The 119,293-nt window shown below is 39.6% G+C and overlaps 2 protein-coding genes across 7 annotated transcripts; one reads left to right on the plus strand and one right to left on the minus strand.

Annotated features, from left to right (window-relative positions):
• Positions 1-8,309: 8,309 nt before the first annotated feature.
• On the minus strand, positions 8,310-28,085 carry DCLRE1A (DNA cross-link repair 1A). 2 transcript variants are annotated; one of them, XM_052799646.1, is made up of 9 exons: positions 27,015-28,085; positions 23,884-25,449; positions 21,837-21,970; positions 20,557-20,675; positions 18,694-18,837; positions 17,669-17,814; positions 16,455-16,609; positions 10,141-10,293; positions 8,310-9,508 (listed from the first exon to the last, which is right to left on the minus strand). In XM_052799646.1, exons 1-9 carry the CDS (start codon positions 27,430-27,432, stop codon positions 9,470-9,472), a joined length of 2,874 nt encoding a protein of 957 aa, XP_052655606.1. In that variant the 5' UTR covers positions 27,433-28,085; the 3' UTR covers positions 8,310-9,469. The 2 variants fall into 2 exon arrangements, with proteins under 2 accessions (XP_052655606.1, XP_052655605.1); XM_052799645.1 differs by having other exon boundaries at positions 10,152-10,293; positions 27,015-28,083.
• A 461-nt stretch (positions 28,086-28,546) lies between these two features.
• On the plus strand, positions 28,547-67,742 carry NHLRC2 (NHL repeat containing 2). 5 transcript variants are annotated; one of them, XM_052798485.1, is made up of 13 exons: positions 28,548-28,824; positions 30,958-31,110; positions 38,020-38,475; positions 40,847-40,968; positions 42,737-42,866; positions 52,035-52,134; positions 52,607-52,838; positions 53,297-53,419; positions 54,499-54,708; positions 55,789-56,014; positions 57,979-58,128; positions 59,903-60,010; positions 66,469-67,742. In XM_052798485.1, exons 1-13 carry the CDS (start codon positions 28,662-28,664, stop codon positions 66,504-66,506), a joined length of 2,211 nt encoding a protein of 736 aa, XP_052654445.1. In that variant the 5' UTR covers positions 28,548-28,661; the 3' UTR covers positions 66,507-67,742. The 5 variants fall into 5 exon arrangements, with proteins under 5 accessions (XP_052654448.1, XP_052654445.1, XP_052654444.1 ...); XM_052798484.1 differs by lacking the exon at positions 66,469-67,742 and having other exon boundaries at positions 59,903-66,333; XM_052798487.1 differs by lacking the exon at positions 59,903-60,010 and having other exon boundaries at positions 28,549-28,824; positions 66,469-67,741.
• Positions 67,743-119,293: the final 51,551 nt, after the last annotated feature.

Consider the following 119,293-nt stretch of genomic DNA (forward strand, 5'->3'; position numbering starts at 1 on the left):
TTCAGTTCTGTCATGGCGAGGAAATGGGGTTGACAAAGCTGATTAAAGGAGATAAGAGCCAAAAGAAAAGTCCGGCAAGCGGTTCCCAGGTGGCCAGAGAGCAGATGAGCTGCCGCAAGCCTGTTCCGCCTTTGGCCCTGACACTTCCAGCAACAGAGGCCATCAACGCTGATTGTGCCAGACAAACTGCTGCTGCATAATGCAGCTTAAAGTGTACATAATCCCAGGCAGTGTTGTAGGATAATTAAATGGTTTGTAATTGTAGGCTGAAAATCTGAGACAGCTGCTGCCATGAACACCAAGGATGCTGATGCCTCTTTCAGCAGTGTTAGAGCTGGATCAGCCAAATAGCTAGAGATGGAGACCGTCTTTCCTGGGAGCCCTCTTCTGTTGTAGCTCTGCTCTACATAGCATCTACCTGGAATCACCACGGTGTGGTGCAGGCCTGTCTCCAATGGCCCTGGAAAATGGAAAAACAAAACACGCAAAAAATAAACCCAAATCAAAAACCCAAAGCAAAAACTGATTCTGACCCTTCTCCACATGGCAGAAGTTCCTTATAAAAGTGAAATCCCCAAGCCCCTGCTCCAGAAGAGAAAAACAAATCAATCTAAGCCTCCATCTTTTATAATCCCAGAAGAAAAATGATACGAGGGGAAAAAAGCTTGGAAGAGTTAGAGCATATGCCTTGTCTGCCCTTACTTTTCCGTGAAAAGCACTGAATTATTAGTTGTATGCTATGAAACCCATTTGGAAAGGCCCACCGCGTATTTGCATTTCTCAGACATGTCCTTTCCCACCTGGAAATGTTGTTCTGGCAGACTGAAAGGATCTTGTACATTTGCCCAGGATTTCTGGGCACTTGAACATCCTAAATCTGTGCACTGACCAGCTCCAGTGTTCTATGAAGCATCAGTCCCGGCGTGCCTGAGCTGCAGAGAGGGTCTGTGCGGGTACATGAAAACCAGCAAAGCACAGCAGCTGTGGGGTACGAGCACAGGGGCATGTCCACTAACCAGTTTCCATGCACATAGTCCTGGCTAGGGAACCCCCCATCTGAAACTCCCAGCTCTCGAGTCAGAGAGGTAAATTTGGTGAAGCGATCATTTGACGGACTGACCAGGGGTATATCAGAAGCAGCGATGCAGGCGGAGCGTGCAGGGATGGAGAGGACAGCAGGTGATGATAACATGCAGCCAGGCTGGCTGAGTGCGGGTGCGAATGTCCGCTGCGGCTCTGTTTGCACCGGTGCTGCAGGACAGAGGAAGAGAACCGTGGGTTTTGCACAGCACAATGGACATAAAATGCCACAGAACATCCTTCTGAAACCCAGCTGACCACAGTGGTCATCACCATGGTCATCACTGAGCTACATCCATTTTTTTTTTTCTAAGTTTTCCCATGAAATCTGTTTCTGTTTCTGTCTGTGCCTATAAAGCACAGCATAAAACCATGATTTATGCCCCTCCAAGGACTGTTAGAGGGATACTACCACCATCAGCCATGAAGGTGGCACAATATTTTTACCCAGGAGGAGCCCATGTTTTCAAGTACTTGCTCCTCAGCAGCCCCTACTGATCAGTCGCACATTCCATACTAGGACACATTTTGTCAAAATAACCTCATTTACACACTAAATGCCCTTAAATAGATTAGATGCCCACAGAAATTCTGGCCTTCTACCCTCCAATTTGCCCCTCTTCTATTTTATTCGATGTCCCAAGCCCATGTCATTCTTCACAGATGTCATTTTGCTTCCAGGCAAATGTCCTCGTGCTCCTATTTCTAAGAATAAAGGTGAATTCTGGCAGTGTAACGTTTCTAAGAAATCCCCAGTAGTGGAAGGGTAGCTGGGGGGCAAACAGAGAGGAAGGAAAACTGAGTCATGAGGAATAGCTATAAATAGCAAGAGGTACTGGAGGTAGGAAAAAAATCAAGTTAAAGACTGTAAAACCGGAATTCTGCGGAAATACATTTTTGTTATATTTGGTGATTAAAAAAAAAAAAAAAATCAGCTTAAGGTTATTCCCTAGCATCAGACAAGTGGCAGTAGTACCTGCTTTTCAAGGTCAGCTAAAGCATTGTAATAACTCAGAGTAAATATATGTCTGGTCTCTCTGGCACCATGATGAAACATCCACTGCTCCGTGGTCCTGGCACCCTAGGAGTTTCCATCCATTTATCTTTGTCTTGTTTAAGTCCTGCAAATGGTACTCACTGTTGATGCTGATGATCACGAAGCTGGAATAGTGCAGGGGTGTTTTGGCATTGCAGCAAGAAGATGGGAGGATAACGTCACCCAACATACCCAGCCTGCAGGAGGTTGTGGTCACCGCTCTTCTCCCCTCAGGGGACCCACGTGCTGCCTCATCCCCAGGGGCTGAAGGAAAGGAAAGGAAAGGAAAGGAAAGGAAAGGAAAGGAAAGGAAAGGAAAGGAAAGGAAAGGAAAGGAAAGGAAAGGAAAGGAAAGGAAAGGAAAGGAAAGGAAAGGAAAGGAAAGGAAAGGAAAGGAGCAGCTTCAAGGTGTGCCTGGGGGCACGGTCTGAGCCACAGTTCATCTCAGCAAGTGGCCATCCTGCATGACGGGCTCCTGCTTGCCTTTGCTGCGTCATGTTGTTCCTGGTGCTTCCTGATGAACAGCCCAGGGTCACGGCCAAATCTGTAGCAGACAAAGGTAAGATGTTTGCTGTCCCCAGCAGGCGGAGGAATCGGGGTGCTTGTTTGAATGAACATCCTGGGAGCAAACTGGAAGGCACCAAACCAGGACATGCGAGCCCAGACACCTGCTGGCTTTGACTGAAGTCGCTGATCATTCACTTCTGTTGCTGTGTAATTCCCTGATTACACAGGGAATGTGAAGTATCACATTTCACGGCTGTTGCAGTGTGCAACCCTCTCAAATCTTCATTCACTCCAGCACGCTCTACCACTATCATATTTATTACAGATGCACACGGAGTCCTTCACCACCTTTTCTGTCTGCCTTTGGCTTAGACTCCAATTTGCATGCAAGGATCTCCAGTTGAAATTAGTACTCCTCCAAGGATTAACAAGGAGAGAGAAAAAAGGAAGAAAGAAGTGAGTTCTCAACAGAAGGGAATGACTTGATTTGAATCATGTGGGGATGAGGCTTTTTATGAGCCTGATGGTGTCCCCCAGTTCCTTCCCAGAGCTTTTGGTTTCATTCATGGGTGAGAGCAGATCACTGGCAGCTCCTCGCAGGCTGTGTTTGACCAAAGTAGTACAAATCAGGCAGTGAAATCCCCTAAGCAGATGGTAGCTGTCCCTTTGGTTGTGTTTGGTGGGGAAAACAGGTTAACGCGGGCCATTGGATTTCCTGCGCTGTCCCATCCATGGACCCAAGAACGGCTGCCAGATCTCGAGGTGCCAGCCTCTCTGGAGCAGGGGAAGTTCACAGCTGGTTCCTGCCCTGATCCTCCAGGTGGGACATAGCCAGGACGCTGTCAGCACACGGTGCTCAGCAAGTAGGTTTAGAAACGCTATCAGGGCAGGTGAGGCAGGACAAACAGCCTCCAAGTAACTCCAGCTAAAGCTGGAGGGGTCTGCAGGCGGCGTTGGTGTGGGCATCGCTATGGGGAGGCTGTGGACCCCCAGCTCTGGCTGATGGTGGCTCTACAGAGCCATGCCCGGCTCACCTCCTACCCTGCTGTCCTTAGCCGGGCTTTTCCAGCATTGTGCATCGTCCTTTGCCAAATGAGCACAGGGGACAGCATTCCTGCCCCCCCCCCCCCCCTTAATCTGTTAGGGTGGTTTGGTCATTTGTCATTACCTAACAAGCCATCACTAAGTGTACCACTGCCCCCCTCTCCCTTTGTCGCTGCTGCTTTGTCAAAATCAGAGGGCTCCACAGTGGGAATACTGTGTTGTTGCATGGCAGAAAACCAGAAACCTTCACACGCTGCTGGAAACGTTTGTCAGGGCCCTGAGGGCACCAGTAGTCCCTAATGGCCCTGCCCAGCCCCCTCAGGGTGTCCCCCATGACCCAGGACCCCGTTTCTGCCCTCCCCGGGGCCATCGGTCCCTGCCTCAGCGATGCCGTGGGATGCCGCTCTCCCCTGCCCGGCCGTGTGCCCCGCCGATGCTCTCCCTGTGGAAGAGCTGGGAGGAATGAGATGTGCTGTGAGTGACCATGAAGGTGTTAGAGAAAAACCAGGCTCCTGCTATTGCTGCAGAGCTCAGTTCCCAAGACGGTCGCTGGGTAGCAGCACAAAGAACCAAATTTCAGCTTTACCTCCCCTGTTCAAGCAATAGAGCAGGGCAGAGAGCCAAGCAAATAACACGGTTTCAGTCACAAGTGAAATCCAACCTTTCTCTGATCAAGGAAGCCCTGCTGAAATAAATGCCTCAACCCATCTCTTCCCCAAAGCAGGAGCTGAAAAGTGGGTTAGATCCTGCTGCTGGCAGCGCTGCATTTGGGGACGTCTCTGCTAGGAGCTGACAGACAAATAACTGGAGTGATCAGAAAAATAAATGTTGCTTCTCGCAACAGAGTTCACTGAAATCAGAGACTCTCTGCACGGAGGAAGGTAGTGGGCAGCCAGGAAGGGTGGGAGGCAGTGGGGGTCAGTACCTGTAGAACCTCACAGCCAGCCCTGATCTTGCCGAACTCAGCTCCAAAGTCACTCGTGTTCACGTGTGTCCTTGTGTCACCTTTTCCTCGGGTGCACTGTTGGTATCTTTTTCCCTGAGATGGTGAATTTTTTTCCTCTTCCATCCTTAACAACCAATACAATGTACAGAAGGAAAGGTGAATAAAGTTAAAGTCAAAAGCCAAATGAGAAAGCTTAGAGGTTTTAAAAACTGTTTGTTTTATGTAAGTACTTGTTGGAAACTGGCACAAACAAGTCACTATCTATCTGCTCGGAGATACCAGAGCAGATGTGACAGAGTGGAAAAGCCTCTTCCCTGCCAAAGTATTTGCTGGAGATTCGATAACAAGGTGCCGTTGTACAACAGTGGGTAAAGGTTCAGAGTAGAAAGGGGAAAGAGAGGAGGTACCCAGGCGGTGCAGGGCTCTGCCTTTGCAGGCTACAGCTTCTCCATTGAAACTCGTGCCCACAGACAACGGGTAGAGCTGGGTTGGATTCAGTGGGAAGGCAGCTAGCTCTTCGGCGCTGCCGTCCTTATCTGCAAACGGTGGCAGCCCATCTTGTCCCTTCATTTCTGTTAGAGGGCTGTAAGCTCCTTCTAGCTTTCCTGGGGAGAGCATTACATTTAGCACTCCAAATGCACATTTATCATCTGAACCAACACGTAAAACTTAAGAGCTCCAATTTCTAGTATTTGTACTGACAAAATTTCAATAATTCCTGTGAATTTCATTCATCCTTGTCATAAATCCCCCTAGATACCGATACTGTGTTTTTTACAAATACTGAGTGTTTTGCAAACACAGTTGAGTTGGAATGGCAGATATCGAATACAATTTCAAATTGCACCATTTCACTATAAATCCTAAAGTCGTAGAGCAGCCCATGCCCCCCCCTCAAAAGAGATGCTCTTCTTTGTTTTGATTCTGAAATGAGAAGCAGCTGGTTTTCTGTAGCTGAGGGGGAATGGGAACATTTGGGCTGCATTCTCTTATTCTCAAAACTCACCTGCTTTTTGTCCCCTACCAAAGAAAACTCACCAAAACTTATTCAGTAGACAGGGAAAACACATCAAGGCAATAACTGCGCCTTTAGCCTGACATGGTAACAAGTCTCCCACGTAATCCCCCTAAGCAGTCTTCAAATTCAAAACACAGTCTCAGGAAAAATCAATGCCAAATTGCTTGAAGGATATTATCTGAAGTCATGCTATCTTAAAAAACAAACTTAAACAGAAATTTATCTTAATAGCCTTTACTAAGCACATGAGTAGACAGATTTGTTCAGATAAGAGAAATGCTTTAACCATCCCAATGACATCTCAGTTCCTTTCTCCACTCCAAGTTACTATCAGTCGTTTTGATGTCAAGGTTTAAAAAGCTACCCAGCACCTTGAAGTTCCCTTTAATTGTCCATATGCTTTTATTTCGCAGTGTCATCCCAGAAGCCTCCTCAGTGACCACCATGGGGCATGGGTGCAGGTAGCTGCTTTCATTTATCACAGCCAGCCTGAAACCCATTGCCTGAGTCGGCACAGCGAGCGAGCTGCTTTCCTCCTCTCCCCTTTCCCCTCCCTCTACCCTTTCCAAACAGTGTTGCTTTTAGCTCATTTATCTGCCTATTGGGGCGATATGTAATCAGAGCAGGAGTCCTGATGGGAAATACAAAGTGATTCTTTAGAGTGGTTGGCTTTGAAAACCATTCTGGGCGCTGATCAAGAGAGTGTTGCAGCTGCCCCTTTCATTTGCTTTGCCTTCTGCCCTGAGTCTGTCAGCACCAGACAAACTGGAAGAGCCTTCGGGATGTTCACAGGCCCATCTTGCTTTAGTAAAATCTGATATTACCTATATCAACACGTGACGCTTGTCTGATGTGAAGGTAAGGACACAGACTTGACTCATTCACCCCACTGTTCAGGGAACTCTGGTCCAGCTTGCTTTAACACAGAGACCAAAAATCCCAGTCTATTGACTTTGAAAAAGTGGTAGATTCACTGTAGGTAGAGCCAGCACTCTAAACCAAAATAACAAATGCTTTCACTCATGCATCTATAATGCCAACACTGCCAAAAGACTGAAAAAAACATTCACTCCTTCATTAGGAAAAGTGGAGCCACTCCCTAATTAATTACACCTGTGCAATAATGCTGAAATCGGGTCTGTGCTCCCCAAAGGACTTAACCTGCTGTGATCAGAGAGCTGTCCCTTGGAACAAGCTACACAAGGGAAGAGATCCTGCTATAAATCTTCCCACAAAATTCTTGTTTAATTAAATGGTTTTCCACATCTGCTTATACGTTCTTCTTGGCAATCTAAACAATCTAATCCTGTTATTAATCTTCTTCCTTTACAATAATGAGAACAAAAATAGTAATTTCTTCCTGAGTTTGGATTCTGAAAAGACTTTTTTCCATACGAAGGAGGCCAAGTAACTGGATAACATGGAGATCTCCTAACACGAAGGTGGATGAAATGCTGCAGAATTTGAGTCTACCCACAAAAATCAGCTGGTATTAGTGCAAATACAAACCAGAAAGAGGGAGGAGCGAAAGCAATGAGTGGGCTGATGCAGGAATACCTACAGCGGAGCAGGCAACTGGAAACAGGCCCCGGCACATAGAGACAAAAAATGGAACCCAGCACAAAAGCCATTCTGCTTTGCTGACTGAAGTGAGCCTATCACCATCTGTTCCAAATCAGGGAAGGATTAACTGGGTCAGTCCAGCAGATGCCAATGTCAGTGTCTTCCAAGATACATCATTTTTGTGGTTAGTTTCAGAAATAAGTTTGCTTTTAAAAGAAAAAAAAAAAACAACAAAACCACCCTTCATTCTGGGTAACAGGGTAGAAACTGATAGCAGGAAGAACCACAGAGAGGCAACAGCTGTCTCGCACCTACCAGCTGCACTGAAAGCCAGATTATTTTGGTTCTGTGTTACTACTTGCATGCAGGCTAACTAATGGAATCACACACCTCTAAGAGCATCAGCATGTTGAGAGCCCACAGACATACTCATTCTCTGTAGGAATATTCATTCTTGAAAATGCAACTGTTGAACCAAGATGTTGTCACAATTGCGATTAAGATTTTGACTTTGGGGTGCTTACTCCAGCCCCTCATACTTGGTGCAAAACTAGTCAAGAAAAAGACTCGGGAGGCAACAAAAACCTCCATGCACAATTCCTTAACGATTCAACTGCTAGAAGCATTTGCCTGCCAAACAGAATCCTCAAATTGCTCTGACTTGTACAAGGCATTAATTCAGGTTCAGTATTCACAAGGGCTGTAAAAGATTCTTTTTCAAACACCTACTCCAACAAGGAGTGGAATCCTAGGAACGAGCATGCCAATCCAAGACAGTTAGCACTTTCTGCAGTAAGGAGTGCTATCGTAATGCATTATGTAAAATAAAAACAATGCCATATTTCAGTGAATGTACTGAAAGAATTGTGAATCAGTATGAGAACTTTCCCCCCCCCATTGGAGTTTTGCAGTCATTTCTCTCAGAAGACAGAAATAAAACCAAAGTGACTTCACATTACAGAGCTTGTCACTCAAAGACAAGGATCTATGTATACTTACACTGATCATTAAAGAAACATCTTCCCAACAAAAAATGGCATTGAAGTTTTCAGATGAGCTGTTCTGGGGAGTTGGGGGATGATTCTTTATGCATGATGCAACTTTTGCATGTCCTGGAAGTTTGGAACAGTTTTTATTTTAGTGCTTAAAATTATACTAGTGTGCCTGCATGCAACCACACACTTCAGTATCACAAATACCAAGCAGATACAGGAAAAGCAGCACTGATAATCTGGTAGGATTCAGGGGAAAAAAATGCAAAGTGAAACTTACCTTTCTGCTGCCAGTACCAACATTTGCCTTTCTTGTTTTTCCAGAATTCATGTAACAAACCTGCAAACCCAAATGCACTGTAGGGGACTACATGGAGAGGAACCACTTCTGTGCTTTGACCACATTTTGAGAATTTGCACTACCAGGATGGTGAAGCAATCTTATACAATCAACATATACAGAACATTCACCAAAGATACTACAGACAGGTTTCTCAGATTAACAACTATGGTACTGAAAAGACACACATTTTGCTCAGAAAGAACACACAAGCTTCATGTAGGTTCTTTATTTAAAAAAAAAATTCAGAAAATCTTGAGTGAAAAGTAGGTAGCATTGTCTTTTATAAAAATCATTCTCAGAAGTGCATCTGCTGCAAGAGCCTGAGCCAATCCTCTCTCACAAGGTAAACTCTGTTTACAAGATCTGAATCACAATAGCCAGTTCTGTCTCATGAAACGAGCTTCTCTGAAGCCTGAATTGACAGCATGTGACATACGCTTAATACCATCTCACTTATTACAATAACTTCTTTTCAGAAATGATTAACCCAGAGGCAGTTTCTTCCCCAGCATTATACATCTGGGCATCTCCATAATGTTAGGAAAATTAAGAATGGAGAAAAAGGAGTAAATAAAAATAACCAGAAATATGCATTTGGGATAAAAGTTATTAATTTATGGGAAAAATAAGTAGTAGGTACAGGAGGAAGCAAGGTGCCTTTCCCCTCCGCCCCCCTGCCCCCAAATTCAGCTTTCTCAGGAGAATGGCAGCTTAGTCCTCCCTAAAGAAAGCTCCGTGGAAAAATGAGTTAAATAAAACTCACAATTCCCACTCCAGCCTACCTCCTTTGAAATATATATTCTTCCTTATATTTATTTATGTCTACTGCCCTCAATCATCCAGTCTCTAAAATGCTTCTCCATTAAGCTTCTGGCTCTCCAGTCACCAACATTTACAGTGGGGATGATTTTCTGTGGCTTCAACCATTGAACAAAACGCTTCATTTCCAGGTAACTGCTGTGTTCACTGTAAGGAATCCCTGAAATGAAACAAATCACAGCAATCTGTCAGTCTACTTAGCTTCTTGCCAAAATACTTTTTCAAGCCTTCCAGCTAAGAAATAGTTTAGATGATTTTTTTTTTTTAAATTCATATTTGAGATCTAAAGTTTATAGCTAAGGTAAAATGAAAACTTGGATTTTCCTTCTGGAAAAATTACCTTGCATTAAGTTACCAAGTCATTCATCAGTACAAACTGAGCGACACCAAGCATTTGGTTAAATGAATGTTAAGAGATTCAACTCCACACACCGATAAGAACTGAGAGGAAGACTCACAGTCTCTCACAAATGAGTAAGGTGTGGAATGAAATCTTGGCTCTGGAACTCCACCGCCACCAGCATCAGTTGGGCCAAGACTTCACCCCTGAACTCTCTACCTATATCAGAAAAAAGCCTCTTTTTGCACGAGGAGGACAGGAGCAAAATGTATGTAAAAACCTGTATTTACAGTGTTCTCAATTACTCAGTTCACAGATCTCTCCTGTAGTGACCATCTGTTCAGTTTCTCAACGAGTTATCAGAAAAAGCATTGGTTACAAAGAACAGTAGGAGTTTCCAGAATAAAAATATGAAAGGCATCCACACAAAATTAAATGTACTGAATCTTTACCACTCTTATACCATATATGGTGATCTTTCCTCTTGTCTGAGGTTTGATATCCACCAGAGAAAGGCATGAATCAGAGTAGGTCCACCCAGTAGGTTTGAAAGCCAGAACTTGATCAAAATTCTCAGAAAACTTATTCAAGTGAACTTGCAAGGCCTGTGAAAAGAATATAGCATATACTTAATATCATTAAATAGCTCATTAGTCTAAAGGTTGGAGATTTCATGATGGACAGACTTCAGACTAAATTTTATTTACATATTTTGATATTAACTTTTTAATTTTAAATACCATCTGCCTTGAAATTATTAATGATACATATTTACATCTACAGAGCACCTTGTACCTTAGGATCTCAATTGCTTCATCTGAATAAGCACATATTAACAGCTATGCCTTACAGATCAGAACACATAAGGCATAATCACATCTTATAGATCTTGCTCCCCAAATCATTCATTTTCTCTTCTCAGCTGGAGGTCAGCACTCTTGCAGCTGAGTGGTAATATAAGGTGGTGAAAGCCTGCTTCAGTGCAAAATCATCTGTTTAAATTAAAGTGCCACTGAGATCCTGACATCTGCTTATGCCCAGAAGTGCTCAGAGTTAATCAAGCAAGCGACCCAAAAAATCGCAGCAATCCAGTGCATGAGTTGAGTATTACTCTGAGCACTAAACCATGTTTTACCATGACTCCATTCATGACGGGAAGGAAACCACCTCTCATCTCTTCACTTTAAAAAAGTTAACTTGAAAAAGTTTCCAAGCTGGCTAAGCCTTCAGCGTAGTTTAAGCTAGGATCAGGAAAAGGATGAGAGGGAAGCAGAAGGAATGTACAATCCTATTCCTGGATAAAGTGAAGTCAGTATTATTTCAAACCAAAAATAGAAAATCAATTTCATGTGTCCTGTATAAAAACTTAAAGGCATATTCTCCATTTGAAAGCCCTACAAGACTATAGAACTCAAAATCATAAACTTTTTATCAGCAGCAGGAAGAAGAATACAAAATAAAAGATTGATTAAAAAAAGGTGGAGAGAGGGGAATAGATAGGACGTGATACCACACTAACTAACCTGTCAGACACTTGAAAGTTATTAAGCAGGGAAGCAGAAAGCTGCCTGTGGCACTGCCACATTTAACAGCACCTTCAGTACAACGTCCAGTAGCAACATACAGAATCCATCAAACTAGGCACGTGAAAGAACAGAAAAATGCTACCAGAACACACTTTTCATTCAGCAACAGCAATTATGGCTAGCTGCCATGACTCTTAATACACTGCAAATGTTCAGTACCCACTAGATTAACAATGTAACTGTAGCAGCCTAATTCTCCTTCACACTTCATTTTGGGAAGATTAACACAGCTTAAGGTAATAATGCACATATTTGCTCCCCTTGCTCTACTGAAATCTAAATACAATGATTATTATATTAACCAATGCTAACCTGCTTTCAAATAAATCAAACTTTCACATTAAGGATGCAATTTCAATCTCATAAAAAATTATTTGTGCATTTCAATCACAGGCACTTTCGAAAATCTCACCTCAATGCTAGTACAAAACATTACTGAGCTAAGCAACATAAAAGAGGTGCACAGACCTGAAGGCCCCAGTTCTCTGGAAATCTTCTACCGCATATTCAAGTGGCAGAAGCCTTAATTTTTGACTGTTACAAAAAATTGTTTGTTGCAAAAGAACCATGCGTGCATTTTAAAAAAGATGGCCTCTTTCCATAAAAAAAATTACTACAGTATTTATTCATAACAAGTCCACTTTAAATACACATTCTAATTTTTTCTTTTATTGCTTTAGCCAACACTGTTCTAAACCATCATCCTTTTAAAATGGAAAATATATTTCACTGCTAAATCAACCTCCTTCAATCACCGCGGCAGTGTGTTATCTACAGTGTCACTGAAGTCAGCAATACATGCGAAGAGATTCCATAAGGTAGGAGAAGACTCAAACATGACTGAATAGTTAATTTACAATCAGCCCTAACACCACTTAAACTCATTTGGCTTATTCAAGAACAGCTATTATTCAGTACATACAGCAGACATTGTATTTTACTGGAGTAAAACCAAGTATTGCAGTGAAGTACCACAACTCTTCTTTTTTTTTTTTTAAATCTTTTCCTTTTCATATATCAAATCTACTTGCAATATTGCAGCAATTCATGTTTTGTTTTTATAAATATTTTAATTTAAAAAAATCACACATATAAAAAGTATACATATTTTTTAATTTTTGAAATTTATGTAAATGTTATCCATTAACAATACCCAGAGCACGAACCTACGGCATGTCATCTCACTTTTGAGCCAGGCAGCACCTGAAGAAAGTTTGATACCAACTCCTAATAAACAAACTTCTCAAAAACCCAGAGCTATACATAGGAAAAAACCAAATGAACAAAAAGAACCTCCCCAATCCAACAGTAATACAATGCAAAAAACTCACTCCTCTGCCACTGTATTTTCACTGTCTCTGATCCCCTATGGCTTGCTCTTTCTAGTTTTACCCTTCAGACTTCACACATCTCAGCGAAACACTCATTTCAAGTACTGGTTCTTTTCAAGGGGGCAGTCATAAGGCCTGGATAACATACATCAAGTCTAGTGATACCTGGCCAGGTATTCAATCTTATGAATGGGACTGCTTTCATCCTAAGTACAGATCGAGACTATCTATGTGAATTTATAAAGCAGAAAAGATATCCTTTCTTCTCAAATTTGAACTTGTTTCTTCAACAGATTTTTGGGACAGTGACACAACTCCTGATACAGCGATAGAAAATTGCCCAGAATTCAATATTCAAATACACATTTGAAGATAAAAAGTGATGGAAACATTCAAGCCAGGTAGCACAGTTTCCCTCAGTGTGGCTGCATGTGTATAGAAATGTGCATACCTTGACAAAAGACAGCTCAAGCAGAAAGGGGAAATGCACCATACATTATTGTCACCAAGTTTTTGGCCAAGTGAAAATCTAGGGTATAGCGCATATTCTGAGGATGCTGTGGGTTTACAAAATCATCTTTCAACCTGTCAGAAAAACATTCACTGATCCACCTGTTTTTCATAGTGGATTTAACACAATTATGGTCACTATGCATTTTGGTTTGCTTCAGTTCCAGGCAGAAGGTACCAACATTAGTCTTTAAACTCTGGTAACTAGGGGAAAGACAGGGAGAAGTTTCTGTACTTTTCTAAGCACCTGTGGCTTTTAGGTGAATGATGCTCCCTGCTGAATCAATACAGTGTTTACAAATTATATATGAACAGCTAAGCTAGTTGTTCACAAATAATAAATCAGCTGACTCCAAAGTGAAAAAACATGCTTGATATTACTCCTGAAAATCAACATGGAGAAAAGCAGATTTCAGATAGCCCCAAAACTGGAACTAAGCAGCTGGACAATGCCACCAAAAGGAAAAAAATATTTGCAACATGGAGATTGCAAAAATACTTCTAAAATTCCTGAATATGCAGTCAAAAAAATATCAATTTTATAAAAAAAATTATACTATTTTCCAGCAATATGGAAACTCAATGATTGGGAAAAAAAAAGCCCCTGATCACAGCAGAAAGCCTGTGAACAAGCAAGTACATGCAGGAGCATCTCAAAACCATGAACTCATTTCCTTTCCATTGCGGGTAGAAAGGAAAACTGCGGGCATCTAGATTTAGTCTTGGGAGCAGCCAGCTATGGAAACATGGAAGCTTTCCTTGGGCAGGCACAGTTTTATCAACAGTTACTGCAAACCAGGCTTCAACTGTGGTAAGCACGTGTACCTTATGCAGCTTTTTTTGGTTCTTTGTCTAGAAACAGACCAGAGAAGTTTTTCAATAATAAAAGGCAGAAGAATCATGCATACAGTTCTTAGGACTATCAAGCCTGGAGCACAGACAGGTTTGGGTTTTTTCTATTGGTGAAGAGCGTAACAGGGAAAAAAGGGTATAAAACTGGGGCTTCTAGGAGATACTATAATATACCATCAGGGTTTGGCCATTTGCATTCTACTAAAAAGACAAGCGATGTACAAGATCACAAATGTACTCAATTTACTAAATAAGGACTGAATCTGAGCTTTTGAGTGAGAATACTCCCATAAGGATTTCATGGATATGTAGGTTCGCAGCTGAAACAACACAAACAGGAAATTAGCCCAAATTAAGAAGTAGGATTGTGTTTTTGAGTAGGGCTAGGGATCAAATAAAACAGATGAGGTAGGAGAGGCCCAGAAGATAATGAAGGCATTGGCATCCTCAGTGATGAGGATGACTAAAAAAATTCTGGCTTTCCCAGTAACGAGCCAGTAATTCAGGACAAAACCTGTATAATCCAGCACAAGACAAAAACATGCAACTGGAGATGATGACATCAACATTTACATGGTCTGCAAAACCAGGATGATATCATTCATCATTCTTTAACTAGAACAAAATTACAAGTGATCAGATAATCTTAAAAATATTGTCTTTTCTGAGTCATGTTTAGTAATGCTGTTGGAGCAGAAATAACATAAATGGTCATACGAACTCATTTTAAGCATTTAACATTCTCCACATTTTACTAATACTACATTCCACCTGGTTATTCATCTAGCCACTGGCATCATTGGATGTTTAGGACTCTGGAAGCCTACCTAGCATGCCTAGCTTACAGGGACACAAAATTACTAATGACAGCATGAGACCACATTCCAACAACCTCACACGTGAAGTCAAAGCCCCAGTACAGAGGGCCATGGCTGTTACACCAGGACTCTTGTCCACTAGATCACTGTGCCTTTAATCTTTCCTGGCCCTTTCCAGGGTCCAGGCATCACTTCTGGCACACTGTAGATTCGTCTAGAACCTCCTATTCTCAGGGATGAGACCCTGCACATGATACAACTGCCTCTCTCTGAGAAGCAAGGCTGTCTAGATATGCTTGTGGTATAACCACACCCTCTGTCTGAAGAAGACCAACTACGCAAGTACTCCATATGCGCTAGGACACAACAGTAGAATCACATAACGACCCAAAAATCTGCAGAAGAAACTAATATATCTTACTGTTTAAAACATCACACCACACTAAAAATAAATCCATACACATTTCTGTTACTCATTTTCTGCCCCACTGTGGAAAAGATTATAGAACAACATTCAAACGTTAAGATATTAAGTTCCATCTCCTGCACCTCCCATCCCAATGATATAGTCTCTTTTTCTCCTTTTTAGGTCAACTCTGACCTTGACTGGTCCTGCAGCTAAATACCATCTTGCTCTGAAGGATTTGCTTGAGATGGCACAGCAGGCCCAAAGCAAAGCAGGAAAATGAATCCAAGTCTGTAAGGCGTAAGCAACCACTGTTTTTCTTCCAGGCTACCTTTAATCTAGAGCCTGCTGCTTTGCCTTAATGCCACTCTGTTTTGTAGTCTATTTAGAAAAACTTACTTTCCCCCAGGAATTAGTCACCTTTCCAAACTAAGAAATTCCCATAAAAACTCTCGATAACAAAAACCCGCTGTCTCAAATCTCAACTGAAATGTGCATTTGAAGTCAATTTAGATGAAACAACGTCTTAAAATAAACTGTTTTATTTGCTTTTGCTACAACTATTAGAGAAGATGGTGTGTAGAAAAACTAAAGTATATGTATACATGAGGTGTCCTTCAATTCACTCAGTGCGTATATTTGTTTATGTGTGAGTTTTCATCGACTTTCAAGTATCCTTATCCCCATGTAAATCTTCAGCACAGAAGGAGAGAGAATATTCTTTTAAAAGATGAAAATATGATTATAAATACATGGAAATTGAACTGAGAGGAACATGGAGAACCTTATTCCTTTTTTATCAAACACCAGACTGGAAGTTTGCCATGTTCACAGGCTGCCTCAAAACAAGAGTCTCACAGGCAGAATATCCTTTTAGTCTTTTCATACATCATACCAGGTGAAAGACTGAAAAACAGGGACTCCATGTCACAACATATTAATTGCGAATAGGACAGATTCTGCAGTTGTTACATAAATCTACTTCAAAAAGGCCCGCAAAAAGCAAGCCTTTGAACAAACCTCATCTTATCTTGTAGAAGCACTGCATTGAAATGAAATTACACTTTCTGTGCATCATGTTTGGAGACAGATATTAATTTTTAATTGCATTTCATTTTCAACGTATTGCTACATGTCAAAACTTTACTAAATAAATATGATCTGACAAGAGGTTAAAAAGCACCAAACACAACACTGGTTGGGAGGAGCCAACAGTAAGATTAGCCAGCAGGTTAATCAACAGAGTGTATTTTCTGCACTTACCTTAAAATTAATCTGCATCATGGGAAGAACGTGAAGCAAAGTACCATCCCAGTCCACACTGATGAGGGAATTAACAGCTGCTGACTCCAAGCACTGCAGTGTTTTGTACTTATCACGGGACATACTTGCTTTTGAGCCCAGGACTTCAGCAATTGCTTTAAGATTAATTGAGAAGAAATCAGATAAAGAAAATTGTAGGAGTTCATTTTTTGCTTGTTTTGGAGATATGCCTAATTATTGCACTGAATCATTTTTACTGTTGAAAAAAATCCATATTCAACAGGATATAGTGTTTCATATTCTAAAATTAAGAAGAGAAACCTGTAATAGCTGTTAAAAACCTCTGGCTCCTGTATTTTAGCAGCAGAATTGTGTACGACAATTGGAAAGAGAAGGAGAATAGAAGTACTTTGATAAGTTCTAAGTCATACTTCTTTGGTAGAATGTTACCGAGGTGAACCAGTATTTATTTCAAAGATGCCAGAAACACGTGCAGTTTTTGGAATATGCGACAAATGGCCCACATTAAAGACAGACTAAATTTCAATGAAAGTAAGTCTTGTATTGATGACTTTAAATATACTCAAAAGCACAAATGGTACACAGATGCTTGCTCTAGAGTAGACATTTGGGCAATCTTGCTGGTTCCCAATGCTGTAACCGAGTGAAGCATAGCACACAAGATTTTCATTAAGTCAGAAAAGATGTGTTTTAGTTTGGGGAATGCTTTGTCAAAATTGATTTCATTAAAACTGATTACTATAAATATTTAGGAAGGTATGTAATATAATCCTGGAAGAAAAAACTGTTAGCAAAATAGAAGTTTAAGAATAATTATATCCCTTTGCTGTTTCTTGACAACATAAAATTACTAACACCAAAAATGTCATAAAGACCTCTTTTTTTTTTTTTAATTGCCATCAGCTATTTTCTCACCACAATCAATTAAATAGGTTTGTTCATTTAGTATCCAAATTGGCCTTCTGGATATTCGAGGGGTTTGTAAACATGGCAGAAAAATATTTCTTTCAGAAAGTTAAAACTTATTGATTAGAAAACTAAAAAACTAGCAGTAGAATTATTATATTTAATTTCTTTACACGATATCTGACCATCAAGACTAAGCAACCCTTTATATCTTCATGAAAGAGGTCTTTTAACTAAATAAATATCTAAATCAGTGTTATTTGATCCAGTACACTTTTTTTACATACCTAAAAAAACTTTTTCTTTTCCAATGGAGTAGGTGCCACAGACGACTAGAGTACGCGGGTTTAAAGTCACTGTCTCAAAGGCAGTATTGACAGCAAACTGGATAACCTCTTGTTGAGAAGGAAAAGTGTATTCAGGACTACAGTATCTGGGGCATGGAAACAAGATACACACTTCGTTACACAAGATGGAAGACATCTGAATTCACTAAGGCGGCCCTCAAAACTGCATGCATACAATAACAAAGTAATGAAAAAGATTTATTAGAAACCACTGAGGTGCCCAGATGAAACTGTTGCAATAAAATTTGCATTGAGTATATTAGTCTTTCCTCTACAACTATTCACTCGTCTGACACTGACACTCAATTCTGCAGTTTTTTCTCTATAAATACCAATTGCTCTTTCAAGCTAGATATTTGTATCACATACTAATTACATCCTTATGTCTATTTTTTGTCATGCACACAAACCATAACATAAGGCATTATTCATTTGCAGAAACATATGGAACAGAAATAAAAGACTGCAGCTGGGCATTAGTCATCATATGCAGAAAAACAATTTTATATACATGAGTCAGAGAAAGGTCTAATGAAAACCCGGACGAATGATTTAACCATTTGGCATTCTTTCACTCTTTGAATTCTTCCATACCCCTCTTCATAATATTGTTGAATCCACAGAAAATCAGTGTTCATGAACCTCTTGTTTTAGAGCTGAACACTCAATGTATGAATTCTGACACCCAGAATTTAATACCACTTATAAATAATGTCATCTCAGCAAATACTTCAGCATCTTCTCCACCACCCACTTTTATTCTCTCATGTAACAGCGTAACAGATGATCAAATTAGACATACATGGACTTTCAATAAATATCTGATGTTATTCAACACTAAACAGAACTAACAAGTGTTAAAACAGTAATGTCATTTATACTTATGTTTATTTGGTTCATATAAAGTCTTACTAAACTGAAAAGAGGGTTATACTGAAAAAAAAAAAAAATTAAACACAACTTACGTGGTATCAAGGTAAAGGGTGTGGACTTGTTGACCAATCAAAGCAGGGTAGCGCTCCATAGAAGGATCTGCCCTGAAGTCTCCTGTGTGCAGAATAACACTTCCACTTGGTAGACAGAAAAGGATCATTGTTGCACCTGGACAACTGAAACAAACAAAAAACCCCATACAAATTATGTTAGTTCTCTATACTAATAAACTGCCTTAAGAGATATACCACCCTTCAGTAGCAGGAAGGTGTGCAGAACAGCATTTTAAATCACAGCTACTGTGCAGCCTAATTTAGCTCGAAATTCCTGATTTCTAAAGGAATTCTGAAGCTAATCTCATGGCCATAGACAAGCTAGACTTGAATTCTCAGCTGAGATGGAGAGAAGGAAAAAAACACACCAACAGTAAAGTAATCAAGCATTAACCGCCTTTTTCGGATACTCTGTCTTCTAGGTACAACAAAGATGCTGCCTCAGTTGCAATCTCTGAGGTTCTATTACTTGATTGAAAGAGGAAACAGCACACCAAAGAGAAGCAGCATTCTTATTCAGGAGAAACAGAATTGTGTTACTGCAGATGCATCTTCATTCCTGCAGGACTTACTGAAGCATTTCCTTTTAAATTCTATTTGCAGATTTTAAACATTATCCTCCATCCAGAATTCCCTGGCTATAAATACAATTCTCTTATTGGCCACAGGAAATCCATTGTACCTTCTGCCATTCCTCACCAAAGCTGGCTGAAGGGCAAGAGCTCAGACTGGAAAACCAGAGTGGTACTATTTTGGACATGAATCATCTGTAAAGAGTAAATGAAATCTCAAAAAAGGAAAAACTGGCATGAATCAGACCTAAGATGACAGAATTGGTGGACTCTCCAAGAAGTTGAACATTGTACCTAAAGTTTATATGCCTTTTAAATTGAAGCAGAGGATCAGAGACACAAACAGGAAAAAACGAGAAGTGTCCAAATTACATAAGCAACAAGGCTTCCTTCATTCCCAGAAAGGATTCTCGAAGGACTTCATGGAATCTTATCTCTCCAACTATAAACAAATCCTACGATAAGTAATATTGAAACCAGCTGTGACACAGTGCTGCATTTCAATATATACTTCAGGGAAAGGACTTTTCTTCTAGCCCATAGCCAAATAAGGTACCAAGAGGCAGAACAGCAAGAGCACACAGCTGGAAGACAGGTGCTACTGAACTTTAAATCCAGAACCACCACACAGTGCCAGCATAACGCTAGACAAAAACCTCACCCTTTATCACCGAATCCAGTAGAAGTCTTGTTGCACATTTCAACAGGCTTTTCTTTAAAGTTCACTTTTCAAAATGTTGGCTAGGTTTTGTCTCTCCCAGAATCCAAAGTACCACATTTTTCTTTAGCTGAAGATTTCACTATCTTCAGTTGAAGCTACAGAAACCTAACATATCCAATAATCAAATGTAGGATGTTCCCAACCAGACACTAAAAACTAAAATGTCCAGACCACTAGAAAAACCATTCAACCTCTCAACAAGCTTAAAAATTATGGAGGTATGTGTGGTTAACACTACATACTCATTACAAGCAAATAAAATAAACTAAAATTACCAAAAAAGCCTAAGTTTCATTTTCAAAAATAACTCACCTATTTCAAAAGCTAACTACTTGCAAGAAATTTAGGCTCCTACATGCCTAATTCACTTCTGAAGTGAAAATGTACATTACTAAGCCAACTCAGGTATATGAAGTATCTTTACCCTTTCATTTTTTTCATATCCACTGAAACCTAAAAATCATGAAAACATAAACTGTATCTGTACAGCTATTCATCTTTAATATTCTACACATACAAATATTCCACAGCAAATGCAATGACACATACTGATTGGCATCGAGCAACATCACTTTGATCCCATTCACTAAACATTCTGTGTCCATCGGCAGCATGTGGATGTACTGCTCTTTGACTCCAAGTTTGCTCTTCACCAGATTGCCAGTTATCTGTAACAGGGAAAGGATTTAGTATGGAATATGAACAAAATCTAAAAAAAGCTTTTGTTTATTTTAGAAACAAAGGCTCTCAAAGCCAGACTGTCTGGCTTAGAGAGAAACTATGAGATCCTGGGTATAATCAAGCCTTTCAGTAGCATTTCATCTCTCAGAAAGCGAACTGAAAAAAGCTGTCTTAAAAAAGCAAACTTTTAAAAGTCTGTCAACAGGTTATGGATTGGAATCAGAGAGGAGGCAAACAAGGGGAATAACATCTGTTACAGACTGCCAAGTCAAGAAGAGGAGGTGGGCAAAGACTTCTTTAAACAACTGGAGAAATTTCTAGGTGATAGGCCCTGGATCTCATCATGGACGACCGCAGCCACCCCAACACCTGCTGGAAGGGCAAAACGGGACACAAGCATTCCATGAGACTTCCAGAGTAAATCAGAAATAGTTTTTTGATGGAGGTTCTGGATGGTTTGATTAGGCAAGGTGCCCTACCATGTTACGAGTAAAGAAGAGTTGGTTGGACATATGATAGCTAATGGCAGTCTTGGCCATTCAGCAGCCTGAAGCACAGGACACACAGGACTGGACTAGAACTACTCAATGTACATAATGTGGAGAAGAGATGGCTTAAGCAGAATCTAATTTCAGAATTCCATCACTTAAATAGAGTTATAGAGAACATAGAGACAGATTCTTCTCCATGATGCACACAAAAAGAGCAAGCCACAATCTCAAGTTGCAAAAATGGACATTTCAATTGTATATTAGGAAAAAATTTCAGAGTGGGTAAGCACTGCAACAGGTTGCGAGGAGGTGTAGTGAAACGTCCTATTTTCAAAATTTGACCAGCAAAGGCTCTCTGCAGTCTGATCTAACTTAGACCCACATTGCGCAGGAGATAAGTCTATATGACCTCTAGAGATCCTTTTAAACTTGAATTTTTTCATGGTATATAGACAGGGAATTTTCACTGATATTCTTCATCAGTCAAATCAGGGTAAGAATTTCTTACAAGGGAAACCCAGATTCCCCTATACATATCCAGTGTGCCTAACTGACCCAACAACGGAACCTCTGATCTTCTATTTACTTTCATCAGTATAAAAGTGATTATAATTGCATATGGATTTGATAATATTTAGCAATCTTGGAAAACCTTACCTTATTACAGTAGATTGGAAACATGAAGTTTTTTGTTAACCCACAATAGTGATCAGAGTGAAAATGAGTAAGGAAATAAGCTGTGCAGCCTTCAATTTCTCCATACTGGAAGGCATCAACTGTAAAACCAGTTCCTACAGCAAAAAGGGAAAAGAAGCCAGTCAGTAAACATGCATAGATCAGAACTAGTTTCTAATTAAATTTTCTTTTGTTCTTTCTTCCAAATTAAAAGGGAATACAGTTACACTGCATACAGTTGAAGGAGCCATTTAAAGATAAGCATGGTTTGCACATGAGTCAGCAGTCACAAAAAACATTTTCACTTATTAAAATAAAAATTTAACAGTGTCCACACACAAATACTTTCACAGGTCTCTCAAATATCTGTTGTTCAGCTGCCATCCTACACAGATGGCAACTGGTTAAGCAAATAAAACACATTTATCTGCATTCAGCTGGTATTTTTGAAAGTTCATGCAGATTAAAATCTAATACCAACATCTTAACACAAAATAAAACAGATAACCACAGCTTAACATAATGAATTTTGCAATCAAACTGCAATTTTTCAATTATTCTACATTTAATATTCCTCTTAAAACATGCTACCATATAATTATCAAGCAAGCAATCTGGGGTCTTTGAATATATCCGCTGAGGTAAAACATGACCGATATGCCATTGTATGCTTTCAGTGAGGTCCTGTTTGTATAAAGATGTTGCATAAAGACAGCTGCATAGAAGATAGCCTTTTTCTCTGCAAACATAATTTTTTTTTTAAATGCAAACATACTGAAAAATGGTCCTTTCACATTGGGTTACAGTTTCATAAAACCACTAAATAGTGCATAGAACTAATTCACCTGGCGGCACTCAAATATTTTTCATTTTATGTTATGCAAATTTCCCAGATCTTCTAGAACTAGAAATAGTTTTACCTGAGGCTAGAACTTCAAGTATTTGCAACTCCAAAAACATAGCAGTCTGCTAACTGAAAATCACAAACCAAAAAATCCCAAAGTGTTTGAGAGGTACCAGACTCAAAACTTCAGGGAGGCTGAAATATACTAGGCCACAGGGATAAACACATATCATTAGCAACATAGAAAATACAGTCAAATACACTTCAAATGTAGTAACAAAATTCAGAACAAAGATAATATAGATAATAACAAAGCAACTTTAAAATTACGTGGTAGGCATAGGAGTCTGCTCTTCAAATTTATCGTATATGGAAAATTCTCTAAGCCCATGGAAGCCATGATACTGGTGTAGCCCCACAAAGATTTACAGGTCAGTCTTCAAGCAGCAGCTTGGCACTTAGGATCTCTAATATATTTCTATTTGGCTTCCTCAAATATCCACCTAAGACTGAGACAGTCCTTTAGTGGTAAACAGAACTGTGAGGATCTGAAGCCTTTTAAGCCGCTGATCCATCATCCTGTAATTTATGTAATTGCTTGAGGATATTCTGAGAAATTCTTGGCTGTTTCCTTAACTAAACTCTTCTGCTTGGTTTTCATTTCTTTGTTTTGACAGTTGTAGTAAATCATTTTTCTAGTACTATTGAATTTCAAATGCAAAATTAAACTCAATTCCTTTAACTTAGTGTAAGGAAATAATTGCTATTGACAGCCCTATTTTGAGGCACAACTGAAGTGAAGTAAAAGATTAAATTCAGGAATTAGGACTGAATATTAACAAGGGATATATTCAAAACCATTTAAGAAAGTAGATCCATCTTTCAATACTGCTTATGCTTTTTGCTCTGTCAAAAACATTCAGAAATCAGTCCTTGAAGTAATTTTCCTGAGATAACTATTTCACCAACTATTTTCAGCCACTGCTGACTGGTTCTACAATCACCTTCTTTTGGAAATCTGCACCTACACAAGATTTTATCAACTTAGATGGAGGAAAGAAAATTCATTATGAGCTGCAGTTTAAATGGGTATGAAGAGTGAAGAATACTGAAGCCTAAAATTAGGTAAAAAAATACAACACTCAAGCAAAAATTAACCTCTGCAAAAAGCAAGTTACTTCTCACCTGGTATTTTCTTGTAGAAAGGGCAGTGTTTTTTTCTTGTTCCTTCACCTGTAGTAGATAATTCTTTAAATTTTTTTCTCCACCTTTGTTTGCCACCAGAACTTACATCTGCAAAGGCTCCATTTTTACTTGAACTTTCTGTAACTGCTTCTACATCTTCCACAGACCCTTCAGCTTTCCTTTTTTGCTGTCTAGGCCTCTTTCCATTGGGAGTTAGTGAACTTGGTATCTGCTTTCCCTCACTCAAACATGTCTCTCCTTTGCTTTCCTCTTTTACTTTGGGTTTTAACCCAAAGAAAACACCAATGTCCATTTGTTTGAGTTCTTTGGCAGAACTGGATTTGGCATTCATACTTGCTAAAGAAAGAGATGGTACTGTTTTAGAGATTGGGCTGGGAAAGCACACTGCAGCTGTATTAAGATTTCCTTCTTTCTCCACTACCGACTGCAAACTCTCCTGGAGAGCTGTTTTTTCAATTGCATTGGCAGTCATTTTATCTGTATCAGTTAAAATATTACTTTGGTCCCTGAAAACATTACTTTTCTGTGTCAGAAGAGACCCAGCATCTTCTCTGACTAGCAATGATGATGCCTCAGTAAAACTCACGTATGCAGAATCCAAAGCACAAGCATCTTCTGACTCTGTGTTACCTGCTTTAGCAGCAGAGGAAATCAGTTCTGGCTGTTCAACCTCCTCACAATTAAAAGGAAAAGAGGATCCACTGGTTAGCACCTCTTCCTGATGCTGATTGTCTGCACATGTTGAATTACAGAACTTGCTGTTCATGTGACTCTGAGAAACGGCTTTTACACTATGATTTAGACGGTTCAATGTATTTGCTTCCTCACAGTCGTTTTTTTTAATTATGAAATTTCCCATTTTGCTATGCTCATACTGAGGCTTCTGCTGTAAGAGAAGTCCATCAAATGTTTTAAACACCACGGAATTAGATTCTTCATCTTCAAAGTTCCAGACTTTGAATGATTTATTTTGTGATATTTTTAATTTCTTCTCCTCTTCCTCAGTTTCCTCTTCACTTTCCTCAAAAGTACTAAGCGGAGAATAAGAAATTTCACAGTCACTAAAGTCTGCTTTTGACTGTAGTAGACTTGGCTGATTTGTATCTTTCTGACTACACAGGTCTTCTCCTGTTCCACTTTCTTGAGAAGATGCAAAGTCATAAAACTCAAATTTACAACTATCATCTGTGGTCTGTGTAAGCTGAAATGTCTGTTGATGCTTTTGAATATCTGCAAAAGAGGAAGTACTTTCACTGATTATATTTAGAGACTTCATTTGCGGTGATCTCTGTGCCATCAATGTACAATCATCACTCGGGACATTTGTTACATTATTAGATGGTTTCTTATTCTGTGAGATTTCCTCTACATGACTTGGGGAACAGCTGGGCTTTGCAGCAGTAGAACATGTCATCTTTCTCTCCAAAGTGTTTGCTGAAGAGTTTATGAGATAATCTCCTGCCCTGCTTGCTGCAAGTAGAAAATGGCTGTAACGCTTGTAGTGGGATGGAATGGTGGAATTGCACAGTAAACCATCAGGACACTCTATGAAAAGAGTTAAACAGAGAAGTAATGTCAGTATTTTTGCAAATACAGTTGGCATAATTATTAAAATAAAAATCGCACGTGACACAATTTAAAAGCTTTTTCGTATAAATGCAGCTCTTGGGGGAAGAAGGCACAAGTAAAAAGTAATTTTCAAGCCGCCAAGACCTCCTGCCCTGAGCTGGCTAGAAATGAGAATGCTTCCAAGCTAAAACCAAACAGCTGCTCATACAGTACTATGCCTGAATTATTACAGCCCTCTAACAACAAGAGTACTTAACCTTGTTTGAATGCTGTGCTAATGTAATCCCATGGTTTCTAGTTTAGAATTGTCTCACATGCAAGCAATGAGCTCAGAGCAGTAGCACCAGAAAAGGCCAGCAGACATGTTTCAAAATAAACTCATATCTCAGTTCTGAACCAACCTGAAATTCCATTTCAAATTGTCTGCTGGGTTACACATTAAATTAAAAAAAAGGAATGTATTTACTTATGTGAAAAAAGTATTCAGGACTGAGATGCCAGCAAAAATCTGTGGCTGTTCCCTAAGGCTTCTTTGTTGAGAGTTTGCTAGCCTAACTTTTGAGGACTTTAAGGTGAATGCATAAATCAATCAGAAGGATTTTTCATCTGTTAATTATGGGAGTAAGACAAGGAAATGAGGTGTTAACACATCTGCCTTAAGTTAAAACCACTACCAAAATCGGGATTAAAGGACTCACATTTCATTGTTCTGAAGAAGAAACTTCAAGGAAAGTTACAAAGATAGAAAAAGGGAAGTGACTGCGTGACAGTCTTTACTCAAGTTTCCTGATTGTATGCTTTCTTGTTTTTCAAAAGTTATGAGGTGTATTAAGAACGTAAGTTGGATACCTGGATCTGTTCAGACATAGTGTTTCCCCACATGAAACTAGCAATTGGAATGAGTCAGTTTTACTTCTCTTGTACAGAACTCAAAACAAAACTGTGTGGTTTCATGATACAGGAACGTTCATGTATAATTTCGTATAAAATTTCTAAAGCATACTGGACCAGCGGCTAACATTTCAAGAAAATTAGCGTAACAGACTGATTTCAGCTTCCAACTATCCATAGACAACTGGACAAATCACACAGCAACATGGATACAGGTTAATAAAATTTATACCTAAGGAGAAAGAAATTTGGTGTCAAAAGTAGCAGCCTCTTAAATGAAGGTTTTTTTGCTGACACTGACTTAGTAACTGAAACAGGTTCTATTATTTTAAAGTGGTAAACATGCACTTTCAATTTCTTCAATAAACAACTAAAACTGGAGCTTGATAAACAACTATGAATCTTTATCACCACTCTACAAAGTTTTGAGATTAGATTGAGATTTTCATGTCAGATTTCCATGGTCTTCACAAAGAACCAAAAATCTCATACAAAAATAATACTGATAAATGATCAGTAATAACATTCTAAAAATCATACCAACTACCACCTCAGATTTTGAACTAAATATGAAAACCAAGGTTTACAGCAACATTATGTGACAAGCCTTTAACTTTTCTCCGAAGGCTTTTTTCTTACTCTATTCATACCTTTTTCAATGGATCCTGGAGTATCCAAACATTCAGCAACGTGCCATCGAGGTGTCTGGACCAATAGCAAAGAGAAAGGCATCTGGCAGCTCGGACAGTATCCATCATGAATAGGCTTTGCATTTGGTGAGCTCTGTTCTGTCAGGCTACTCACGCTTTCCTGGGAGTGCACACTGCTGTCATCTTTACATTGATCTACATCCTGATTTGGCCTCGATCTCGTCTCAGTTTTCTGAAGCGTATCAGTTTTTTCTATGGATTTTTTTTTATTTCTAGTTTTCTTTCTTTTTGGGCTGCACTTGCTGTCACTTACGTTCTGCACAGGTGTAGAGATGCTCTCTGAATTACTCTGACACTTTTGCTTCCTAATGGACTTGTACTCCCAAATGTCCTCTTCCAATAAAGCATCTTCAGACATGGCAACACATGAAATATTCTCCTTCCTTTTAAGCAACAGTTCACAGATCTACCTTTCCTTCCGTTAATATGTTTTCTCTTCCCTCCCCCCTTCACTAGCTGAAAAAAAGCACCTGAACTCCATTTTAAAAAAGCAACACTGGGCCACAAACCAAACAGCAGTCCAGGATGGGACAGAAGCATGGTGGATCCTAACCCAAAAAAGTAACTTAATGAGAGTCTCTTCCAGTATTTGTAATTACTCCTGTTAAACAAAACCCAACTCTGTAAGATGCAGAGAGACTTGCAGGGTGAGCCATTTCCTTCAGCTATCCCTCTCGTAAGCACCCAGCCCGGCCTCGGAAGGTGAAGCCCAGCTAGCCCCGCTCCCCTGCCTGCCACCTCGCTGCCCCGAAACACGAAGATTTTAAAAGAAAACGACGAAGAGTTCAGCTACGGGATCGCTGCCGGGAGTCACCACACGGCGAAGGCATACACCGGCACGGCGCTGCCGGGGGGGGAAGGCCCGCGCTTATGTCCCGCCGCCGCGGGCACCGAGGGCGGCTGCCTCCCCGACAGGCCCCCGCCGAGGGCACCGAGGACGGCTGCCTCCCCGACAGCCCCCCGCCGAGGGCACCGAGAGCGGCTGCCTCCCCGCAGCCCCCCGCCGAGGGCACCGAGGACGGCTGCCTCCCCGGAATCTCCCGCCGCGGGCACCGAGGTTCGCGGGCGGGGGCCTCTCCTCAGCCGTTTGGCGCCGCGACAACGCATTCGCTTCCGCAGTTTCGTCACCACGGCGGTCGCCCAACTTTCCGCTTCTCTCATAGCATCCCGCCCCCCCCAAAATCCCACCGTTTAAATTATTGGTGCTTGCTTTGGACTTTGTCCGGTGCTGCCCGATTTTCACATCTGTTCCACTTGCAAATAAAGTAACTGGGCGGGAAATGCAGTCTGTGTTGAATCTGCTGAGCTGGAATCACCGCGAGGGATTCTCCTCAGGACTGTGCTTCTGTGGATATCAAAGTTATGTAAAAACACGAAATTAATGAGAAGGCCCCCCTTTAAGACAGACGAGTTATTGCGTGTTTGGGCTTAGGCTTGGGGGTTTGTGTTTGGGTTTGTTTTTTTGTTTTTTTTTTTTAGTTACAGTTTTCCTCCCCCGCCTTGCGGGAGGTGCCGAATGTGCGGCGGTGAAACGGCAGGCAGGTAAACAGCGGCCCGTCGCGGCGGCGGGCTCGCCCAGGAGGCGTCATGGCGGCGGGGGGCCTGGCGGGGCTCCTGCCCGCCCAGACCCAGCTGGAGTACGCCCTGCTCGACGCCGATACTCCCCAGGAGAAGGAGAACTTGGTCTACCAGTACCTGAAGAAGATGGACAGCCGGGAGCGGGACCTAACGGTGCCCGAGCTCGGCGGAGGTGGGTGGCGGGGCCCGAGCGGGTCAGGCCCCGCGGCGGAGCGCGGTTCGGTGTCCCGGGCCCGCCGGGCGGGCGGCTGCGGGGCCTCCCCCGGTGGAGGTGGCTGAGCTCTGACGCTCACCGTGTGGCGTTTTCCTTGCAGTGCCGCTGCCTGCGAGGGCCGCGTTCGCTGCTTTTTTTTTTTAAAGGCGCTTTTAGTTACAGGAAATGTCACTTCTGAAAGCACCGAGAGCGAAGGACAAGAAAAAAGAAGCCCTTTATAAATGCTCCCCTGCTGGTGGTTGCAGAAACCCGTTCTTAAAAGCCTGTCTTCTAAATCTCTGCTAGCTTCATTAATTTTTTAATTTTTTTTTTAAGTAAAGTCTCTCCCTTCTGTGCCGTGTATTGATATCTCTCTCCTCTGGTCATAGTGAGAACCTTACCAACTCTCGCAGCTTTCCCCTGAGCTCCCTTGGTTTCACTGCAGCTGCTCAGGATGTTTCCCGGCTCTTTCTCCCCATGACTTACCTGCGCTTGTCAATTTTCATGTCCCCGATAATACAAACTGTGCTGGAGAAGTCACCCTCCTTCAGTGGTGCGCCCATTTCCCTTTCACACATTTCTGTATCTCTTCTTGTGCTAAGTGTGAAATCAAAGGTTAAGTCTTGTAAGATCTTGCAAGTCCTGCTCAGGGTCCTTTTAACCTTAGTGAGGCTCTCGGCAAGTGTGGGAGCTCACATCTGACTGCAAGACAGAGACCTCGGGAGGTAAACTTCGGAATTAAAATCACATACCTATCGTAGGAATGAATTCTGACTTTTAACCAGTGGAGCAAAGTGAATGCTCTTTCTGTCTAAATTTGGACCCTGAATTGAATTTTCACTTTTGTCATTAATAGTTTCACTTTCTATGTTCTGTCAAAGCTTATTTTCTACTCTAAAAAGAGCTCAAATAGGTAGCCAATATTTTTTCCAGTATTTTTTTATGAAACATATTTTAATTCTAGTGAAAAGGGGAGCAATGCTGTAAATAAATAACCTTCTCTTTTCTTTTAAAAAGTAAACAGTAAAGCCCTTATACTGTGGAAATAATGCATATACTTGATAAATTATTCTCATTATTGTCACCAAATCTGAATTTGTGTGCATCTGTTTATGTTTATAAATGTATGGAGGTAGAGATCAGTCCTCCTCCTAGTGAAACTGAAAACGAGCCTCCTGCTGACTTCAGCAGCAATAACTTCTCCTGGGGCAGTAAGAAATTAGTCTGCTGAAACTGTTAGAGTGGAAGTTTTGAGGATTTTTAGATTAGTCAGAATACATTTTTAAAAAACAGGTCGTCAAAAATTTAGGTCAGCTTTGCATTGTATCACATCTATCTTTCACCCCCATTATTCTCAGAAATATTAAGTGATAATAACGGCAGACCATATTCTAGGATATTTCTTTCTCATCTTGATACCAGTTTCTAGTGGGATCAGAGGAATATCAGTTACCAGTGAGAAAAGAATGCTTTCATGTCTCATATCAAGTGGTTAAAATAAATGACCAGGACTACTACCGGGAATATCTGAAAAGGTTGTATTTCTTCCCATGTAACAGGATTAATTTATACCTGTCATTTCGAACTTTGAAAATCAAGATCAAAACTATAAACACAAAAATTTTTTAATTATCTCTGAAATTAGTTCTTTACAAAACTGGGAAAAATCATTAAGAGTTTAACAGATTTTTACTTTACTAGCATTTATGTGAGTTTTAAATAATTAATTTTTACCCATATGACATTGTTAGGGGTTGAATAATGTAGATCATGTTTTAAAATGCATGAAAATTCTTCTGAGGCTTGCATGTTCTTTCAATAAAAAGGTGCCTATTTAAATATATAAACTGGACTTTCAGTATTATATTAAATCTTGTTAATAGTATTTCTTTTCATTTACTAATTATGAAGAATTAGGGAACGTAAGGATGAGTTGGATAAATACAAGACTTTTGGTTTGCTTTTCTACCTGTGTGGAAAGGAATGTTGAACTTTTTTTTTTTTTTTTAAGTGAAATGTAGCAGGAACGTTTGGTGGTGTGCAAATTCGGTATAAGTGTCTCCCTTTCCCTACACTTCCCCTAACTGGGTATCACTGTTCTCTGAATTCCAGATCTACAATGGTTAAACACTGCAGGTCCTATTTCTCTTCACAAAGAGCTTTGTGGAAAAGTTGTGGTGTTGGATTTCTTTACTTACTGCTGCATCAATTGCTTGCACCTGCTGCCTGATCTCCACGCATTAGAGCACCAGTACTCTGATAAAGGTAAAAGTGCTTTGGCTTGCTTGGAATAGAATTTACTGGCAGTGTTGCAGGCAGAGTAGCTGAGTCACTTTGTTGCTGGTTACTAAACAGCTGGCAAAATTTCAGGGGTGCCTAAAAATGTCTTCTAATCTTTTAAGTAGCCTAAAAAAGGTGACTGTGTATACTCCCATCACATTTTTAAATGGGGTTAAATAAGGTATCTGTTGTGTCTGTATCATTAAAGAAATAGTATATGTGCTTAAAGCCCAAATCTGATATCCTCATAAATAAGGCTATTTGCAAAAAGCTACACAAGGATGTAAGATACAGGCTCAAAGTTAATGTAAGTATGTAACCCTCTACACTTGACTTAGGAACCAACTCTGAGAAGACTGTAGTAAAGGTGGTAGAATGGATATAGTTAAGGTTACTTGTTTTTTCCATTCTAACTGAAACAACAAAATATGTAAACTTGGTTTAGAATTTTTTTGGTATTGGCATCACATTATATACCATTAGTAGTCTTGTATTCTGGAGAGGAAGTTAAGCTCTTTAAATTCACATCTGAGATGAAATCTATCTCTCTGAGTGAATAAAAATGCAGGGCAATTACTATTTAGAATGCAGTCTCTTGTCATCATGATGACTTGTCAGAGATAAGCTGTGATCGTACACAGAATGTATCAGCTACTCACTTATCTTGGATATTTTAATAGACTGAACAGTAGGATGAAGAACAGTGTTACTTTCAGCCCTAAAAATATTGTATTAAATGCAATATATATATATGTAGTAAATAACATTATCTTACAATGTTTAAGTCTCTGATTATCTGTTGGCATTTCTCATTGTTTTTAATTTTGGCAGCATTTATTTTCATGTGTTACCTTCTTTCACTAGAAAAAGAAATTACAATGCCTTTGAAATTTCAAGTTAACTTTAAGTAGTTCACTTATATATTGTAGGTTTACATAGTGCTTTAGAGAAGACTCAAACTAATTTTTCTACCTTGGAAAGCTTAGCTGTTTGCTTTGGAGAAATTTGAGATCTGGTTTAATGTTTCAGATATAAGGAACTTTACTAAGGAAAAACTGTCATGGCATTTTTGGGGGAGGGAGGCAGTTTTAAGTGGAAGCTGATTAGCAAATGATAAATGGACGGCTGTGGATATCAGGCATGCTGGTAAGAAGGTCTAGATTGAGATTTCAGAAGATTACGTTGATCATATAATGGATAATAACTTTAAATTATAAACATTTTATAGTATAGTGTTATTGTATTAATATAGCTGTCATATCCTTAATCTGTTTTCTAAGACCAAGCTGTTCAATCAGTTGGTAACAAAATACTCATTTTAACAACCTCTCCCCACAAGCTTTCTCTTTAAAGTATTTGAACATCTCTATACTGGTGTAGAAGAGGCTGCAGCACTCTGAACTGAACTGGAGTCCACTTGGAGACACATTTTTTGTTTGACTTGTATTAAACTTCCTGTCATAGGAGTCCTTACTTGAGGAAAGTACTTTGCTGATAGGTGATAAATTCTTTTTGTGTTTGAGCTATCCTAGTAAGTTGGTTTTGGATTTGAGCTATCCTGTTCCTATAGGAACTGGAGAGAGAAAAAAGATACTTGGGATGAGAGTAGAGGTAGAAGGAAAGAAGAGCAGGTGTGTGCAACATTAATCTTAAATTTAATCCATTAGGAAACAGAGGGCAGCAGTTTGATTCAGGAAGAGATTAAAGTGCTTGATGGTTCAAACAAAAAGAAAAATACGTGGGTTTTTTTCACTACGAATCTCCCTTTTGATTGTTTTCTGCTGTTTTCATGATTGTCAGCCTTTTCAGGATTATTTAATCTTTCTTTGCTGTGCGAATTGTGTAAATTTTAGCATTATAGTAATACATATAAATACATCAAGGCAGCAAGGGTTGTGGGTTTTTAAGCCATAGAAAAATACTTCAGTAGATGGTCTTACATCAATGTGCATCTTTTTCACCAAAGGCAAACATGGTTTACTAATCACTAGGAGAAAGAGAGCTGTTGACTTGAGAAACTGGAGGAAAATAACAGTTTGAAGAGTAAAACAGAAAGGATGTCGAACATATAAAAAAACGCTTTAAGAATGTCTAGATATATTAATGCAAGTATCTTGATATTCAGCCTTATTCTGGAGTTTCATTCTATTTTAACCTGCTCTTTTATTTAGTTAATGGAAGTCCCTTCACTTTTGTTTGGGTTAGTTCCGAAATCTATCACCTTGCGATTGCAAAAAACCTGATTTTGGTGCAAAAGATGAGCAACATTTCTTTTGGTAGCAGCAAGTTGGATTAAATATATAGTGAAACTACAGCTTTACTAAACTTTAGATTTGTAAACATAGCATTTACTTACACGTTTCATGTATATATTTACCGTGCTATATAGAAGTATATATATATATATAGAAGTGGCAGAGGGTGCTGACCTAGCAGACAATATTAGTCAGAATGAAAACAAGCTTCTCTACTCTGAGAAAGCATCTATCTCATAATGCATTTGGATCTTCAATCTATTGTTTGAATATTTGAAGGAATGTTGCCTATATTTTTCTGCATAACTAAGAACAAACCTCAAAATTGATATAATGTCTTTCTTTGATCGTACATTGTATATATACATTTTTGATACTGATTACTTTTTTTTTATGTGGTTCAATGCTCTCTTATGTGGAGTATATTGAAACTTCAGCAGTGTGATCATCAGTCATGAGAAGTCTGAACACAAGAAGCTGTAGTTTCAGGGTGATCCTAAACCATTGTATATATCATTGTACATATGCACATAGTTCTATTGTCTGGAGCTTCAGGAGATCTGTTTCAAAATGAAGACTGCTTTCCATAGGATTAAATGTCGCCTAGCATCTTTAGCTGATATGTTCTCGCTGCTATCTTCAGTGGTGCTATTTCTGTGTTTCAAGTGGCATTCAGAAAGTTATTTTAAAACCCAGTGCATATTCAGTTCATGTTATCAGCAGTCCAGAAATGACTTCTATAAGAGGGAGTACTTTTTAATATTTAGAAATAGCTTGGCGTAACTCCAGTGTTGTGCTCTGTTATAATCGTTCAAGTAAAGTGTTTTAAATGGTGTGCATATTCTTATGTCTTAGCATAGCATCCATCATTTTCCACAGGAGTTTTCTTCATGAGAGGATGTTGTAACTTCTTTGCGCTGTTCAGGTGTTCAGTATAGAATTGTCTTTCTAGCCTGAATGCTGTTTTTGAAGGACAAATATAAGCACTGCTGCTGATCCTATTACAGTTAAAATATTTGACCTGCTGTTTGGAGATCAGTTAATGATACTATAACGAGCTGTCTGATATTGCAACATGCTGCACCTATAGGATTGATAAAGACTGTATCAGTTATAGTTATTTTTTTTAATTCTGTATCTGTGAAATTGTTATATTCAACTAAGTTTTTTACTATGCAGCACTTTCCCCTTTCCTGTTGTCACACTGAAGATGTTCTTCTGCGTTAACACTGTTTTGTGGTTGAGGAGGAAGGCTAAAAGAGAAAAATACTTCTCAGTTTCTCTGTAACTGAAAAAAACCCCTCTGTAACTGAATAAAAAGCCAACTTAAGATGAAATCAGTTTCTTTAGAAGTAAACAAACCCATTTGAGCTCAAATAATACAACTATTTAAGACCTGAAGTAATTGCCATTGTTACATTTCTACCACAAAACCAGTGGTGAAGGTAGAACAAAGATGTCCAGCTAGCCAGATTGCACCTCTACCATAAAGGTAGAAAAGCATAAAAGTAAATACTACATTCTGTTCCAAACCATGTCCTTGGATGCAGTTGTTTACAGTTGTTACTCTTTGGGCCCTGGTTTAGGCCCTCTCTGATCAGAGGGCTGGTTTCACCGTTCTTGTAATGCCAAACTCCGCTGACTGTAACTGCAGGGCTTTTGGCGGACGGTTTTACAAAAGCATTTTATTTTTACAAATTTGCTTAAAGTTTTGCAAATAGTGAAGCCCTTTAATGGATTAGGTAGTAAGTGCCAAATAACTGTAATGATCTGATACATAAATTTCCAGTTTAGAATGAATTGTTGTGTCACGTAACAGTTTAGACTAAATGAAATAAAATGTATAAGATAGGTGAGTTACTGCAGAAAAAAAGTACACTTCTTGTGGATTAAAAATTAAAATGCTAGAATGCTAAATAAATAAAATTATTTTCTTTGATAAGGAGAAAGGTGCATTATGCAAGCTGCAAAAAATTATTTTTTGTGTGGATTTCCTTCTCAGAGAGCTAATTCTGGATTTTGATAATTGTGGTTGCAACTGGAAGAGTAAAGAGAGAAAAACTGGGGGAAAGAGGGGTACTGTTCTAGCAACTATGAGAAGCTAGAAGATGAGAAATAAATTTGTTAGCAAGGTGATTGAAAATATTTAGGTTGTGTCCTGATTAGATTTGTGATAAATTGATGAAGTCTTTTCCTGTTGTAACAAATGGTTATATTTGAATTGGAAAAAAATTACCTTCTAAAAATAAAGTATCTGCTACTACAAGTAACTGAAACAGTTTATACTCTCAAGTCTCCTTAAAACTTTGCTGAGAAAACATTTATTTAAAAATTTGTTTTGTCCAGATGAGTGTCATTTCAGGAGGGCTATTTCCGTTGGCTGTTGTTTAGGATAAAGCATAACAATATTAGAGTAAGCACTAAATGACAGAACTTGCTTACTTAGAGATACACGTTGTGCATCTGCCTTTATCTTTTATAACTAAATTGTATCCTGCTTATCTAAATTTAATAACCGTTCAACCAAACCTATTTTGTCTGTAGTAGCACAATACAACATTTTCAATTGCAGTGATTATTTGTACAAGCACAAATTAGTCTGATTTAAGAACCTTATGAAGTTCTTCGAGGATCTACACTTGTATTTCAGAGTATAAACATCATCAGAATTGGATTAGATGGGATAATGGCTGTTCTTATTCCATGCCACCTTGTACAGACTCCAAGTCTTCTTTGCTTTTTGGTATTACTTGTATTACTGAAAAAATATGGTACTATAAGGAGTCTACCTATAGACATTGGTGACTGTGGGAAGGAAGGAAATGCCACAGATATTTGAATGCTACTGATAAAAGGGTTTATAAATGCTAAATGTTTTTATAGACCTGACTGGGGAAAAAAAAAGAAAGTACTTTTTTTGTTGTCAAAATAATTTCTAATACTGCAGTAAAATTAACTCATGTGGGCGTCAACTCTAAGGATATTTTCCTTTCCCACTTAATTTGACTCCTCTCCTCAAAATAACACAAAAGATCACATACAAATTTAAAACTTTTACTTGGACAAAGAAGTAGTAAGATCCCAGTTGTTATTTGTGGTTACAAAATGCTTGCACTATCCAGAAACGTGAGTGATTTTTGGATAAGTAGTAAGGTTAATGTCTAATGATTTCCATTAGATTAACAGGTCTCGTTTAAAATTATTGTATTGCAGGTTTCTAGAACTGCATAGTTACTGTTGTTATCTTCCTTACTTCAGTTAGAATTGACAAATTACTTTGACTATAACAAGATTATGCTTATGGCTAATAGTATTCTTTAAATACAAAGTAAGACGAAGTATGGTATTGATGTCATGCACGGTTTATTTCATTTGGTGGAGATTATGCTAGTGAAACATAATTTAAAGCCCTGAAAAAGGATGTAGTCTTTTTTTTTTTTTTTTTACTTCCCCTCCTAGAAAGTACTGAAAAGTGGCTTGACTGAAGGAAGGCTCTCTATTCTTTCTTGGGTAGGGAGGGGGAGTGGAAAATTTGGGGCTGCTTACGTAATTGTCTACATGGGGTGGAAGCAGATTTATTTCTTATCACAAGGGAAAAGCAGCTGAAGTCTGAGCCATGGATTTTTACTTCTGTGTTTGAATTTCATAAAACTAAGAAAATAAGCAAACAATTCAAGGAAGCTCATAATTGTGTGCTTTTGATCGATTTTAGGGTTGGTATTATGTATGCAATGTATATAAGCAGAATTATATTGCTTTATGCTTATGCAACACCTTTGTACTAGGATTTGAAGTGCAGTTATCCCTGCTATGGGAAAACCTGAACTCTTCATTGTCTTTATTAACCAAATACAGAAATTAAGTTAAACATTTTAAGGGGAGGGGCAAAAATCAATTATTTAATCCTCCCTCCCCTCCCCCCTTTTTTTTAAGGAAAAGGGTTCAAGCCTGCCTGCTTTGTAACAAGTGCTATTTGTAATTTTGTCATAGTTGTCAGTGCTGGCATTTTTATTTGAAATATAGAATACTGTATTGATTTCAGAAGCCTATAGTTTTTTGGTGGTTTTTTTGGTTTGGGGTTGGTTTTTTTTGGGGGGGGGGGGGTGTTTTGGTTTTACTGTTTATCTAGTTAGATGTGCCAAGGTAACTCTGGACTTCTGGAGTTCAGTGTTATATTTGTGATTCCTAGTTAACTGTGGAAAAGGATTAATTTTCTAAAACACCATAGTAGTGTATAGGAATCAAAAGACAAAGAGGTATCATAAACATCTGAAAAAACCCAAAGTATCAGTTGAACTGCTACAACTTACCCATAATTATTTTGAAAGTATTTCCTACCTTACTATGTAGAGGTTCAGGAACTAAGAACAATTTATGACATATTAAATGTCAACCAGCTGGGGAAGTAATGGTCCTAAAGTTCAGTAATTTTACTGAAGTGTTATTTCTGAGTTTCAGTATTTTGTATACATATCTATCTGTATTCCTACTGAGATGTAATTGCTTTTTGTTTGTTCAAATCCTCTTTCATTCTGGAAAGCAGTCAGTCACATTGTGAGATAACTGTGCTTCATTTTTACTTTTTTTTTTAATTCAAATACAAATATGTATCAATGCACGATTTTATTTTTCCTTTCAGACGGTCTTATTATTGTTGGTGTCCATTCAGCGAAATTCCCAAATGAAAAAGTTCTGGATAACATTAAAAGTGCTGTTCTGAGGTATAATATTGTGCACCCTGTAGTAAATGATGCAGATGCAACACTGTGGCATGAACTAGAAGTGTCCTGCTGGCCAACTCTGGTCATTCTCGGGCCTCGTGGAAATATGCTGTTTTCGCTTGTTGGAGAGGGACACAGAGAGAAGTTGTTTCTATTTACTTCTATAACACTGAAATTCTACAAGGAGAGAGGACAAATCAAAGACAACAACATTGGAATAAAGCTATACAGGGACACCCTCCCACCTTCTCCCCTGCTGTTTCCTGGCAAAGTGACTGTAGATAATTCAGGACAAAGGCTGGTAATAGCAGACACTGGACATCATAGGATCTTGGTTACTCAAAAAAATGGACAAATTCTACACACTATTGGAGGTAAGGCTATGTAAGTTTATTATAGTAATTTTAGTTTAGGAGTAGAGTATGTTTGCTGGGCGTACTAGGCTGATTCTTTTCTTAGAGGACATAGCAGTTTATAAGCATTGCCAGAAATATTTTTTCTACTAAAATGACTTTTACTGGATATAGGGGGATATAGTATAGTACCATCAGTGAGAGACTCTGTTACTGCAGTTGGTTGAGATTTTTTTTCTTTGTTCCATTGACTAAAGCTTGTATTTTTATATGATGTCCAATATGAATTACAAAAAATATGTTTTGTATTCCTCTGAAAGAGTTGCAGATGGGTTTAGATTTAAGTGACGTACATCCACATCCAGCAGCAAGGTAGGGAAAAGAGACAGTAATGCTTCCGTTTCCAATAGAAGAAATGAATGTTGAATTGTGGCAGTGGTGTTGTGTGGGGAGGTTTTTGGGGTGTGTTTTTTGTTTGGTTATTGTTGCTTTTTTTTAAAATGAAGAGCATTCCTGTATAGGATCCTCTTCTGGTTTTTAGAGGAAGGGAGAATTATTAAGAGCAGGGGCATTGCACTAGTAAGTACATAGGCACCTGAAAATGAAGTTGCCTTAGTGTATATTAAAAGGCCTGTGTTCTCATCAAAACTGAGGTGTAACGTATAAACAAGTTATGAAAATAGTGAAAGTTAAGTATTTTAAATTTAGTTACATTTGTTACAGAGTTTATATTAGTAACATTTTGGCTTTAAAAAAACTAAACTCTTTAATGGTTTTTGTAAAATTACAATCTGCTTTACAATGCAAATTAAAAAAATTGCACACTCTTTGTATGCTTTACTCTTTCATAAATGAAACATTCAGACTTGTTCTTTTTTTTAATCTGTTACAGTGGTCAAAGTTACATCTTAATGCACCAAGTAATAGCTGTTAGGACAGCCCATCTGTGAGCAACCTTAATAGACAGATTTAGGAAGTGGTTAAATCCCCAAATCATTTAGAACAATGGCTCATTTATGTCTCAAAATCACAACCTGTATGCTGATGTGTCGTATATTAATTAGTCTGGTATTGACTAACACCTCTGCCATGGCAGGATCCTACAAAGCTCATAAAAATACCAGTGGCACTGCTATTTAAAGAAAGGAAGAAAATCTCTTGCTATTTGAAGTAACAGTGCATTGGATAGACAGACTAATTATCCAAGTTAACCTGTTAAAGACATTAGTCTTAATACCCATCTCCTATGGGAAGTACAGACAAGATTTCTTATGACAAAAATAAGAGAATTTGGTTTCTGTTTGATATGTGTGATGAAGTCTCTGCAGACAAGCTACCCTTTAGTGTGCTGGGATAGTTAGTAAACAGTAGTTCAGAAGGAAGTGTCCTAACCTCTGAACTGGTACCCCTCCTTCCTCTGGCACTCTGCTATTCCCTTCCATGGGGATGTGCACCCTGACAGTTATAAGGGGAACTACTGGAATCTTGACACACCAGCACCTCAGTCATTGGTGTCTGTTAAGGTCTAAATTGTCTTCTGGCAGTAGGTTGTAAAAGTTTGTGTATTTCAGTGACTCAGTTAAATGAGTCAGTGGGCAGGAAAGAATGTAATGAAGTTGATAATACAGTAATAAATGTGGGCATGCACAGAGGTTGAAATTACTATATTTGCATCGTAAATCATGATGCACACATAACTCATATCTAAATGTCTTCTGCTGACACATACTGCTAATGCACTTTAAATGTTACTCCCTCTGAAATACGATGCTTACCTTCATACTGTTATGTTCAGGACATGTTCCTTTCTATTTCTTGATTGTTCTGTGCAGAAGACTGACACTCCATCATTCTCACTGTTCTTTCGTGTAATTAGTTCCATGTCATCTTTTTCCTAATTATTATTAATGAGAAAATGCTGCTAATCAAATTTAGTTTCATTTGTGATTACAGCAAAATCTAAACCATTGAAATGGAGTTGAGTTCTGGAAATTAAAAGTTTTTCCTGCTGGCTTGCTTTGATGTAGTTGGGAAGAAAAAAAGATGTAGTTTTTAATTTCTGTCTTCCATTGTTGCTGTTGTCCTTTAGGGCAAGGAAACAGGAACAATTTAGACCCCTATTAGGACTTCTATTTGGAAGATGAGCTTAAAGAAGCAGAGAACTTGTGGAGAATGAGTTCAAAACTTAATAGCACCAGGCTATTGTAATCACATAGCACAGTGACTAAAATGAGACTACACAAAATATTAATAATGTAAACTTTACAAGGTGCTGTGAAAGCATCTCTTAGAATATGTAATTTTCTTACAGGTTTAAATGTATGCACTTTAAGTGTTGTTTTTGTTTTTTTTTTCTAAAATTACTTTTGAGTTTGCTTTGTTTCATTTATAGGTCCAAGCAGTGGAAGGAGAGATGGCAGATTTTCAGAGGCAGCTTTCAACTCCCCACAAGGGATCGCTATAAAAAATAATGTTATTTATGTAGCTGATACAGAAAATCACCTAATTAGAAAGGTAAATTTCCCATAAGGAAATTCAAAATGTAATCTCTTATACCTTATTCTGCCTACACAGGTGAAAATTTACACCAAATTAATTACTCTCCAAATACCTTCATCATTAGGAAGGAAATTTGGCCCAATATCTTATAAATAAATGCTGTTGTGTAGTTTGTTTTCTAAAGGGCTACATAGACTTTTGTGCTTCCTTTCAAATGAAGATGATATGCGCTACTCGTTCTAGCATAACTGATTTTTTTTTTTTTTTCTTTAGTGACTCTTACTTTCCTGTTATGAGAAACATCTATTCTTAGTACTGGAAGCAAAAATTGTTTTTGTTTCACTTCCGGTAGTATCAGATTCTTACCTAAAGTTATTGTACTACTATGGTTCAGTGAATATCTAAACTTCTGTTAGCTGTTTAGGTCTCTAAAGTACAGGTAACTGCTTTAATATCAGAATTTTCTGCATGTGGATTTTTTTTGATTAAATGCTTGCAAGGTTTTAGCACATAGCAGTGTTACTCTTTCTATATATTGTCATTGGATCTTACATTTGGTTAGGTCAAATTTAGAATAATCAGAAGTTAAGATTGTTGAAGCAATACAATATTAGCTTGTTATTAAAAGTATTCTGTGCATCTCAGAAGATCTTGTACTCGGATCCTCACCAGTATGTCTGATTTGTGATCAGAGGAGGTACATCCTTACTCAATTTGGGGTGCCTTTGTACTGTTAAAGTGCCTTTGTACTGTTAATTAGGTTCATTCAAAGCACTAGTCTACAAAATCCCTGCACTGGATTCATTGCAGTTGGCTGCCAGGTTTTATTCTGGAAAGGACTAAGGCTCCCTGTTGGTAAAGAAATATTGTTACTAAAAATGAGTAGTTTGCTCCAGGATCCTCATCTTACTAGTATTCATCACTGTAGCATGGTGACTGCAGGAAATAAAGTTGCAGGTAGCAAAGGCAGCTCAGAAACTTCTGAAGATCAGGATCATACTGCTTCAGCATTTTTTGTGATAATTAGCTGTTCCCTTTCATCTAAATGTGCCACGAGGGTATCCAAGAATTAAAGTAGTACAACAGCTACAGGATATGTTTTCAGATGTTTGTGCAGGCCACGGGCCTTGCAAAGAGTGCGTTTACTGCTACAAAAGTTAGAAGATTCTGTGCGTGAAAGACTCCCTTTTTACATGATCATCACGATAAATTCCTGAGAGGTATTGGAAGTCACTTAGAAAATAAGCAAAAGGGGAAGGAAAAATAAAGGGATTTACATGGCATAAATGAAATAAAAACATTTTTTGCTCTAGGGCATGAAATAAACTGCAAAAATTATTTGCTTTGTACAGATTATTTTATATAGAGCTAGGAGATACTGTTACAGTATCTGAATTTTTATGTCATATTCCTGTAGAAGTTTAAAATAAAACATCCACATCCATTGTCTGAGTATTTCTCTAGAAAATTTTGATGCTTTCTTCTACAACTGCTGAGCAAACCTTGACAGAGCAGTGTCAGTTTTTGTTACGTGTGGAAGAGAATTCCAGGCACATGGTTTTCCTGCTGCCTGCTGCTTCCCTCTCCCCCCCACATACCCCCCCATCAGCAAGCATTGTGGTAAAATTAATTATTTTCCTAAATAAACAAATAACTGAAAATTGTTAGGATTTATTTTTCATTTGTCAGCAAAAACTCTGGTTTTGACATCTAGCTCAAATTATCTGTAACTTCAGTCAAGTTAATTTTGTACATTCAGTGTGTGTAATTTTGCTTCTTGTAGATTGACCTGGAATTAGAGATGGTGACCACTGTAGCAGGCATTGGGATACAAGGTGTTGATAAGGAAGGTGGAGCAAAAGGAGAAGAACAGCCTATCAGCTCTCCGTGGGATGTGGTCTTCGGAAATTCAAGTATTGTATCAGTCGAGCTTTTAGCATCTCGTGTTTACACATGCATGACTGTTTGCTAAATGTTTTCCTGTTTTGGTAATAATCTGAGATATTAAAAGGTAAAGATTTACTTTACAACTGAGTCTAAAAATCAGTGGTTTCATTTGCAAGCGATAACTGCAGTTCTGCTTTGGACCCTGAAAAATGTGAACTGTTACTTGATGGAAGAAAAATTCTTTTGCAGCAAGTTATATAGTTACTAGGTCCAAATACAGAAGGAAGTTGTGACTGCCTTTGTTAGGCCAGTGCTTTATGCCAGGATCACTTAAGAAGCAGCTACATTTTACAGGAAGTGAGCATTGTCTAGAAGTTCCTTTCCCTGACTATACAGACATGTCTGACTACTTGTAAATATTTGAGTTTACAAAATAAAAATAATTTTAGTTGGGGGCCTCTGTTTATTCCTCTTTAGGTGACATAAAATCATTAGACTCAAGATCATGATAGAGTCAATCAGACAGGAGAGGAATATCTCAGAAAAAACCTTGCAAGTACCAAGGGGTAAAAATCAAATCTTTGCATAATAGGATGCAAGAATCAGCTTCTGAGGATTTAAGTAGCTTTCTTTCCTGGTTCTCCTAACACACACCTGAGCTTGACATCGCATAACTGTGTTTTCAACCGTTATTAACTGTGAGTTGATACTCTATTTTCTCATGTTTCCATTTCAATATAATTTAGAAGTTGCAGATGCCAGTTTCTTAACAATGACAGAACAATGCTTTAATGTGGTGTAAAACCCTTAGGTCAGTATTTCAGGCATAAAAATTCCAATATTGGGATTTCTTGGGTTTGCAGATGAATGGGGTGGGGAAGTAGCATGATTTAAGTCTAATATCTTTAAATTAGAGGTGCTTTGCAAGATTAGTAAATTACAACATTTTACTGACCTGGAAGCATTTGTTATAATCTTGGGTCAGTTACAAGGGAGGAAAACACACTCAAATTAAGTTTAAGGGAATGTGAAGCTAGTTCATAAATGGTGGTTGTATAGAAGTCTTCTGGTACAAATACATTGTCAGTATAGACAGTGTACTGCCAGCAGCCTTGACTACTTAAATAAGCAACCAGCATCAGTTTTTAGATTTAACATTTTTAGTAGTGTCTTCTACCAAAAAAAAAGCACTTTTTTCAAAGGCTTTGTCAATGGCCCTTACAATTGGTGTTAAGCATATGGAATCCTACTTGCAAGAGAAAGGAGGAGTACCTGAAAGAGCATCTCACCGGATGTGGGCTGCTATTAATGAAGGCATGAGCTTTGCTGAATTTTATCCAGTCTGATTTTCCTTTTGTGATTCAGTAGACTGTTGTGTGACTAGATGGTATAGTTTTCAAGGTATCTTGAACCAGCAAGCTGAACTCCATGGGATGTTATTGCAGAGCTGTTTTGCAGATCAGCAGAGGAGGAGACTAATAACTCATCACTGCTTCAGAAACTTAAGCTGGTTAACAGAACTATTCAAAATACCGTATAATTTTACTTTTCATTTTTCATGATGCTTCCTTCTGCTTCTGCCAGTAGTTGAATATCTGTCAATACGTTTTATTTTTGAAAGCTCTGTTTGTTAGATGTTAATTGATATGATTGTTATCAATATGAACATAGTAATCACTGAATTAGTCACCTGTAAAGGGTTCATCATCTGCACTGTTCAGCACTGACTGCTGAATTTTTATAAGCATTTACATAAAAATCAGATCTTCTGAATGCACTCTGTTCAGACCAGTATAGATTCTTTCATACTCAATTAGAACCTACCAGTCAGTTGTCTATTTAGATCTCTACAAAATATAATATAACCTGTCACTTAAGAAGGGGTTAAATCAATTTAAATTCTTTCTTTGAGAGGGTAATAGGCCAAATAGATAACATGGGGGGGGGGGGTGCTTTCAGTTTAAGATTTTTTTTATATGGTTTTGTGTGAGTAAAGTAAGCTAGGAAAATTGTAAATTACTGTAATAGCTATATAAAACTTTTTAGAAAACTATAACCAGAGACAGTTGTCAAAATGGAGGGTTCTATTGAGTAGAATGCTAACAAGAGTCTGTCATGGAACATGAGGAACCAGGACTGGTGTCTTGTACTCTGCAGTGCATATGTCTTACAGTGTAGATACTGTCAGGAGCTGCAGTGACTTCAAGTTTGTTGCCAGCCATCAAAATAGTTTGTCAACGCTGCAGCAGAGTTTGTCAAAGTTGTATAGTTACTGCAAATTGCTTGAGCCTAGTAGGCTCTTCTGTTACTATCCATGGGATGCATTTGGTTTTCAGTAAATGCATGCAAAGCAGTTTTGTAGGAAATCTTCACTGTCCTGGGCGGAGACCCAGCCTTCCATTGGTAATTCTCAGTGTGCTGTCCTACAGGTAGATACCCTGTTGTCAGTATATTAAAACTGGTGCGCCAATGCCTGTTTATGCATTTGGATGGATGAAGTAATTGATGAGAGTTTTAGATATTACTTTTGTTCAGATCCAGTGCCCATTTTTTACATATGCTTATATGTATCTTGTGCAAGTTGCAGGAGATAATGTACACTTCAACAACTTATGTTCATTATTACAAAATTCATAAGTTTGACTTTGTGTTAACTGGCGTGGCATATGGGAAATAACATCATACTTTCCCACTTTTCTTAGATCTATGTAGTGTAAACTGTGTACAAGAGGCATTTTTTCTTTTCAGAAGGTAGATTTGTGGATTTTATAGTTATTAAACAAGTGATGCTTCTGTGAGGTTCCTTTCAATGTCCAAAGCCATGCTATCCAGAACATGAAAGGGAGAAAAAAAAGAAGTTTAAATGTTTAAGCTGTTTATGTGCTACACTAAATAGTATTGAACAGCTTATGCTGACCTTTTTCAAAGTCTCAAAGGGAAAGGTTACCTCTCTTTAAGGTAGGGGAGTTAATGGAGACAAAACACATGCTAGGATTCAGGCAGACAATATTCTTCCTTGTCATGTTTTTTATTTCTTTAGTTGTTACCACTGAGCTTGTGTTTTACCCTCCCTGTTTAAAATTCTTGAATGAACTCCGTGGATTAAATTCTGGCTCTGCTGAAGTTGGTGCTGAAATTTGCATTGACATAGATTGTGCAGGAAATACAGGGGGAGGGCCAGCAGCTTAAAAATATGTTATTAAATTACTGTGTGCTTTTTTAGCTTTCTCTGTTGTCCCTTTCTATTTTTATTCAGTGGGTGTTGAAAGCAAGTGATACTTAAATGCACAGTTGATCTAAGCGTGAAATGTTCTTGATAGCTGCATTCTTGCTGGAAGGAACAGGACAATGACCTGTGCTTGGTGACATAACTGTGTGTTTCACATTCCAAAATCTGGTCTTTATTTAATAATAATTTATTTATAGAAACTCCCAATAACTCAGCAATAAGCATTTCCTGGGTGAGCTCAGACTATGTATGAACTGTTTATGTCTGAACCGTCTGTATCTTGAAAGTATGCTTTCTACATGTCACTCTTCTTTTTCCTTCTAGTCTGGTCTCATTCTGGCATTGAGGCTCTAGCCTTCACTGTCCTGTGAAAGGCATTTTCCTTGGTAATAGCTGAAAATGGAAGATCTGCTTTTGTGATCATCAGCAATTAATTAGGAATCATTTTTCTGGACAACTCAAAATTTGAATTACTCTAAACATATGTTGCATATGTAATATGCCTGATGTGGCAATGATGTGATGTGCAAAAGGCCTTCTCATCTCTTTAGCAGTTTCCTATGCAATGTACAAACTCAAAGATACCCCATTCAGCTTTGGGCTGCATCTGCCTTCAAACAAGTTCAGTTCTACAGAAAATCATGTTAGAGACGTCATTGACACGGAACAGCATTGTCTGTCTTCTCTCCTTGAACTAGATCCTAAATTTACTTGTAAATGGTAATTATTTTTTATTTAAAATATTTGGAATTTCAAAGGAAAAGTAACTTCTTAATTAAAGATAAGGCTGAAGTAAAGTGGAAGATTTATCATAGGGTTTTACTCCTGTGTAAGAACTATTTAAGGAGAAAAAGTCTTTTGAGAAATATGACATTAAGATGTTACAGTGAAGGACTGCAGTGAAGCAGGATGTTACCCAGTCTCACTTTGGGAGGACTTCTGAAGCGCACTGTTTTCTTCTGTATATTGTTTGAGTGGGTTAGCCAGCTTCATACTGTTGGCAGAATCAGAGAGGGACAAATAGATTTAACTGAAGTTTTCACATGTCGTTGTATAATATAAGTACAGGTTCTGTCACCCCTAAGCAGCTTTCATTCCTGGTCCTAAACTGGCATTTTTTTTTTTTTTTCCTTTAAGCTTTTGAGAGAAAACTGAGGAGGGATAAACTTTCAGAACAAGTAGCTTTTTGTGCTATCAGCCCAACAGACTTTATCTCTACAGAAACCCAGTTGAACTGTTGACTGAATGCTCTGATTCTGTATTCCAAGTCAAAACTAAGAGATTAGGGAGTTTATGGTATTGCTAAATAGTAATAGCAACAGAAGTTATTAATGTTTCACATGTTCACTATAGAAACAGATCAAGAAATTAGAAATTTATGTTAGTATTTTAGTATAAACATGGCTCTGACAGAAACATACAAAGACTAAAGTCTTAACATAAGGATGTAATGGGAGTTGTGACTCAGTCACTTTTTGAGATCCAACAGTAATCCCACGCAGTTTAGTTTAACAGACTACATTTCTAGTAAGTTGGACTTCTCTACATCTTGACAAAACGGTTGATGATTACTTTCTGCAGTAAAAAGATGTATTTGGATTAGAAGAGTTGCCATCTTAACAGATGTCAAACTTTGTAACATTTTGAAGTCTATGGCTTGAAACTGCCCTCTATAAAAACTACGATATTTGTACCTGGAATGATGATTTCTCATTCTCTTTGTTCCACAGTCTGTAGTCTTGTTCTGTGAATTAAATGTATGCTCATGACAAAGAAGTTAAAACTACAAATCAGATTTCTAAACACTAGTTCAGGTATCAGATACTGTTTTTAATGCAAAATTCCAGATGCAGAGCCGCTGAAAATAAACATCCTTAAGAAGTCTTACAGAGGCTTTGTCAGGCATGCTGGGGTCATAATGAGACACAGTTTTTAACTGTTCTCATTTGGTGCTGAAAGTGCTTTCAAACATGGAATGTGGGTGTCGGGGGTCAGGGGATACTGCGTTGCTGAAGTACCCTCAAGTGTATGCATTTGCTATGCTTAAATAGGAGTGAATAAAACGCATAACCAGACTTAGCTTTCTAGTTATAGTGATGTATCCCAACACTAAATAATCTAAATTAGTTCTTTCATGTCATGTTAAAAAATGCTATCACGTCTACTTTGGATTTTTTTGAAGTATGTACTGCCATTACAGTCAGAAGGCCTGAGTTAGAAAACTTGGGAAAGAAAGAAAAAATATTTAATTATAGTCATCATTTTTAGCTTCCCTGTTATCTCCCATTGTGTGGTATCCCCTTGGTATCTATGTCCAAGGATTTCCCTTGATGAGAGGGCAGGTATGTTAACTAACGAGGAAAATTCCAGAAGCATTTTGTTTCATAAAGGGTTATGCTGTTGGAGGGCATGTTGTATAGCCCTTTTTGCCTCTTGTGTTTTTGCAGAGGATGAGTGTACCAACAGACTTCTTCCTTGTTACTTTTTATAAAGATAAAATTAGTAGGCAAGAATAATATTTTCAAACTTCAGTCTATTTAGAAAATGTCAGTGGTGCCAGCCACAAAATGTAACTTTGATTCCCAGGCTTTTAATTCCCAGACTGGAAGCAAGCATGCAGTCCCCAGACAGGGAAGCTGGAAGTGTGGGTAGTCCTGGGAATGGAATCTCTTCAAACAGATATTGCTGTTGACTGTTACAAAATAAAGTCTCTTCTGTGCGTTCAGATTGACTCACAGTTAATGGTCAGCAGTATTACTGAACTGTTTAAAGTTGTGTATGTGTACAAACAGGACTGTGAATTCTTAAAACACAGATATATAGCAGAGGCAGATTCAGGAACTGCATCATCATGTAACAATTGAAGCATCGTATAATATGGAACACCAGTGCATTTGGAGCTCTACTTCATTATTAGTGAATCTTTATAACATAAGTATATAACATTTGCAAGCCATACTTTGCTTTGATACAGGCAGCACTAAAGATAAGAAAGCACATAGCCTAATAAGGAGAAACTACACTGGATTTTTAAAACAGCTCAAGATAGGTTGGAATGTGGTGCTTAATTGAATAAATGTAAAAGAATTGCTTTGTTCTTTTACGTTGTTTTATAATAAATTCTTTCAAAATAAATTCTTTCCATTCAAGGATGATAAGGAGTTATGATAATGATGGCATTACCATAATTTTAGCATGCTGGTTCTCCTGCAAGAACAGTACAAGGATGACAATGGTGACATGTCCTCAAACTGTTCTATCCTGAAAGAAGAGGTTTTCCTGTCTTTTGTTTCAGAACATAAAGCATTAAACTCTGTAGTGTCAGGACCATTATGTGATAAAATATCTTAGCTGTGCAACTATAGGCATTGTTTTTACTTTTCTGGTTTTGTATAAATTTTTTTGTTAAAGTTCTGACATATTTTCCACAATTCAGTATGCTTGTGCTGTTTCCATGCTTGCATCCATTCTCTTTGTTCTAATTGCCATCCAGTAGAAAATATTTAAGTTGTATTAAAATTTATGATGGTTGTGGAGCTCTTACTTATTTTTCCTGTCTTGTTCTCTAGTTGAAGAAAGGATCTTCTGTCTATTGATCTTAAATATTCAGTAAAATTTGAAATTAATATTGATACTTTTTTGCTGTGTCTCACATTTGATAAGACTTTCGGTGTGCAGAATTAGAGTAAGAAACCTTTTCAATTTTTCAACGTATAGCTGTCACAAGGGAGTTTTCAGTGGATGGAATTAGAGAATTGGATAGATGAATGGAACAAATTTTTCTGAAGTGCTCAGTTCAAGTCTTACTCCTTCATTTTATTGGCGGATGAAGTGAATATTAAATAATTAACAAAGCACTTTTTGAGATCCCTCAAAATGAACTGCACTGCATAGCAAGATAAAAAGCTCACCTTCTGAATTGACCAGTGATTTTAGCATTATTCATTCTGGGGTACTCAGGATAGTAGCATCTGAAAAGTGCAAGGTATGCATCATGGAAATATAAAATCCTGAAGTTGAACATGTACTATGTACGAAGTAGTAAAATGATTTCATAGGCCATTTTCTGAATTTAATTCTCTTAGAAACAAGCTCTAATCAAAGGTGATTCCATGGGGGGGGTACTCTGGTAACATCTCTGGTGACTCATAAAACGTGCGTTTTCCAAGTCATTTTGCAAACCTTTCTGCTCAACAAAAAACTTTTAGGTGCTTTGGAAGTTTGACTTTTATTCTTGGAGCTCTAGTTTGTGTAAAAACATGGAGCCATGTGAACGTGCAGGAGAGAGTCAGAAGAGTTCCTTTGATCACAGCCTTGGAAACTTGTATCTTGATCCAAGAAACAGAAAAGGCTGAAGATAAACTGTGTTAAAATCATACCAGTACTACTCTGAAGAGGGCTCACAGTATGAGGAAATTGATTTTGGAGACAGAAGGATGCTTTTTTTTCCCCTCTTGCAGGTGTAATGTAGGAAAGGTTTAGGATTAGAATTAAAACAGCAGGATCTCAGTTGGGGGGATGGTGGTAATTTCATTTTAGGAAGACTGATTTGGACTAAATTCGCAGGTTTAAAATGATTGCAAGCATTTTGCATATAATTGCTTTTATTTTGAAACTCCAAAATATGAGGGGGAGAGGTATCCATTAGGTTGTTTGCAGGAACAGCTATAAGATGCATAATGTTTTATAAGTTCATGTGAATAAAAAGTTTCAGTGAGCAATTTGAAGGTATTTTTCTGTTGACTGGCTAATAGTTATTCCAATACCTGATACATTCATTTAGAAAAACATTTTAATGTTGTCTTTGACTAGATGGGACAGTTGTATACCGTGTGCATAGACTAGTACGGTGTTAGATAACAGCATCCCCATTTTAATGCAGTTTTTAAATGTCAACTTTCTGTTCCTTAAGATTTTCAGAAAAGGCCAAGATAAGTAAGTTTCTTTTGGGTTTGGGTTGTTGGTTTTGTGGGTTTTTTTAATGGTCTTTCAGAATTTGTCTTCATGCATTCTTTCTTACGCTGTAATGTGTTATGTTTAAAGCTATAGAGCACTTATATGTTCTTTGCTTTCCATTTGTATAATTTTATTTGTGAAGTATTACCGAGGCAAACTTTGTGTAATTTATAGATTTGGATTGGTGAATAGTAGTTTTATACTTTGAGTTGAAAAAACTAGATGCTTGACACATACCTGAACACCCCTTGATCAGAAGGTCACTGTTCCGCAGATCTTGCATCTTGCATTTGTGATACCACATGTACATGTGCATAGGGAGAACAGCTTGGGAACTGGATGGCTAGTGCAGGGGGAAATTAGTAATTGCCCACATCACATCTAATGTTTGAATAAACAGCAGTTGTTGCTCTCCAGAGCATAAACCTACATGACACGCAAGCATCAGTTACCCTTTTCTTAAAACCATTATGTACTCTGTATATAATGTACAATGGTACTGCCATGGTTATTTCTCTCAAAACCTGTAAGCAACTGCCAGTAGTTTTTTGGAATATCTAATTTTGTCACTAGCATAGTAAAAAAAAAAAAAACAAAACCAAACACATCCCCCACACCTCTCAAAACCATACTTAGCAAAGATACGTACATATTTGTTGGCCAGTATGAATCCAAAAATAACAGGTGAAACATGGACCCAATAGGAAGATGTTGCAAAGAGCAAATCCCATTTGAAGCATTGCCTTTATCAGGCAGGGATATTAAAAGCACAATTTTTATATCCTTAGGAAGAGAACAGAAGAAAAATAGCAGAGGGTTTTGGTAGATGAAGACATTCTCTCTTTCTCCTTCTCTTGCTCTGTTTTTTCACTGGGTTTTTTTTTTCTTCCCCATGGCAAGTGAGCTGGACTAGGGGGGACAGCAGGGTTGGTTTGTTGATTTCTTTGTTTTATAAAACATTCCCAAAGTGGTTTTTTTTCATCTGTTTTTATACATCCATTTTTAAAAGTTTCAGGGACCCAGGAAGGTGATGTTTTATGGATAGCAATGGCAGGCACTCATCAGGTGTGGGCACTGATGTTGGAAGGTGGAAAACTACTAAAGGGAAGGTAAGCAACTGTAATAAGAGACATGTGAAATTGCTCTTTGTCTTGATAAAAAGCTTTCAAATCCCAAAGAGAGAGATAATCAAATTAAACTAAAAATAATTTTCTTGACTGTACTTAGCTTGAAGCTTGCTGCTTCTGTTCAGACTTAAAAGGCGTGTGTCCTTTAAAGTCTGCCTGCTTTTTCCCACATCTGTTAGAGAAATGAAAGATGCTACTTTTGCTATAAAACTATGACTTGGTAAGGTACATTCATATAATTGAATGTTACTTTTCATTGCATTTGCTGAATTGTCTAGTGATGAATGATATACTAAGGTGAAATAAAAGTTAGCACAAAGGCGTTGAATAATTCCTTGTGCTGTGGTACAGTTGGTTGTATAACTCAGAAGTGCTTGTCCTGTAGCTTCTGTTTATGCATAGTGTCTGAAGTATTTCAAACTCATTCTTGAACTTGGGTACTATTTGCCTTTAGTGATTTAAAGAAAGGAGCCTGCCTTCGATTCGCTGGGAGCGGAAATGAAGAGAACAGAAACAACGCATACCCACATAAGGCTGGCTTTGCGCAGCCTTCGGGTCTCTCTCTGGCTTCCGAGGAACCATGGAACTGCCTTTTTGTAGCGGATAGCGAGAGCAGCACTGTGCGAACCATCTCTCTGAAAGACGGAGCAGTGAAGCACCTTGTAGGAGGAGAGAGAGATCCATTGGTAATCACTTCAAACTTCCCCACACTGCCCTACTAATATTCCTCAAGCCTGACCTGGAGGAACCACTTTTGGGGTGAGAGGGTAAATCAGTTTCCGTGGCCATCAATTTCTTAACTTCACTGCTTGGAATGCAAATGTGTGCCAGTTGTGACACTCAGGTTGTAGTGCAGATTGTTGCTCCTCAGATAACAAATTACTTCACTTATTTTTAAAATAGCCAGCTTGATTCAGCATTGTGTGGTCATTAAAGCCAGCTAGATTCATACTGATAACTTAAATGTGAGAGTTTCCATTTCCATGGTTAGCATCCTCACTTCCCAGTTTTCAGTATCCTTGTTTTGAAGTTGTCTTGATTTTTTTTTTTTTTAAGTCAGTGAATTTCCATTTAATTACAATCATTTAAATTCATGTCAACATTGAATAATCAAATGCATTAATTTAATAAAATACTTTTTCAGAATTTGTTTGCCTTTGGTGATGTGGATGGAGCGGGCATAAATGCAAAACTGCAGCATCCCTTAGGAGTAACGTGGGACAAGAAAAGAAAACTGCTCTATGTGGCAGATTCCTATAATCATAAGGTAAGCATATAGTAGCTTGATATATACAGGCTTTGCAATTTTTACTACTATGAAGGATTATTTCAGGAACATACAAAGATTGTGCTTGGTGCGGTTAAGCTGAGGAAACAAATGATACGAGTTCCTTTGTGGGTTCTTTTTCTTTTCTTCCTTCCCTTATGGGTCCTTCTCTTTACCATGGTTTTGCTGTCACATGCTGCTGTGTTGATATGATGGTCCTTTAGGGAAGGTGAATTTAAAGTGCCAAGTTACAGTTCAGTCTAAAGACCCTTTCCTTATATCTTCTCAAAGGTGCTGAACTACAGCAAAAGAGCTGGGAGTGCTTAGTCAGGAATACTGCAGGTTTAACAAAACTGGGAGAACTAGAGGACTTGCTTTTCCCTTAAAAAAGCCACCCAGGTTTTGAGAAGTATTGTGGGTTGCCTCCATGGAGCTCTGAGATGAGAGATTGTTTTGTGTGATTGTTCTTACGTGATGTTGTATAGGCTTCCATGTCTAGAAGGTTGGTTGTTAACTGTACATTGATTAAATGCATTAAAAGTAATTTGTTTTAATTTGAAGAATAAAGTATATAATACTAAATGCTTATTGAAAATTATGTGGCAAATGAAATTTTGCTTCAGGTATTGTATAAAACATTATAAACTTTTTTGCTATTACTTAAAGAAAAAAAAAAACCTTCATCTATTTTTAGGAAAAAAATTATATAGAAGTTAGCCTGCCAGTTTTGTTATGGTCTTACTATTTTGCAAATGTTTCCAGAAGGGCAACAAACATTAGAAAAACAAGCCATTCAGCATACTTTTATACCAGAGGGGTAGGTGCCTTCAAAATTATGAAAGGGAGCACTGAATAAAGACCAAAGAAAGAAGTGAAGTCCAGCAGGGAATGGGGGGTGAGGAAGATGGGACGTGTCATTTGGTAAAGTATGATAACTTAGCTTCTAGGACACATACTTGGTAGCTAAGGTACTCAAAGTTAGTGCTGGCTTCTGAAAATGGGGCATAAGATAATGCAGAACTTCTAAATCCTGGTGGGTTTTTTTCAGTAAAGTTTTTTTGTGTCTTTGTTTATCTTAGATTAAGGTTGTAGATCCCAAGATGAAGAACTGTGCTACCCTGGCAGGCACAGGAGAAGCAAGTGATGTTATTGGTTCCAGCTTTACACAGTCAACTTTTAATGAACCAGGAGGTTTGTGTGTTGAAGAAAATGGCCACTTGATGTATGTTGCAGACACAAATAATCATCAGATTAAAGTTCTGGATTTGGAAACAAAAATTCTTTCCATGGCAAGTAATACTTATTAAACAGGCTGATAATGGTGTTTCTTGATATGAATTACTATTACAGACTTTGGCAAGTGGTATAAAAATCACATAGCTTATAAACTTTTTGGGTACAGTAGCTAAATTCACAAAATGTTTTGTGATGATCTGGCAAATAAACATTGCCTGTTAGCACAGTTGTTGAAAGCCTTAGTCTTTGGAAGGGCAACTTTTGCATGAAAACAGAAAGTGATGCTCCTCTAGAAAAGAACAATACAGAAACATGAGTTATTAAAAAATAGAGCTCACTTTTTCAGTATGAAAAGCATTTCATGAGCACTATGTAACAAGTGGAAATTAAAATCGATTACCAAGTCCTGTAATTAAGCTATAAGAGATGATTTAGGGAGGTCAGTGTCTTAAAGCGGGATACATAGTGGGCTTCCAAGTTGTCAAATCAAAACCACTGTCATAATTGAGCACTGTTGTATTTGCTTATAAACATGAAGGCAAATAAATTTGTACTCCTGTCTGTCTTACCGTGGCACTATGTCTTAATGTTTTCACACACACACACACACACACACACGACATAATGGTCCAACTGTCTTGTATGTTTCTTGCATTTAATAGTACACAATCTTAATGTGTGTTTAAATTTTCATATCATATACCATGTTGTTGGCTTTTCTGGGAAATTATCCTTTACTGTGCAATCTGCATGGTTAAAATCTTGGATTTTATTACTGAAGCATGCAATTTACCACCAGATTAGAAGAAAATACCTATAAATTTTGTTTAAAGTAAAAATATAATGCAACTGTTAAAATTTTAGTTGCAGATTTTATGGTTTTAGTAGTAAATATTATTTTTATTTGGATTAATCAGTTTTATCTTTTTCATTTTAAAAAAATCATTTTGTCCTTCCCTTTTTCTTTGTCGTAGTATTGTGGCACTCTGTCAGAAAGTTTGAGTCCAATAGCCATATCATCACGTCTTAGTTTTCCTAGTCCATGTCAGCTTTGAAACTGCGATTGTATTTTGAAAGCCTATTTGCTTTTGGTACAAATAAAAATAAATATTTTGTTTGATTTCTACTGATAGTTGCCTATCCTGAATCCAGAAGTATGTGATGTTCCAGATAACCTGCCTGTGCAAAAGGATAAAATAACAAACGTTCCAAAACTGCCTAAATCTGCACCAGTTCTTCAACTTCCTTCACTAACTGTAGCTCCTGGCCAGACAATTCAGTTTTTATTAAAGTTGACTCTTCCTCCAGATTCAAAACTGAATGAAGAAGCACCCAATTCCTGGTTTATCACAGCAGAAGGTAAAGTGCCTGTGTTGTTTTATCAGTTGAACCGAAGTGGGTAGGATAAAAAGAGGGTTATGTCATGATGTGCCTGCAATACAAGGGATCTCAGTCTGATGAATCAGTGTGTCCCTCCCCGTCCTGTGTTCCTATTTGACCTTGAGATGGAATACATGTTATTTAGAGTTGATACATTTAACAGCTGGCCTGTGAAGATTTAAAAAAACCCACCTGATAGGCTGCTTTTTGCTTGAATTAATATATGGTGCGGGTTTTTGTTTGTTTGTTTGTTTTTTAACTTTCTTGGAACAAGCTGCCAGTGAGGGTTTGCAGAGGTACTGATCCCCCTTAGATGCTTGCTCTCTCCACTCTGTCTCTATGATCAGCTTATCCCGGCCTGTCAGGGATGGAGTGAAGCACTTAACTTGTAAGAGAAAAGTAGCAATATGTTTATTGATGTAAAAGAGCGATTTAACAAGGTTTGATAGTAAATGCGACAGTGGTTTAACATGATTTGATGGCAAGGTTCACTTGATACTTACAGCATAGAGGACAGGGGCAGACAAAACTGTCAGGAAGACCCTCCCATTGAGTCATGAGGTTCAGAAAGGACCCCCTTGCTTTCTAAACTCCTTCCCAGAGGGGAGTTTAGGTGCGGCTGGATCCACTCCTAGTCCCAGACTTGGTCAGCAGTTTATGTCTAAAGGACTATATACGTGCAATCAATCCTTTATATCACTTAGCTAAGATTTCAAAGTTTAGCAAGCTATTAATCACTTACCCAGAATCTGTTGTGGCAAGGAATCTCTCAGCCTACTCGAGGGGAGATCCTGGCGTGCAGCCCACTGCCATGCAGGAGAGCTCAATAGGCCCTGGGCTGTCCACTCTTTATGGAGTAAGATAATTGACTCGTAGTCATATTTGCATACCGACTACAGATGTTAGCTTCTTCCAGATTTGTCCAGCACTGTGGTTAGGTGGGCGCATTGTTCGAACTAGCCCTTGGCTATTGTTATCTGTCTCCCCCAAATCCACTTTGAGCCAGATGCAGCAATCATGACCAGATGCATCCATTACGACCGCCACTGGTGGTTATCACTTGAGCAGAATTATGGGAAATACAGGCCAGGTCAGGTTGGGGTGAGCGGGGAGCACACCGCCGCGCAACCCTACTGTCTGTCTCTGGGAGAAAGCTCACCATGAAGCTGAAGCATATTCCTAAAAGAGATTCCTTTTTTTTGCTTTTGTCTCTTCCAAAAAGTATTTGAGGTACAATTATACCTAACCACTTTGAACCTATTTTGTTATCATTCATATGTGCGTATTTCTGCTTTTAAAAGCAGTCAACAAATACTGTACAGGCACTGCAATTTGTTTATATGCCTCATGATTTAAAGTAGTTTCTCATCCCAGTTTGTGCTTTTGGAATACAAATAGACTATTTCCAGGAGAGTCAGCACACTTTTTGGCCTAGAGAATCTCCAAATATTGTTGAAGTAAAGTTATATGTGATAGCTTCAAGGGTTAGTAAAATTGGAGAACATAAGCAACCTAAACTCAACAAGTCATTTCAAGCTCATAAATTCTAGAGCCAACTTTTAGGTATTTTCTGAAAAATGCCAAAAAGAGCACCTCATCCATCTCACAGTAAAATACAGAGTACAATGCAATGAGCTGGGTACATTTATTGTGCAGTTCAGTTCACATACTCTTAAATATTTAAATAAATGTGAAACTCAAGTTCTGTTGTAACAGTCAGCCTGAACATTGCTTAACTGCAGCCACCCATTTGTAAAACCAACATTTCTGTTTGGGAATGCCGTAATTACTTTTTTTTTTTTTGTCCATGACTGGAAAAATCGGGAAGGAAATTTCCCCTAATGTTGCATATGGAGTTGTCCTATAGGTAGAATTAGTGTTTTCTGTAGGTTTCAGACATGGTGTTAAATATCCTAATGATAAAACTTGTTCTTCTTTTACAGATAATACCTGGTTGCTTCAAGGACAGTGTCTGTCTGGAGAAATAAAAGATGTTTCCTGTCAGATTATCATTCCCTTTCAGTTACCCAGGAGCTGTCTGTCAGCTGAAGCTATCCTGGCTGTCAAAGCGTGCCTCTACTATTGCAGCAAAGGTAGCAGTGCCTGTATGATGAAAGGAGTCTCATTCAGTCAGCCTTTACAGATAGCTAGTACAAACCAAGGCAGCTTGACTCAAGTTGAACTGATACACGCATTTGTAACCAACTAACCCAAAGCCAGCTGGTTTCATACTTTATTTTACTATCCACCATTTTGTAGGAGAAAAACTTTTCTCCATTGTTCATTTTCCTGGAGCTTATGACAAAGCTAAGAAATAATATACTTGGTAAAATGAAGTAGAGTTCCCTACAGCTTAATGTGAAAATTTATCATCACAACCTCATTTCTTTTCATTACAGTAACAGCAATAATATTGTAATACTCTAGACTCTGTTGCCAATTGTGAATATGTTGGATGTATGCCATTCTAAGCAATGAGCAACAATTTTTAGAGTCCTTTTGAAAGAGCTGGTGTTACTTTGTGATGTTACTGTAAGAAGTTCTTTGCACTGTACATAATGTTAGAATAACGAGATCATTTTGGACTAACAGTTACAAATTCCTTTTGTGCCCTTATAAATTTTAATAGAATGTTAAAACGAATAGTTTCTTTCTCCAGGCTGTAAAAGAAGTATCTTGCTTATTTTTCTGTAATGGCATTTATGACACATGTATTTTGAAAATACATCTTAAACTAGGTGCAGCTCTAATTTTATGCAAACCAAGTGTTTTGCTTAACTAGATATGACCGCCCTATATGAAGAGCATAGTTTAATGGAGAAATTTCTGTGAAAGGAAGTGTTCAAGTTCCTACAGAAGAATTTCATGCTGATTTCTAACAAAGAATGTGCCTCTCTCTAATGTGTATATTTATAAAGAAAAAAAAAAACACACCACAAAACCATGCTGGAGTTTATCTGCTACATACCAATTTACATTTTATAGTAAGTGGTAGATAATGGTTGAATATCTAAACTGAAAAAATTAAATGTCAGCCATTTCAAGCAGGGTGAATCACTTCCTACTTTTATGATTTCTCTGTAAAGACTTGTCTGAATACTTCCATCTTGCAAATACATAATATTAAGAAGAATATTATACTCTTGAAGTCTGATTCAGAGTCTTTTAAGTCAATGTTAATCCCCCTATTTGTAATAGTGGCCACTGAACCAGAACTATACATTTAATAATGGATTATTTGCATTCATGTTTAGAGGTTCTGAGCTTTTGCTAGGAAACTGGTAACCTAATCTCTGAGTAAGGTGCTTTAAAACTGTATTACAGAACTCTGCCTTTGGTGGTTAAGTGTTTTGCAAGTAAAATTCCTTCAATTTGCCATAGTAAGTAGCAGGAATACAGGAGGGGGTGAAAGTTTTTTACTTGAACTGAAAGAGTTTCCACAGTGCCTAAGTGGTAATTGGATAAGGCTCCATGCACTGGTCATGAGGTTCAGTTCTGAGAAGATGACTTTGTTTTAAGTTTGAAGTTAGTATTTTTGCATATAATATACAGTAGTGAAAGAATTTTTATATGGTCTTTTCTAAAACAGTCACCATTGTTCCTGACACCTCTTAAGTAAATCCCCAGTATGATTTGTTGTTGCTCTTTCGTACTTAAAGGCTGACTGAAATGTTGGTCATGAACCCGAGAGGCTTTTGTTTTAAGGGAACCGTATGGACTGGTGTGGTTTTTCCTTCCATTGAAATGCCAGTCTATCTGCGAGTTCTCTGTGGTACCAGAAATGGTTATTATCTCACCTGTCAGCAAGGCAAGGGCTGAGCTGTTATTTTTCTCGTGTTTATTTTTTAAGCAATTTTTCTAATTCAGTGTTTCAGCTCCTTTGGGTAAGCCTCTCAATTCTCACATGCCATTTTGAAGAAGGAGAAAGCTTTGCTACTTTGTTCACAGATTGCAAATGCTATTGGAAGTATGAAGGTAAAGAAACTGATTTGGGCTTTTACCATTTTTTACACTTTACAACTCTTTCAGAATTTTTTGTTTGTGTTTACTTTGGATAGTAGCGAGGAAATCTTAGATCGGCTTCCAGCTAGCTCACAAATTTTCTGTTGCTTACTGAAAAAAACAAGCATTAGATTCAGAAGTTCAGAATAACAAACCAAACTGTTACAGTTATCTTGAACATATAATTCAGCAGATTGATTTTTTTTTTCCTCTCATTTTCAACTAGAATGACATTATATTTGTCTATTTCAGTTGGATGAGATCATCAAATTCTGCCTGTATTCCAGTATTCAAAAAAAAAAAAAAAAGTCAACAGATCTGTTTTCTTATTGACACTTTTTAATTTATGTATTGCTGTAGGGCAAAGTCTGTGTATTCTTAACTTTATTTAACTATAGTGTGTAGTGTTTAAATACAGTGTTGTAGATATGTTTTCTATCTAAACGTACATATATAAATGTGTGTTTAAACGTCATGCCCTTTTTGTTTTCAAGTTTCAAGACACACTCAGAACCACTATAAGCTTATGGGGAAAAGGCGATAGAAGGTAGTAGGAAAACTGTTGTATAAACATCAAGCTGAAGTCCAGGATCAAACTGTAAAGGACCTTTAAATATTTAGTTGTAGCCAAATTTTAAACAATTGTATTTCAAGGAAAACAGTTTCAGCTTTACTAGTGGGGAACAGGAATCTATCTGTTTGAACCAGTTTTTTCTTTGTCTTTTTAAGTCCATGTCTTGTGGCAGATGACCGAATCTTATATAAACTAGGGGAGTGGGGGGGTGGTATACTATATCTGTGCTACTATTGCTCTTTCTACAAAGCCTCAGAGCATTCCTTGCTACTACACTGTAATAGCTTTATGCTAAAGGAGAGGCAGAAGGTGTGATACCATCTCAAAAAGACACACAACCCACTATTTACAAAGAAAAGCTGTATGTCCCAAAATGCTTTCCCCTCACATCCAGTAAGTCCTAAACCCTTTTAGGCAATAACTCCTTTAGTTTTCAAGGGAGAGCTGCTTTTCCTGACTCATCTTAGTGGGTTTCACACAAGGACACTGCTGTAATTGTTCTCCTTCATCATCTTAGGAGCAGCTGATTCTCAGTGTGCTCCAGTTCTTGCTGATGAGGTTACTAGGTTTCTTCTGCTCCTTGCTCAGTCTGTGTGTTCACTGTGATTGGCCTTTGATCATACAGCCTAACACTATGTTTTGTTTGTCCAAGGAATAGCATACTCATTCCCGGAGTCACTCCTTCTGTTTCCCTTGTGGTGTACAGACATTTGAATGTTCCATAATTAGAAAAACATGGTTTTTTAAAGCTTATGATGTTTAGGGATACTATTTCCATTGCTTCCTCCAGGGTTTACAAGATGCTCTTACAGAAAAGCCACAAGTGCCATAAATGTAACCAGACAGGCAAACAGAATAGCATGTACAAGCTACAGAAATTTATTTCAGTTAAGTACCAGAAAGCGTCTTCAAAATATGATTCAGAAAAATAGTAAATGTTACTACTCTGTCTAAACACTGAAGAATCAGATACATTGATGACTGCTATCTCTTTGTATGGTAATTTAGTTTATTAGTGTTTCCTGATATAAAAATTCTAAGCAGGTTGCTATGGCTCAGCACTCCCAGATTTGTGTCTTACAGTAAAAGTATGTAATTCGAGGCCTTTTCAAAACATATCTTTCTACTGACTTTAATAGGGTTTGCATCAGACCTTAATAAAGTAATAAATTACTAGAGCGAATCTCTAAAGAATATTGGTCATGGTTGTATTGTATAACGGAAACAAGTTCAGTGGCATTTGCAGTTTTTAGTTGTGGTGTTTGCTTTTCTGAAACAGCTTTTGGTTTTGAATGAATATATTAATAGTTTCGTGAGATGTTTTCAGAAAATTTATTTAATTACAGTACAATATTCTTCATTAGACTAGGAAAAAGATAATGTGGTTTCCAAGAGGGAGCATAATGTGTTTTAATAGCTTTTTCATGTTGTTTGAATTCAGTAGTATCTTTCTGTAGTTTGTTCCCTCCTGTTGAAGGAAGGGTAGGGATGCTGGCTGTGTAAACCTATTGATGAGCACATATTTTATGCCTACATTTTTAGTTGATTCCTTTTTGTGTTAGATGTTCACATGTCATTTTGGGCTTTTCTACTGGATGCAATTCTTCATAGTTCATGTTTTGCCTCTCATGTCTTCCACTTGTAGAGCATTATGTTTGTATAATAATGCTGTGGTAATGTGATACAAAGCAAGTACAGACCAGATGAGTAATACATGAAAAAGTAGTTTTATAGCATCATGTAAATGCCTTAGCTGCTTAGCCTGAGAAAAGGTGCATCTGGCTTCCAGTAATGTTGTATATATTCTTAAAGCACTTTTTTTATTCCAATGGGCAAATCTTGTAGCTCAAACCATGGGTAAAACTATTTCTTGTGAGAATGTCAAGAAAAACATATTCCTTATCTCTTGCTCAGAGGAGGGTGATGATCAGAATGAAGGGACTTTCCTTCTCATGCAGGGGCATGTCCTTCTGTTCCTTTAATTATTGACTATTTATTTTAGGAAATGGAGTTGTATTATTGACCACAAATTCTCTTGAATTTTTTATTCCTAACAAGGTTTTTTATATACATGGAAGCTTTAAATGTCTGACTTTGTAGAGTTATGAGTGTTATATCTAGTTTAAAATGGCTTATAGTTTAGCAGACAATAGCAGAGATTTATGTACATTCTTAAGATCTGTATTTTTTTAAAATCACTGTTACTCATTAAGACTTACCTCAAAGACACATTGCATCTAAACCCCCACAGAAGTGTGTTCATAATCTTTGTATTGCAACTCAAAAGTAAGTTTTCTTCCTTGTATAATGTGCGAGAGATGCTGTGACACATTGTGTATATGTCTCCTCCAGGCTGCAGTTGTGCTACCTGACGAGAATTTACCATGCACAGCAGCTTATCAACCACCCCCCAGTAACTCTCCAATCAAATCTGCCAGCTCAGTTGTTCATATAATCAATTAAAATTACTTATTTATGTTAGCAAAGATTTAGTATTTAGAATTAATCATTATAATTTTCATTTAAATCAGTTTGTCAGGTATTAGAGGAGCTTCTCTGTCCCAAGCAGGGAAAGTATAAGAATGGTGACAATTAGTTGGAGACAGTTGTTGAAAATGTGAGACCTGGTTATTTCTTAATTAAACTACCACATCTGTCTTTGTATTCTACAACAGATCATGAATTTAGAAATGATATTTCTAATATTTTACATTCCATTATGTTCATATAATCAAATTTGACTACCAACTTCAATCAGAAGCAGCTGTTCTATATTTTATAGTTTTTGTACTATCATACGTAAAACCACTACTCTCGTTAAGGATTAGGATTCATTCCTGTTCAGGATTCAGCATGCCTACGATTGCGTCTCCAAGTTTATCTTAGTTTCTTTGTCATAATATTATGGGGGATTTTGGTTAGGATTTTGGGTCTATCTTTTCCTCCTGTAGTTTCCCCAAGAATGAAATGCAGCCAGTGTCTTGTTACCATGGAGGGATGCAAGGAGGGTAATTCCCTCCACCAGCTTCTTGCCCCACCCCTGCTTTAGGGCTGGGGATGTAAACAGCAAGTGCAATAGGGCTGTCCCATGTGAAGATAAGTTACCTGGCAGCTCACTCCAAAAGGGTGCAAATGAGGTGAGGGTTTCGGTGTGAGTTACCCCATAACACTGATTCTCAAAATGGATAGACATAGTGCATATTGGCTTTCTGGGGTTACCTGCTTCCTAGATCTACTTCTATTTACGGTCTATAAAATCTTGCTCCATAAAGAGGGGAAGAATTTTGCCCTTATTATTCCTGCAAAAATCTTCAATCAATTGATTCATTATTACTCTTAATATAACCTGGTAATAATTACTGGATTCTAGGACCTATCTGGATGCTCCCCCATGATTCTAGGTAGCATTAGAATTGTCCTCAGGTCAGCTTCATCAAGCTTTACACTGATGCAGCTACTGTCAAAATTTTTACCTTTACCTCTGGCCCTGTCCAGTGAGGTCCTGAAGTTGTTTCTAGATCTCCCAGAGCATCCCATCAAACTTGAGTAGCCTATCCAGGGATTTTGATGGCTCTTGGTTTCAGGAAACTTTGATACTATAGATTAGATACTTTGGCTATTATGTAATTTGCTGTCGTGTTGCAGATTGTGCTTAATTATTATCAGAGTGTAACAGATTTTTGTTGCAGCTGAAAAGCTGGAAACCTTGGATATAACTTAAGGAGTGTTTGTGTAGCTGTAATTACTTATTGCTTAATGTACCTCTTTGTTGGTCCATTGCTTTCAAGCATGCCAGAGAACTTTCTCCAATTGCAGGCCCTAGGGCTAAGCAAAAGAATTGCAAGTATTTTTCAACTCTTGCCTAGTTCCTTTGAAACACCGACAATTTTGAGCTAAAGAAATCCCATTTGTAAAAAATCTGTTCATAAGTCTACCTTAATTTAATGCTCTGTACTCAACATGCCTCAGCAGAGCAATATTCCACACTGTATTATTTCCCCTTTTGACTAAGTATCGAGAAACTCAACCCATCTGGCAATTGTCAGGCCTCATAGAAAGCAAGACAATGATCCCAAATTTGATCACACATTCATGTTTTTAAAAAATAAGAGCTTGTTTTTCAAGCTTTTGATTAAACTGAAATACCTGGGTTTGAATCGTACATTAAAGGAATCTGTCCCAAGAGTCGCCTCCATCAGATTACTGGCTTCCAGATTTTAATAATTTTGAATTGATAGTAAAGTGGAGGAACAGAATTGCTAAATGTTTTATATTTTGAATATTTAACTTCAAAACTACCCAATTTTACTTTTAAAGGAGAATTAATGCAATTAAAACTTTCTCTTCTATAAATCATTACCATTGATGTAACATTAATCATTGTATCATTAAAACCTGTGATGGATCTATGTGACTTTTTATAAAGAAATTAATAAAGAAAAATAAGGTAGTTCTAAAACTGCGACTGGGTGAAATCCAGGTGCTCCAAGATTAGCGGCAAATATCGTTAGGGCGAGTAGTTTAGCCCAATGTGACAGAAATTCTTTGTCTTCATTACATCCTGATGGCTGAAGGAAAAAATCGGTGCCTTCCATAATAATACTTGAAAGTGTATCTTTACAGAAATGCTGGAGTACTGATTGAAATACGGTATTTGACCTTCATGGTTTGCAAGTTTCAGGGGGGTTTAATTCTACTAATTCTACTAATTCTGAAACTGTGAAGAGTTTTCATTCTCCTTCATGTTTTTTAATTAAGTTGATATTAAGGTGCTTTTTGTTCAAGCTACTCTTCTTGCGAAGTACTTTAAAATGTTTTTTTTCTCAATCTTGTGACCTTACTTCTGAAACTAACCTCTTTTGTGCACTTCAGAACAAACTGAGCAAGGAGATTTCAAACAGCTTGCTGAAATTGTGATATGAGTGAGATGGAAGGCAAAACATTCATTGATCTAAAAGGGCAAGGGTGATGCTTCTTGATATTTGAGGGGTGGAGGGTTGGTGTTTGGTTTGGGTTTTTTTTTCCCCTGTTCTACAGATCAGCAAAGATTCTTTAAATGGCAGAAGGTTGTGTAGAGGCAGCTAGGAAGGGCCAGGTTCTTTCACTGTGAAACCATATAACTTCATCTAGGTTCTGATTCTGGGATGTCTAAAAATCCCAGCAGTATAATACTAGTGAAGAAAGTTGTGTCTGAGCACTTAACACCTTAATAAATGTCTCCATATGGTTTAAGGGGAAAGACAGGGATTTTTTTTTCTTCCTTGAGAACTTCAGTGTTGCTTTGTGGACATTGGAATATTTTTGTCTGCTCTTTGAGATACTAAGCCTCTGGTTTTCCATTACATGTGATGCAAAGCCTTTCAAATATCTGAACATTTAAAAGATGTGTTTTATATTTGTTGCTACAAAATATGCAAAGAATTAAAACTGAAGGCACTTCATCTACAGCTTATGTAGATTGTGTAAATTCTTCACATACAGCATTGCCTAATAGCATTCTTAACAATATTCATGGATTATGATCCTTTTTAAATAAAAGGTAAATGTCCTGTAATATTATGAGAACAAATAAATACACTGTAGAAGAAATGTCAGCCTCGGATATCAATTCAACAAATAAACAGTGATTAAAGAATGTACTCTTTCTCCTGTGAAACCTCTTTCTCCTTGTAAAGCTTTTTCATGGAAAAATAAACATTAAAAATTTTATCTTTTCTTTCAAGTCTGTGTGTGTCTGTCAATCTTTATATGAACATAGATGTGGAAGTTATGAAATGCATCTGCTGTAAGGGGTTACGGCTTGATTAAAATCCTTTCATTAACAAGTACTATTCATTTCACACTCCCTTTCCCACAGGGCTCTGCAGTCATGGATGTCAGCCGGCCATTCAGTGACCTGAGGGTTGGTAAAACAGCATGCAGTCATGAGGACTCCCCAGCTTCAAGGTTACCCAGTGGTCTGAAAACAAGAGATCTGGTTTTATTCCATTTCTGCACATGAGAGAGATGAGAAATGGTGTACTGCATGAGTCATAGAGTGACTGCTTGTAGCCTTCAGTTTATTGCAGAGATCCGAGAGTAAGCTTAGCTACTGGAATAGATCTCGCTGGATTGAGCTCCACTTTGAAGCACTGTTTGTTAGCCGTATTACTGAGGCTAAACTGTGCCAGAGTTTGCAGTATGTGGGGGCCTGTTTAATGATTATGGTTGAACCATATTTTAACAGCAGCTTCTAAAAAAATATAGTTGTTTTGTTACAATTGTTTTACTTGAATAACAGTTTTGCAGCTTTGACTAGGACTTACGTATACAGAGTACTAATACAGGCTTCTTGTGTGTACCAGTACAACCGAGGACCAATACCAACATACCTACAAAGATAATCCCTTATTTATGCTGCTCATCATGTTTTTATTGATACAATGATTTATCTGTAATGAAAGCATCGTGTGCCAAAAATTCTGGCATATCTACTATAGGTGAGCCCCAGCAATAGTAGTGTAGCTGTGTTGATTTCCCTGCCCCTCCCCTTGCTAAAGATTATTCCTCATGTCTATTCATCTATTCAAATATTTAAAACATTTATACATACTACTTATAAAACTCAGCTAACTTTCTTTGATTTCCATCCAGATTAAATATATTCAGCTTAGCCTGATGCAATAAGTCTGAATTTGACAGACATTCAAACAAATTTATTTTTTCAGTTTCTGTGTCTTGTTATAAAGTGCATCTAAACCTTCTGCCAAGCCTAACTCAGCAAGCTTAGGCAGGGTCACATCATCTCTCAGCGTCTTAGTGAGCATTTGCCTCAGATCACAAAGCTGAAAGTTTACTTGCATTCAGTCATCACCTCTGAAATGACACCTTCACCCCCAACTTTTATCGAAGTATTCTTAAAACAATAAGCCTGTATGTACACAGACTTGTACATTCTATGTGCAAACAAATCTATGATGCTTATGGGTATAATGGCATTTGTGTGACTGCGCTGGACTTGCACATTTTGCCAGAAGCCAAGGAGGCGCTGCCCGGTAGAGATTTCTGTGGTCACAAACTCACTGCTCTAGGAAACAACCAATTAGGTTGTTTTCAAAGGCAAGGGAAAGGAGCCTTTCATGTGAAATTTGCTAGCGGGGCCAAGATATTTTCTTGTTATTGCAAGAGATTCTGCAGTCTCCTGCCAAGAGGAACTTATCCACAGATTGGGTAGATGGGGCTTTAAACGGCTTCTCTCCCTGCCCTGTCCTTCCCATCTGAAGTAGTTTCCTGTGGCTGCCCAAAATAATGATCCTGCTGCCTTATCTGAATTTCATCTTTTCTGCCTGTCATCCTGGCATTTTGTGCACAAAATCCCACCAGAAACTGAAAACGATACCTGATGACTATTTTATGTGCTGCTGTGTGTAGCAAAATTCTACCCTCACCGTAACTGGGCTTTCTAGAGCTGGTTTGCTCTCCTTTGCCCTCTTCCTTAAGCACAGAAATCAAAACAGAGGTGAGGATTTCAGCCTTCAAGTGTACAAGAGTAGCTTTTTAAAGTATTGCTACAGCAGCACATGTTGTTTCTTTCTTTTTTTGGAAAAGCATTAGCAAGTTGTAGCCCTTAGTCAGATCTCTCCATAGTTTTCCTGTCTCGGGCATTTCCTTAAGCAGAGTATTGTGGGCTTACCAGTGCTCAGAGCTCCTAACAACAGGCTGTAAGTGGTGGGTGTATTTTCCAAACACTGAACAAAGCTGCAGTATTAAGGAGTAGTTAGATATTAATGAAAAGGTTCCTTCAGTAAAACCAAATATTTAGTCAAATTACCCTTGTGCTGTATATTCACTTATGAATTCCGTCCACCATGAAACTGCAATGTTGTTTTTGATCTTTTAAGCTATTGTTGCAATTATTGTCCTTAAGAACTGAAAAGTTGTTCTAACACCATCTTTATTTAATAATGAGAAGGCAGCGCATCAGGTTTAATTTGTTCTTTATTGTTGTGGTTTAAGCTCAGCCAGCAACAAAGCACGACGAGGCCGCTCGCTCACTCCTCCCCACGGTGGGATGGGGAGGGGAAAATAAAACGAAGGGCTCGTGGGTCGACACAAGGACAGGGAGGGATCACTCACCAATTACGGTCATGGGAAAAACCCAGACTCAACTTGGGGAAAAAATCAATTTAATTTGTTACCAATCAAATCAGAATAGGGTAATGAGAAATAAAACCAAACCTTAGAACACCTTCCCCCCACCCCTCCCTCCTTCCCGGGCACAACTCCACTCCTGATTTTCTCTACCTTCTCCCCCCCAGTGGCGCAGGGGGATGGGGAATGGGGGTTGGGGTCAGTTCATCACACGTTGTCTCTGCTGCTCCTTCCTCCTCAGGGCAAGGACTCCTCACTCTTCCCCTGCTCCACTGTGGGGTCCCTCCCATGGGAGACAGTCCTCCACAAACTTCTCCAGCGTGAGTCCTTCCCACGGGCGGCAGTTCTTCACGAACTGCTCCAGCGTGGGTCCCTTCCGTGGGCTGCAGTCCTTCAGGCACAGCCTGCTCCAGCGCGGGCTTTCCCACGGAGTCCCGGCCATCTTGGGGGGCATCCCCTTGCTCTGGTGTGGGCTCTTCTCTCCCCAGGCTGCAGGTGGGCATCTGCTCCCCCGCTCCCCTCCGTGGGCTGGGGGGGGACAGCCTGCCGTCTCACCGCGGGCTGCAGGGGCATCCCCTCCTCCCCCGCTCCTCCTCCCCACCTTCTGCACTGACCTCGGTATCTGCAGAGGGCTTCCTCTCACATTCCACTCCTTTCTCCGCTGCAGGTTCCCCTTCTTAACTCTGTTCTCCCAGAGGTGCTACCACCATCCCCAACGGGCTCGGCCTGGGCCAGAGGCGGGTCGGGCTTGGAGCCGGGGAAGCTCCTAGCAGCTTCTCACAGGAGCCACCCCTGCCGTCCCTCCCCTGCTACCAAAAAACCCCGCCACACAAACCCAACACATTTATGCAGCAGGGCTTGGGAAAGCACATCATTTCCCTAGCAAAGGTCTGAACCCATCTGAGATGACAGCACATAAGTGTGACTTGTTTTAAGCAAAGCAAAGCAGAGTCAGCAGTTTAATGGCCAGCAGCAAGCGTAAGCAGTCGTTACCTCAAGACCTCTGCACTTTCCCTCCCTCTCCTTACATACACTGACATGCTCATGACTTGCCTAAAGCTGTGATGTTTTCCATGTTGTTATCTGAGGTTGATACCAAAAAGCAGAGATCACTAAGAATGAGAGAGGTAACTGTTTTTCAGAATCTTAAGACATTGAGCAAATGGAATCACAGGAGAGAATATAAATTTGAAATGCACCAAGGAGTGCGTGGGAGCATCAATGCCTAAATGGCAGTTAAATCCAAGGGAAATTTGCTGGGGGCTACTGAGAAACCTGTCATTTAAATTTTTCTCTCCTTTATGCAGTTGAGTGAAGAAGATGGATTTAATTAACATTTTTGTCGTGCTCTTAGCAGTGGAAGTGCTATAAAGTGCTGTTGTTATCACAGACTCAAATCAAAGGAGGTGGATGTGACAGAACTTCTTAGACCATATGAGGAAGGTGCAGAGAATGTACTGGGATACTCAGAAATGGAGTCCCTAGTAAAGAGTGACAAAATTTGCCTCACAAATTCACTGGTAAGTGTAAAAATGAAACATTTACTGAGTCATAAGAGGATTGTTTATGAATTTAAACTAGCAGGAGATTAAAATTTTTTATTTACTTGAGGATGCTGAACAGAAAGATTCTCTTTCCCATAGGCTTAAGTTACATGGAAATGCATAAAATACAAGAAAAATACAGAGCTTTACCAAGAGAAGTGAAGTAGGATGGGTGCTATATTTTATATAGAATTGTAAACATCTTTTTTCTAATATACAGCAAGGTTGCTGATTTTAAAAAATAAATATTTTTAAATGTTAGTGGATGGAGAGTCTCAGCAACTTTGTGACCTGCCTCTGGTCTATGTAAGTGTATCCCCTTTCACATGGTTATATATTTTTCTTGTACACTCGGTTTAGGGTCTCTCCTGCTTTCACATCCTGTCGTAGCCTAACCACCATGATGCCCTCTGGGACTCTTCATATCACAGTTTTGGTCTTGACAGTAGGAGAGACTACCTTATTATAGTATCTGACAGCAGGCATGCATCTGTTTTCCAAGAACAGTCTAGCTCAGATGAACCTGTCATAGTAATTGTTTTCCACCTTGTCCTAACATACAGAAAGCTTGTGGAGTACCTTGTACATCAGTAAGCAAAAAATGATCAGGATTCTTTTGGATTTAATCCACGTTGAAGCTTCTCTCAGTCTTGAAGGAAATTCATATTTATGATTAAAGTGGTCCCAGGAAAGAGCTAATTTGCTGTTTGCAAAAAAATCCCGGCAAGTTTATGTTGTTAGCCTAGAAAACTTGTATATTTTAAACTGAGAAATGCTTACAGTCAAGTAAAGAAATTTTCAGAAGAAAGTGATCAAGTTATTCTGAAATAATTCTGACCTGTCAGCTTAACAATATGAGGACTATTGTAAGCAGTGATAGATCCTGTCCATTTTTTTGTCAGCCAAGGAAATTAGTGATGAAAATCCACTAGGATTATGTTCCAGCATGGCACTTCAATAGTACATCTCAGCATTAAAGTCTACTGAATTCTCCTCAATTTGGGAAAAGACTCAGATTCAGTAGTAAGTTTGGCTCTATGATATAAACCATGTGAAGGCTGAACCCTTAGGTGGAATAAATTTTCCTGCTTCTAACTGGACAGTGGAGTCTATACACTTCTCCCAGGCAACAAATAGATGCAATTATCCCTATGTCGCTGCAATCCTCTCATTAATCTCTGCTGATTTTCTTCTTAATGACTATCACTTGATCCTTTTCATGCTAACTTCATCCCTCTAATTAGTTCTCCCAAAGCTTGCAGCCCATTGACTATCCACTTGTAGCTCTTTTCACTCACAAAAGAAAAATAATTTAGTTTCTCTCATGTTGGAAAAAAATATTCCTAACCTGTACATCCCTTTCCCTTTTCTTTTTACGCTGGTGAAATGTGCTATTAGCAAGAGTTCCTGCTTCCTCTATTTCACTTCTGTATTACATCCCACTAATTTGGCTGTCCCCATGCTGACCACTGAAATTGCTCTCAGCAAGGTTTCTAATGATCTATTGCCAGCCAAATCTCATCAATCTTCTTGGCCTGCCAGTTGCCTTCAACATATACAACCAGTCTTTTAGTTTTGAAATTTTCCCTTTATTTTCTTCTGTACTTCCCTTTATTCCAGCTCTCTGCATACTTTGGAAACTGCTCCTTCATCACACCCTTGGCTGAATAGTCCTTGTCTTCCATAACATGGTTTAGTGGGCATGGATGATGGTTGGACTCGATGGTCTTTAAGGTCTTTTCCAGCCTAAATGATTCTATGATTCTATGATTCCCCATCTCCAGCTTCTGGTGGGAGTTCCCCTGGACTGCTGTCACGAACCAGACTGGACAGACCAGGGAGTCGTGTTTAATTCAAAATTCCCTCGAGCTAAATTAAGGTGAAATGACACCAAACGATCAGTTAAAGATTTTATTCATGACAGAAGCAAAGTGAACTGGGGAGGCGTGGTAGTAGGTGGCAGGGTTTCTCACAACAGGAATTGGCATAAGACTACTTCTGTAAACTGTGTAACCCAGGGTAACCATATACATCAATTCAGGGAATAAGGAGATCCCTCCCGTTGACTCACAAGGTTCAGAGCAGACCCCCTTGCTTTCCAGACTCCTCCTCAGAGAAGGGCCCAGGGGCGGCTGGATCTACTCTTAGTCTCAGACTTGGTCAACGGTTTATGTCTTGAAACGGATGAGGTGTCAGGATTGTGGAAAAGGAAAAGGAAAGAGAGAAGACAGAGAGAGAAAAAGGAAGAGAGAAAGATTTCACCGGTCCTGGGTCCAGCGTTGGTTCAGTCAGCCGAGGGGTCCAGTCCCGGTGGGCTTGTGCATCCAGGGCTTCAGTTTGCGTCCTTTTATCATCCTTGCCCCTCCTTTGGGCGGGCTGAGCAGTTTGTGAGCCTTTGGGCTTGGGGGTCGTTTGTGGAGTAACTTCTCCTTCCCTGCAGAGGTGGCCATTGTTTGATCTTTGTACCAGAACAGCTGATCAGAACAGGGAGCTGCGCACCCTCCAGCACGCCCTCCCCCTCTTGTTGCTGATGTCTGAGCTGATGGGCTTTTCACCTTGGTTCCTTGCTGTGCGGGGTTTGTCTTTAAGCAGAACTTGCCCCACCACAATGTTTCAGACATTAACTCTTTCAGTCTTTCACAACTGCCACTCTTCCTTCCCTCTTCCCATTGCACACTTTGTCTCTGGATGGTACAAAGTTCAGCAACCACCTGTGCTGAGGAGTCAGAGTCCTACCTCTCTCCTCCAGAACGGTCTTTTTCTATCCAACTTAAGTCTCATCCTTTATCTTCCTTTGACTTTATAAAATTTAATATAGCTGAAAACTGCTAATCATTTCTTCACTATTCCTTCATGTTACTCCTTTTCTTTATCAAGCAATCCTGCTGATTACAGACAAGCCTTAGAACTTCAGCATTCATTCAGATTTCAGCATCACATTAGGTCCTTGCATTTGGACAGTATCCGAATTTTTTCAGTTCTTGCCACCTTTTGTCCTCTCTCTCTTTAGTCTGAATATTTGTTCAAGGTTTTCTACCTTATGTCTCAATCACTACAACGTGCCATGTTAGTTAACAGAATCTTGTCCTACTCTTACCTATCCAAAATGCAACTTTATCAAGTGTTGGTTTTGTAACCCAAAGGGTGATAACTGAAACATTACTTTCTTGAATCCAACTGCCAGCTCTCCCTACTTGCTAGTATCAAGCATATGCTGCACCTCCGCATATTTCAATATGCCATTCACAGCATAGTCATATCCTATCTGTGAGGTTTTATTAAATTTCAAGATACCAACTCGTGCCTCTGATTTTTTCATCTTTCTGCACCATTATCCACTACTAATCTTGCAAACATTGCAAAAAGTACCTCTGAGGCTTCCATTAATTTTCAAAAGGATTTCCTCATTAACGCTGGCAAAGCCTTTCTCACAACACTGAAATATCGTCAATATTTAGGCTCTCCTGCACTAAGATCACTCACTCTTGTTCGTTCATCTCATCTCATTGTTCACTGTCAGGCTCCATCTGTTGGCTGTACTGTATCATTTGTTGCATGGTGTTGTACGTCAGTTGTAAGCTCTCAGTGGATACGGGACCTTCTTCTCCCTATGTGTTTACACAACACCTAATGCCATGGAATTTTTCCTGAGAAGAACTCCTAGACACCATGGCAATATAAATGATAATAACAGTTGGTATGACAGGTTTATTTCCCTAGCAGTGCTTAATCTTAGCAAAACAGCTTTTAAAATAGAATCAGAAGCTAGAAAAATAAAATAAATTACTTCTACAAAATTTGAAGTTCTGCTTCCATCATTCCAATGTCTTGCTCTTGCCTATCTGTTTGTAGATGAATCTCCCATTGCTTATCCCGCTGAAGCTTCAGCAATGTACAAGCAAATAAATTAAAAAACCTTACTGAACTGGGGGGATTATGTCCTTAGTCCAGGAATTCCGGAAGGGTGCATGGAGTTCAGCTGAGCTGGATGTCTCTCCAGGTTCAAGTCCTAAAGGGTCCAAAGATTTTATCACACTTTTTATAGGGAAGTTTGATCACATGCTGAAAAAATGTTGAAGTTGGCTAAAGATGCATCTGTCTTCACAATATTTATTGGCTTTTTTAGTTTGTTCTAGTGGATAAAGAGATGATTGATTGGAACAGATAAAAAACAAAAGAGCATCGGACATGCAGGTTGATCCTGCACTGTGGTACCTCTGTCTTCCACCAAAATACAACAGATCCTACACACATGTGAGTGAAGGGATGAGCCTCTCCATTGTGGGCTATTGCAAAGGGCGCATTTATAGCGTCTGTAGGAGGTGAGGTTTGTGCCTATGCTTAATTCCCATGGAATTCATGGCTTTGTACAAGTCACAAGGATGTCTCCTGAACTGCTGGTTGCTACCCTTATAATGGAGATCTGAGTGACTGATCAATGTTCTTTCTTAACACCTACCTGACTTTTTTATGTTTGGCACTGAGAATCTGGAAAGTCATGAACAATTTAATGGATTTTACTTGATATTTTGAGCAGAAGGACTCAATCTCCTCAGCCACAGGTCTAGTCTTCTGTATAAGCTGTCCTCTCCATACTTCTCCACACTCAGCACTCCTCTGCTGGGGGAGGCTTTTGGCTGTTTGGACTGTAAGCCATTTCTTCTGAGGAAAAGCAGTGGTCTAAGTCCTGTTAATGCCAGTTAGATGGCACTCTTCCATGAGAAACTTGTCTCAGTAGAGGAGGGAGACATGTAATGACCTCTCATTTGCTATTGGACACTCTGCTGTGCTGTAACTTTGCTGTAGTTCATGAAACAGTGATGATTTCATCTTCAGTATTGCACAGCTACAGTCGAGGCAAGAGGTAATGAAAGGCATTTATAACTGAGGCCAGCAGTCTGCCAGGATCAACATCTCCTGGTCAACGAGAGAAGGTGGAAAGCCTTGCCCTGAGATGGAGTTGTGTGAGACCTCAGTGTCAGTGAGGAATCCCAGAGTACTCCAGGTGCAGTGTGAATACCCAGACAGATAGATGGTCAGGAAGCCTTTTCTTGGGGGACTTCTGCAATCAGACATAAGTCTTCTGGCCTGGCCTGGTTTGTTTTTACCTTTAATCCTGAAGAATTCCTGTCTGATGTTCTAACCTTATTTTCTCATGTTTTGTTAGAACTAACTTGCAAAGCCTCATTCCAGCATGCCTGGGATTCTGAGCTTAGCGTTTCACTAAAAGTTGCCTTTTTAACTCTTTCACACCTTCCCCTAGCTGATTTTCCTTTTATCTAAGTATCTAAGGAAAATATCGGAAGGAACAATGTGCTCTTCTCCCTTTTCTGCAAAACGGAGGGACTTGAAAAGTAAAGCACCAAGTACCTGACACTAACTTTGGGAAATAAGCATCTAAGATCCATAAAATTCAGCAAAAATTTTAGGATATTACCTTAGGAACTTTTTTTTCCCAGATTCCCTAACTTTGCTTTATTTATTTTACAGTCCTAAGAGAGTTGCACATATATCTTTTAAGATTAAAAAACCTTATAGCTAATGCAATTAATATTTTAGTCAAGAATGTAAGGCTGCATAACCAAAACTATCATAAAACACAACAGAGCACAAGTGGGGTCTTGTCCGTTATGGCAGTGGGATTTAAGAGTACTCAGTTGTCTGTGATGATTATATATCACCTTCCTAATCCCCTAGACCATAACTAAGCACTGTTCCTGTTGGTACTGGCTTACTAATATTTTTTGCAAACTTTTCTGCTTATTGTTTCATTGAATTACAAATTTCTGTGCAAAACTGACAATTTTAATGGCATTTCAATTTTTTTTCAGTTAGAAGAATGTAAATAAGACATTTGAGCCAGCTTTCTAGAATATTTTATCTGTCTCACCCCATCCCCCCCAGATATCTTTGAAAATATCTTTGGGGTTTTTTGGGGGGGTGTTCTCAGTTTTGACTTATGAAATCGCTTCTAAATCAAAGTAAAATCAAAGTAAAATTTTCATATTGTTTTTCCTACTGAGAAAGAAAACTCATTTTTAAGTGTCATCATTTCCCCAGAGACAAAATTGCGTGTCCTGATGAGCTGTACATGGCAGACATAGAGGTGCTGCACCAGAGCTAGATGCCCCAGCCTAGCCATGGCAGGCGAAGGACTGTGCATAGCAGGAGCTGCCTGCCCAGAAGAATCAACAATCTGAGAATAAACTAGGAATCTGGACATTACACGCAGAGGGAGCGCAATAAAATAAAAGTGAGACATTTCAGATCAGCACAGTAAGCAAGAGCAAGTTGTTAGAGTAGTCCTTGGCGTGCCTGATGCCTACAACTACCACTGCTCTCAAAATTTCCAAGGTAGGGTTGAGTTGTTGCTGGGACCAGGTAGCTTACAACAGTGAGTCTAGTAGCATCTATGCTTTTCCACGCCAGGTCCTCTCAGTGCCAAGGAAAGGTCCTGCACAGCTTTAAGTTGCTAGTATAGACATAGTCTCTGTGACCAAATACCCTAGAAGACAAATCCTACAAAAGATTTATTTTGGAAAACTATGATCTTTGTAGGGTCTACTTGTTGGCCCCCAGTTTTTCAAAACTATGTAGATGCTTCATCGTCCAGGCATATTGCTGCTGATGGCAAAGAGCTTATTCACTGTAGTAGAGGTCTGCCCATAAATAAACACACAGCTGCATAAGCACACACTAATTTTTTCATGTGCCTAGCACAGTGGGGCTCTAGCTCTAACTTGGGGTTGCTGAGTGCTGCTTTAATAGAAATAAATTATGAAAATTACAGATTTTTTCTTAGATGTCCATTATAGACTTTTTAAAAATCCTACACTCTTACTTATTTAAAACCTTTGACTGCAGATCACCCTCTCTCCAGGAGAACTGACAACCTGTTATAAGCAGGCCTGTATGATGACAGATATGTGATTATATTTAAATAGCCCTGTCATAAAAAGCATTTCCTAGATTGTTTTTTTCTTAGCCTGGTATTTGAAAGGTTGCATTGCATTTTCTGCGTTCTTAATGAAAACCTTCTGCAGTGTGAAAAAGGAGTTAAAAGCCCTAAATTAAGCCTGTAGGTACCATTTACCATACAAAATAAATATGTAAAACTTAAAAAAAAAAAAATCTATAATGTGTCTATGAGAGTTTCTCATGGTGGCAAAAAATGTTCCAGTCTGTTCAAAGTACAGTTGAATTTGAATCTCACTTCCAAAGAAAGGCTCATGTTGCTAATCTCCCATGTCCTGCTGTTTGAACTCATCAGCTTCAGAGATGATAAGAACATGTTATTATGCAAACTATCAAAGTTTATTTACACAACTTCTTAAAACAGATTCTTTCAGTGGTGTGGCCAGGTGGTTAACATCTATTGTCAAATTTTTTATGCATGCCAGTTCAGTAGTACACATTCTCCATCCTGTAAGCAAGATATTGTTCACTGTGCAATGCTCTGTCATCCTAAATCTGAGGGGTTAACACACTCTCATCTTTAATCTCCTGGAATCCTTCTCTTCCTTTGATTTTAAAATCTATGAACACTTTCACAGAGCACATCCTTCAATAAACACAATAAAAAATCAAATAACATAAGCAGCTTTAAGTTCAAAATTAAATTATATATCAAGCAGGAATCTGGCAATGCAGTGCTAATCTACCATAAAGTCTTTCATCTTTGCAAATCCTGGGAGCACTCTCCTGTTCCCTGATTGTCAGGTGAGCTCTCTGTTCTAAATACTTTTAAGTGGTTTAAGCACTTAAGCACTCAATTCTGGGACTCCCAACTTAATGTTCCTTCAAATGGATCTAATTTTCAAAGGATGGCTGTTCAATGCTTTCTGAACAGCAGGCTGTTTTTCTTCTGGTATCTATAAACTGAGGCAACAAAGATCACTCATCTCTTTTTTAAGTGTAGAACACATTTTTAACATGTTTAATTTAACTACAAACAATTTGTAACAGCTGTGCATCATTAGGTCTTCTCCTATATTTAAAAGGCTTTGCTTCTGTGGGGGATATAAATCACAGAATAAAATGTATCAGGAAAAATGGGAAATGGAGATACCAATTTATATACAAAGGAAATACTGCAAGATTTATTATCAGTGATTTTCTTAAATCTGCTTAGACAGCCAGGACAACATTTTCCAGAATGGATATGGCTGCGGTTTTTCACATCCGTAGGTCAGCAGTTTGTGGGGGATCCTTGGAGAGCTCAGACTCAAACTAAAGGGCACTGACAGTAATGAAATGTCTTCCAGAGAGCACCAAACTGCCAGGGGCTGCTGGAAACCACCACCCCAAAAGAGGGTCTTGGCATCACACCTAAACCTCACTGAAGTGGTGGAGGTGACAGTGGGAGCTTTCGTGCATGTTGAGAACATCGCTGACAGGGATCAAGCTTTAACTGGGAGCCCTTGGCACGTCGGGGTATTTTGGAAAAAAATAAATATTCGTATGTCTTAAGTCAAGTTACAGCAACTTAAGATCAGTTGGACGTTTGAGGCCTATGTCACCAGCCGGGTTATTTGAGTGAGCCCACACTGTGAAGGCCACAGTAACTTAGATTACTTTGCAATTGCTGTGGACTAGAAGACCACAGCTTCAAGGTGGCAGCAATAACAGAAGCAAAGTCACCTGAATGGTATTGCAAAATCTAGACAAACTCACTGAGAAATTTTAAGCAACTTGACTGTTTTTCACAGGGAAAAAAAAAAAAAGAAAAATGGGGGGAAAAAAAAGGCCTGATAGTAGAATGCCACTTTTAAGAGCCTTGCACATGCAAATACTTAACAAATACTTCCACTACCTTGGAATCCAAAAATGATTTTCACTTCTCTGCCTCTTTTGACATTACCTCCCCTGATGATGACAAGTGCCTCAAAACTGGTATTGCTTTCCAGCTAAATCCTGACCTTTGCTGCTTTTCTTCTTCAACAAGTAACACTGCTAAAATTATACAGCAGACAAGAAAATGAATGAATTATCCAGCTATGAAAGACTTATTTTGAAACTGTAGGAAAATACATAACTGGGCATGTGGTTCTGGAGCTGATTAAATCACCACATTTGCAAATCCTTAGCTCCCTGTAAAGTTGATTTAAAATTCTGAGAGCAAGACCACAAACAAAGTTTGCAGAAAAGCATGCAGCAGATATGAAACCATATCCATGAACAGTAAACCCAAGATTTCTGATAGTTCATGTGGTGTTAAGGAGGACAGAAGCACTCATGGAATATTAGAATCATAGAATATCTCGAATTGGAAGGGACCCATAATTTTGCAGGTTTCATTCACATAGATAACATTTTCAGTCAGGTTACATCTACCAAAACTACTCATTCATGTGAGGAAACCAGAACTTTTGTTGGCCAGAAGACTTCCAAGTAGGAAGCAAACAAGCATTGCCCACTTCATACCTATTTAATACCTATTATTAGTGGTGTCAGTCTACTCTCAGTGGTCATGCAGCCACCCTCCAAAAATACATCATCATAGCTAAGTGGCATTAGGCTGACTGCAGAAAGGCGAAATACTGAGAGAAGTTGGAAGGAGAAGTGCCTTTAAGCAGGTCCTTCCAGAACCGAGCTAAAGCACAGTGCTGAAGAGGCAGTAACAGCCATTTTTATGCAGTACATTTCATCCCCAGATGTGGTTAATCTCGAATAGCTGCTGCCAGGACTGGGTCTGTTCTGTGGATGAGAGGACTATACCTCTCTATCCCAAACCAGAAAGAATGTGCAGAAAGCAAAGACACAAATTAAATCCAGCCAACATGTTCATGACTTTATTTATGTTGGGAAGGTGAAAGACAGAGCAGACTTTCTAGACTATTTTGGTAATTAGAATGATTTAGAAATGTGGCTAGGCAACAGAGTGTACAGACCTTAGGCTGTTCTGCCAGCTCGTCTAAGTCATCATCTGCAGCACCACTTGCTATTTGGTTACTGTACATCCTTGGGGTTGAGTGCTTCAGTCATGCTGCAGTATTCCAAAATGTTTCATCTGGGTTTTTTGTTTCTCATTAAAAAAAAAAAGACATGTGCCTCTAAAGAATATAATTGGATGAGCAACTTAATTTGCCTTTGTGGTCTGCTCTTGAGGTTGGACCTAGGATGCAATGACAAACCCATGTTAGATGCACGTCAGTTGCCAAGAGAAGTCATTGGGAGGTTCTGCAGCTCTTTATGGCTTGGCCATGCCATTTGAAGGCGAAAATCTTAGCTACTGTGACAGGGATTGAGCAGCGGAGAGGTAACAACCTGGGTTTCTGATTTTCATTTGAGACACACTACACGATGGGGAAACTTTTCTAATCCACTGCAAAGTGGGACGGTAAATTTTTGTCCGTATGTCAAGTGTCTCTCCTACAGTTAGGGTCTGGAAAGTGAGGTATGACACTAATAATTGCAGTTGTGAGCTAAACTTTCAACAGAGCTGACTGAGACAAGGCTTTGTGGAAGTAAGATTGCCGTTATTAACGTGTACATAAGTTTACATAGCACCTTCCATCTGAGAGGTCACTTAAGGGCTATACAAATACAGACCGGCATATTAATGTACCACTTTATCATATGGAAACACAATCCTGTGGCACATCATACAGGAATATGACATACATAACCTAAAATAGATTGCTCCCTGCCATACTATCACATGGCAAATATAGGTAAAGTGAAAGTAGCTGCCTTAGCTGGAATCCAGAGATAATACCCCTGTTGTTAGGGCTTTTTAATGACTACGGAAGAGCAGAGCCTTGAATTGGAGTAACATTTGACAATGGAATAATTAATGTAACGGTGTTAGGTTAGATGCTAAATATGTGCTTAAAATTGACCTCTAAGAAGACCCAGTTGCATGAGTTGTTCCCCAACATCCCCACTGCATGCACCTCACTTCAGAGACCAATAATCCCTAAAATGTAGAGATGCCTCAACTGCTAACTGATACCTATGCCTGCAAATGATTGAGCATACCTAAACAAAATGCCAGGAATTCTCTATATAATTGTAGGAAAGGCCAATGGTACCTAAGTATGACCCTCTTCTCTCCTCACAGACTGCACAGGAGGACTGCACTCTGAATTTCACCCTTAAGCACAAGTCCTTCTTGAGCTTTTAAAACCTTGCCCTGAAAACATATTCTCTTGATAAGATACACGATTTAATAACCCTTTTAAAAAGTAATAAGAAAGAAAGAAAATTGAGAACCCAAGTTCTGCACAGTAAGGTCAAATACTCAGTTCCTTCTCCAAGCTGAGCTCATCATGCTTGGAAAACTCAGGGCATAGCTGTGTTGGTCCAGCTTTTCTTTAGAGAGTTTTAACCTGATGTCCAAAACAAAGCAGTAAATTAGATGAACCTGTCAGCTGAAATTCAATGTCCTTAGCTGAAACTTGGCATGTAGCTTTGCCAGCTCAGTTATAGATTTTTTTTTTTTTTATGACTATTTGGCTTTTTATTTCTCTCTGTGCCTTTTTTTTTTTTAATCTCCTCCTTCTTTTCTGCCTTAAAATGTACTTTCCATTACAATAGTTGAGCACAGGAAAGCACCACCTTACTAACTTCTCTTTAGTAGCCATTTTACTTAAATATTCTAGACACTGGAGACATTTTCTATTAAACTTACAGGTTTCTTTCTTTCTTTCTGTCATTGGAACATGCTTTTAAATGTAAATTATTTTGTTGCTGAGGTGTATGGAAATGAATGTAATGTGGAAATTTACTTTACTCAAATGAGGCTAAACAAAGCATTAAAAAAGATACAAGAGCATATGATCCTGATCAATACAGGGACATCTACTTAATTTCCATTGCTGAGTTCTGTGATTCTAGCACTGGTGAAATTAGGTTTTTGCCAGGTGGATCTTAGTTCAAACACTGAATAACACAGTGCATTGTGAAGGTTTAAGTTTTATCAGTGCACATTTTAGGAGTCACTTCACATCAAAGTTAATAGTACATTGTTTAGAATTACCAAGGAAATTTTTACACAGCCAGTTTGTTCCCTTTCCTTTCTCATCTGGACCTCATAGTGATGATACCAGCACTTTAAAAAGCCCTATTCGCTGCTTGCTCATAACATTTGAAATATTACATCCTTACTTTACTTGCAGGTCATTACCATCTTGAGAGGTGCCTGAAATGGCATGGGAAAAAGTAGCTTGAATTTTCACTCTATTCTCCATCCTCAGCTGATTGAGAGCAATGCTGGTTACCAGGAATAGTCAGAGCTGCTTAGAAATTTTAAAATTGCTGCCCTTTCTCTGGCTTCTGGATTTGCTGGCTTGTTGCTAGCAATTCTAAAGAACTCATGGTTTTCCAGCCCGGAGAGAAATATTTACCCTCTTTTCTTGAACTTGCCATGTTTTCTTCTCAAATTTCCTTCAATATCAGTAAAGGAAGCAGAAACAAACAAAAAAAAATCTAAACTTGAAAACTTTTCTTGGGAGGAAAAACAAGTTACGGTAGCTTTCTAAAGAAGTGGAAACTGAGTGGAAGAAAGTTGACTTTCTTAAATTTAGCTTTAAGGCTTGACCTTAAGTTTTACAGGTCACATCAACACCAGCAACATTTCTATAGACATTTTATGTATGTGTCCTGTTGCTGACCTAAGTTCCTAATAAACCTCCAAAAGAATGACATCACACACTTTCCTATGGCTACAATGGGAAGTTTGAATCTCCCAGCATCATGCATTTGAAAGGTTTCCTGCAAGTGATATTAACCTACAAGCATAGCTTTATACCCCTATACTAAGTGAACGAGAATTAGACTGCCCAGCCCTTTCATACTTATAGTAATTTCTTAATCAAGATGGAATCTCAATCTTGTTTATGATACTGAAAATCCAGAGTAGCCCCACTAAACACAATGGCGTTAGAAGTATGTATACAAAGAATAGTAATCAGTGCAGTAACGATGTGTATATATCTTAGTTTAAATGCAAAGCTATTTTTCACATCTAGTTAAATACCTCTTCAAATATGAATGCATCAAACTTCAGCTGTATCATGGGTATAGCTGTCTCAGAAGGATGTACCTCAGGTAATGAGATATGGAGAGAGAAAATAATTGGCTCACAAAAAGAAAATATTTAACAGAATTCAGAATGGAATCCTCATCTCCTTTCCAGCCCATGCTTTTATTGTAGCACCTTCTTTTCTTTCCTTTCCTGAATCATGGAACAAAAGAAATGTAGCCTAATGCAGATTTTCTCTTCTGTAGAGTAGCTGTGAAATGGCAGCTCCACAAAATCACTGTCCTTTACACAGCGGGAGTGACTCATTAGCAGTGTCAAGGATTGTTTGCTCGTCTAATCTGCTCATTTACAGAGCTGCATCCAGAAGCCTGTTTACACAGAACTCCTTCCCTATGTTTATTGTTTTCAGTTAATATAAATACTTTCTCCCCCTAGCTCTTCATTGCCAGGAGCCAGCTGTGAGGTTGTACCCAGCCACTGGAGGTCCAGCATTCACTGAGGCTCCAACAAGAACAGGCAGATGGTCCATGTAGGTGGGATGTTAAGAGTGGCATTTAAGAATATCAGCAGTCATAAGAGCTAACACTGACATTCATTTTGAAAGTGGGACAGACCCACTCCATGGGTTTTCAGTCTTAAAGCCATCTGTAACTTTCCAGAGTTAGCTTACATTTTCCTGGAAGAGCATCCAGCACATGCCCACTCCAGGACTCCTTGGCTCTTCATCTGTGTGGTTAAGTGGATGGCAGACTTTGTCTAAAGGAGCAATCCCTCTGTTGCCATCATTGAACAACATGCAGTAAATAAAACAGTTAAGGATAATCTAGTAATTAGGAACAACCTGACTCCATGTTTTTTGCCATATCAGTCTTCCTACAGAAATGTATGAATCCATGTGAGGAAAACGCTAGCCTTTGTGGCAATCATAGATGGTGATTGCTCAAAATCAGATATTATGAATAAGATGCCTCTCAAAACAACAGCAAAATGGATGAGCTAGCAAGTAGAGCTTGACAGGAGGAGGGAGAGCATCCCCTTTCTCCATCACGCTTCAACTAAAGTTGGTTAAATTGCGTGTTACTAGTTTATCACAATTCAGCCTAAGGCTTTAGAAGTGCAAATACTCATATGGCCTTTCTCCTTTCGTTGCACTAAAAAGTCCAGACTAGTTATTACATGCTATTTTTATTCTTGCTACATCTCTATAGAGTTTTCAATGGGAGACCTTCAGCAGCACCAAATGGATCTATTTCTCCTTTTACAACTTTTTGCTGTGTACATGTTTAGTTACTCCAAAGTTTGAAAATGAGAAAGCAGCCTCCTATTATACATCAGCATTCCCAGCTGGCAGACTGTTAGAGATGAAATGTCAAATCACAAGTACTGTACAGAGATTTAAAAGGGAAAAATTAAAAGCTGCATCATTTGATTAACCTCTATGTCTCACATTTGAAAATTAATGATAATGAAGTTTACTTTCATGTAAGTCTAGCAATACTTCTCAGAGCATTTGGGAGCCCAGAGCACTGTTGTTTGCTTAATGTTGAGATTCTCCTATGCAGTTTTTAATAGTTTATACACAAATCCATGTCTTAACTTTACAAGACAGTATCTGCAATATAGATCCATATTCTCACTGTAACTGCTAACTACCACTGTTCTACAGCTTTAATATTGAACAAGCCTGAAATGGAAAGCTGATGGGTTAGTACAACACTATAATTAGGTGATGGCTGAAGTCAAGTCCCTGATTTTCCGGAGACTCTGTCCTATCCCTTTTGCTTTCTTTTCTATTCTTTCCATTGAACAGAAAGAATAGAAACTTCCAGGTGAACGGAATTGTCTAAAGCAAATTAGTTTAATGATGATGCCTTTTCCACGAATCAATGATGCACATAAAAGATTCAGAATGCACTTTAGAGCAATCCAAAATGTGGAAAATACTAAGGTACCAGGGCGATGCCCCTCTAAATTATAGATTGAGAATTAGATTCTGCTCTCAACCATGCAGGTGCAAATCCATTAATTTCAGAGCAGCTGCTTCAGATTGACATTGAAGTGACTGAGATCAGAACTCAGCTGGGGAGCTGGTTCTTTCCCATTGCTCACAGCAAGTAGTAAGTACCTGATGCCTTGAGTTGTCCTACCAAACACCCCCCTCTCTACCATGCTGAATTATAGTATGCATACTGTGTAAACTATGGGATATTATAGGTCCATTTCTTTATGTTGTAGCAGGATGTGTGGGGAACTGATGAATGTATCTGTGAGCAGCATAACGAAATATTTGGAAATCTAGTTCAGTTGCTTCCACTTAATGACCCATGGGTCCCTGTGGTTTGGTGGAACATCACGTGGGGCTCTTTGAAGGTGTTAAGCCTGATGTGGGTCTGCTTCAATTTGCAATAAATGGATCTGTGCATCCATTGGAAAACATTTTACAAATATACAAACAGCAAAATATGTGAAACAAAGGTTTAGTTCTCTTTTTCTCCACTGCATATTTCATTTTATTTAGCTTTAGTTTTCAACTGTTCCGATAGAGCCCAAAGAAACTCCAGGTGGTTTTTAAATGCACGCTAACAAATAAATCTGTTCTTAAAACACCCTTTCCTGCATCCTTCTGAATCAATGAAGCATAGGATTTTTTACTTTGTCAAGGGACAACAGAAGGACACACCTAAATTATGCATTGCTGGTGAAGGAAGAGCTATTATGAAAAAACTTTGACACTTATTTGGACATATGCTCAGCTGTGGTAAAATGAGAAAATCAGCCAGAAGTTAATAGTCACATCAAATCTAACTCATACACTCTACTGTCACATCTGAGGAAGCCAATGTACAGGGTAAAGATGCATGTTGATCTATCATTTTAGATAAAATAAAATTGAGTTATAAAGAATTTGCAGGGTTCCCTCCCCCCAGAATTAAAAAGTGGCAGTTGGGAAGAGAGACCAGGAGGCTCTTTTTATAAGTTTAGAGCACTTCCTATCATGAGAATTAGACTGGGGTGGGGTTCATAAGCCTCGTTTTGCCAGCCTTTGCCTCTGTGAGTGCAGCAAAGGGGAGTTTTCGAAGGGCCTGATGAGCTTCCTGGCTTGAAACGTCTAAGCAAATGAAAACCATGATGTTTGCGTTCCCTTATGCAGCTAGTCCCAGGCTCCTTCATCCTCAGACAGCACAGTCTGTATTTGCAAAAATTTGCAGATAGATTTAGATAAATTTGTCTGAGTAACAAAATAACACGAGGATTAAGAATTGCCTATAAAATGTGAGCTTTGGTAGTAAACCAGAATGTGTGGGAGTTCTGCTCTAAGGCAGCAGCATGTTTTGAGGCAAGGAGCCTCTGAATAAAACCTTCTCAGCGTGGTATTACAATGAAGTTCTTACTAATTTCAGCTTGGCTTCACATGTATGTGATAGATGAGAATACATTCATTATCCATAAGCAGGAAAGCCCTGTGTGTTTTTGTATTGGTAGTAATGGAAGTGACAAAACATTAGAGGGCTTTAAGAAGGCAGAGGGAGAGAGCGGCAATCTGTCAGTACTTTTTCATTTGAGCTGCTCTTTGTGCAGCCATCTGAGATGATGCTACCCCTTCTTACTCCAGGTTGCTGCTTCAATGGTAGATGATGCACATACTCTGAAAGCTGCCTGATTGGCTTGTGGCAGTCTGTCCAAGAAAAAGAATGAAATTCACGGAAATTAATGGAAAAGACCATTACAGCTCTGTTGTCTTGCACAAAGTATTTTATGCCTCTGAGCTTCACCCTTCTGCTATCAATGAAGGCATTCCAGATAATGTGATTTTATAGGGAAAAAGATGTAAACAATTTGCTTTGGTATGCCAGAAACAGGCCTAATTATCTGGAGATTTGCTGGATATGTCTGCAAAGCATTACAGGCTGAATTAAATACTTTTGAAAAGCCAGGTCTTACTCCTCTTTACTGTTCCTTACATCTAAAGACCCTGATAAGCCATACATATTTGTGTTAATTAGGCAAGTGTTCAGCAATCTCTTTGTTCCTTTTTTGTTTTGAGGAAAAAAGCCCAGTCAAGAAGGAGTGTCCCAGGACACCAACCTGTTCATACTTTCCCGATGAGCATCAACATGGCCAATTACATGGGCCCCCAAGCCTGAACAAAAGAAATTACAGCAAAGAAGTAATGGGCTCTAAAACTATCTATTGTCTTTAATCAAGGTGAAGCGCCTAAGTGATGGGGCACATGGAATAGGAAGCATAGGCTGTGGGTGATGTAGTGCATTAGCAAGAACTTTGTTACATGAGGGTTCAATTCAGCCTGAAGGTTTGTTCAAACTGCTGTGGAAGTTGACACCTCTCATGTTCCCTCTGAACTTTATCTTAAATGGAGCTTAAACTTCTGTTTGGCAATTTGTATTCACGGTGTGTGCATGTTGGAGCGAAGTGATACTTCCCTACCAACGTTTCTCCAGTGACTCAGCTTCCAAAGAGTCTAACTGAAGTAATTATTCACATCCTTTTGTGTTGCAAAGAAAACCTGAATATAATGGAGGGGGTTCCTTCTCCCCAAGCCCTAGCTAGGTAGAAACCCTGAAGTGAGTAAGTGCTTGATATGGTGTTTCTCCAGCTCTGCCAAGAGGAAACAGAGCTTGAGAAGCATGAATTGTCCCACTCTGTCTCAGTCAGGCATGGATTTCAAAGCCTAGCTAAAACTTGTCTTTGTACGTGCATACTGTGCCGGCCACAGAGGTATGGGGCCTTCTGCTCCCACGTGGTCTCTTTAGGGTGGGGGTCTGTGTTATCAAAGCTTAAGAGATCTGATCATCACCCGTGTTTTATTCACCACTTTTGTCTGGCAAAAAAATATTTGTATAACCAGCAATAACATTTCTAAAGCATGAGGCTGAAAGCAAGTAATACTCAAGTTCAACCACACATAAGAAATTAACTTGATTTCTGAAGGGCTGTTTCTGTGCTGCCTCTGCCACTGCCTTTCTCCTGTCCCTCACTCTCTGCTGCTGGAATTCGTGGTGCTCCTTGCCAATCCCACCCGCCTTCCGCGGCTTCCTCCATGCCAGGGAACTGCCGAGAGCCGCTGAGCAAGCTGCAGGCTCAGCGAACCTGCTGGCCTGACTGCCTGGGCTGGAAAATGTTTTCTGTGGGTTGGTTCAGCTCTGTATCTGTGATTTAATGCTGCGCTAATATTAAACATCTAACATAATAAAATGTTGTTCTGAACCAGGCAATAGCCTAGGAATATGTATGTGAAGAAAAAGCTAGGTTTTTTTCATTTTCAAGCCAGAGGCAGGTTATAAAATAAGTCTGGGAACAGTTGGTCTCCGGCAATGACTTAGGAACAAGAGACAGAAGTCTCCTTTTTACAACCTTTTGATAGACTATTTCATGAAACAGCTGGAGATCTGCAGGGATAGTGGCTACACTCAACCTGCTTGCTGTTTTCCACATATTCAGAGAGAGCTGGAAAGGACTGTCTATACCACCCAGTGACAACGAGATACCACTGTTGATTTAATACAATGCCTTGTATGTCTACTGCTAAATAGAAATTTGAGGCGTAAAGAAGACATTGTATTTCAGAAGACTCACATGTAGATGAGCATGTGCAGAACATGTCAGAAACCAAGCTAGGATGGACCTGTGCCTAGGTCCCCATTAATATCCCCATTTATGTTCCAAAGAGGTACTTAGATCAGAAGAGGCAGGTTTTCCGTCTTTTTCTGCTCTATTACAGAAAGCAAGTTGCAAAGAAGGTCGATATAAGGATTGAGAAATCAGGATCAATCTGAGATACCTTCCTGAAGTCTAAGTTTGCTCCTGCATTAGTCTGTATACACGAAAAAGTGTTTAAATTCCAGGTTCCTGTTAAGCCTTTTAGACAAAATCATGGGATTTCACAAGCTTTGGAGCTTGTGCACTCCCAAATTGCTAGAATTTGACAAATGACCAAGGTGGGACCTATTCCTGGATTTATAGATCTGGATTTGAGTCTGCTTTTACATCAGCCGTGAGCCAAAGTTCGTCCTGCTTGGTGGTCTGGTTCAGGCCTGTCTGTGATCCAAGCATTAGGAGAGAGCACGCTCTCCTCTGGAAAGAAGACATCAATTAAAAGAGACTTCTTTGGTTTCTGCTGGAGAAAGCCACACTGTCAAGTAACCACAAACTGTTCAACTCACTATGATTTAATTCCTTTGCTTAGAAAAACAGTTTTGAACCATCTATATTCCTACAATAATGGACACTGGCCATGCTTAAACTTTCATTTTAAGCATGAGCTATTAATTATAGGACCATCCCAGATTTCCTGGTCTATCACTTACTGTTCTCGCTAAAATGTGACATGCATAGCAAGCCGACCTTTATGGCACAGCCAGGCTGACTGACTCCTGAGGATTTCCCTGGCCATGCCCAGGTCCACTCCACTGCCTTGAACTGGTTTGTGCTCCAGCTTAAAGCTGTGCTGCAGAGCACACCCGAGACTGGGACATCAGATTGATCTAAAGTCAAATGACAAAGCTGGCCCTACCTGATCTCCACTGGACCCAGAAAACAGAGATAAACATCCTCCAGGTTTTATGATAAACTAGTTAGATCAGGTGTTCATAATGACTCAACAACACTGTCAGTAATCTAAATCCTAATAAGGTTGAAACTTAATCAAAGTACTTGAGGGCTGTGCACTGAAAGAAAATTGATTTGGTCAAAATCAACCTGCTGGGCCAATGGTGATGTTAAAAATTAAAGCCACTGATTTCCAGAATCCTACTACACTGCTTGTCTACTAGGTATATGGGGAAGACGTAGGTGTTCACATACACACACACACACACACAAACAATATATGCAGTCTCCTCAATTATGAACCTATAAAATACTATATGAGGTTGCTATTAAAACCACCACTCTCCTAACATTTTTCAGTACTCCTTTAGACTTCTAACAGATATGCTTTCATGTTGTTTTAGAACTGTTTTCACATTGCTGAATAAAAATGAAATGCAATGCATTCCACACACACGATTCCCCTGTATTTATATTAAATAGTCTTATACTGACTGATTTGCTGAGTAAGCTGTTGTGACTTCTTCATGCATTTCTCAGCTGCATAAAAAGTTACTAAGCCAAACTATTGATATCCAGTCCATATAGAGAGAACTGATAGAACTGAGTACCTTTTTTGCTTCATAACAGGTACAGAAAGATATTGATTTTTATAGATACTGTCATGTTGTGGTCTTTAGCTATTGGGTAATTGGGATGTGAAGAAACCACTCTCTGTTACACAACATAAGCCAAGATGAAAGTTTTTCAAAAAATGGTGTCAAAACCATAATGGAGGAAAAGGACCTTCCGATTTGCATTTAACATTTATAAATAGCTCTGCAAATCCCTAGATAAGGTAGGTAAAAATTACTGAATAGATCACTTTGTCCATAAAGGTCTTGGGACAGTTGTACTCCATAACACAGCACAACCAGAGGTGGTGTAGGTACCTCAGCTGATATCACAAGAGAGCTCTGTGAGACTGGGACAGCCTTGTAAGAAGTGTAAGAGCTTGTCTAGCTTAGAGATGGAGACTGACATTTTGTCACCAGGTTACATGACACAGCGAAGGACAGATTCAGTGACTCTGCAAACTCCTTCTGGTGACTGAATGAAGATTTTGTGGATCAAGTGCCTGGTTCATTTGGTGGCAACATGGCTTAGACTTGTGCTAAAAATGTAGACAGATGTTGGAGATGATTGATATACCAGTGTAGTGTACTCATATAATTATATATATGCTAAAAAGCAGAAAGTGTCAGTGTGGGAGCCCGGAACTGTCCTTTTACTTTCTTCAATGATCTTGAGGAAGACACCGTGTCCCGTTCTTACTTTCCTTTTCTGCAGAGTAGGAATTCATATGAAAGGTAGTAAGTTAGTGTGTACTTAGCGCAGCGAGTTTGCAAGTAGTATACTATAACTAAGTCCAGTTTTCTGTTCATATTATTTATTGCCACTGAGGGTTAATTAAAAAACAGTCTACTTCGGTCCAACTATCTGAATACACAGTTAAGTCTGGGAGAAAGCTTCTGTTTAGTTAGTAAGTCTAAAAACAACATGCAGCTTTTTGCGTCCTCCTCCCCAAGTATTGTACATCAAGAATGCATGCAGTAAAAGTAAGCTTCTCAACTACACTGTTTTTCAATTATATGAAACCCCAAAAAGTCAAGTCTTTACCACTGGTTGTGTTGATTAACACTTAGCTTGTGCGAAGAAAAGAGCCCTAGCAGATACAGCACCTTCTGCAGGAACAATTTCCATTGCTGATCTCCTCCTTCATACTCCTACTGCCAATGACACACAGTGTATCATCTTTCCAAGCCATTTTACTTTGGTTTCCTCAAACAAAATGATCTAAGAGTGGCAAGGGTGTGTTTTTGCAGTAGTCTCTGGAAAGGCTTATTGCTGCCATCTGTCTCTGCTCAACTTTTGCAAAGCTTAACCTCCACTCATGTTCTGTAACATTACTGATGTTCTTTACTCTGTAGGAAAATACAGGAATTTTTCACCCAGTGCATCCCAACTCCAAAAAAAGTCAGAGGAAAGTGCTTTAATTCTGTATAAAATGAAGCAGGAATGTTTCAGGGATACAAACATTTTATGTTTCATTCCCTTTTAAACTCTTCATTTTGAAGAATTCCTTTCGTTTAATGCTCTTTTTTGAGACATTTAGTTTTAAATACAGTTTTAGCAAAATATGCCTTTACAAAAGGGGAAGTTTCATTTGGAAAACATCAAAATAAAAAAATGTTTCACCGTTTCCAAGAGGAAACATTTCGTTTAAAAAACTGTCAAAGGAAAATGTGTTTACATTTAATAAAAAATCCTTGATCAGCTTTTTCAGCTGTAAGGTATAATCTAATTCAACACAAGTTTACAGTCCCCCTAAAAGTAATCTCATCCAGAAATAGGTGCTGACTATGCGATACCTCGATCACCATCCTCCTGAAGTTTTCCAGCTATCTTGTTTTATATCTTCACCAACCTTAAACCAAAAGTAAGGCCAGACTGTATCACTGCACCCAGTGCTATTTCTCCTTTTTTTCCCTCCTCCTAAGCCTTTGTAAGCACTGCACGTGTACACTCAGAGCGAGCATCTGCCATCACTTAGCAGGTCTCTTTGCCACCAAGGCTCAAAAGTGCAAATTCAGCGTCTCTCACCCCCAGTGGGTTGTAGCGTGGAGAAGGAAATTGGTAGGCTGCAGTTAGTGGAAGAGTGTTGTATTAACAGTCATGGAGGCACAAGTCTGTTGCTGTTAGACCTGGCTAGGACCACTTGTCAGTGCAAGCTTCACTCATCTGTTTGTGGCTCTGTCTGCCTAGGGGCGTGCTTATAGGAGGTGACAGGGTGGTTTAGTTTTCCTGCCTGTTCTTCCTTCAGCCCCTCTGCTAAAAGTACACTGTGTTTGATAAAATTTGATGTAGTACAGACAGATGGCCATTAAGAATTAGTGTAAATTCAACAAAGTTTCAATGACTGGTTTGCAGCCTCAGATGAAAACAACTGTTGACCATAAGGAAGCGGGATGGCATTCAAACTGCTGCCCTGACAGCACAGTCTTTGGGTAATGAGAGTGTTGTTTCCCGTGTGTAATGACTTTATGGCCACCAAATGCCATCCGTCTTAATATAACTAAAGGCACCTGCTGCTTCACTGTTGCTGGAGGGGCAGGATAAGGATAAGGATAAGTATTGTGGCAAAATGTACTCTGAGAACCAGTAACACTGCTTCTTTTTCCCTGAGGAACAATTTTTCCATTAAAAACACCCCAAACTTATTTTCTTTTTCTTTTTTTAACTGCAAGTATCTCAAAATGCAGATGAAAGCTGCTCACTCTGATCCCCAATGCAATCAGTGCTTTGCTATGGGGGACTGTGTAGGCAGACACACCATCATTTCAGTAAATTTCTCATTAAGAAACAGCTAGATGCACTAGGTCAGCTTGAGATGCAGATTATGTTTGTGTGATTCACATACATTGGTGACAGTTTTCTCCCAGCTCAGCCTAGGTCTTCCCACTCGCTCAACTCGGATGAGTTTACTGCAAAGACACTCGAAGTGAGCTACTGTCACCTGAAAACCTCAGAGCTAAATAAAGGCTTTCCAGATACATGATGCATGAAAGAAAAAGAAAAGGGATTTTAGAGGAAGAAGCAGGATCTACCGAGGACTTGGATTTATACCTGATCCTACCATCACTGCTGAGCCCACCATTTGTCCACTTCTTTTCCTTTATCTGCCTGACGTATGTAGATGCTAAGAACTCCAAGACAAAGGGGTAGGTGAACAGCTGTAAGTGTGGTACCAGCACATTGGTTCTGGTCTTCATTGGTCTAGCAATAATCCTGGAGTGACTGAGGAGTGAAGGAGAAAAAGTGAGTAAAAAGCAGTTGCTGCATTTAAGAATGGTGAAGTACTGGAAAATACGTGGGGAGCTGAGTTTTAGCTTTGTTAAAGTGATTAAAAAAACAGTATTCAGACAGGAACATTAGAAAGACAAGTAGTAGCTAGGGGTTGTATGAAGGTCAGGAATGGTGAGTCTATTGTTCCATGCCCTTATTCTACACAGCACCAAGAAACACGTTCTGTGAGATGTTTACCCACAAGAACTAAAATATTTTGTTTAACAAACTGATCAGATGTTGGACGAGAATAGAAGAGTGGATGGGATTGGGAAATAAAAGAATGAAATGAAAGGCTGCAAAGAGAAGGCTATTTTTTTTCCACAACACTCGATTGTGTCAACCTGGTCAGAGCACATTCAGGCACTTGATATTTACTTTGCTAGAGGTAGAAGAGCAGTATCATACCCGTTTCTGTTTGAAGTTGCTAAGTTATGAAACCACAAGTTCCACAGCAGACTCACAGATGAGTAGGCTTTGCTGCCACCTCAAGAGTCATGCAATGGTCATGAGGAACAGCAGCTCTACAGTGGCTGTACCAGGAAAGGTAAAGGAAAAAGAAGAGCTCAACTATACATGGCAGACATAGACAAGACAGTATAGTTATGCCTGAATAGTGTTTCTGTCTGTAGATATATTTGTGTAGAGCAATTCAGATCGTGGGAGCATGGAGACATTAGAGATCCTTGAATGAAGATGCCTGTAAACACAGAGTCCCAGAGCAGCCTTTTTGCAGTTCTCAGAGTTTTCTATCACATAAATGTTGATTCAAAGTGAATTATTTTTCATAATAACCCACAGGAAGTAAAAAGAGAAGGACACATTATGTATTTTAAAAACACTAAAAATGTCAGATAAACAGTTTAGTCTTTTCCTGGAGATTTCTGGAGGAATTCAGTAGTTCTTTTTCATCTGTGGATGTAGTTCTTCTTCTAAGAGGGATCCAGGTGCTGCCTCCTTAAGAAACAACCTAAAGATAAAGCTCTGTACATAGTCTTATACTCACAGATGAAATAGTTTGCAACTCATTGTCTTTTTAGAGGATTATTACCATGATATTTAACTTGATTTAAAACATTTTTCAACTTAAAATTTAATAAAAGTATCTTTGCATCTGACCAGAATATTCTCCGCAGAAAACTTGCTGTTCCAGTACCAGGAACAACAGTAAACATTTGAACTGATACCCTTGTTTCACAATTACACTATTCATAGACACAGTGTGCACAGTCTTCGCTGGAGAGTTGTAGCAACACTCTGGTAATAAAGCTAGGATTGAGGAAAATGTCTCTGAAATGTCTGATGGTTCTGAGAAGACCTGCATTACATAAGTTGTTTTCTCCAGACCTTTTTCAGTCTCTCCGTATTTTTGAATGACTAAAGAGATTTATCATGTAAGAAAGTTTCCTGATAATCTACTCAACAAGTTATCACCCTCCTTCAGTATGCTATTAGAAATGGATGGTTTACTTTTACAGTTCACTGGCATTTACTGCTCCTGCTGAGAGATTTCTGACAGTCTTGCAATAGTATAAGACCTGTGTGGAAGTTCAGCTAATGTAACATAGGGAAATAGCAACTTTTAGATGAGACAAGCTTAATAAAGTCACAGTTTTTCAGGTTGCAGAGCAATTGGACTTCATATGACAAACTGCAGCTGGAGCCTTTCTAAAACTCTGAACGAGGCACCTTTCTGGCAAGTCCTGCCGTAAACACTCAAGTAAGTCATTGATGCTATTCTTGTCTCTTGGTATGAGTCACCAGGCACATTGGTCATACCTCTGTACACAGACAAAGGCGAAGGAGACAGAATACTGAATATTGTGCATGGTTAAATTTAGTAAAAGATTTTACTTCAGGCTGTTACTCAGATTGACGCCTTTACTTTGACAGCAATGTTGGGACGCACGTCCAGTCTTTTGCGGCATGCTTGAATACGTGCAGGTGCAAAACAAGTGACCACACCTGCCAGTGCTGATTTGCCTGTATGACTTTATATTCTTCTTTAACCAATTTAGGCATGCAAGGAAGTGCCTCATCTGCACCCATGTAGAACAAAGACATTTTGGACACCGGCCTTTTGAGGTTTGTGGAAGATATAGCATCCTAGATAATACACTGTCACATAAACAGTGCACGTTGTCACAGGACTTTGAATGATCTGATTTGGGCTAGGTGTCAGAGGTAGGCAGCTTTGTGGTCTGTCTTCCTTGGGTCTCTGACTTATGATTTTCAGACAACTGGGCTCTTCAAATTGAGTGAGAATGTGAAGTGACTTTGACTCCCATCGTCACCTTTTAGAATAAAAAGGAAGAAGAATGGTGTATGAATTAAAGGTGTCTTTTAATACCTGCACTAACCACAAGACAGTTTCCTGGGGAACTGTTATGTCTCCTTCACATTAAACAGTTGCTGCATTTTGCCTCACTAAGAGAACAGGTATCGCTTTATACCTTACAAGAGCACAAGAGGGTTTCAGTACCCTCTTTAGGTTTATGAATCTCTGTGTGCAATGTTTATCCTTACTAAATATAGATATGAAAAGCACCCATCCATTTCACAGTATTTAAAACACAATGGCTCTTCAGCCTCTTCAGCTTTCCTCCTATTTCAAATGGGAAAAAATACCCACTCTGCTGTATGTTTGTTGCCTCAGAAAGATGTATGCATCTACAGTAAAATCATAAATGCTTGGTTGCCTGAACCTTTATAAATATTGTCCTTTTGCGCACTGCAAAAGTGATTACTTCATTAGCCCAAGATATACAGCTAAAATAAACATGATATACAGTGAGGTTGTTCTGGTTTTGGCTGCATTCTCAGTCTGTGGGGTCCCTTCTACTCTGGGAAACATAAGATACTCTTTTCTGTTTGCAGAACTAGTGATAATTTACTCCACAGAGGACAGAAGACTTACGTTGAACTTGATTTCAAAACATTGCTTAATCTTGGGGCACTATCTAGAATGGTCTCTGTTTCAGCTGAGGTTCAAGTTCACGTCCCTTTGATGCTGTAAATGGAGCATACTGGACTGGCTGACGCAGTATAAAATGTACTGTGTGCTTTTCTAAGAACAAATTAACAAATTGTCTGAGGGTTAGCATGCTCTGCTTTACATGCTGAAAATTCAGAGGTAATGACTTTAAAAGCTGATTTGTGTTTTCTTTCATGCCCTAGAACTTCATTCACTTGTGTTGTCATTCTTGTTCCTTCTGCTGATCTAGAACCTCTGGTTATCTCAGCAGAGGTTATACACAAATGGACCACAAGGCTCAAGTGAGAAACAGGGTGAAAACCCTGTTGAAAGCCAGTGTTGATCCCCATAGTAGCAATTCACATGGTATTTGAAGTGGACATTATCCACTGGACATGGTCCTGGGCAACCTGCTCTAGGTGACTCTGCTTGAGCAGGGAGGTTCTGTGAAGTCCACCCTCCCCCAAGGATCAAAGTCTTGCACTTATTCTAGTATGACTAAAAGTAGCAAGATTGCTGTACCAGATATATTTATGTTGTCTTTCATCAACAAATGCTGAAGATATGGGTGAATTTTTAAATGATATTGAAAGAAACATAGAAGGAAAATTAATGGTACCTTTGCAGTTATTTACCTCTTTCAATCATTCATTGGATCAGTTGAGGGTTGTTTTCTTCTTTTTCCGGTTATGGTACATTTTTTAATTTCAGTAGGAAACTGTTTTTAATATTTCAGGATTTGGCTTGTTCTTTTCTGCCTACAGTCTTATGTTTTTACCATATTTTTACATGGTATCCCTTCCCAGTAAAGGAAAAGGAATATCAAACCTTTCTCTGTTCACTGCCAGCGTCAGTATAACTACGGCACGATTACATCCCCAGGGCCAGTGAAGCAGATAAAAGAGTTGTGCAGCATGGGACTCTGTTCCAAGGCCGGTTGCTTTGATACCTGCTTTTCTGTTCCTCCAAAGCTTTCTGCCTTGTATCTTCAGATCTCTTTAGGCTCTGTTTCTTCTCATAGATCATCTTCAGCATTGCACATATTGTCTTCATCCAGGAAATACAGCACTACACAAACTTAACAAGCTTCTGAAATACTTTTTATATGCCCATTTACAGTAGGTAGTGCTTCTGGAGTGGTTTTTTTCCCACATCCAAAACATCCCAGCAAGAAGCAAAAATATTGCATCAAATATCAAGGAGGTGTCGAATTTTCAGCAGTAAGCTAATTGCTGTGCGATCTTTTCTCCATGCTTCTAATGCTAAGAAGCTAAAGGTTTCCCAGGTACCGCAAGAAAAGATTTGTCACCCTTTGGAGAATTTTCCCATGTGCAGCTGGTTCTATACAATGCTGTGGGAGGACTAAATCACAAATTTGCTGTAAATTCTCTCTTCAAGAAAACATATAAAATTCTGTCTTAAAGGCAAGATGTATTTTGTGGAAGGCTGAAATACTAGAACACTTGTTGAACTTGTCTGGTTCTCATATTAATAAAGTGATTTCTGTTATGTACCTTCTAGTTATAGGTACTTTTGTACAGCTTCAAAGTAATTTTTCTTTCGGGTAAGAAAATTCCTGTGGCTGAAAATAGTATCACGGGCTGAGGCACATATGTTGAAAAGATATAGACAATAACCTAGTTGCATGGCAGAGTCATCAAAGATAAGAATCCTGTCTTTCCCTTCCAAGACATGTAGCTGATTTGTGATGGACTGCCTTTGGATTTCATTGCTGCACCATGAAAAAAAATCCTGTCCCAGAAAAATTAATAATATCCAGTCCAGAGGACTGAATGCTGAACTGTGGTGTCCATTCCCACCCCTACCTGGATTCCTTGGGTCATCCAGAGCAGTAACTTCATTCCTCTACGCCTTAACTCTCCTTGAAAAAGAAAGAGAACAAATCCCTGTCTGAGAGGGATTAGAGAATAGCTATAGGAGGTTTTCAGATGTTTATAATAGGAGGACTGTCTACTGACACCCACACCCAAAAGAAGTGTCCAGAGAACCTTAAAGAAGCAAGTTCAGCTGCAGCACTCAGAAAGCCCATCTGCAGAGAATCCTGTTATGATTCAAATGCCCACTTAAATACCAAAGAAAGCTTCAGTCTCTGGTTCCTTCCTATTCTGGAGTAAAATGCATGACTGTAAGAATAACATCTGTAGCCATAAGGGTATATTGCTTTTTATGTGTCAATGCAGGGTTTTTTATGGAGAGGATTAAGGAGACCAGAGAGAGCTGCTTAAATTATAATGAGCAATCCAGGCAATATCAATTTGGGGTTATTTTCTATTCTTTTCTACTCCTTAATGCCTCAGCTCTACTGCTGATCTTTGCAGCAGGCAGATGCCAACATAAATTTCTATTCTCTTTTCCTTCTTTAGTTAAGTCTGAAATACCAGAAAATGTAATCAACTCAGCAGATGCAACATTACTAGTGCTGCCACAGAGCTGGGAACTTGCCCTGGTAGGATTACACAGCTGCTGGGGTTGACTAGCCTGTCAGCCCGCTTGACAAATTAATTTTCTTTTAACTGGTTAAAGGTGATTGCCTTTTAAACCCTTAGCTGCAGAAGTTTGCCCTTATTAATATTACCATATGGGGAACAGGGAGATGGTGAAGGAAGTGGGAAAGCTGGTGTTTTTAGAGTAGTTTGGGCAGTGGCTGTTTTTCTTTTGTTATGCAGTTTACCGTATTAAACTCTCATCAGAGATGGACAAAACAGGGGAAGGAAATAAACCTCAGAGAAAAAACACTGAGCGATTCCTGCTTTGTCTGGTACAAATCCGAAGAAACCAGAGATCTAGCACCTCAGAATGGCGCAAGGTTTACACTGGAGGAGGATTTGGCTCTTTGTTCCTAGGAATCTGTGTGTATAAAACAATACAAGTGTATTTGCATGGTTTCTTAAATTGGAGCTTTAAATCACAAAGCTTAACACCCAGTCAGTCTGACTTGGTGCTAATCTTTTGGTAGTACAGAAGTTACAAGGAAGTTATTTCTGCCTCCCGGTAAGGTCTCACGGAGAGGCACAATCTGAGGTGACACTGCCTCAACATGAGAGTTGACATTTCCTCTAGCGTCTTGGGGCTGCACAGGATTCGTATAGCCTGTGGTGCTGGTGTTTACCCATACACAGGTCCAGCATCCCACCCTTGGCTGAAATTACAGCTTGTGGTGACGAGCTCTCACCTATTAAATGTGTCAGATATGCGTGTGAAAATCTATGTTGAAGTTGCTTCAGGTCTATGCCTTTGGAAAGCAGAAGTCATCTGACGTGACAGCATGACTCAGTAATAAATGTTTTGGGGGACAAGCTGTCAAAAGCTTATGTTGACTGAAAGGATTGTGCTGTGTACCTTCATATGATTTTATTTGTGAGTAATGGTAACTAAAAGACACCGTGAAGCCAACTACAACTAAAGGAAAGAGAAGGGAGTCTCCATGTTGCGAATGAAAAATGGAAAATGAATACTTTGGATGTCAGGTAACCAGGGTGAGAGCAAATTTCTCTATTCAACACTCATGATGTAAGTAGATGAGTACAAACACATTTTCCACGTATATTTAATCATGCATTCACAGTGCTTTTTTTAGCCTTAATTGACATATGGGCAATAGAATAGAATAGAATAGAATAGAATAGAATAGAATAGAATAGAATAGAATAGAATAGAATAGACTATTTCGGTTGGACCTACAACAATCATCTAGTCCAACTGCCTGACCACTTCAGGGCTGACCAGAAGTTAAAGCATGTTATTAAGGGCATTGTCCAAATGCCTCTCAAACACTGACAGGCTTGGGGCATCGACCACCTCTCTAGGAAGCCTGTTCCAGCATTTGACCACCCTCTCGGTAAAGAAATGCTTCCTCATGTCCAGTCTAAACCTCCCCTGGTGCAGCTTTGAACCATAAGCAAGTGAAGTGGCTTCATATCACCCTCCTGTGATGTTTTACTGCTGCGCAGCAAGTGCTGTGTGCATTAGCCAGCTCTAGATACTAAAAATGCCTTTGTAACCTTTGCAGCTGGCACAGCAGTTGTCAGCTCTTAGATCTACAGCTGAGGTGAGTTAATAAAAAGCTTATCTGAGTGGCAGTAAGCTGGTGAGAAGAAAACAGTGGTCTAGGGATTTGGCACAAGGACCGTACAATATGGCGAGGCCACAGTGTCAGTCATGACAATTTTCTCGTATTTAATTAGCCTTCTAACTGTACTCCTGACTCACCGTAGACCTGGCTAAAGTCCCGCATGAAGAGATGCGTTCAAAGTTAGAAACAAAGAGCTGGGACTCCTGGGTGGTACTCTGCCTTTCAGACCGGTTTGAATCCAGCTCTCGGATCTTCAGCTTTGCCCCGTTGCAGCAGAAGAGCCGAGTTACGCGGCGGGCGTTGCGCCCGTGCGCTGGGCTCTATGACCCAGGGAGCTACAGACCACCAGCGTACCAAGTTCCCAAGCTTCTGCCTGAATGCAGAAGTCGGCAGAAACGGTCCCAGGTTGCAGAAAGAGTCAATGTGATGGAAATAGCTCCCTGAAATATTACGAGCTCTGTTATATTCTGTCCGCAGGATATAAATTTTGCCCTGTACTTCAGTGAGGCCTGTGAGAATTTGACACACTCATTAACATTTTTAAAATTGGAGAAGGGCATTGGTTTTTGGTTCTAACTTCTTGTGACTTGCAGTTTAAACATCATAATTGCAATATTATTGTGCAACGTAGGTGTAATAGCATGTTACTCTACACAGAGGTTCTGATTTCTGTTTGAAGGAGCATTCAGAAATCCTGTATATTTTTAAAATCGCATGCGGTGACATTGTAAAGCTTTACAAAGTCAGTTATTACGGAAATAAGTGATATTTTAACTTTGCAGAATGTAAAACCTATGCCATCAATTACAGATTAGGTGTAGTAAATAATGACTAGCTAATGGAAAGTAAAACTGCAAATTATCTTTCTGTTTTTGCAGTGAGAGAAGGTGAGGCAAAGACCAAAGGAGTCTTCCTGACACCTCACGGGCTTTCCTGCGTTGCTTTGTGCTCCTGTGCTCTTCTAAGAATTTTGCCAATTCAAAGAAGCTATGTGGGCAACAGACACTTGGGATCCTAATTAAGGCTTCTGAATTATGTTCTAATTTTGTTTCAGTGTTGTAAGGGTGGAAATAATTTAGCTTCCTGGACTAACTGCAGCACCGTTCCAAAGATTTAAAATCCTCAGCTAGAAGGCAGGGAATCAGTCCTGTCACTCTTCTACCTTCAAACTGCCCTCTTAAGCTTAAGGAAATTTGTTTTCCTCCATCACTTCTTTGGGACAAACAATGAAGAAAGGGCCAGAAGAGGTTTCCCACTCCCTGCCTTCATACTCCTCATTTCCCAGGGTGGAAGTGAACAGATGCAGCTTCTGGCTCACAGCATCTCTGTGGCCTGTCAGGATTGCATTTAGCTGCTGTTGGCAACTTCTGGGGCAGTGTGAGATACACAGACTTCATTTTTCACCAGCTGCTGGTTATTTTTATAAATAGAACTGGATGGGAGAAACATACTCGCTTCTTTTCAAAGATCCTACTGGTTGATAGGACTCAGTTTCTATTGCACAATTCACAAATACAACAGAAATCACAGAAATGTTCCAAAGTAGACTTGTATTCTCCTCTCACAAAACCCCCTAATTTCACAATAAATATACATCACGCAGGCAAAATGTGATGCATTCCCCCTCACACTTTCTCCAGGTCAAAAATTTGACTTAAAATCAAAAAGTATTTTTAAAAACTGTATATTTTGTCTTCATAGATTAAGTTTTCAAGTTTCTTTGCAATCACAAAAGTTAGATAAACCGTCTTTTGGGGAAGGGGGCTGACTGGTTTTTTTTTAATTGGTGTTGTCATCCTTAATACCAAAGGTTCCCAGATCTCATGTGCCAGCCACACTTTGCTAAGAATAACAGCTGAATTCAATTCATTCTCCTCCTCCTGTTTGTAAGCTGACTTAAGGCAAAAAATTATTTGGGACAGACTTTTTCTTAATTCTTGTGTTCTAAAAGCATCTTCCGTGATTGCCACTGCGCCATTAATAAAAATGTGGACTAAGGCTGCTAGTTCTCAACCATGAGCCTCACAGCAAGTGTGACACCTCCTTCTCCTCCATGGAAAAGGCAGACTAAAAGAATATCCATGGTACTTTAGAGGTGCTTGGATTTAGAGTTACAGTAGAAGAGTGTCAGGGGTTATACTCTTTCTGCATAGAAACACAGACCTCAAAGTCTTATTCCTTTGATAATCTCTCTTGATGTCTCTAGGCCTGACTGTTATTAATTATTCTTATCATTGTTATACGAATGTAAATATGTGCCAGGAGTTAACTCTTTATTAACAGAACAGAGTCATGCAAAGTTTAGCATTAGCTGGGAAGTGCTGTATGAATGGAAAATACCTATGTGTGTGTGCATGCATAGGACATCTACAAAGGTAGTCTTGGAGGTTATCTAACATATCTCTCTGCCAAGTCCTCCTTTTTAAAGTTTTAAACTCCTTTGTAAAGACCTGTGATTGCCGGTGTTACATAAACATTGATATGGATAATATTTGTTCATGAAAGTAATTAAAAGCTTTATGTTATGTGAAAAACAACTTTAAGATACCAGCAGCAGAAACCAGTTGTGAAAGAGGAATTTGTGACTTGGATGTTTGGTGCTAGTGAAAATTTTACTACCCACATAATCATTAATAAAACCACACACTTTTCTGCTTACGTAAAGTGCTGTATACATAAAGACAGTGTGACTGGAGGTGAGATAACTCATTGTCAAAGAATCTTGAAACCCTGGATTTTATTTGGTGGAAGAGTTATGTTAGCAATGACAGTCTCCAGCTGGGGTTTGTGGTCCTGTTCTTCTGGGCTCTGTGAAGACTCGTAATAGGAAGAACCTTCCAAACCATTCTCAAAGTGCTTACCAAGACCACAGGTGGGAGGTGAAGCAAAGGTGCTGGAAGATGGAGACTTACCGTGTTTGTAGGAAGAAGGCAGGCACATCCAGGCAGTCCCCCTTGCTGCACAATGCATAGTGCTGTAGGTACCACAGCACCATTTCACACTGTAAAGAGACCCTATACCGAAGTCCTCACCAACACTCTACAAATCTCTGTTGTAGCTCTTTGTATCTGTCAGCATTTGTGTCCTATTCCAGTTCCTAATTTAACGCCTCATCTTTTCACCTTCCTAAATATTTGCTGGTTTCTGGTGAGTGTTCCTTTTCCTAAACGGACAGTACAGTTGTGTTCTGCTAAAAGCACCTGGCACACTGATGGATGGGTAGCTACATGGCACTTAGGGCTGACGCAGCATCAGCATCCTTTGCTCCATGTGTTACACAGGGGAAACACCTCCATTTACTGCTGTGAGATAGCTTGAAGGAAATGTAGAGGATGAATTGCTTTAGGGAAAACAATCCATTTAAGTATAAAGGTACCTAAACCAGATAGTTCCTTTTGTCTGTAAACTCTCTGATACCATTTCTGCTATTCTAAGCTAAAACTGAATTTTTTAAAATCACAGGTCAGTTGAAAAAAAAGCTGGGAAAACACAATAGAAAGTGCCAACTGTATTTTCCCCCTTTCTTCTCCACACAAGCAAGTCCAGAGGTTCAGATAAGCTGGGGAAAAAAAACAGGAAATCAATGATCTGTCATCAAGGGCTCCCAGCAGTTCCCTTTCTAGCCACGTCCCGCAGCAACAGACAGCATCAGTCCCCATGGGCTCTGCGGAGACGTCGCTGTCCCAGAGCTTGCCAGGGCTGCTGGAAGTCTTGCTGGGAGTCTGGGCTTTGTGTCACACCAACTTTTGCCGATTTTAGACAGTTCAGTTTCCTCGAATCCACTCACAATATGTCACAAAAGGCCCTTTGATTTGAATGGCCTGAATAGAGCGCTAAACATTATTGGTCCTATTTCCTTGGACTCAAAAGGTAGGAAAAGGTTTTGTGACAGTAATTTCTGGATATTTAGGAGGCTTTAACTCCATGTGTCCGAGCTTCACCTACAATTGCAGACAGCAGGATTTGCCTGTGTTACACATATCTCAGGAGAAGTTTTGAGAGTATTTCATTAATAAGAATTATAGCAATATTATCCAAGGAGTGTGTCTGGGAATAAAAACAGTTTCCCAAGTAGCTCTGACCAGTGTTCAGGAGAAAGCCAGCTCCTTATCTGACTGGGCAATGAAAATAAGTTAATGTGACTGTGCCCCTTATAAGAGAAACGAACCTGGATTTTGCCCTCTTGGTAATATGTTAACAGAGAATTTTTTCTAGCAAGTGGCAAATGACCATGGTATTCCCCACGAAAACAAGTTTCTGAGAGTGCTCACATATAGCACGTTTCAGAGGCAATGTAAACTCAGGAATGCTTACTCCTTGGGTTAACCAATCCTACAATCCTTTCCATAAAGCTGAGAAATAATGAGCCTAATTTCTTAACCAAACTCTATGAGTTTTAATAGAAATATCAATATATGTTTTATTTAGCCCAGTGAACAAGGATTAGATTTTCCTGTGCAAAGCCATGGTTTTTCATTGCTAGGCACAGCCTCTCTGTAACAACACTCCATCCTGGTGTAGGTTACTTCAAGGATGATCTCCCAGCTGTGTAGGAGTAAAACAAGAGTTTCTATTCTATGGGAACTGTATGGCCAGTATTCCTCTAGTCACTCATTGACTGGACTGTTTCTGGCCTTTTATTGCCATTGAAAGATAACATAAGATGGAGCAGCTCTGACAGTTCAAAGACAGCACAGGTGAACCAGCCTGAGCTAAGCGGGAACAAAATAGGGGAATATGACAGCAATCTTCATACAGTTTCTGTGCATGACTTGCTGACTTGTGCACAAAGCATCTTGACTATAAATAAGAATCTGGCCCTTTGTTTATGAAGCTTGATGCTATAACATTGGCATCTTAGACGAAAAGCACTAAATCATCAGATCATTAATACCTTTCACTTTTTGTCAAACCATGGGTGAAAACTCCAAACAGAACTTGGGGCAAAGTTCATTAAACTGGCAACAATCCTGGAAACACAAGCCAGGAGCTTAAACTCAGACTCCAGTGAATTCTGTTTATTTGTGTCATTACCCAAAATGGTCAGAGATAGAAAACAGCAGTGGACACCATTGCAGGTTAAAACTCTCTGTTTTGAGTTCCTTCTGCATTAAAAAAAAAAAAAAAAGTGCATTAGCAAAGGAAATGTCCATGTTTAAAAGCATAAGTCTGTGTTTCTACTTGTCTTGAACAGTGAGCAGCTTGAACTTTGGACATACAAGTTAACTTATTTTCCCCCTTTTCAAGATTTTTGTGTTCTCTAAGCAGAGATGGAGGTTTCTGTTTCATAATTTTCTGATGTTCTTTATGACACAAATCCCAGGAGCCCAGGACCATGTACAGAGCACTGTTCAACAGCGAAGCTGTTGAAACTTTCATACTAACTTTAATGCAGTCTAGCTATATCTTCTTGCAGCTGCTGCAAGTCATGTAATTTTTTTGTTCCCATCTTCAGCAGGTATCTTACTAGTACTTGCCTGCAGCAGCAGAGCATAAATCATACAGGCCAAATTCCCTGCTAATGTGGATGGGTGCTGTTCTAGGCACACCAGGGAGCCTCATTCTTTTGTACAAGCAAGTAGCTAGCACTAGAAGCATATGCGTGTGCATGTGTGTGAGCATGTGTGTGTGTTGCAAAATGAAAACAGTACCAAAATTCAGGTCCTTATGTTCTGTTCCCTGCAAACACCATGGTAACTCCCAGTGGTGCTGAAGTTCTGTGTCCCTGTAGTGCACTACATGATGCTATAAACAGCTATGAAGAGCTAACACATAATAGATAAAAACCAAAGAGCTATAAATAGCTTTAAGAGTTGTCTGAAGGAGGAGACAGTTTTATGTCATTCTAATATCTTTCAAGCTACATGCATCTGCAAACAGCTGCTAAACATTTTTTTCCACTCAAATACCCAGTTTAACAAGCTTCTGTTAGCACTATGGTGACATTTCTGTGACAAAAAGAATCAGGTTCTCTTAAACTAACAAATCTATGAAAATGGTTTTAAAAATCCGGTGAGTATGAACTTGCTAATAAAGCTATGGGCTACTGAGAGTTTAATCTCTCCTCTCCTGAGATGGGGAAACTGAAGGCTTCTTGAATGCCTAGGAGAGATTCAGTGGCTACTAAAGAATTACTGGCATAGCTAAACCAGCCTGCGGGTAGTCCAACTTGCAGACACCCCTGGAATGATTCAGTCAGGCAAACTGGGGACTTTCTGGAGTTGCAGGTTCCAGCTGGCCACAAATCAGCTCCAGCTACAACAGCAACCTCTGGCTGAGATGCGCTAGTGGTGCACATTTTTATGCAGTAGCACCCAGCATTTGTAGTACAGCTGGGGTAGGTGGCTATCATGGGCTATACACCATAGCCCAAGCTCACACTGTCACCATACCTACTGAATACTCACAGAGAACTGACACCTCTTTGGGTTTCTAGAGCCCCCAGGTCTAGAAAAGTGCTATACAGGGGCTCCTGCCTTCTGCTTCTACCATGTCAAGTGATATAGGCCACAGGTAATAATATTGGTAAGGCAGGTGCCAACTGGAAAATGGTAGATTAAGCAAATTGTCCTGGCAGGCCACATGCAGGAAGAGCCTCCTCATGATGGGACTCAGCAGAGCATCAGGAGACCTGCCAGCAATGTAAAGTTTTGCGAATTTGTCTGAGTTGTGCTCAACTGTCCATGAATAACAAACCACAATAAATGGTGAAAGCTGAAATTTTTCATGTTGGCAACTCCAGCCAGAACATTTGGTTTCCAGTTGGAAATGGCTCTTCATTTAAAAGTTTCATTCCCCTTTATTCAAGAAAATAGATGCTAGAACATCCTACAATGCCTGAATCTGAAATGAAATGTTTTCTTTACATCAAATTCCAGAAACTTGTGGGGTGGGGAGTTGGAGGGATTTTAATAATTTTTAAAAATAAACAAAACCATCAATCATTGGAAAAGTTCTTTTCCTGGCTCTGCCTCTGACTTCTGATGGGATTTGGGGTATCTCATGACATTCACTAACCCTTTGTTTTGCCAGCTTAATTTGGAGCTATATCTATCCCTGCCTGTATTTGTGTTAAACTGGCGGGTTTCTGACCTTGGATGGGCTCTACTCTAACAAACACTGCAACAGTTCCCCTTCTCTCATTTTGTCCTCCAAGACCTCCTATGGTCTCAGCTGCTCGGCTTCACTAAAACCATTGAGAACCACGGGTAAGAGCTTGTCTGTCTTTGGACACCATGTATCTTCTGCCTTCTCCCTTGTTCTGCTTGCTGCTGCCTTCTGCAGAAGACTGCACGAGAGAGCACACATAAGTTGCTCTAAAAGGGCAAACGGGCTTCTTGTGCTGATGCCTCCAGTGTTGTCCCCAGACCACCACAATCACGAACAAGCCAGCCCTGCCAGACGGGACTGGGTCAGCATAATCTGCCCCCATCCACAACTCTCATCATAACCAGTGCAAGATGAGCCAGGACAGATTGTTCTCAATGACAGACTCTAACTTCTGCTACTCTCTAGTGCCAGCAATTACTTTAGCCAGAGCATGACCATATTCACACACAAGATTAGCCTTTTCCATGAATACCAGTACAGTTTTCCCTGTAATCCTCTAGTTTCTTTCCTCTTAAGAGTCCTGAGAAAACTTCTGCTGGCACAAATTATCCTGACTCTACAGAAATCAACAGAGCTCTGACAATATTTATTCCAAGTCAGGTTCTTCTGCCACTTGGCAAGGAGACCCACAGGGCATTAGGGTAACCTGATAGGAGAATTCAGGTCTTTGTCCCTGCCCTTGGACCTGCCTTACTAAGAGGGAAAGTAGAGTCCAGGGAACGGGAGTGAAAGGGCAGTGCATTGTTTAACAGAAATGAATGCCATCATAATGTTATAATCATCTGCAATTGCAATAGATCTATCTTAACTGCAATGAGTTTGGAGTCAGGATTGCATTGACTCAGTTTGCACGACCTCAAGAAATTCTCATCTAGTTTCTGCTTATTTTGAGTAAGAACAGTCAGGAAGTGGATAGAATACTGCTTTCTTTCATTGGGTGTTTTGGGAAATGTGATTGATGGGCTAGATGGATAGCATTATGGTTTGTGCTGTCACAATAACTCTTCATGTCTGATAGTGCAGGGCTGCACATCTCACAAAACCTTGTCAAAGTAATAGTAAATAGCCTCTTCAAATTAAAAAAAGAGTAAAATCAGGATTAGAACCAGGAGGATAGAAATTCTTCTTGGAAGTTATTTCCTTAATATTTGGATATAATCTACCTTATCCAGAAACATCTGTCTGTGTGCATAAGAAAGAAATACGCTTTTGTCCCCTGCAGCAGTGTCTAAAAATGAGGTAGTAAGTATTGCTTCCTGATCACACACAAATGGGGTTTTTATCTGTGCCAAGATCATAATACGAACACTGGAATAAAACTGCAAACAGACAAGAAAAAAGGCACACACCTGAAAGCCTTTAGATAGCCTTTCTATCCCCTGAGCTTCACTAGTCTGCTCTAATAAAGCTTTGCTGAAGCTTTGTTTTCTGAGGACATTTATATTCTATTAGGAAAGTGCAAACATCTCTAACAATAGCTTTGTGTCAGGCCACAATTGTATTCCTTGATGCTAATGCAGGCTATTAAATGAAAAAGTTCAGCCAATGCCCCTTGGGTTCTGGGAGAGATGGACAATTTGGATGTCAGGTTCACTTCATGTTTCAAAGCTTTGCTATATAGAGGATTTCAACTTGTGATTCCACCAAGAGAGACTATACCTGCTAAATTTGCAGAGGCCACTAAACTGAGAGGGGCTGCAAGTCAATCACAGTTAAAATACCGAAATTTCTTGGCAAATAGGAAAAAGAAAACAGACTGGAAAAAAGATAATTCTGTAAGGACTAGAGCAGGGCAGAAATAATCAAACATAACTGCAGAAAAGGGGGCAAACTGAATTACAAGCTGAGCTTGATGTTGTCCCTTTGCAAAAGAGGTGAGCAGCATGCTGGGCTGCCCAGTCTGCAAAGGCAGGTGGAGTAACCCTGCTGCACACGGGGCTGGGAACACCTGAGCTGAAGCATCAGTTGCAACACGGGAGATCCAGATAGATAGTACGAAAAATCGTTTTAATTGAAAATGGAGGGAAGCAGTGCAGTAGATTGCTTGAGGATGACACAGAATCTGCATCACAAGAGATTTTGAAAAACAAGTGGGGAATGGGTAAGAATGACAAAGGCAAAGCTGGTTGTGTCCTAGAAGAGGGGCAGGGGCCGGCAGAGCTCTCCTCTTACTTTCCATGGTCATGTCTTTGGTTGCTGTGCTGGAGTTTGGGCTTGAGTTCTCAGAGCCAGTTGGGGTTAGAGCCAGTTGTGTCCATACGACTTGTGCAGGATCATGGGTTGTGCAGGGGAACAGTGTGTTTTCCAGGTACTTCCTCAGAGCGTCTTCATTTTAATTTTGTGGTGGGTTGACCATGGCTGGACACCAGGTGCCCACCAAGGCCACTCTATCACTCCCCCTCCTCAGCCAAACAGAAGAGACACAATATAACGAAAGGCTCATGGGTCGAGATAAGAACAGGGAGAGATCACTCACCAATTACCATCACGGGCAAAACAGACTCGACTTGGGGAAAATTAATTTAATTTACTACCAATCAAACCAGAGTAGGGTAATGAGAAATAAAACCAAACCTTAGAACAACTTCCCCCCACCCCTCCCTCCTTCCCAGGCACAACTCCACTCCCGGTTCTCTCTGCCTCCTCCCCCCCCAGCGGCACAGGGGGACGGGGAATGGGGGTTGGGGTCAGTTCATCACACGTTGTCTCTGCTGCTCCTTCCTCCTCAGGGGCAGGAATCCTCACACTCTTCCCCTGCTCCACCATGGGGTCCCTCCCACAGGAGGCAGTCTTACACGAACTTCTCCAACGTGAGTCCTTCCCACGGGCTGCAGTTCTTCACGAACTGCTCCAGCATGGGTCCCTCCCATGGGCTGCAGTCCTTCAGGCACAGACTGCTCCAGCGTGGGTCCCCCGCGGGGTCACAAGTCCTGCCAGAAAGCCTGCTCCAGCGTGGGCTCCTCTCTCCATGGGGCCACAGGTCCTGCCAGGAGCCTGCTCCAGCACGGGCTTCCCACAGGGTCACAGCCTCCTTTGGGCATCCACCTTGTCGTGGTTTAACCCCAGCCAGCAACTAAACACCACGCAGCCGCTCACTCACTCCCCCCCACCCAGTGGGATGGGGGAGAAAATCGGGAGAAGAAGCAAAACCCGTGGGTTGAGATAAGAACGGTTTAATAGAACAGAAAAGAAGAAACTAATAATGATAATGATAACACTAATAAAATGACAACAGCAATAATGAAAGGATTGGAATGTACAAATGATGCGCAGTGCAATTGCTCACCACCCGCCGACCGACACCCAGCCAGTCCCCCGAGCGGCGAATCCCTGCCCCCCACTTCCCCGTTTCTGTACTGGATGGGACGTCACATGGTATGGAATACACCGTTGGCCAGTTTGGGTCAGGTGCCCTGGCTGTGTCCTGTGCCAACTTCTTGTGCCCCTCCAGCTTTCTCACTGGCTGGGCATGAGAAGCTGAAAAATCCTTGACATTAGTCTAAACACTACTGAGCAACAACTGAAAACATCAGTGTTATCAACATTCTTCGCTCTGAACTCAAAACATAGCACTGTACCAGCTACTAGGAAGACAGTTAACTCTATCCCAGCTGAAACCAGGACACACCTGCTCCAGCGTGGGGTCCTCCCCGGGCTGCAGGTGGGTATCTGCTCCACTGTGGACCTTCTTGGCTGCAGGGGAACAGCCTGCCTCACCATGGTCTTCACCACGGGCTGCAGGGGAATCTCTTCTCCAGCACCTGGAGCATCTCCTCCCCCTCCTTCTTCACTGACCTGGGGGTCTGCAGGGTTGTTTCTTTTACATGTTCTCACTCCTCTCTCTGGCTGTAGTTTCTGTGCCACAGCAATTTTTTTTTCCCCTTCTTAAATCTGTTATCCCAGAGGCACTACCACTGTCGCTGACGGGCTTAGTCTTGGCCGGCAGCAGGTCCGTCTTGGAGCCGACTGGCATTGGCTCTATCAGACACAGGGGAAGCTTCCAGCAGCTTCTCACAGAAGCCACCCCTGTAGCCTCCCTGCTACCAAAACCTTGCCATGCAAACCCAATACAAACTCATTGCCCACAGGGCTGCACAACATAAAGAGGAAGGCAGCACTCCAAGGAAAACATCCCTGACTGATTTTCAGTGCCCTCAGTTAATCCCTTTGCTCAAGAGGCCAACTCACTCCAACCTAGTGCCAGAGCATTGATCAGTTCACAAGCAACGAGTTTGGGTTCAGTTACAGGACTTAAGCCAAACCAGCAATAGATGCAACCACTAACTCCATGTCTTCTAAGAAATGTAGACTTGCACATAAGTGACCGTTATCACATCCATGAGATATGCAAGCCTATAAAGTCTCATATTGAGCCAGATCAGTAGCCCATCTAGTTAATCAGGCTGTGACTGCTATTTGATGGCCCCTGTGTATTTCCCTGTAAATCAGCTCCTTTCTCCAGAAAGGCACCTTTGGAGGTAGTTCCAGATACTGGCAGGAATGCAGCAGGGCAATAGTGGCATCTTGCAGTCATGAATGGTTTTGCCCAGGTAGAAGCATTATAACTTGTATGCATGGAGTTACAGGAAACAGTCAATTCCCTCCAGCCATCCTAAAATCAAAATATCATACCCCTTTCTGAGGCTGAATCTAAAGGATATTTCACATCCTATCATTCCTTACAGAGCTAGGAATTGGGGAAAACAGACTATTTCTCTTAAGAATCCTTTCTGTTTGAAAGAGCATGCTCGTTAAGGATGTCTTCATTTTTCCTCATCATCTACAAGACTCTATGACACGCACAGGAGGGAAGCATTTTAAGTAAATCACCCCAGCCTGACTTCAAAGGAAAGTGAGCGGGACAAGATGTGCCAAAGTGTTTAACATCTACGCCATTCCTCTAAAGCATTGTTTTGTCCTTCATACTTAGTGAGGAGACACCCATATGTGTTTTCCACTTTCATTGTGAAAGCAGGAAATGTTTAATTAAAATCAAGCTTAATCTACTTTGTTTTCTCTTCATGCCAAAGTAACATCAGCTGCTGAGAGGGAGGATCTGCGAGTCTTGGCACCCAAATGGCCTCACCCAGCAGAGGGACAGAGCTGGAGAGATCCAGACAGATCTGCTGGGATGATATCTGTGTCCCTGGGGTATGGGAACAAATTAGGTTCTGTACCAGGAAGGGCAGAACTTGCTGTGTGCTGGGGAAATTCAACACAGATAGTTGTACTGGGCCAAACTCTATTGTCATTTATACAGAAAGACAGAAAATAGGGATGGCAAGAACCTCACCAGGAGATGCGATCCACCTGTCTTACTCCAGTCTGTCACCCTGATGAGCCACAGTGACTTGAAGTTATCAGAGCTGACGTGAGGGCAGCTGCAGATGTTCTACTCCAGGACCCTCCCTGAACCCAGCAGCCATGGCTTGAGGTACCTAATTAGATTAAGAAACTCAGAGATGTGACTGATTTATGTCCTCACTGGATCAGGCCAAAGAAAGGATGCTCCATCCAACTTAATATCCAGATCTTATTATGCGGTACCTTTCATTTGCCAAGGGCTGAAAGGCTTTTCCATCCCCTTTCACTGGCCATATGGTAACACAAGTCTTTGCGTTATGTGTTAGTAATGCAGAAAACAGTCCTATGGTCATGAGTGGTTTGGGAGGAAGTTTAAGGTTGCAGATTGTTTTCCCAGAGACAATTCCACTTCCAATTACATATCATTATGTGTCGAACACAACTTTGCTTCACCACGGATGGTACTCTGAAGTGCTTTTTGCTATGGCACTGCAAGTGCCAGGAGGGGCACTAGTTCTCTTAGGGAAAAAAAAAAAAATTGTGTAACGGGAACTTTCCATGCAGTGATCATAAGTAAAGTCCCTGGAGGCATCCACCAGGCCACTTTGGAAAACTCTGTAGCATCAAGGTAGGCTCTGATCAACGTATACTAAATAACATAATTATTTCCATTAAAATTTTCACCAATTCAAATATTCTTGAAATTGAAGTATTCTTCAAGTAATTCAGTGTTTTGGGTCAAATCTCTCTGTGCAATTTTCTTGCAGAAGATGAGTGACCCAAGTCAAGATAGAAGCAAATTAACATTTGCAATTTTAATAAATTTCCCAGCCAGGTGTTAACTTTCTCATTTGCAAGGAAATTTTGAGGCAAGCTTGTTGAAGCTGTGAAGTGCTATTTAAAACCCACTGGGACTGTCATCTTTATTAACATAATCACCGGCATTTTTCTATAATTTAGATGGGGTCTTTACTGCTTAGAAGAACAGCAGCCAGAATATAGTGTTAGTCATGATCCCATTATCAGAAGACACACCCTGTCCATGGAAACATAATTGCTGGCTCATATAGCATATTAAAGTAGGCAAAAATTGCTTCCTCAGTTACAGATGGGGAAACTGAGGAAAAGAAAGAAAAAAGTTACTCAGAAAGTAGGATTTTCTTCTTCCATCAAGCTGTAACACTTTGCAGCAAAGGGAAGGCTGAGAGACAATGGATTACCTAAATATATTGTCATCCATATACATCCAAAGTGAGAAAAGGATGGGTGGATTTGTCTCATATATCAGTGCTATGACAGTGGAGGTTTGTCTCAATCACTTTAATGCAAATTCTTGTTTTCCCTTCATTCCCCCTTTGGCCCATGTTGACATCACCCCATACTTTTAGCTGTTTGGCCCCTTCCTCCTGTTTTCCCCAGAGAAGGGAAAGTAAAGAGAAGTTGACATGAGCTCAGGAAAGAGCTCAGGGCAGAACAGAAATGTAAAGTACTGTGGCTCATAGAGTTGAAGTACAGCAGTGTTGTTTCCTCAGCTTGAGAGGCTATAAAATGGCAAGCAGCAAAGCACAAACCTGTTGTCATGACAATGAGTGCGATAAAAAATGGGGGTTTCTCTGCATGGTTAATGTGTTGAGACAAAGGTAACCAAGACAGCAATAAACACTGGATAGATTTCACTGTGTTGAGGAGGAGCAAAACAGCACAGTCCGAAACGTAAACACTAGAGACAAATTATCTGTTATTGATGAAATGAACCAAACTTTCCTATCTGTATTGATGGACACTAGTGCTCTAGGGCCATGAGGCACAGAAAGGGTCTCTGTAGGCTGTTTCCACGGTCTAGCCTCAGTCACATGGACTAATCCAAAGTCCTCCCAAATTAGCAAGAGCTTCTCCAGAAAATCCAAATCTAATCTACACACTAAATGCCAGTCTGTAGAATGAAATATGAGGGTTACAGTGTCACCATGCAGATCTCCACCCAGAATGTGGACTGGGTTATTGACCTTATAGGGAAGAAGCATCAGAACAGATTCCTTGATGAAAATGATTACTTGGGGGAACAGTATCATGTGGCAAACCTCAGGTTGGCTGGTTACAAATGGGCTTAAGAGGGGAATTGTGATAGTAATGGTAGTTGGACTTTGTTTACTCTTCTGCCTGCTTACAGGCAGTAAGCAGTTTTTTGCAACACCATCAGCTACAGAAAACTCCATAATACCTCCCTTATGCCCCCCCCAGCACTTTCAGTCATAGGCTCTTTATTCAATATCAAGCAGTTATGTGTCCTCCCAGTGATAACAGACTCCCTGCCATGCAAGACTCTCCAGAACCAGTGCTGATCAGCACAAGGGATGGTCAGCCATGCAGTGAGTCAGCAACACCTGCCTGGTCAAGATCGCAACTCCCTGCCCTACCTCAGCAGGCTATGGGTAAACAGAGATGAATTAGGAAGGGCAGGCATGGAAGCCCAGGACCTACAGACACACCCTGCCCTCTCTCTTCATACATCCACCGTGTACAGGGGAAGCTATTCCAATCTGACCTAACACCTGCAAACTGACTCTTCTGCATGGTTGCAATGCCACGCTCAACCCATGCAACCAGGAAAGGTGCAAGAAGAACCTCTGGATCAAACATATAGCACAGTCTAATGCCTTGAGACTGTAAAAGAGGTCGGAAATGGAGAGAAGTAGGAGAAGAGAATTCAACAAAAGTGCTAATAAACACACATGCCAAGTGTGAGTCATGGCACAGTACTCTCCACCCACTCAGGCTGGGTGAGTTGAAATTGAAGGGACAGTGTACAAGTCTGACAGTCACAACCTGAAGACCCTGGATGCCGATCTCTTCAAGAAGCCAGTGCCTATGAAAAATTCTGAGCTTATTCTTTTTTTTTAACCTATTTCCCTGTTTAATCAGACCAGTGACAACAGGAACACCATGCCACGACCCGACAACAGGCTGCCTCAAAATGTACAGCTCTTGGGCTACAGGATTCCTTTTTCCTTTTCTCTTGTGTTCATGAACTATTTACCTTTGATCTTAAGGAAGCAGATAACAGTTCTTTTCGAACAAAGACAAACTGATAGTAATAGACCTCTCAGTTCATAGAAGGGTTTTCTTTGTTTTCAAGTCAAAACCCACTGGCTCAGATCCAGCCAGCTGTCTTGAGTTTCTGGATTTGGCTCTTGAGCAAGGTTTTAACACTACATCCAGTATTGTTTAATTGATGAAGATTCATATTTTTGAGCTTTTCAGTGAAGACATAGCAAACAATAAGAAACGGAGGCCAGCCTGCCATATTTAATAAACTGTGTGGATCAGCATGTCCATAGGTCTTCTGTTTTTACAAAAATAAATCTCTAGCTAGTCTCCTCTAGCCGTTGCTATGTTGAATTCCAAAAGCAGGAATAGTCCATACCTTTCTGCTTGAGCATGACTGATCACATTTGTGTTCTGCTTTGTAATGTTGGGGATCTCTGCTGCTTCTCTAAGACTACTGCACAGCCTACTAGATCACACTAGCAGGAAGTTTTGCTTGATATTCCTCCTTTTTCTTCAGCTGGCCTAGATATGTTCAAGTGTCTTGTTCAAAGCCGTTCTTCAGGGCATCTCCCATTATGTTGCTAATCCCACTCACTTTCACACAAGTTCTTCTCCATCCATGTTCACAGCAGTCCTCTTCAGCAGCACAACAGGGCTGCTATCTGTCACAGTGTTTATTTTCTTTCCCTTCGCAGCTCACCTGAGCCCCTTTCCTTCCTGCAATCACCTTCCTGTGAAATTAAGAACACATGCAGCCAATCAAATTTTCAAAGCCAGGTCCTGTTTTGAAGGCACACCTGCTCTCAAGCTCAGTGGGGCACACTGTGGCTTGCCTGCTGTGGCTGTTGAGAATGGCTCCTGCTGGGCATCCAGGCACTGGGGAGGGAGTCCCAGCCCTTCTGATCTTAACTGGAGGTAAGCTTTCATCTCTGATGAAACCAGAATTTCCACACTGAGAACGTGTCTCACTTCCCCTTGGATAACACAAGTGAACATTGGGGTCTTACCTCTCAGTTTGGCCACAAGAGCCCTCCAGGTATTTTGACTTCTCTCTTTGAAGTTCCCTTTTGTTTCCCAGTTGCCATTAAGAAATGTGCCAACTGTGCAGGATCTCAAGGACTTGGAGGTCTTGTGTGGCTGGAAGGATTTCCCTCCCTGGCTACCTTTCTTCTCACGGTGGTTCAAAATCAGTCACGTGCCAGACAGGTGGCCACTGTGAGCACCCCATAAAAACAACAAGAATAAATGATTGTTACTTACCTGGCACATCAAGCTACAAACAGTCATGGTGTTTACCCAGGGAAACAAGAGGGGACTCCCTCGTTTCAAAGCAGGGTCTGGGTTGCGTTGTGAAGGGAGAAAGCCAGGCTGATATGTTGTGGGCAGCACCCACTGACAGACCATCTCTGTTTCACTCACTGAAAGGAAAAATGTAGGAACTTCTCAGCTGGGAAACTACGGATTTATTCGCGTTGCATCTAGGGAGGAGAGACAGCATACATTTTTTTTGTAATGGAACTACACTATCCTATAAGTAGCTCATGGTACTAGGACTAACAATGTCCCAGTTATTAGCTTACCACTCATATTGGCAGGACAAATCTTACACTACAAAAAAAATGCTATTTCTTCCCATTCTGTCACACATATAAGGAAATCACTGGGACGGTTTTTACTTCTCTTTCCTAAGTGGAAACCAAAGCATGTTTCCCATTTGTCTGGCTGTTTAGTATATATGTTATTTTTAAAGGTATTGAAGTTCACCACCTCCAGACAACAGACTACTGTTCTTACACAAAATTTTAGTGCTCAGACAAGTCACACAAGGGTTAAATGACTTGTCCAAGGCTGGGAGCACATAACCAAGTGGGGATTGTAACTAAGGGGCAACCAGGCTCCTTTCCTGTTCAGTCACAGTGCTGTCTGCACTGCGATGATTTCATTCACCAAAACATGGTCACGGACAAAGAACGGACTCTGCAAAAACAGCCCCTTATCTGCTCCTGCCTGCCTCTTGTCCAAGTCATGTGTGATTAGTTTACTGACACAAACACCCCTCTGGAGCCAAAGCAGCTGCAGGAGCAAGCTGTGCTCTGATACAGTTCATGCCTTTACAGCAGCGTAAGAGTAGTAGCTGCGGTCTAGCTGAGTGCAGGAGCTTCGCTGTTTATAGAGCTGGAAGTAAAATACAGCTTGATTATAAGGTATCAAGTAGACCTGGTTGAGCTGGCAATCAAAAAAAAAAAAAGTCAATCCTGATTTGTAACAATAACTGCAGTGAGTATGAAATGAAGATTAGCTGTAGGGAACAAATACCGGACAGAGAAATGGAATTCCCAGGAGATACTTTAACTTGTCTTTTTTTTTTTTTTTTTTAATTTGTCGATAGGAAGCAAAGGGATTCAAAGTACTTGGGGCTGGGAAGGCTAGGAGTAGGTGTGGCAGCAGAGCCTCCACAGGCCATAACTCCAACCGAATATCTTTTAAGCAATTACTCTGTGAAAATTAAAACTGTGGGAAGCCTCATTTCCAATAGGTCTCTGCTGCATAGGTTCTTTGATACCTGCTGTGAAAGGAGCTCCGCAGCTGCCTTTCCCTCAGTGAGGCACAAGTAGGTTCTCTTCTCTCTTACCCAACTACTATTTCCATTAACATTTCTAGGAACTTATTCTACAGGAGATCTTTTGTCCTCTGTCAACCTTGGTTGAAATTAGCCAACAGGAGAAAAGACCTGTATGTGCACACATCACCAAGAGTGTGCGTTTATAAGTCTTGTTTCCTTGAGAAGACAGGCTAGAAACATCATCACGCTTTGCAGTCATCCCATCAGCGTTCACTCCTGCCACTAACAGGGACCGTGGAAGCATGGGTATAGCATATGCCATGTTACAGACCTTCTGTCGTGCTGCAGCAGCTTTTCCAATGCAAGTGTTTTGATTCCAGTTTTAAATCTCAAGTCCATGCTTTTCCCAGTTTCAGTTCCAGAAAGTTCATTGGAGACCCTCATCTTTTATTTCCTTATAGGCGTGTGAAATGTGAAAA

Source organism: Harpia harpyja, chromosome 10, assembly GCF_026419915.1.
Source record: "Harpia harpyja isolate bHarHar1 chromosome 10, bHarHar1 primary haplotype, whole genome shotgun sequence".
Lineage (NCBI taxonomy): Eukaryota > Metazoa > Chordata > Aves > Accipitriformes > Accipitridae > Harpia > Harpia harpyja.

What these genes read in the sequence shown, in the direction of transcription:
- NHLRC2 (XM_052798484.1), top strand. Translation starts at nt 28,662, where the DNA reads ATGGCGGCGGGGGGCCTGGCGGGGCTCCTGCCCGCCCAGACCCAGCTG. An exon ending in GCACCAGTACTCTGATAAAG is followed by an intron (nt 31,111 to 38,019) that starts GTAAAAGTGCTT and finishes TTTTCCTTTCAG; the next exon opens with ACGGTCTTATTATTGTTGGT. An exon ending in GAGGAGAGAGAGATCCATTG is followed by an intron (nt 52,839 to 53,296) that starts GTAATCACTTCA and finishes ATACTTTTTCAG; the next exon opens with AATTTGTTTGCCTTTGGTGA.
- DCLRE1A (XM_052799645.1), bottom strand. Translation starts at nt 27,432, where the DNA reads ATGTCTGAAGATGCTTTATTGGAAGAGGACATTTGGGAGTACAAGTCC. An exon ending in TTTCTACAAGAAAATACCAG is followed by an intron (nt 21,971 to 23,883) that starts GTGAGAAGTAAC and finishes TTTTTGCTGTAG; the next exon opens with GAACTGGTTTTACAGTTGAT. An exon ending in TGATGCAGATTAATTTTAAG is followed by an intron (nt 10,294 to 16,454) that starts GTAAGTGCAGAA and finishes TTCTTTTCACAG; the next exon opens with GCCTTGCAAGTTCACTTGAA.